General features: G+C 40.8%; 3 protein-coding genes across 5 annotated transcripts; 2 read left to right on the forward strand and 1 right to left on the reverse strand.

The window, feature by feature from the left end:
• Positions 1-8,009: 8,009 nt before the first annotated feature.
• Positions 8,010-36,775, forward strand: ZDHHC15 (zinc finger DHHC-type palmitoyltransferase 15). Of its 3 annotated transcripts, none has more exons than XM_048070699.2 (12): positions 8,010-8,496; positions 11,372-11,398; positions 13,771-13,865; positions 15,336-15,456; positions 16,326-16,395; positions 17,002-17,034; positions 18,110-18,230; positions 20,014-20,146; positions 21,310-21,436; positions 22,888-22,997; positions 28,970-29,053; positions 30,385-36,775. In XM_048070699.2, exons 1-11 carry the CDS (start codon positions 8,025-8,027, stop codon positions 29,011-29,013), a joined length of 1,353 nt encoding a protein of 450 aa, XP_047926656.2. In that variant the 5' UTR covers positions 8,010-8,024; the 3' UTR covers positions 29,014-29,053; positions 30,385-36,775. The 3 variants fall into 3 exon arrangements, with proteins under 3 accessions (XP_047926656.2, XP_047926657.2, XP_047926658.2); XM_048070700.2 differs by having other exon boundaries at positions 13,849-13,865; XM_048070701.2 differs by lacking the exons at positions 21,310-21,436; positions 22,888-22,997; positions 28,970-29,053; positions 30,385-36,775 and adding an exon at positions 20,733-21,303.
• Positions 36,776-37,745: 970 nt separating this feature from the next.
• UPRT (uracil phosphoribosyltransferase homolog) lies at positions 37,746-53,357 on the reverse strand. Its single transcript, XM_048070702.2, has 7 exons — positions 52,993-53,357; positions 47,379-47,421; positions 42,866-42,935; positions 40,797-40,859; positions 39,869-40,030; positions 39,043-39,141; positions 37,746-38,183 (listed from the first exon to the last, which is right to left on the reverse strand). The coding sequence occupies exons 1-7, from the start codon at positions 53,289-53,291 to the stop codon at positions 38,077-38,079; spliced, it is 843 nt and encodes a 280-aa protein (XP_047926659.1). The 5' UTR covers positions 53,292-53,357; the 3' UTR covers positions 37,746-38,076.
• A 12,478-nt stretch (positions 53,358-65,835) lies between these two features.
• On the forward strand, positions 65,836-108,462 carry ABCB7 (ATP binding cassette subfamily B member 7). The gene is made up of 16 exons (XM_067004929.1): positions 65,836-66,021; positions 74,649-74,726; positions 76,329-76,415; positions 82,269-82,388; positions 89,955-90,087; positions 90,532-90,800; positions 91,992-92,080; positions 92,163-92,250; positions 93,193-93,367; positions 95,352-95,509; positions 96,048-96,211; positions 96,373-96,502; positions 96,971-97,142; positions 100,664-100,767; positions 102,353-102,460; positions 105,174-108,462. The coding sequence occupies exons 1-16, from the start codon at positions 65,854-65,856 to the stop codon at positions 105,390-105,392; spliced, it is 2,262 nt and encodes a 753-aa protein (XP_066861030.1). The 5' UTR covers positions 65,836-65,853; the 3' UTR covers positions 105,393-108,462.
• Positions 108,463-108,726: the final 264 nt, after the last annotated feature.

Here is a 108,726-nt window from a genome sequence, read left to right on the forward strand (position 1 = left end):
AGCCTTCTAGAAGTAATTACAGTTGAGCTCTGGAGGGGAAGTTAGAACTCTTCAGTACTTTCTATGGGACTACAGATAGGAAATTGAGAAAAGAACTTGAGGGTGGAATCAGAAATTTGGTCCTTTCCAGTCAATCTAGTTAAGGTGGCACAAACTTCATCACTGAGTCCTTTATATTTCAATGTTGTATATTTTTTATATTGTAGAGGATGATCTGTTGCTGCCTGGCATGCAGACTAATCCTAAGGTACTTAATAGATGGGTTTTGTCATCTGTGTGTCTGCAATGCTTTCTATGCATATGCAGCTTGTAGATGAGGAAAAAGCTCATGGAACTGAACATTCATCAGCTATGTTATGTTTTGTTTTAGGAATTATCTGATAGGTATATTAGTAGATGCTTGTGGATTTTTTCATGCATTTTCTGAATCAGGAGTTAATATAGTTAATATATTATTTATATGAAAGCACCACAGAATTGCTTCTAGGACCAACTAAACTTCTGTATACCTTGGAATTGTAGTTTTAGAAAGGCAAGCTTTTTAGTAGACCTTTTTATTCTAAAAAAAAAACAACAAGCAATTCCGGTATCCTAGCAATAGCTACATAGCTGATTACAAATATCAGACTTCCCAGGGTATTATGGAATTCATTCTGCTAATCTAATTTAATTAATTCTGTCTTCAAACTGATTGCCAGACTGACACATGTTCTGAAGTTGGGAAGAAACATCAGATGCAAATGAGGCTGGAGCCTCCTCCAGGAGATGAGTATGCATTAATGGAGAAAAGAGTAAGAAAACACATCAAGTCAGTAATTATGGTACTGATTTTTAAAAAATACCTAAAAATGAAGCTCATTTTTCTTACAAAGCCTCTCTTGGCAGTTTGTGGAGGAGGTAGCAGTATGTTTGAGAGGTTTCTACAGCACTGACATTTATCATGTACTTGAATGCTGTGGAAGATGTGAGGCAGCTAGGTAGGGAAGTATGTACATTACTGTTCAAGAGAGCTCTATCTCAGGAATAGCAAAGCCTGATAAATCTTTCCAGCTCAGAGGTTCAGGTTGTGCTTTACTTTCATAGGTTGAATACCAGTATGCTGCTGGGGTCACACCAGATCAGTTCTGTGGTATACCTAGATGCTTTATCAGCATGAAACCATGAAAAGGGGAGAGGGAGGAAGGAAAAAAAAAAGTGCAGTAAGACAAAATAACATAAATAGAAAAAGACAGTTGCCTTTTTCATGTGACTGGTTCTGTAGACAAGAGAACATTGACTTGAGTGTTGAAAATGCCTCCCTTTCAATTCATTATAGACTGCTCCTTGCAGTGATTAGTCCAAATCAGTGTGTTCTGTGCTAGTGATCATTAATGTGTGCTCATCAGGTCATCAGACTTGAAATCCACATTGCTGGATTTCTGGTATCTCGACCCTGTGCAAGTGACTGGTTCTTCTTTAAGCCTTGTCTGGTAAACATGGTGCTCTTGATGATCTGCCCCTGGACTAAGCTTTCATCAGGAGAGTAGTTACCCCAGACTGAAATAAATTTGTATTCTGTATTTTGCAAAGGAAAATACTGCAAGGCCCATGAATGCTGTATTCAAGTCCATACCTTCAGTATGAACTAAAAACACAGTTGTGCTATTCTCCTTATTTACTCGAGATTTGTCCTTTTTAACTGCCCCAGGGACGAAAGTAGTAATATGAAATTTGCATCCATATTATCTGTTGCCTTTCCTATCCGTATGCACTGTCTCCGAGAGCCCAGGGCAAAGATGCCATTATGCTCAGTCACCAACAGGCCAGGTGCAGTCAAGAGATCTAACAGAATGTTAATAAAAGACCTGATGAAGAAGAAAAAACAAACAAACCTGCTATTGTGCCTGTAAGAATTGCTGCTACCAGGAAATTAAAATATTACACATGGCATATGCTTCCTGCCTACAGTCAGCGCTGCTGTGCAGGTCTGAAATCGTGTCTGCCATGTCCAAAGATCTGCAAAACAATCAATTTGCAAAACCTGGTGAGTTTACACATTGCCTGTATCTCATTCTTGAAAGATGGCATTGATTTGAGTCAAAAAAAAAAAGTTTTGCTGAAGCTTCGCTGTGTTCAGAAGACCCAAAACTTCACAATATTTTCTTTTAAAAGATAAGGAAATAATTAACTGGCTACAAGTGTGTTTATCTAGTTACAAAGCTCAGCAGTGAGAGGGAAAATAGATACCAGAGGTTGATTGAAAAAGATATAAATGAAAAAATAAAATAAAATAAACACCATAAAATACAGCTATTTTAGAAGCCAGAAACCGGTGTCCTGCTACAGTACGCACGTATGAACTGGGTCAACGTAAGAATCAAGGATCAAAAGGACTGTACTTCTGTTGGAGGTTCGATGACATTGTTCCCATTTCTGCGTGCACGTCCTGGAACAGAACTGGGCTCTGATTTGTAGGGCTGCTGGTTGGGATAATGTGGGCCAACACATTGTAAGAAGCCATGGGATGCTCTTTTGAAACTTTAGGAGTTTGCTCAGTGTGCATCATGGCTGAGGATTGGTGAAGCCATTTGGCTTGAGAAATGCTTCTGGTTTGGTTTTGAGAACCGCACTGACACTTAACTGATTTAAGCCACCAAAAAGGAAGCTTTTCTTTTATTTGTATTCCCCTTAGAAATTACCTGTGCTGCAACTATTACGTGCGTGCCCATTTTGAAGTCCAAGATTTGCATAGCAGCAAAGCAGCAGCAGCAGCACACTGTGCTCTTGGCATTGCTGTAACTGCTGTACAATAGGTCCGTACCCAGGGTTTGTCCTCAGCCTCCCTTTCCTTCTTCTGAGGGTTCCACACAGGGCAAGGATTCCATATACTGGAAAAACACAGAGATTTAATCATCGCGGTGTCAAATAGTAAATGTCTGTGATAAAAGTTTAGGGTTCACTTGATAATTTCAGGGGAGGAAGGAGGATGGGGAAGACAGGTTTGTTGCAGGTATCTGGAGTTAAATCTGTTTCGGTATTTTGCTCTTAAAAAGGTATGGAATGGTATGTATTAACTGTCCTATTAAAAGGATGCTATTTAGGGTGCAAAACGAAGAACTCAGAAAATAGGGAATGTTGCATTTGCAGCACTTCATGTGACTTTCTAGCTAAACCTGTAGCACAAGTGTGTTTATTAAGATTTCTGCTCTCTCTGGGTTACCTGAAGAGAAGAGCTGGGGGGAAAATATTTCAAACAGTATTTGGGCAAGGCTCTAAATGTGACATAACAAGCTTATGATTTTTCCTTCAAAACTTTCTTACGACTTATCTTTCTGTAGTCACCAGCACTGAGACCCATATCAGAGCGCTGTCTGTCCCTGCAGAGAACGAGCAGCTACAGAACTGGATGGCCTGCAATGCAGATCGGTATCATACGGACTCCGGCACCCTCTAATGGTGTAAGCACTCGTTCACCATATGTTCCTATATAGTTACAGACAAGATGACTGCATTTTGTAGTAACGAGACAGATTTTGCTGCAAATGGCTGCTTTTTCACTTGGTGATAATTACAAGTTTTGTAATATTCAAAACGGCTTTGCTTGCAATCTGGGCTGATAGACCCTGTTACGTGCTCCGGATACCCTGCACGTATTTCCACATCAAGTTGTGTTTAAATGTTGAAGTGGTGGCTGAGGCATCTGAGAGAGCAGGAAGCTGGTGATGACTCAGAGCAATGACACCATTCAAAGGCAGGGCAGATACTACCCTGCCAGACAAAGGAAATTGGGAAACCTATGGGGTGTGGGGGGATTCAGTCCACTTTGGTTTTAATATTAGTGGTAGGATAGTTGTCCAAATGATTGCTGTCCCAGAGCTGTAGAGAGAGATCTTAAGCTGGAATGTACAACCACAGCTCTACTCACTTCAGCAGAGCTTTTCAGATTTATGTTAGGCGAGTACTTTCTAACAGTTTCCTTAATTTACTTTATCCACTGCAAGATAGTACCATAATGCTATCTTATTATGTGGATAAACGTACGATAAGACCATTGTATGTGTGTACAAACCCACATAAAGTGCAGAAGTCACAGTACAGAGCTGCAGAGTCCTTCCAAAAGTAATGAAAAATAGGTTTTCCTGGGATTTCCAGGAAGGGAGAGGACATTGATGTGTAAATATGACATCTTAGGACATGTGGAGAGTTCTTACTGAATATGGCAAAGCACATTTTTCTGGTAGATTAGTACCAATCAATTCTCATTAAACTTTAGCCTTCTCCCACTACTTAGCTAGAAAAACGGGAAGGAGAAGGGAAAGCTTTTGTAAAATGTGACTCTTTCTGAGAAGTCACCAGTACAAGTAACAGGATCTCTTTTGAAGTCTGAAGATGATCAGTTGCGTGCAATTTTTCTTTTTAAAAGTGTTCTGTAATTCTGTCTCCTTGGCCCATTAGTCCTTTGAACTTTTTGATATGACAGCAGTCGGACAGAATTGCTGAGTCTCAGCCTATTTGCAACAAACCATGAAGGCTACCAGGAATCTCCAGCCACGGCAAAAAGCTGCTCCTGCTTTTGTGAACCATGTGAACTGTGGTTCACGCTGCAGTAACTACACACAACAGTCTGGACAACAGCCAAGATGTTAATTAGCAGTTACGGAGCTTGTATGGGCTGGCCCTGGACCAACACTTTTTTTTTCCTCTCTGTAATCAGCTGTTTCATTTCCATTTTTTTTCTGAAAAATCCTAGTCTAACTATTCTGCGGAAGCTGGGGTGCAGCATTCCTGATATAAAGCCCAGATCAGATAGGATTGGTCTTAGCGTGCATTGGAAGATTTATCTAGTTACTGTGGTCCATCAGAAAATGATAAAATGGGCCAGCTTTCAGGCCCACTGGCCCTTTCCAGATCACCAGGGCAGGTGGGAATGTGGGGCTCTCAGCTGACAGCCAGGGTTGTCGTTGGTTCCATTTTAAGGTCATGGATTATCACAAATTCTTGGATGTCTCTATTACTGATAAGCAATGGGTAATATACCTGGATAGAAATCTATCTGACAGTAACAAACATTTTGCATTTATTTTACACACACCAGGTCAAAAGTAGTTTGAAAAGTGATATATAGCTTTGGCTTATTGCTATTTATGACTGCTTTTTAGCTATCTTTCCACATACCTACAGGGCTTGCATATATTACAAATTTATGCAAGGTTTTGAAATTAAAAGCGGTGAAAGTAACTTACCCGACTTTGATTTTCTGGAGTTGGGTGCCATTTTGAAATGTCTACTGTAGTCTGTGCTCAGTTTCATGTTCAACACTGAAAATATAAACTGCAGTTTCCAGTCATGACTTTTAAAAGGGCAACACTATTAAGGATTTTCTTCCATATGTAGGTTTTCCCTGGAGCTTTTCCTCGAATGAATAACAGCCATTTTGGTGAAATTGGTACATGTAGTCCTTTAGAGTTTTCTGCAGTAGAAAAGTTAAGTTTAAAGCTTTTTTAAATTACCCTAAAGCTGCTAGTACTTGATTTTTTTGTCTTCATTAGTTTTTGCTGGATTCTTTGACAGTAGTTTTAAATAGTCTAGTCATGCAGGTGGATGAAATCACAGCTTTTTGAACTCTAAAGAAGTTTCCTTCCCTGTTTAAAGAGCTGTGTGGTGTGTATTATTGGAAAACTGCTCATGGTCAGAATGCAACTTCATAGATTAAATATAAATATGGGTTAGGATAATTCCATGTTTCCTAAACCATTCTTGTTAATCAGGCTACTTGTAGCTGTTGTAGTTGCTATGGAGCCTGATTATGCTGCACATCCAGAGACGGCTTTCTTTACTGTATAAAATTGGCTGTAACTCAACTTCAGATTCAACACTTATTTTGAATAACATCTCTAGTGTTGATTTCTGAAAAGGGCACAAGATAGCTTGTACCAGTTTTAAGCAACTCCAGCTGGCAATTTCAAGTGGAGAGCTATTATTTGAAATACTCGTGCAAAAAAAATACAGTATAAAAATTACAACATTTCAAGGTCGCATGATTATTTTTGTTTTTAAAGAGCTGTATTTGGGAATCTCAAATCTCAGACGAGCTTGTGTTTATATGACTAAGTCTCCCCTGGAACCCCATGAAACAAAAGAATTTTGAAGACGATCCATGTGGATCTTAGAACACATCGAGAAATTGGCTGTTGAACAATAAAAATAGTCTTAATTTTATTTACAGAGGTATTATCTGAAAATGTCTGCTCACTTTTACAGAGTTCCACTGCTATCTGTTGGACAGGTTGCCTTCCTGCCTCATAAACACACAGGCATGAAAAATGAACCGTAGACATGCTGTGCCTCCCATCTATATGATTGGTAGTTCTGAGATTTTGGGAGAGGAAAGATTCTACGCGTTGCTTAAGGTAGAGATTTAGCTCACAAAAGCTGTTTTTAAATCTTACTGTTGGAAAAATACATTGCTGGCAAAATTGTTGGCTCCTCAGCTCTGTGCAGTGTGTGGAAGGAGGAGACGGCAAGCAGGTGTTCAGATCAAATGATTGAGAATCCTCAGAACATCTTGTTTGCTTGTCCCAAATCTCCTCCTGAATGCCCTGGAAGGGGACATTTCTCTTTCCACTGACTTTAGCTAGGACCTAGACTGTGGATCTCAGTCGCTGGATGCCTGAGATTCAGTGTTTAGGGTTACAGGCAGCTCAGACCAATGAACATTATGATCTCTTCAAATAATTTTTGATAGTAGGGATTATCCAAAAGTCTGGTTAGGCTGGACCACAAGCAGAAATTTAAAACAAATACCCGAAAGTTCAGATTTGTACTGAACACAAAGTTTAGTAGCCTGGACAAGAAAAGAATAATGACCATATAGGCTCTGAGTGGGGTAGAGAAGGAGATTAAGGTAGCTGTCACCTCATTACTGATCAAATTCTTTAACAAAGGTTGTAGATCATCTCCATCTTAAAACATTGAGAGAAATAAATTTGAAACTACAAGTGTGGTCCAAGGATTTGTAACTGATGTTTAAGCTAGGATTTTGGCAGGAGAATGGCAAATGCAGTATCTACACTCAAAAAGAGGGAAAATTTGATAGAGACAGACTGCAAGCTTGATACCGACAATAGGCAGTCTATTCTAAGGGAGAAAAAAATAAAATAAAGAGGTGACTGGAAAGTGTGGCAAATTGCACCAGGGCTTTATCAGCAGTACATTCTATTCGATAAATCTCTCTTGATGAGAAAACTAATTTCCTTAACAGGGGCAATACAGTGGATTTAATTGACTTGAAGCATTAATTCAGAACATGTTACTGAATGTGGAAATGACAGATTCCTATGGGAGTTCAAAGGTGGTTGTGGAACAGGCTTGGGTGAGGTGTGGGGAGTTGAGATGGTGTATTTATTTTTTACAACAAATGCCATGTTATCAGCTTGTAGAGGGGATGCTAGTTCTGTTCCACAGGTTATCTTGAATCTAGTGTTACTGTGTAACCTGGTTTTGTGCTGAGAAGTCTGAGAATACAGAGTTGGTGGTGTCAGCAAAAGGTATCCCACAAGAAAAACTAGATGAACAAGATGAACAAAGTACAAGTTGTGTAATTACCAATAAGAGCTTTTAGTATAAGGACTCATCCACCACAACACAGAGGAACGATGCCTGAGCGTATGAGGCCTATGAAGTGCCACAGGGATGCCATGTGAAGAAAACGAGACGTACGAGGAGCTGCTGAGGGAACTGGAGGTGTTTAGCCTGGGGCAGAGGAGGCTGAGGGGAGACATTATTGCTCTCTACAACTGCCTGACAGGTGGCTGCAGCAGGAGGGTGCCAGTCTCTTTTCTCAGGTGACAAGCTGTAGGATGTGAGGCAACGGCCTCAGGTTGCACCAGGGGAGGTTTAGATTGAATATGAGGAAGAATTTCTTCCCAGAGAGGGTTGTTGGGCATCGGAAGGGGCCGCCCTGGGAGGCGGTGGAGTCCCCTTTCAGAGACGTGTGGATGTGGTGCTTAGGGACATGGTGTAGCGTTGGACTTGGTAGTTAGCTGATGGCTGGGCTTGATGTTAAGGGTCTTTTCCAAACTGAATGCTTCTGTGGTTCTAGAAAAGGCTGCTGTGCTTCCCGGGGCTCTCCTTGCAGCATTGCTGGCAGGAGCGAGGACATCTCAGCGCGGGTGCGCAGACATCGCAGTCTGGGCTCCTCGTCTGGCCTTAAACTAGGGCAAAAAAAGGCTGTGTGCAGCGACTCGTGTAACTACACCAAGAGCGCCCGCGTCCCTCAGCGCCCCGAGGCTCGGGCCCGGCCGTTACCGGCGCTCCCCTCACTCCTCAGCCGCGCCGCCAGGGGGCGCCTTGCGCCTCAGCGCCCGGTGCCGCCCGCCCAGGCTGCTCGGGCGGGGAACATGGCCCTGTCGCGGGGACTGCGGTGCTGCCAGCGGGCCTTCGCCTGGCTGCCCGTCCTCATCATCGCCCTCGTCGTCCTCTGGTCCTACTACGCCTACGTCTGCGAGCTGTGCCTGGGTGAGCCGCGCTGGGGGCGGGCAGGGCGGGGAGGGAGCGGCCCTCAGCGGGCCCCGGCCTTCGAGGGGGGGCCGAGCCTTGCCAAGCCGGGCTGTCAGCCCAGCCCCGGGCCCGGTGTGTGTCTGTGTGTCTGTCTGTCTGTCTGTGTGTGGAAACCCCCCGCACCTTGTCGCCTGTCCCCCGGGAGCTGCCGCCGCCGCCCGGTAGCGCTGCGGCCTCCGGGAGAAGCAGGGAGCGAGGCAGGGGGATGCTGGGCGCTGCGGTTTGTTCCCCGTGTTTCGGGAAGGGTTGCTTGAGGAACGCTCACCAAGTTGGTGCGTTAACACAGAAAACAGCACGCTTAGACATAAAATTTTAGGTCGCGGCTAGTGAATTTGTAGCTTAACGTAGCCGTGAAGCCACATAATAAGTTGTGAACTTTATCCTGTTTATTACGTCCTGGCACGGTGTGGGTGCAAAAAGCCTTCCCTAGGAGGGTCTGGCAGAGGTGGAGACAAAAGCTGGGAGCTTGGGAGGCTGTGGGGAGAAGCAGGTGGCGCCTCTTGGGCAGAGCAAAGTCAGGTAGTGGGGGCAGAGGCTCTCAGAAGGGCACCTTGGGCTGTCTCTGTGTCGCCTTCTAGCATGGCACAGCAAACTGAAAGGAGGTGACCACAGGGGTGGTGGTGCAGTAAGAGCTATTGTTTCTTCTCCATGGGGACAAAAAAGAAAAGCTTTGATCTGGTTTAATTTGCAGCTAAGAACTCCAAGTACTCCATGACATTTTACTCCGTCTCTAAAACTGGGGGCATTTTCTTTTGGGAATTCACATGGAGCAATTTCTCCAAAACACATGGCAATATCCAGTAGCTCTACAACCATTGACTAAACCACGTGACAAAAAAAAATTAGGGTATACTCCTGAAACACTGTGTAAATACAGTAATACTTAACACTGCCTAATTCCAAGTCTCAGTGCAGCCGTTAGACAAGACTGCTGAATTAAGTGGGATTTGGATTGGGATTGTGTTATTCTGAAAATACGCCTTAGACTGGCAGGAGCCCAGCTCATTGCCTAAGCTCACAGCTTAAAATCACTGCTTTACCCACAACTGTCTGCTTTTTTTGCCTCACCCTTCTCTCTCAGGTATTTTATTTGCATGCGGAAGAGGTTATCTATACAAAAGTCAAAATGAGTAAATTGAGTTATAGGATTTGAACCTTAACTATTGGCATATGCAGTTACCTGAAAATCAGTGCTCAGGACGTTCCCTCCTGCCCAAATTCCCAACATAAGGAAATTTTATAAGGGTTTCTCTGGTGGTTTTTCTTTTTTCCTTCGGATTCCCATTGTGTATTGCCATTTTAGTTGTTGCAGGCGTGCAAATTGTAGACACTCTGTTTTAATTCCTGATCTTCATCTTTAGTAGCGCATACTGCTGAGGGTTGAAAACAGTGCGAGGTGATGTCCTGAGATGCCTCATGGTGCTGGGATTTAAACGCTTGGTGACTGGTACAGCCAACAGCTGACACTCCAGAGCAGGCTGTGGCTTTGTGGCTGCTTGGTGGTTGCTGCCACAGTGGGCACAATGACCTCGTGTACTGGGATAAAACTTCTGTGTAACCTTTGCTTCGGAGTTTGCTCTTTTCTCAGGTAAAATTAGGAGAGCTCTGCAGCAAGTATGGTGTGAACTTCAGGAGGGAATAGAGCAGTATTTGTGAAAAGCTGATGTGGTCTTTGTAGGTTGATTTGCAACAAATGAAAGGAAAAACTGAAAGTTTCCTGACGGTCTTTCTCATCTGTAATTGAGTACACAGAGGCACAACAAATATTTAGTCTCTTTTCATTTACATTTTTATATCACGAAGATTGCAGATCAAAGTTGTTTATTAGCATGGTTTTGAGGACAGCTACTTCTATTAGTTCCTAATCTGATTTACCTTTTCCAAGGTTATTTGTTTTCAAGTAGGATGACAGAGTGAGTCTTGAGGGGTAGAGTCTCTGCAGGTGCTGGCCGCAGGCTAGAAGTGAAAAGCTGCGATCTCAATCATTTATTTCCCATCTGTGTAAAAAAAAAAAAAAAAAAGGGGGGGGGGGATCATCACAGGTAGGTGAAAATCTTCGAGTCATTTAACAATACAATCTTGTTTCTCTAAGATCACTGTGACCTGGGAGGTGAGCTGTGGCCACTGTCCTTATCTTTTCTGTTAAACTTGGATGATGGCTTTCATTGACTTTAAAAGTAGTCAGGATGAGTAGACGCAGAGCAGTGCACGCATTGCTGTTTGCTCTAGGTAGCGTTGTTAGTAGGGACTGTTACAGTCAGGCAAGGAGGGGTTTTAAAAACTCTGCGAGTAGGAGCTGTGAAAACCATTGTGTTGTTACCGCGTATCCTTTGTATCTGACAAAGCAAAGCCAAGACAATAGCTAATTTTTATTTATGCTGATGGAGAAATGAATTAGGGCATGGCTTACTGTGGAGGATCAAGACCACTGAGAGATCAGTGGAAAGCAGGCTTATAAGTACATCCATACAGATGCTACTTGGGCAGTTGCTAGATAATCTTGGCAGTATCAGGGCAGTAGGACTGTCACCAGTGGATTTGTTTCTTTGTTTGTGGTACTTTTAACGTACAAATATACGTGTGTTTTATAACAAGGGAAAGTACAGCATAAGTAGCAGTGACTGAACGTCTTGTGGATGTCATTTGTGAGTAAACAATTGTTATGGATACTTTGAATGCTAAACTGTAGGATTTTTTAGTCTGCTGTGTTGAATTTGAACTTTTTTTTTGAAAAAAATAAACCCAAGTATTTCTAGTTAGAAATGTCATTTGGCACAAACCTTACTGGGAATACTATTTGCTGTGTAAGCATATGTTTTTTTTTCTTTTTCAGTGACTCTCAGCAACCCTGTGGAAAAAGGTATGTACATTTAATTTATAATGTGATGTTAAGTGCTTGTGTAAAAAGATTCATGAATGTTTTAATTAAAATACCAAAAATACAGTCCGGTAACTTTTTTTTCAACTTACATATTCTTGCAGTGTTTCCCTCCTGTAATTACACATCATCAGGACGTATATACATCATGCGTTGTTAGAAATGCTGTAACTTTTGGATATATTGGGAAATACCCCGGTTTAGTTGCAGTATATGAACAACAACATGAAAAGGCCATGATCTCCTTCAAAAAAAATATAAAAAAATAAATAAAAAAACTATACACATCTGTCCCTATATGCCCACGCATCTCTTCTTCCTTTCTATTTTAGGCTTCCAGAGCTGCTTTTACAAGCTAAACAAAAAAGATCAATTCTGTTCTGTGGCTTGCCTTTTTTTATTTTTCTTGTTTTATTTAATCTTCCAGTGAAAGCTATTTCTTATGCTTTGTATAGGGAGGCTTTTGCAAAAACAAACGTTGCCGGTTTCAGTTAGCCGATAACCATACATCAGTAGGAACATAGTAACTGAGTTACTGCCACAGAGGAGTTGGAGCAAAGGTTTCTGTGCCATTATTGCTCGACCTCAGCGTTTCTCAGGTACACGTGGTCGTGCTGCAACCGGCATTGTTCTGAAAGCCCTGAGGCGGTGTCGGTGGTCACTGAACGCCTCCGGCAGAGCAGCAAGACAGCTTGTTGAGACCTTTTCCAGTGCTGCATCATTGGAGGCCACGGTATGTTCTAAGAGTAAGGAGTTAGTGGCCATTTTAGTATTCATCTGCTATCTTTGGCATTAGGCATTTGGCTCATACCTATGGCCTCTTACCTCCATTTCCTTTGGCATGGTTATGAAGCGTAGCAGAAGGTGTTGCCGTTTTTGGATGGCAAACTGTTCCGTGGAGAACAGTGCCAGCTAACACTTGAAGGATCCTCTGGATTCCTGCATTAAGTAAATTCTCCTTCCACTTGAGGGCTGTCCCAGTACTTGAAACTCTTATAGAGGAACTACAGAAAGCGTGATGTTAATGTTTGTTCAGCAAAAAAAAGTTACTAGTTGCCAAATATTTTCATGCATCTCTAGGTCAGCTTCCTGTAATATATGCTGTTTTGCTTTATCGATTAAATTAAACAGTTGTAAGATTTTTCCCCTTAAATACTGATTTAAAAATGATTGGGCTCCATCTACACGTAGCATGAGGATTACATCTCAAACTTAAGAGCACAGTAATGAATTATCATTGATTCACGTGATCAGTCCCACAGCCCATCACATTCCTGCCATCTCTTCAAAAACTCTCAAAGCATTTTCACACAGTCAATCTGCAAAGTTAGGAATTGTTTGGATTTTAGATTTCTCTTTCCACTAGTAGTAGTTACTTTAATCTTAGTTTGTTGAATTTGAAGTTTAAAAGAAACAGGGAAAATGAAGATATTACTGTAATTACATAGTGTGTTTAAATAAAACTGTTTGAGATGTCTTAGTGAGTCTTGACTGTTAAAGAAATAAATAGTTCATGTAGCTGAAGGATAATTATCCTTTCTGAATGTGACTTTCTGAACCACCATATGCCTTGCGCATGCCCAAAGACTTTGTTTATTGAAATAAGGTTACTCTGAGGCATGCCGGATTTCATGTGGCCATGTTGTGTCCAGTGGATTACAATTCTTTCTCAGTAATCATAAGACCTGTTTTCCTTATTTTGAGGGGTGTTTTCCTGTTTTATCTTATCGTACCAACTGTGGCAGGCCAAAAGATGTTGAATAAGACATTTGACTTCTCTGGTAATGTAAAGCTCTGCTGGAGCATGCTATTTCTTTCAAATATTGTAAGTGATAAAAAATGCATTGCATGGATGAGCAGTACAGGGATCACATGGTACTGTGAGTATAAGTGCATTCAGTAGCAACGGAACCCAAAGCTTGGAGATGCTGGAGTATCGCAGTATTTAGCCTTCATGCTGCTCAGCACCAGCCAGTTCTGTTTTGCCCGTGCCCAGGACGTGGAAAAGAGGCAGGAATCCTGCCATGCCCAGTGGCAGTGGTGTTGCCTGCCCTGTGGGTTGACATCTCTCATAGCTGTGTGCTTCTCTACCCATACAAGTGGGCTGAGTGGAGATGGGGAGGTTTGTGAGATAGGTATCCCCTCACTGCAGCCACAGGGCCCTCAAGTTCTACTGACCTCTTGGCCCTAAGGTTTAGCTGTGCTGTAATACTGGTTGAAATATAAACTTCCCTTTTTTCCTCTTTTTTTTGTCATTGTTGTGAAAGATTGGAATTGTGCCCATTGTAAATGAAACTTTTCCTTAAGAAATTATTCTGCTCTTGTTTTTGTTTTTTGTTTTTGTTTTTTTTTAGTGGCCTATCTTCTAATATTCCATGTTCTCTTTGTGCTCTTTGTGTGGACGTATTGGAAGTCTATTTTTACTCTCCCAGTGCAGCCAGGCAAAAAGGTGAGAATCCAAACATTTTGCATTCATTGTAGAGTGAAGCAGGGATACTAATGAAAACTCAAAAAAGATAACCTAGAGTTATCCATAAAAACTGAGTAGTTTACTGTTCTGAGAATCCTTTGACTCCCCAAAGAGCATGATTTAAATCAGACATGGTGTTAAATATAAAGCTACACTTTTTAGGTGTTCCAGGAACAGGTAGGATTTTTAATGTTGAGAATAATAGGATTTATGATTATTAACTTACATACTTATAGCGGCTTTGATCTCTAAACATTTAACAAGTTGGAAGTGAAATCCTGAGAACCTTGCTTAACCTAGCCATACTGGAGTCCTGTGAGTAAGGAACTATGGCTTTATTTTTCTGTCTTCCTTGAAGATGTCACAGCACAAGTAGAAATGGGTGCATTTCTAATGGCAGTGGGGTTTCTTGATCTCCACAGCTGGATTGTTGTGGTGGGACCATTCTGTGTGCCTCCAAGGCTCAGCACTGCCTGTAACCCTTTGCTAGTTGGAGTAGGCTTCTTTATAGCAGTTAAGCTCATCCCATTTGTCAGGCTTGTTCTTGTGACAGTGAGGAATAGAAGAATCATTTTAATTTTAAACATGATGAAATTCTGATGTTACATGGCTGCGACAGTGAGGACTGTGGCTATGTGCATAGCATATGCTAGGTGATGCTTAGCTCCAGTAACACCAGTACTTGTTACTTCCCTGGTCAACAGCATCATAAAAGATAAATACAAGAATATACTACAGTGAAGAGAAATGGGTGCACGGTGACAATAGCATGTTATTTCGGAAGTTATACTTTAGCTAAGGATATGATATTGTTTTTTGACGTAGGTAGCTTATCTTAGGGCAAGAGTATGATTTAGAGCGCAAGACAGTCAGGCAGACATTTGTTTCTGTTGTTTTTCTGCCAAATATTTACTTTTTCGTGGTGGTCAGATTGAATTATTTTGCATTTTGTGTTACTCTTTACAAAATACCAATAAAACACTGTGTTTAGAGCAATAGAAAAGGATGATGGAGTGTGGCTCTTGAAATATTCATGGCCATAATCTAATCCAAATTACAAGAATATGAGTTTATAAATAACTAATTCCAGTGTTAGAAAAATACAGCTGGGGGACAGGTTCTTGCTCACAAGGAAAGTGCTTGAAATATCATTATCACTGTTATTAATGCTATTTGTGAAAAAGTCTAAAGCAGCAACAGTAGTAGCAATTAGAGTATGTTGCTTTGTGATCTTAATTTCACTTCGGCTTTTTTTCCTGATGTAATGTGTAGTATTCTGCCTGTCCAGCACTTACTCTCTCACTTTATCTCCTTAACCAATATATTTTCCTGTTAGATTAATCCTGTTAGAAGGAGTGTGAGATAAAAATGTTTCCAAACTTGGCTAGATTTGAAAAATTCTCTCCTCTACTCATGAGTAACTGGTTCTCTCATGACTTCTGCTTCTAGTACCATATGTCCTATGCTGACAAAGAACGCTACGAAAATGAAGAAAGGCCAGAAGTGCAGAGGCAGATTCTTGCCGACATTGCCAGGAAGTTGCCAGTGTACACAAGAACGGGGAATGGAGGTCAGCTAAGCAGAGAGTTTTGTTTCTCTAAATCTAATCAGGCAGGCTAAAGTAGCGTATGCTGGCAATCCAGATTATAGTATATCCTGATGCCACTGCATACACTGCATAGCTTTTGTACTAAGAATTTTCATATATTTCCTGTCAGGTTTTATGTTTGGGAAAACCAAAAAAAAAGCCTTTAACACCTGGTTCATCTTCAGTGGAGTACCAAGTTCTGGCTCTGAGTAGCAGTATGTTAGCCTTTGTACTTAGAGTTCAACAGCATACTTACATTGTCTGAGTTTAATAGTCGCAGTAGTAATAATAATAATATACCAAAATCTGTAGTGATTTTTACTTTAAAAAGAGTGTAGCTTAGAGATGCAGGGCATGAGGTCCAAAAATCTATTCACTGAATTGTTCTGTGAGTAAATGCATACTGCATTCCTTTCCAAGCGTAAAGGAAATCCATTTTCAGACTGGAAGTTCTGGCCTGTTCGTTTCTGTCAGACAAGCCAAAGAATTCTGAAGTAAGGAGCTGCTGTATAGCCAATTATCAACATGGAATGTATTGGAAGTCTGAGTAAATGTAGGAGCCAGAAGGAAATGTACAGTTCCGTTTTAGTGGTTTTATGCTGATCGCATGCTTCACAGTGAGGAGAGTTCCCTGCATCTGCAAGTCTCTAGAATAACTGTGAGCACTCCTGATCTGATTATGACCTGGCAGCAAATCTCAGCTGCAAATGCACTCATCTTTTACAAAGATAAAGGAAAAGAATATAGGTAGTTTGAAAATGAGCAGAATATTTAAGAATATGCAAAAAACAAACAAACGAAAAAAAGACCAACACCTCTATTATTTGCTATTAACGTGTCTTTAATTGCAGGTATTCGATTCTGTGACAGATGCCAGCTAATAAAACCAGATCGTTGTCACCATTGTTCTGTTTGTGCTATGTAAGTTAATGGATTGTTTGTCACTGAAATGAACGTACCCACTAAGTTATGTGAATGTGCCGGTTCTTCACATATCTTTTTGCATACTTTGATGTAAAGGTACGCAAGTACCTCCGTTCCAGCTGCAGCCAACAGCGTATGTACGTGTGTGACAGCATGAAGGTTTGCATTCTGCTCTTTGTGGCCCTGAAGTGTTTGCAGTTCCCACACCTACCAATCTGTGAGTGTTAAGTTGATAGAAAGCTTGCTGTCTGATGAAAGATTAACCGATTGCCTGTAGCTGGTTAAATAAAGTGCAATTTCTACTTTTTAATATAGTAGGCCTTTACAAGTGGTGTTTTGCAAAAGTTTTAAGTGCTGTAGGGCAGGAACCATTATATTTTTTTTATCTTGCAGAATACCAAAGACATTGGCAGATCTTGAAAAAGTAATAGATGTTCTATCTTAAAATTATACCTACCTTAAAAAAATTCAACGAGAGTATCGTCTTGAGTTTGTGTCATGTGGAAATCTGCCCAAAAAAAGGGGGGGCTTCTGCTACTGATTGCAGTTGCCAATTATGTACCAAATATAAGTCTTCCATTTTTCCTTTTTGTCCTTTTGCAGATGTGTGCTAAAAATGGATCATCACTGTCCATGGTATGTCCTAGATACTGGTTCGTAATTTTCTGAAAAAGGAGACTGTTTAGATATATTTATTCCTTAGAATAGCGTCTGTATGCCTCTTTCAGTTTAGACCATATTGGGAGATTTATAAAATAATTACACTTTGAAATCGCCTGAAACATTTTTATTTTTGAAAGGCAGATCATTCATGTTTGTTCTATTAACTGCATGTAAAAAGCTGTTTTATAGATGGAATTTAAAATCCATCTGCTAATTCACTGTGACTATTACTCAAATTGTAAATGGACTTCAACTTACCCCTTAATTTTGGTTATGTAGTACTTTGAGCATGCAGTTGGTGGTTGCTTTCAATAATAATATTTGCATGCAATTTGTTTGTGAAATGAAGCCTGCCACCTGTGTGTGGTCAAAGATACTTTGTGTAGAATGGTGCATGGAAACATTAAGCTTTATTCTTTTTGAGAATTGCTGCCACTAAATCTCTTAGAGTTCTCCTTTTTTAAAAAGGAAGATCTCAGAAATCAAAAGCAACACAGACACTTCCCCACCTGAACACCTGTGGCATTCCTAAATTTAGGGGGTTTTTCAAACATGAGTTATGAAAGAAATGCCTATGTTTTTTTCTGCACTCCCTTGTTTCTTTTTAGAGTTGCCCTGTGCATGGAGAATTAGAATCAAATTTGTTTGATTTGTTTTATATGTAATCAAACAAGTAGTGAATCTGGTTTCTGAGCTGTGCTAATGAATAGAAGTAAAACAGAAATCCCAGATCTGATTACCTCTGCAGACCAGAAACAGACAGGAGCAATTAGGATCTGCCTCTGTGACAAATTTACCAGCAGTACCAACTTTAAAACAGCTCTCGAAAACACGAACTATGTTTTTTTTTACTTGGCAGAACAAGTCTTCAAGTGAAAAGCAAAAAGACTTCAGTTATATTTCATTTAGACCACTAAGGGGAGCTGTTTATTGATGAAATTACATTCTATAATGAAGAGGGTTAATAACCTCCCCCACAATGTAGCAGTTAACTGTGTTATAAGCGTGCTGCACATATCCCGATTCTAACTTTGCTTTTGTTCTCTAGGGTGAATAACTGCATTGGATTCTCTAACTACAAGTTCTTCCTACTCTTCTTAGCCTATTCTTTGTTGTATTGCCTGTATATTGCTGCAACAGTCTTCAAGTATTTCATTAAGTATTGTACAGTAAGTCATGGAATCTGGTTACTTTTTTGTATCTTCCGAGCTGGTGGGATTTAGGCACTCTAGGTACTTGTTTGCTTTCAGTCAATGGAGGGTTTGTGTTTGTTCCATAAGATGTGGGTTTTTTTGAGCCCGTATTTGAGTGTAACTCCCAATATGTCTGAACTGCACACAGTGAGGAGAAAATAGACTTTGGGAATTTCAAATCGTAGGGGTAGCTTCTGGAAAAGAAGTTCTTTCTTGTACAAATGTATATGAACATGTGTATCTCAGATTCTTTTGAATTTATCACAAGTTTATTAGCTTAGAAAACTCAAATGTCATTCCAAAGAAGATACACTTCACTGAAAGAGAGCCCAGGATTGCAGTTTACTAAAATGTTCTGGTGATTTTTCAATATACATTAGGGTATATCATCAGCCCTATCACCAGGGTCAGAGGTGTTGCACAGGGATAAACACAGCTTGAGTTAGGTTAGCCTCTTAGACATAAATGTGGTTAATCTTCCCACATCAAAATACAGCTGTTGTTGGCTGGTCAGACCTCCTTATTGGGGGGGGAGGAGGGGGGGTGTAAAAAGCCAACAACAACCAACTTCTGCTGATTATGGAAACAGTTGTCTTCTAGGTAGAAATTCTTAGCAGTCAACATTTGATGCCTTTAAAGTGGTTGCAAGAATGCCTCCTACGTAGTTCTGTCTTATTACAGGAAACCATTAATTGTGGGTGGGTGTTTTTCTTTTATGTTGTTTCCTGAACTGCCTGGGCATATTTCTTTTACCTTTGTCTGTATTCCTGTCTTAAGGATTAGGTCCCTTGCCCATAGGGATAGAGCAAGTAAAGGAAGGTGTAGACTGCAGAACCTGGGGTTGCCACCATACTGTTCACTCTAACTGACGGTTTCCAGCAGCTTCATGTTTTGAAGAGTATCAGCTCCCTTCTCTGTTCTGATAGCAAAGCATAACAGCCTAGCACTGATCTGTACATATTTACTGAACAATGTCAAAAAAACTTGTTCAATTTCTAATCCCCATATGACTCCTTTCTTGATTTAAAAGTTGATGGAAATAAATCATGCTTCTTATTCAGTTATCAATGATCATTTATGTGCAAGTAATGCCACCTGGCAACTCCAGTAAGCTAAGGGAGACCTTATGTGTCTGGTCTTTTTTCTTTAATGTCCCCTGTGCTGTCAACTCTAAATGACAGCGTTTAAGTAACTTAATTTTGCTGTGCATTAACTTATTAATTCCTTTTTGTTTTTTTTTTAAATGTCTAATCACCTACCTAAAATGCCTCCTGAGATATTCATGAAACACTGGCAGGAATTATTTTTTATGCTAAGAAAGGCACAGAGACTTTAACTCTCTGCTTGCATATGTATGGTGTACAAATGCTTAGAGGTATTTTTTTTTTTGCTTTGGGGTCCCCACAGCCCATCTGTAGATGTATACTTATACGGAGGAATTCAAGAGCTTGTGCCTGCCTGTTTCCCTGTGGACACAGGACAGTCTTGTGCCCAGGTGGGAAGACGGTGTGATTTTACTGGCTCTGTCACATGTAGAAAATTAGTAGCATACCACTCCTTCAGCTTTGGTTATGGGAGGGGAAGTGAATCAGATCACTTCTTTGTCTTTTCTTGCTTTTTATAGTAAGATGCAACTTTTTGTATAGTAGTTTGATAACTCAAAATAAGTATTCTAGAGGATATCTTTCTTCTCTAGGAAGAAAGAATTATCAGCTTTTATTTGTTCTTATCAGTTGTTCTGTGTTTCTTCTCTTTCTAGGGAGAACTGACTAATGGACGTTCCAAATTTCACGTCCTTTTCCTTCTCTTTGTGGCGGTTATGTTCTTTGTAAGCCTTATGTTTCTGTTTGGCTACCATTGTTGGCTTGTCAGTAGAAACAGATCTACTTTAGGTAAGGCTCTTGTGTCTTCCTTAGGTGAGACACTCCATTAAGCAGTGCTGTAACAAGAAAGAGGGGAAAAAATACTGTTCTACTGTATGTTCTTGCTGGCTTGTGAGGGGAGGAGGATTTAAGGTCTTGGCACAGTGCTGCAGAAATTTCTTGCTGCAAATGAGCTGCATTTATTAGCTGATGTGACAAAAGCTTTGTTAGGGAAACTAGAGCTTTAAAGTGTAAGAGTCCAATTATACAAATGTTATGCATATGTGTAACTACGTTTGCTGTAAAATGAGTGCAGCTTTTCAGGAATAATGGTTGTTTATGCTCATATGCTGGAGTGCATCCTAAGCCTAGTGAGGTTGGGAGAAACAGTGTCCATCTTCAGTGACAAAGGCAAAGAGATTAGGACTGTAAAATTAAGCCATTGAAATTAAAATCTGAAGCAGTATGATTTTATGGAGTGATTTCTTTTTCTTTCTTCATATAAGCTGTTCAATTTTTAAAGATTTTTGGATAAAGTTCTATAACAAAACAGTGTCAAGAGTTTGAGCAAATACTCAGATTTTGTATAATTATTAACTTTAAAACTCATTTCAAGGGGCACTGAAGCTCATCTAGCCCAAAACATCAGACCTCTGCAGCAGCTTAGAAGGTAGATAAAATTGTTTCTAGTGTACTCGAGGTTCTCCTCCCCTCTCTTTCTTTTTTAATTTTATTTCTCACCATAACAGAGGGCCTATCTGCATATGTTCGTGCGTTATATCATTAACGAATGAGGCAATTTAAGTCTCCAGTCCCACTTCTGCACTATGCATTGAAGACAGACGTACTTAATTCTGCAGATTTTTGATTTAGAAATTTCTACCCACTTTATTTCAACAAATTTCATGCAAAGATCTTCTAACTCTCTCTTGTAGATTAAACAGACTGATTTTAGTTCAGTTTGATTATTCCATGCAGTTAATTTTCCAAGACCAAATTCCTACCTTCAGTTTGAAAGTCATTACAGGCTTGCAAAATAAAAAACCTATTATTTTCACACTTTGTGTCTTTGTAATGCTAGCTAATAATTTGGCAAATAATGTTGTCCTTAGATGGCTACAACATGCACAGTCCTGTTTCATTGTATTTGGCGTTGATTTTCATTTTTTCACTGAAATTGCATCTGTATGTAGAGGCTTTCTCAGCTCCAGTGTTTCAAAATGGCCCAGATAAAAACGGATTCAATCTTGGCTTTGTAAAGAATCTTCAACAAGTGTTTGGAGAAGAAAAAAAGCTGTGGTTGCTGCCTATTGCCTCTAGGTAAGTAATAATCAAGTCAGTGCTAAAAGCTGATAGAATTAACTAAAGGGACTGACTTCTAAATCTCTCTTATGGCCTCACATGTTATGTCTATTACTGTGTGGCTTGGCTGCCTGCTATTGTACATCGCTGTAAATGCACCAGCAAGCACCATCTGTGTTAATCCTGTACACAAGAAGTCTGGAAGTGAAAGCTTTCTGTCACGTAAACGCACTGCACAGGGTGTTTGAACTTTCTTTTTAGACTCCTGGCAACGTGCGGATGGGTGTTCACTGCAAAAATGCTGATTTCTTCATCCTCAGACTCCTGTGGCTGAAACGATTTATGCTATTTAATTTAGGAGAAGGTGTCATTTTGGCACTTAGTCGACCAGCAGTAAAGTATACTCCAATTAAATTCCTTTAGTTATTGCACACAATTTAAAATAACTTCATAGCACAGCAACTTGAAACTTTTTCAAGTAGTGGTGTATAAGATCTAAGACCCAGCTGCATCCCAAGTGCCATCTGTTTTCTGCTTCTAAGAATAGTCCAAGGGAAAAGATTAGCACAGGAAGTCTTTCTGTTAATGAAAGGCAGCGCAGAATGCTAGTCAGAGGCACGTTAACAGAGCATGTAGTAATCCTAGGGAGAACACCCAGATTATTTTCCTTGGGTAAGGATAAATTATCAGAAGAGAAAGGTACTTCAGCTAATTTACAGTTCCTCTGTATAGGCTGCTGGATGTTAAGAATTGAAATATGGGGCAGACCAATCTGTAACATCCTGTTTTTAACCTTGTTAGTTTATTTTACATGAATTTCTGGATATCAAACAAATTACTGACACACAAACACATTTATATTTGGTAGAGTAAAGGAATAACAGCTTTTCCAGTTTTAGATTTTTTGCATGGGGTATTTTTTTCCCATGTTATTTACATGTTTAGGTCACAGGAAAGTTGGTCTTGTCTTTCAGTAACATTTAACTAAGATTGGGGCCATTTCCTATTGGGCATCATTCAAACACTTAAGTATAATTTCTGCTCTGAAGAGTCTATGGCATAGATAAAAACAGGTAAAATTGCTCTTTCTACATAAATATTTTCCGTAGTTCCCTCTCACTTCTAGCTGTCCGTAAGTTTTTTTTTTTTTTTCTGTTATGTCCAAATATCTTGATCAAGTTACACGTTTAAATTCTGCTAGAAATTACTTCATTCAGGACATAGGTTTTAATTTTATTCTCCAAAAAGCTTGAAGGAATTCAGGTTTGAAATTAGTAAAATTTAGTATGTCAGCTGCCACAAAAAATAAACACAGTATTTTTCAAAGTTTTAAAGCATATTAAGTAAACATTGGATATTCAGGCAAAAGAAGACTTTGTTTGCAGAGGCAGAAAGAACATGTGTAGAAATAATAATCCTTCAGAATCACTTGCTACTTCTTTACAGCATTTTTATATTTTTGTATGCAGCCAGGGTGATGGACATTTTTTCCCAATGAGAGCTTTGTGTGAAGCTCAGAATCCTCTCCTAGCAAATGAAGAGCAGTGGGAAGATGATGGAATAGATGAAGAGCCTCATGGTAAGGTAGCCCTAAAGGAAATGAGTTGTGTCTTAAGCTACAGTGACTAATTCCTGAATTATGAGAGCTAATCAAATTAAAAAAAAAAGTGCGTTGGTTAAATCACTAGGCAGCTCTGACTCGACTAATGAACACACACTAAAAATAAGCCCTACTTTGAAATCAGGTGTGTGGTTTATTTGTTTGTTTTTTTAGTAGTAGCTTTATACTTGAAAATAAATGGACTGAGAGGTTGTTAGAAGTTGCAGAAAGAAATTGAAATTTCCACAAACTGAATGTATTTATATATAAACGCTGTTGTGTGCAACACAGTTACTGGAGACATAAAGCTGTGCCTACAAAAATAAAAAGACTAAGAGGTTTTTACGTGCATTTATCCTCTGAGAGTTTGAAAATGTGCATGCAAGCACCTGAATGTAGTGTTACATTTAGGAAGCTACTTTATACTTTGTTCAGTTTTAGTACAAGAGGATAAAAGTTCATCTGTTTTTGACGCTATAACACTTACAGATTAGACAGTACCTATCTATGTGCTATCTAATCTTTATAAAATATATATGCTAAGAGCAATTCTGGGTGAACTGGCATGTTTGTACAATAGATTGATTAAATCTATTGTACTGTTTCTATTGTATTGTTGTATTGTTGTAATCTATTGTATTGTTTCTGAAATGATAAAGTATTTTTTATGCTATGGATGTCCTATTAGAAAAAGGACTTTATATGTATATCCGTTCTTTGATTTTTGTGAGATGCATCCAAAATTAGTTTAATGGTTTGTTACTACTACTATTCTCTGCTCGAACGTGAGGGTTTTTTTCTTACATATTTATCACCAGGCTTTGGTCGTTGGAGAATACAGTATGTAGCAGAATATCAGGGTTGATGTCAGGGTTCATATTTATCATGTTACCAGGATTCAGAAATCCTGCTGCTAAGTTAAGCGAGAGTTCATATTTTTTTGTTTTGTTTTTTTTCTGTAGACCAAGGATGTCATCCACATTTATAGTAACAGTAAAACTGACAGCAACATTACTACATGCTATAGGAAAGACAATTAGATTCCCTTGAAAGAAACATCATAAGCTCCCTGTTCTTTTCACTTCTACAGAATGGTGAAAGCATGTTTAATTCTAAGGTTGCTGTAATTAATGGATCAAGCAAGTATACTTGGAGAACCAAATACCACTGCTTTATTGTTCAGAGACTTGGTTTCCATAGTCGCTTTCTTTATTGCTACAGAACGGTTTTCAGAAACTTTGCCAATCATGTCCCCTCTCATGGCATACATTTTAATGATAGGTGCACAATATATGTTTGGGAACCCATGAGGAAGGCAGTTGTCTTGGTTAAAAGGGAAAACAAGAACTTTCCACGTGAATTTTTGTATAGGTGCGTGAAATACCGTGCAACGAGCTCTTTAATCTGAGCAGCACAGTGTTTGCTCTTCAGTCTCTGGTTAGGTCTTACTTGCAACCATTTGTTCCACTGCAAAATAAACAGCCTATGTTTTTTCCAAGGCATGCTGCATGTACTGCTGGGAAAGTGTACTCTCCAGGATTTTGTGAATAGGGCTAAAGAGGCTCATTTCAGCTTTACTTCAGATTAACTGCTTTAATTAGTTAGTGTTTGTGTGGGTAGAAAACTATCTGTTCCTCCTGTTTTGTTCTATATATTTTGGCAGTGATAAGGTAACACAAATTGACTGTAAAAATAACAAAATATGGCATCTCTGTGTATTGCTTATGATGCTTAAAATAACTCCTTTAGGAATCAATCTGAAGTTCTTCCAACTTTTCCAAAGTACAAAAATTCTCTGAATAAAAAATTAATTCGTAAGTATGAAAATGTTTGACAGTGACATGAATTTTGGCTAAGTTGGATCCCAGAATCTGAATCTGGAGCTTAGATGAAGTCCCACAGTTTGTAGTGCTTATGAAATAAATGGCCTTTACTAGTCTTTCTTGGTGAAAAAAACGTTTGTAATTTTAATCCAAGAACCTGTAAAGCTGTAACAACGGTAGAATAGAACATCTTTCTGTCTTACAAAAGCCAAACTGAGGCTGTGCACAGGTAAACACAAAAGTGAGAAAACAGGCTGAGCACATTCCATGAGGGGATGGCTAGCTGTTAGTCTATGGACCTCGGGCCACGACTGGAGGGTTTTTTGTTTTCTTTCTGTAGAGAGTGTGAAGTAAAGATGGGAACAAGAAATAAAACAATGCCCTAGGTAAGGACAATGTGTCTTGTGTGTCTACAAATAAGTGATTTGGAGCTGGAATTCAGCTGCTAGTGCAAACATTGAGAGGAATCCACTTCCCTTATTCTTCTTACAAACAGCCAAATCCTCCTGTCACCTCAGTCTGAACATCTGAATTTTGCAAGATAAAATCCCTCAAGGGGATTAGGGGGAGTGTGTGTGGCTGGGAGGGGAGGAAGCTAGCGCCCTTCCCTGGATGTTGCTGTGGCCGGTGCTGCAGACCAGCGTGGCTTCCAGTTATAATGCAGCTTTCATCTCTGTCAATGATCTAGTTTCACAAGTGCAGGGATGCACAAGAGCTTTCATCAAAAAGCTCTGTAGCAGACAAGGGATGCCTGAGTCTTCACTCCATGACCACCGGGTAGGGTCACAACTGATTCAATAACAACGCATGTAAAATATTTTAAAGTAGTTTTCTGATACATGATAAATCTATCTCTTGGAGCATTTTTTCTAAACTTGTCACTGTACCATTGTGCCTGTGCAGATAACAAACGTCTCTTTATCATTTCGAGTAATGTAAAAGGTGCTGGGGGAGACATCACCTGGACATTAATCACCCATAGACAAAGCTGGAGCTGAGTAAGCACAGAAAGGCAGGTATTTCGATCCTGCAGTCTTAGGAGATGGCACTGCCAGCTGCATCAAGATCAGAGTAATAACTGCCCTGTTGTATTTAAGTGGGGTCTCTCTTCTCCTGGAGTTTCACCTGCAATTGCTCATGCACCTCTGTTATGTAGCAGGGCATAGTAATGAGGGCTCTCCTCATCAGTCATTAAGGGGACTTGGAGATTCATGAGGAGAGGACAAACCCAACTGACAGCAAGGAGGTGAGGTAGCTTCATCTGGGGTCCCAAGAGCGTACAGGCCACCTTCTCAGTCATCTTATCCATAAGGTTGTCCTTTTTTTCTGTGATACAGATATTTAAATGTGTGTGCGCCCTTACTGGTTGGATTTTTGGTTTATATATATCTCCTGACTTGCTAAGGCTTTTAATGTTTCACTCAGGGGCAAAAAATTATTGTGGGGAACCTTTTGTTTCATTTCTTAGCCAGAGAGTGAAAACATTTGCTTCCAAAGTCATGGTAAAATGATATTTTTTTTTCAGATTTATTAATGCTCATCCCTTATTCACAGGCATCTGTTTAATCTGTCTAGCCAGTGAGCTAGCCCAAATCACATGCTGGCAGCTTTTATAAGGTTATCAGTTTTTTCAAAGAATTCATCTATAATGCATTTGACGCGTTGGTCGCGGATGTGTCGGTACTGTGAATGCTTGTGCTCTTTGTCTCATGGAGCCTAGGGTAGGACAGCCATTTGTGTACATTCATAGCAACATCTGATTTCTTAGATTGATTAATAATTTAATAATATGTTTCATTTTAACTTGTACAAAAGGCTCCAGTATGAATCAAATCTTTCTCCGATTGTTCTCATCTTCAAAAATTTGTCATCTGCACTAAGTAACATCTTTCCAGCAGAAACCAGCATATCCTGAGAAATAGGCGGAAGTTGGTGATCTCTGTTGATGTGATGAAGCTTCAGGTGTCTGAAGGCATGTGCTTGGAATTTCAATTCAGATTGGTAGGAGTCTAATTAAAGGAGCATCATGTCCTGCGATACCAGCTAATTTGGCGTAGCAGTCCTTTGAGTAGAGAAGTCATCTGTTGTGATTGTAGGGATTAAATTTCTATCCATCGAGAAATTAAAAAAGCTACTTAAATGCTGGAAGCGAGCAGAGATTGCTCAGACAGTACAATGGTGTATTGTGCAATCCAGTAAACTGAGACAAAAGACTAGATTTGCATCTCTGGATTTCAGGCGTGATATAAATGTTTAAATTGCATCCGGCAGAAGAAGGATTAAGTTAAAGCAGTGCTAAACCTTGCATCACTGACTGCATTCTAATCAGTTTTCAAACGACAGAGGGGTACCTGTGCAGGAATCCGCATCAGTTTAACCAAATGCATTGGCAAATATATTTAGTAAAACCAATATGGTTTTGTATGTGGATCAGACCTGCAGCTGCTAAATGAATTACTCGAAAAAAAGATATTCCGTAAGAAGTTGGTAGTGAAATTTCAGCGAGGCACATATCCCAGGGTAGCAGATCTATATATCCTTTTATCAGTTCCCTTTGGCACTTCAAACTTATTTTTTTCTAAAGGTATGCAGTATAAAAGGCTGTTGCCTGGAACTTCCCATCTGAATAAATAGATTTTGCGTGATAAAATAGATGTCTATGCTAATAAATATGGAAATAGCAGTGGTTCCTTGTATGCATAATAAAGAAACAAAAGGCCTAGGCAAATTTATTTATTGTGTACCTATTGTTGAGTGGTAAGGGGGAAGTGTTTGCTGTTTGTTTTTCTTCCTTTACCTTAAGAAAGTTCTGTGCCAAGTTGATTTTTGACACTGTTTGATGCCACTCTTGCATTTTGACCATCATGTATAACAGTGAGCTCTGGATTTTAAAACTGAACGGCGCCAGGTCAGTTAAGATGTCTACAGAACAATACAGTTTTGAAATCCTGTTTTTAACAGGCATGGGAACAACTCTATAAGTTACATTAGGGAATTGAATCTTCATCCTACAGCTGCTGCAGATTTTTTTGTTGTTGTTGTTGGGTGTCTTTCTGTTTCCTTTTTTTGATAGGACAGTTTGTTTCACCTAACCGTGTTTTGCAGGTGGCGAGAAGTGCAGTATGATAATCTTCCTCTCAGGCAGGCTGTGAAGACAGATCTATGCATATAGACTGTTTTTGAGGTTCTCATGCATAGGTGGCTGTAATAACACAGTTCTACAGTTAGAACAAAAAGTGATTGTCACCTACAATTAGAAGGATGCTATTTCCAGTAAACATGAGGTATGAGCTGCTTTCAGACTAGTTGATAAACTAGTTGTTTTAAACAGTCTACAAGTAATTGTAGACCGCTATTAGGTTGACCCTGAGCTTCCTCTTCACCACATTAAACAAGCCGAACTGCCTCAACCTTATAGGTTTAAAGTAGAAATTTCTGTTCTGCTTACCTCTGGCTTACATCTGACCTGCACTGCTTTCAGTTTTCCAAGGTTTAGACTATGTGTATTTATAGAAACGTGATGTTTTTATTTTGCAAGTGAAAATGTTAGGAATAAACTATCGTGAATGATGATACATTCCATATATTAATATATTATGTATTTCTACCTCTGCTGTACTAATGCGAATGTATTCAGCGAACGTGGTTTCCTGGTTCAGTAAGCTCTGGTGCCCTCACTCCCTTCTGACAGAAGGGTTTGGGGAGAGTTCATCATAGACACAAATGATGATGTTTTACTCTTGCTTGTGTTCTCACCACTGCTTTTCCTGTTTTGTAAGGCATCAGCAAATGAAGCTCTAAGGTTAGAGTTTTTAGATTACATCTCACACAATATAAGTAAACCAGTATAATTTTCTAATCAGAAGGGTCTGAAATGTTCCATTAAAACTGAAAGATCTTTATTTGTCATAGTGGCTTTACAGTTTGTGACACGGTTATGAAATAGATGAAACCAATAATAGAGTAATCTCAGTTAATATACTGCTGTTAAGTTAGCTCTGACAAGTGGTTGTCTATTTTTGTTTGGAATGATTCTTAAAGACACGCTCCCATACTTAGTGAAAAATACATTCTTAGTGAGAAAAACAGATTCACTTATCTCTAACTACTTTGTTTTTCCTTGTATAGATTCCACTGAAGCTTCATCCCTTGCCATAGAAAGGGAGACATAGCGGTTTGAAAATGGTGGCAGTACAAAGCTTGTTCAGAAAGGTCAGTATATCTTTCTTGGTTATCTTCAGAACAACCATTCTGCAGGGAATTTGGTAGGTAATCTTGGACAGGTTTTGACTTTAACAGTGGCGTATCTCACTTGACACTTGGGCAGTCATTTAACATGTCAAAGGCTTTAGAGTGGTGGGGCTGTGATAGAATCATAGAATGGTTTGGATTGGAAGGGGGCTTAAAGATCATCTAATTCCAACCCTTTGCCATGGGCAGGGATACCTCCCACTAGATGAGGTTGCCCAAAGCCCCATCCAGCCTGGCCTTGGGCACTGCCAGGGATGGGGCATCCGCAGCTTATGTGGGCAACCTGTTCCTCACAGAAGGGCAAAGACCCTTTCACCAGAATGTCGTGTTGATGCAACTGAGCATAGCAGTATTTCACCAATATTTCTCCATCTTGTCCAGAAATACATTGTTTAAGAGAACCTAAAAGAAAATAGTGTCTCTCTAGTAGCCCTGGGCTGGACATTTGCATGGTTTACACAAGAGCCAAAAACACTGTTTATTAGGGGAGGATACAACCCTGGCAGCTCCTCTGTTGAATGCGGCAGGAATGATTCTTGCCCCTACGTTGTTTAATTACAAGAACAAAAGTCTGTTCCGTGGCTTGTGAAAGGTGAGGGATGGTGGAGATAAGGTCTTGAAAGCAACTGAGGGTGAGAACAGCCACACTGTGCTCTATGCACTTGTGAGTAAATGGAAGTAGCTGGTAATACCCACATCACCCATTGCTCTTATTTAGTTTTCTTTCATTCTGGGGGCAACAACAGATGATACGGTTTGCTGCTACCAGAACGTTCACTGGTTGATAATTTGTCCTGACTTTCGTAACAGGGGGGAGGTATCCTGCACATATATTCTTTCAATCAGCTGCACGCGGTATCCTCTTTGGTCTCCACGAAGCCTTTTCACAGTGTAGTATTGTTGCCTAAGATTCAAGGAGTATCTTCTGCTGTCCTACGTGCAGCGGGTGGAGTAATTAGATAGAACTCGCCTCTCTACGTGGTCTGGATGTTGACTAACTCTGTGTTGAGAGTTAAAGCACTGTGAGCAACTCAAAGTTTTTATAAATGGGCTTCTTGCATATTGTATGTGTGATCCCATTTTCTGCCACTGAGAAGAAAAAACCTCAGTGTTTCTTCTGTAGATAGCCAATGAGGACTACGTACTGCCATTCCACTGGGGGGGTGAAAAAGCAGCACTTTCCCTGTTACTCTGCATGGCTTTAAAATGATGCTCAAAGTCAAGACTAGACATATATTTCTGATCAGATCAGTGCTTTTATAGTTACACATTTTTCTTTATTTGAATTTCAGCTTTCCTCTCAGGAGTCGACATCCCTTTTCTTTGCATGGACTTCAGTTGTGAGGGGCAGAAAATAAGTGGATCTTCAAGATGAGAAAACATCATGAAGTATCATCTGATTGGAATCTGCATTCTAGAGTGCTTCTCCAGAAATCCCGCTATCCAGATGTTTCAAGGCTTTATAAGTTTAAGTTATGGAGTGAACAGAAGTTTTATAGAGTGATTCTGGCCGATCTTCTTTGGCCTGCTCTCTTTATTTTATAGATAATATATATTTTTTATTCAAAATAGGTAAAAAGTATTGATGCGAGTGTATTTCCAAAGGCCTTTTCATTTTGCAAACATCAGGGACTTGAGTTCTCAAAATTCTTCCAAGCCATAATATTCTTGGGGATGGTATTTATATTGAGACTGATTCTCCAACCTTCTCTGACAAGTGGCATTTTCTAATGTGCTTAAAGTTCTGAGTCAGTTCAACTCAAGGAGAGACAGACTCATTTAAATTTGGCACTAAATTGATAGTTGGATATATGTTTGTTGAAAAACAAAGTGCTGAACATGTATATATACATGTGCAACTGTGTACGAAAACAAAATATTCACATTACCAGTATCAAGATTCAAGAATATTGTGGCCATAGATGCTTTTTTTTCTAGGAAAGTGTAATTACATTAGATTTTGAGTTACAGTGCCCTTTAAGCCCAAGCCTACTTGCAGGTACCTAAAATGCAAATGGATGTTTTAGACATTACAATGTGCATTAATTACTAGGGCTAAAATGACAGAGTTTGCATGGTAATTAGAGCATTATCAACTCATTCCTGGATCAGTGTTTGATGGAAATTTTTGTGTTCATGGAGTCAGAAAGGAAGAAAGGAAGAAGTAAATTTGAAACACATGAGCTAGAAATGTGCACTGAATGTTTAGCTCCAACAGTAGTGTTTGGAGTTTACACTCCACAGCAGTGGTTTTAATCCCATAATGCTGAAGAGACATTTGGTGAACTTGATTATTTCAAACTTCTTCCTCAGTAAATGTATTGACTGGTATTTTAAAGGTGTTTCAGCACCGAGAGGTGATTATGGTTTTTTTTCTTTATTTTACTCCATTGGCAGTCAAAGGAATGTATTGCTGTTTTTACTCTGTGGAATAGAACTGAGAATTTGCTGGCAGGATGACATGCATTTTTCTAGATCCGAGTCGTTCTTTTATCTGCATGAATCAGACCTGGCAACTCCATCTCATGTTTGAATTAGGTGCATGTTTAATGTGTTAGTATACTGTGTCTAAGATCATTTGTTAGTGTTTTCTATCCTGATTTTGTTTGTTCATCAGCCCATTTGTATTGACTTTGACTACAGAAGCAGTTGTCAGGAGAAATTACCTGGTAAGTATCTGTTTGGTGACAAAGGCCTTGGCTACATACTTGTCTTTTCTCCTCTATTTACTCTGCTGCTGTTACCAGTGGAAATGTGTTAGTGAGATAGAAGAGACTCTTGCAGAGATTTTTGTCCATAAGAGTAGAAGTTTAACTACCTGGTATAAACCGTGCCCTTTGGACAGATATTTTATACATCAAACTCTATATTTAGGTTTAGAAGAGGCAGTAGACTCTGTAGAATGTGTTGTTATTGCTGAAGATGAGGTCTTGGGAATTGGGGCGGGTTCTCCCAGTCGCAGTGTAGGTTACTCTCCTTCCTCCTCTGGCTGTTGCCGAAGGCTCTTTGAATGTTACCACTTCTGGTGGGTGGCTCTCTCATCAGACAGCTGTCAACCAACAAAACTATTTTTCCTATTAAATCTAAACCTTCATTTCTTATAGAAATCCTGTGCTGGATCTTAAGCTGTCAAAGGTGGCAGTAGAATTGGTCACTTCTTGGCTGGCAAAATGTATTCTAGAGGGGTAGGTGGCAGTTAAACAGAGCAGGAAATGTATACGAATGTAGCACCATTACTTGTGTATTTGTGCCTTTAAACTGTTAAATTCCTTGTTTATAAAAGCAGGAGGATAAATCGCTAACTCTGCTTTCCATCCTGTCAACTGAAATGTGTTTTTAAGACAGGAACATCAAAGCTGTGTTTGAAGCCAAGTGGATTTACAAGAGTTTCTGAGCAGGTTCTTGTGTCTGTTCTGGATTTGGTTCTGTTCACAGCCGTGCCATCCTTGCAGGGTTGTTTCTCTGCCAGACAGCAGCAGAAGGGCTGCCTAGAAGATCTACGGGCAGATCCCTGCCTGCTGTCTAGCTGCAGCTTTGTTCCTTAGCCAGTAAAATCTATTTTGTCTTCTAATTATTATTAAAACAGATGTTTTTATGATAATGCAGCTTTCCAGCTCAGACTTAGAAGCAGCTTTAAAAGGTTTCCAGGTGCTTAAATGATGCTTTGACACCTTTCGTTAACATACTCATATTAAGTAATTTTTCTTGTGGTTAGTAATGGCAAATTTTCCTTTTCTTAAAAGCTGCTCAGCCTCGCTTAGCTAGAACAAACTCTTGTGCAGGTGGAAATGATAAATAATTTGATAGCTGCAGAGCCATAAGTCAACATTCACACCTGTCAGATTCTGAAAGCTTCAGAATGAAACATGAAACAAATACTGAAGCGGACAAATCCTGGTGTGTCTGAGTGACTGAACAAACTCCATTTTGTTCTCTTCTGCTGAGGTGGAGGAGATGCCCTTCCTACAGCCTAGTATTTGGACTGTATATGCTGAATTCAAGCGCAGTGGAATAGTTGGGCAGGTTCCTCTGCCTCCCCAGGTTAAAGCCGAGTGCAGAAAGCTGCCGTGCAGGTGATGGTGCCCAGGAATGCAGAGTCTGGGGGGTGGCTGCTGAAGCCACAATGAGCCTGTGTTCTTCAGGGCAGCCTGTAAATGAACAGCTGGGTCTCCCTGGGGAAGCTTAGTGTTCCTCCACATACTGCTACTGAGATCTTTCTGCTCAGTGCATTAGTGCAGCTGATGCTTCAGACATCATTCCAGATGACCTACTAAGAAGAACACAGTGTTTTCAGCTGGCATTTTTGGCCTTTAAGAAGACTGTTAACTAGAGATCTGGGCAGCATAAAAGCAGTCATTTTCATTGCACCCCCTGCTACCTATGGCTGGGCTCCTGTTTACTTTTTAAATTGGCTTTTTGTTTGCTTAGCTTCTGAAAGAAAATTGTATACAAAGAATGTGGTAAATGCAGGATGCGTGAGGTTCTGTCAAATATACCAGGTAAATGCACTGGAACACAAATTCCTCAGGCTGCCTGTAATCACTGCTGCAGGTAACAAACCAGGTAAAGTATTCAGCTGAGTGCATTTTAGATTTTTTAACATGCAAATAAAATTTTACCCCTTTAAGGGGTAAAATCCACTGGTGCAGTCTGCAGGGTAGATATCCCTGTTCTCTGAAGCTAATGCTCCAAAATAATTTACCAGTAACAGCCACCTCCTCACCTCTCCCCGTCTCTCCCATTTACATTCAGGTACAGTTCCCTTAGAGCAGACATCACATTGATGTCTCCGTGGATTGCATTACATTAAGTCCTGTCCCTGGCCAGTGAGTGTTGTCCAAGGAATTAGGACTTTAATAAGCATCACTGCACTGCATTTTTTTTTTCTCTTGCTGAATTGGTACCCTGTGGTTTTGGAGTAGAATAAGATTGTATTGCTTTAAGCAAGGAGCAGTACTGTGTTTTCGTAGGCCTGTACTAGTGCATGTAGTGTGCTGTAGCTGATGGAGGCCAGGAAGCTTTTTAATAGCACTGTAGCAATGAATGTTTACTTCCTGGAACAAACCAGAGATGTGATTCAGCAAAATCTGAAACTGTGGTTTTTATATTCTGTATGCTGGGTGGACTGAAAGCACAACTTAGTAGTAGTTACAGACTTTATGCATCGGGTTTTGTAACATAGTATGAATGTAAAGCATCAGGGAAAAATAGAATTTAACCTTTTCCTCCCCGTAGTTAGATGTAGAGGAAGATGTGTGGGGATGTATTCAGGGACCAGCTGCCTCCAGCGTAGTCACTAAGCCAGCAGAACAGATTTGCTGTTTGCATAGCTGGCTCATTCCTGAACGTGTTGAATTAGCAGGCTAAGGAGGTGCTGTTGACCTTGTTTGTTAAGCCAGAATTAATTAACTTAAGAGTCACATTTTCATTTCAGTGACTCTTGTGGTACAAATTTTTGAAATCAATCCATAGTACTTGAACATACCTGGATTTTATTCATATTTTTCCAATTCTATCAGCTTCTGTTTTGTTACAGAACATGTGTAAAAATAAACCTGTTCCGAAGCCATCAATTAAAGCGTACTCATGGTAGGGTGGCTTCTGTCATTAAAAGTAATGGTCTGTCAAACGGTTTGGCAGTGACGAGCGTTTCCAGGTTGTGGCATTATTATGTACTCTTCCTGCTTAATGCGTTAGTTCCTTTTCTGGTAATTAACACTGAGACCATACCCACTGCTGCAGTTTTATTCTTAACTGTCCTTTCTCCATCTCCCTTTACGCTCTTCCTCCCGAACGCATAGCTCCAGTATATCAGCTTTCAGCTGTTTGTGCTGTTTTCTTTGGATACTAACAAGATGAGTAGGTGTCATTTTAAACAGTTGGGCCATGTATTTTGTTTGTAATTAATGTTTGTCAGGTATCGCTTTGTGATTTTCATTGTTCGGGCTCAGCTTGCTTTGCTCAGGGCAGTGGGATCCACCTTCCGGCATTGCTTTTCTCTTTCCTATAAATCTTATTTCTTCATGTTCTAGCTTCAGTTTGAAATGTAAACCTTGTGAAGTACAACGTAAGTTTACTTTTCTAATATGAGCGTATAAGCTGGTTACGCCTTCATGCTGCTTGATTTATTTTTTTCTGTGTAAGGTTAAGATTTACAGCAGCATGTGTAAAGCTTTAGTGGATAACAGCTACTGTTCAGAAAAAAAAAAAGGTTTATGTTAAGGAAAAAAAGTACAAGGGGATTATCCTTGCTTCTTATTCCAATTGTGCTTAAAAAAAAAAAAAACAGCAACAAAGACACCTGATTGCATCAAATGCTAATATCAAACAGGTTATGTAACACACAGGTGTTCTACCTGATGGAATTTCTGCTATTTCAATACCCAGTAGACTTAAACTTTTCGTTGGGGCTAAATCCCATGGGAAACCTGGAGAGAGGAAAAAAACCACTTCGTCCTCCCCATCTCTGTTCTGAATTAGGGTTGTGTGCTGCACCTCCTCAGATCACCATTTTCCTAAATTTATAAAAGACACAAAAATCCAGTGGATTCTTGAAAACGTTGGTTTGTTTTCTTTGTCGTGCCTGTTCCTGGAGGATCCAGGATGTGTACAAGCAGGAGGTTCTCGTATAGACACCTGGCATCCTGCTGATGTAACGAACCCGGGCGGGTGCAGACGTGGCCTCCACGAGGAGGAGATAAGATATTTCTGACTCAGAGATTGTGTGAAGAGGTAGGTGGAACATGTGGTGCTGTTCTGAATTAACTCCATGCGCAGGCATTCTTCTTTTGCAATAATTACGTTAATGTGTAACTTCTGTTATGCTCACTGATCATGTAGACTCAAGCTATCCCCAGTAATTCCAGATTGCATTGTTAGGAGCTGGGAGCTTCTGTTGCGGCTTCCCTCTTGCTAGTAACATAAAACAGAAAGGATCAGGTTGCTATAAAGTATTCTACCTGTCCAGCTGTTTTTCAGCTGAGAATCAGGCTGTTTTTGGATTAGGAAGCTCCGTTTGGGAGCCGATATACTACCTCTCCAACTGGGTCAGAACTTTCACTGTAAACCACTGTAGTATAAAGAACTTCTCATATCAAGGAAGACTGGCTTAGTGGGCTCTGTGCCAATAACTACTAAATTATTCAAAATAGTAAAATAAATTTCATTTATTATTATATTCAGTTGCGTTTTAGGAAACCAGGATGGCCTGGTGTTGGTATTTATACATATCTTGAGTCTGCAAACTTTGCATACAGTCAACACTATTCTGTTCGGCAGAGGACATGACACTCAGTGTTGGGTTGTTTAATACTAATTTCTTATCCCTTAATTTAATAGGAAGTAAATGTTTTCCAGGGAACATTGCAAACGGTCTGCTGACAGCATTTGGGATGTGTAGTAGGGTTCAGGAGTTAAATGCTGTTGCCAGCATTGAGACTTTTGATATCAAATGGGTTTTTACAAAAGCTTTGGATACTTGTTTTTATTGTCTGACAAACATTGTCTTTAATATGAATGCTTTGTGTATGTTTCACTAGCATTTTCCGAGTGTTTGTATGGTTTCTACAGCTGGATATACTGTACATTCTGCTTTGTCATTTTCTATTATGGTTTATACTAGGAAGCCTGCACAGTTTATACTGTACTGCAGGCAAGGCCTGCATTAAAACCATTTTTGGTTAATTTATTATACTTGTGAGTGATTATTTCCTATGACTTAGCCCATGACAAGGGAAAATACTCTCTTTCTGGAAGCCTTACAGAACCTTAATTAATTGGAATTACTGTCTAGAGTGGGGAAGGTTCTTCATTTGTATCAAAAAAATAGGTTAATTAAATCCTGCCCCCTTGTCTTACAAGGCATTGGTTGGAGCAGCCCAGGCCTTACATTCCAGCCCTTTGACGAAGAGGTAACAAGCCTGCGATGACATTGTGTAATCCCGCACTTTTTAGAATATTTAAAAAGTAATAATGGACTACGTTTTCTTTGTATGTTAATTCTCCAAAAGTTAGAGTAAGGTAAGATACGAGCTAGTTTGCATATTGTGTCCTTACCGGCACATATGATAAAGACTAAGAAAGCAAGTATTTGGCCATAGATTTATGCCTGGTCTGATTCATACAATCACTGCACTGGCTGTTTTGGAAGGGTGCAAATTAATGAGGACCAGGGCTTTAATGAGGAGCAGGGCTTTTGACTTTAAGCCCTGCTGCTCTGTGAACAGAGCTAGAATTTGAGCCCAGCTTTTTGACACTTACTTTTCTTTACAACAGTCAGTGATACTGATTCATCCATGGAAACTTTAAGAGGCAAAACTCAACCACAGTGTGAGCAGAATTTCTGTAGACAGCACTTCTCCCATTCTCAATTCCCACCCCATTAGGGCACATACACCGCAACAGGAAGATTCTTTCTTCAGTACTACGGATCAAGGTAACTGCAGATGTTCTACCATTTGAAAATAATCTATTTAGAGCAAAATTCAGAGAGTTATATCTTTAGTTCTTGGCCACCATCCCAAGACTGAAAATTGTGCCAGGAATGCAGTGTGGCTGCTACCGAGTGCACCTGTTGTACTGGAATTAGTAAGAGTGGCTGTGCTGCCTAACCTGGAGCGATGTCAACGTCAGCACTAGAAATGAAGGACACACCTTCATGATTTAGTTGTTTTATTTTGCTTTTGCAAGCAGCCACAAAACAGGCTATGGAAGAATAAATAAATTAAAGCAGAGAGTGTAGCAGTTTATACGAGTACAACATGAAGATGCTTGACTTTGCAATGATTCAGAGTGCTTTGTTACTGTGCTTGGTTCAGTGTTCAGGCAGTAACCAACCAGAAGAAATCTAGGTCAAGTATTTCCGCCTTTGGCCAAAAAGATTTTTTAAACATGCCCTCAACCAACTCTGCTACAAATAATAATAAAATGTAGAAAAAAACCTCGTTTGTACTATCATACAGTCATATTGCTTTGTTCCAAGTGCGTCAGTCCGTTCCAAAATACTTCTGTCCAAAGTGTGTTGGCGCAACAGGATGAACTTCTGTAGTTAAAATTGTGATCTCTGGGAATTCCTGGATGATCGATTTGGCACCTTTGGAGAGAGAGAAGAGAACTCAAAGAAATCAACGCCGCACCGCAGCTGTATTTCAGCACCACGTGTTACAGCAAGGTAAGCAGAACTCTGTAGGTGAGCCTGTCTCTGTTCTTCTGCCTCATTTCTGGCTTATCTGCCTGCATGTGAGGAAAAACTTCCAGAATTCAGTGGATTGGGTTTTCTTACTGGGATTTTTCTTTTCTCCACCATACATTTAACTTCCCAAACTAATCTATTCACTAATTAATTCAATCATTATTTTCGTTACTGACTGCCAGAAATAACTCTCTACAGCATGGTTGATTTTTTGATAGTGATTTCTGCCACGGCCAATTTTTAAAACCCACAAGATCCATTTTCCTACTTAGAGAAACAGATATTCCTTTTTAGGGTCATCTTTTAAATTTAAAGATCTTTAACGTGCAGACAGTCCAGTTCTGTAGCTTATTTTACATCATGCTTTCTGTAGAACTGGTGTTAGTTGGTGGCTGACCATGGGCTGCTGTGCTTTGGAGCAACAGGGAAGACTTACAGTGCTCTGCGCGCCGTTGAAGCATTTTCTTTACCTATTCCTGCTTATAGGAATGCTTCACCAGTTGCAGTTTTGCCGTTACGGGTAACAGGCCCTTTTCGTTCTGCTACCCTTTATCCCTGCCCATGCCACACATGCCAGTGTTCGCTCTCAGTTTCAAAATTCAGAGGGGAAAAAAATCCTTCCTGAGCAGAGTGCTGCTGGTGTCCTTATTCGCAAGGCAGGAGCTCTTCACAGCTGCCTGGAGCGCGGGACTGCCGGACGCCTTCCCCACTGAACGACAGGTGCAAGCACCTCTGCCCCCCGCACAGCCCCTCAACTTACCATGCGGTGTGGAGAATAGGCTTAGCAGGATAATGACACTTGGTTGCACACCGTGTTCTATAAGAACTTTGACAGCCTCAATTACAGTATTACCAGTACCTAAAAGGGGAAAAAGTGAGATTTTTGTTTTCCTGCTGGAAGAACTCTTCCTAAGCCAGCCGGGGCTACCTGCACCAATCCTGGTGTGGGGCTGAACGACGATACTGTCCTGTCCCCACTGGTCGACTGTCACCTCGGCAAATGCTAATTATTGAAAATGTTTGTCTCCTGATGAAGGAATTTAATCTTTACACCCAAATAGCCGACTCTGCCAGGTTTTAAACACTGAAGTCAGTGGATTTTATTAAAGCCCTGAGGCAAGAAAACTCATCTAAAATAATAAGTTAGCAATTAAGAGCTCCATGTGCAGAACCAGAATTACATCTTAGGCTGGAAAATTTCTTTCATCCTGACACAGTCCTTACCACAATGATATATTTTGTGGTTTTAATTGCATTTAACTTTAAAATAATTTACTTTAGGATTATTCCTCAAAAAGTCTTTTAATAGTGAAAATACTATTTGAAGTCTTTTCTCATATAAGTTCATTTTTTAAAAATTTTGCCATTGGAATTGAACGCATCTACCTTTCTCACAAGTGCAGCCAAACCCAAGAGATCTGCTCTGCGTTCACACTGATGTGGGCTGACTGATGTACATTCTGGCGCAGCCTGATCAAGTTCCTACTATGTCACCTAAATCAAGCCAAAATCTAACAAAAGCCCCTGAAATTCAGAAGCTTTAATTTAAATACAGAACAGTCACCGTAAATAATACAGACACTTACTTAGTATTGGGTACATAAGAAGAACTTTTCTCCTGTAAATGTCTGGGGGAAACTTAGCATAGTATACTTTTGCTCTTTGAGTCTCCTCATCGCTCTGTATCAGGATTTTTCCAATGCGGATCGATCGACAGCAATCCCGTAAACCTTGTTCCATTGCTTCGCCTCAAAATGAGCAAAAAAAAAAAAAAACACATGATAACAAAGAGCACAACAAGAAGCTGTTACAATTAAATAGACTGTCCCAATACTGTGTTGATGAATAGTTCTCGAAAGGAGCTTTTTTCTTCTTGCTTTCAAGTTTCAAAAAGACCTTAAGCTATTTTCGTTATCTCTGTTTAGACAGAAAAACAAGCCTACTCTGTGTCATTTGGCTCGCAGGTATTTGTGTTCCCAGGTTCTAGCGCTAAGCAGGTTTTCAAAGGAGAGAAATAGAAATATCAAAACAAATAATATCATAATTCATATGTGGTTTGAAAAAAAACTTTGAGCTCTGCATAGCCACACCGTGGTAAAAAAACATAGTACATGAAGCTGCGGAGCCGCTGGATTTTATATCATAAAAAGCTTGACATAGTTTTGGACAAAAGAGTACTGCCTCTAGCACCAGGGAGCATGGTTTATTTGGAGAGCTATCTTTGAGGAGGAAAAACTAGTGGCAAACGAGGAAGGAGAGTTGGCCTGGCCTCTCAGAGTTAACGGTTGTTAAAGAAGAGGTCAGATGAAGTCTGCTGCTGCTATTTGCTGAGATGTTGAAGAAACGTATTACTTGCCATTCTTTCTTAGGTATCCTTGATTACAGAATGTCAGCTAGCAGTCAGGGGGGAAACCTTTGCTGTAGGGAAGTTTGTTGCACGTTTTCAGAAGGAAGCTGGTTACTGGTTTCAAAAGCATTTAATTCACACCTATTCAACAACCAAAAACTGCCTACCGCTTCTCATTATGCTCACTCCACAGTTTCCCTTTTCAAATTTCACTCCTTCGTACTTGTATCCTAAAAAAGGAAAGAAACCAAGGGTCAGTGGCAGGGATCGCTCCCCTGTCCCATCCTGTTTTAAGTGATCCTGGTGTGAATGGAAACAAGATTCCCCTGCAGACCCAGGGACCGGTGCTGAGCTCGGCATGTCTCAACAGGAGGCGTGGCCCCACCTGCACGCCACATCCTGCACTCCTCAAACAAGCCATGGGAACGGGACCAGAACCATGAAAGAACTTACTCGTAACGGTTACTTCAGAAGAGCGGCACAGGTGTGATCCTGTCTGTATGTTTTATAACTCAAACATTCAGGTCATTATTTTAGATGAAGGATGTTATCCAAAATAAAGATAAATGGTACGTGCCCTAAGTAACCAAGTAAATGCACTCCAGTGCTGCAGGTGAAGAGGCATAACCAAAATATGATGCTACTCTAATTGCGTTCCTGATCACTGAAGAACAGAAGTGGGCAAGGGTATGTGTACGAAAGAGAGATCGCCAGTACTGTGAGTTCAAGGTTATGAATTCAAAGGCAGCAAAGCAAGATAAGCCCACTCGTAGTTCTTCAGATCTAACCTGAACTTGCCCAGTACCACTGCAGAGAAGAATATGTGGCAGTGTTTTTATGGGCTTTTCATATTCTCCTGCCTGGCTGAAAAAAGGCCAAAGGCTCCTTTTAAAGGAGAGCCGACAGGGCATTTCATTGCTGGCCTCGAGGGACATTCTGCTTCTGAAAGTACAAATCGTCTGTGCTGACGGCAGCTTGCAAATGCTTGGAGGGAAAGAGTTAAGTACAAATAAGCAACAATTGGTAGGTAAGTGTCTGTGTTCTCAGGGCACACTCCCTGTTGGATGAGCGCATCTGAGGCCATTTTAGCTCCCTCCTTGGGCACGGGTAAGGGTGAAAGGGCTGACGCCCTGACAGCTGGGCTAGCAGTAACAGCAGACAACAGCCTGTGCACCACAGCAACGTGTGCCCAGAGGGCCAGGCCCAAGGCGCTCGTTCCCCACAGGCAGGCGAGTGGCTCACTGAGAAACAACTGCAGAGCTTCGGGAGCGCATTACTCGCAGGGGACCTGCCAGACAAACTGGGTAACGCAGACAGCCGACAGCCATCAAACCACCCCTCACCAACTGACCTGGGACTGATGTGAAGCCAGGCCTCAAGAAGTAGCTGCTGTTTTAGTTAAAAGCGAGCAAAGGTAAGTGACTGTGGCGCCTGAGCGCCTTCCTAAACTCCAGCTAGCTTCAGCACCAAGTGTTTTCAGGCCATCTTTTCTGTAACTAAAAGTAGGGTAAAGACATACAGATGATTTACGGTGAAGGGCAGAGGGGTAGAGTGAATGAGAGGATGTACAGAGCTGCTCTCAGGCTGCAGAAAATGCCAGCAAAATCCTCAAGGGGAGGAGGACTCAGCTGGTGCCTGTCCTGCAGGGGTACTGCAGATGCCCTGGGTGTGCTTGAGGTTCCCCAGACATGGCTGATGCACTGAGCAGCAGCTACACTACCTCTGAGTAACCCATGCAACCTTACATATCTTTTACGGTTAATAGGAGCAAACCAGAAGTACTGCAGTGGGTTTCCTCTAACGTCAACACAGCCGCTTTTTATTTCCTGCTTACCATCACTCACGGTTGCAACAGAGGCAGATTTACGCTGGCATGACAAAACTCCTTGTGCTGAGCACTTTTTTCTGTAACGGGCACGTGAAATGTCATCAGTTTTAATTCGATGGTGTGATAGGGGCAAGTAAGTTGATCTTGCACATACACTGCTAAAGTTTTTATCACAGTTTTGCAAGACCAATTTAAAACCGTTGTAAGGTGACACCTCTGTGACTGTGTTCTGCTCAGTCCTGTCATCACACATCTTTTAGCTTTTTTTTTTTAATCCCTTGAGGGGACCTTAACTCTGTACTCTAGCCTGAATGTTACGTTGTTCCAGCCTCTTGTACCAGTTCCACATTGTTATATTAATTCAGCTTCCACTTCCAGTCCTACCTGGCGGAGTAGTTTCCCACGTACCTGTTGGCGTGGTCACCGTGCATTCCGTGTATGGCAGTTGGTTCAGTCCCTCTTCAACCACAAGTCTGATCTGTAGAACCAGAGAAAGCAGCTTAAAGGGGTTTGTTATCCAGCCAGATAAGATACTAAATGTTAGGAGTTTCTGCAAGTACTAGGTGAACACCTAACAGCCAAGAACATCCTCTTTTACTAGTAGTTAGGGATAGACTTTAAAGGCCTTTTATAGGGCAATGTGTATGTTTTGTCCACACACCAAATGAAGGCAATAAAAACCAGAACGGGGGCAGGGGTACATCTACAATGCCTTCATAAAGCTGGCTTAACTTCTGTCTGGCAGGTAAAGCCAGCAGAGACAAATGTTTCTCAACAAGTGAACCACCCATGGTTAACTTTATGTTGCTGACAGAAAATATCAGTGAGAAAAAAAGGAAAATTCCCCTTCTTTCAGTTCCCCATCAGCTAGGCCCTAAGGCCTGTTTTAACATCTGTATTTCCAAGAAGAAGCTGCAGCAGGGCTGCCCAGAACAGCCGCAGGAGCTGCAGCGCTGTAAACACACCACCCAGCGTCCCAAGACGTGTCAGTGGATCTACAAGTCTCTTTATCACCCCCTTCTCCTGGCACCTGGCAGCTCTGATTGCTCCACACACTCCGCTCAGCCCCTGCATGTTCACAGGGTGCAGATGGCCCAGCTGCACTGGGACATCGCTCCTGGAGATGTGGCTGGCGTGTCACACGTCTCTCCAAAGGGCAGGAAACCTGTGCTGTACCCCAGGTGAAGGTACGAAATGCATCCATCTCAGCCCAGAATGACTGCCCAGGAAAGATGCTCTGGGTATTGCAGATATACAAAATTCTCTCTGCTGGTGGGCCAAAGATTCAAAGGCCAGGACTGCTCAAGGAAAGCTACTGCCAAGCCAAAGATGAAACCTATTAAGCAAAAGTCACTGTATAATGGCAGAAATGAGGTGACTGCCCCTGGGGCTGAGCTCACTTCAGACACTCCAGAAGCAGGGCAGGCTGGAAGGTTTTTCTGTTCTTCCATCCTGCCCCAGTTCCTAGCACGCACACAGACTGCATTAGGAGTTAGTAAACTAAAGTCCCTCTTTGACAAGGTTTTGGGAGGAGGGAGGGAGCTAACACTATTAAGTTCTAGCAGGCCTAGTTAAACTGTCACGGCTCACAGACTTCTGCTGAAGTTTTAGGTTATGCATATATGCTGATATGCAAAATTATATAGTCAGTGTGCTCATTTATTACAGTTACATGTTTAAGGTTACCTCTGCAGTAAGCAAGGGAAATGCTGTTTGCTTTGAACCGTCAGTAGCATGAGGTGTGTTAGCACTGCTAGGAAAAGCCACAGCTAATACGAGTCTGAGGAGTTGTAGCTAACTACCACGTAAGTGTTTTGAGGATGTTAAGATGTTAGTGACCCTACCCTTTCTCAGCCAATTAAACACATGGATCAAGTCTCCTTACCAGTCTCAAATACCACTGAAGAAATCAGGTTGGACCAGTCCTTCAGGGTCCATGAACAGAGAAATTGGGATAGAGGCACCTAGAGAAAGCAGCTGCCAGCACTCTCATTTACAAGAGGTGCAATCGCTAAGGAAGCCAGCCGAGGTGCAGTGAGGGATGGCGTGTCTCTGAGCAGACAAACCTTGAAAAGGGAGAGCCCTTCTAGAGACACCTGAGCAGATAACTGTAATCCTGAGTGGCTGCATGTCACAACTCTTGTGCCTGCCTGCAGTTTGGAAAGAGGTGAAGCAATGAAATGCCGATAAACTAGAATGTAAATAGATTAAAAATTAATTTTTAGAAAATCACTTGGACTAGATGATCTTTGAAAGTCCCTTCCAACTTTTCTATTCTAAATTCCAGAGTGACCAACGTTATCTTCACCCTACTTGTCGGCTGAGGCTGCGGGGCAGTGCTGTGTAGATGACAAACCCCTGCCTGAGTCCAGGCTGCAAGGCAACTGTGCTTGGTCCTTGCCCGAACTCGAGGCACACGATGCCTGGTGTCTCTCTGGGAGATGTCCCCTCTTCCTGTCACTTACCTGGGCTCTGGGCCCACAACAAGCTGCTGTAGTGCCCACCCGGCTGCATGCAGCTCGACTGAACCCAATTTATCCAGTGCTGCCTACCAAGCAGGGCTCCCTAAAATAATTCTCAGGCTGTCTCAGTACAAATGCCTGGGGCTTGGTGAGCTCCTCACTAATTCTGCAGAAAAGCTGCAAGGTGCCATCAGTGAAAGTCTCCTTTCATATGCATGGCAGCACATGTACAAGGGCTCACCGTGAGCCTTTTACAGAGTTCTCTGCTGCTGGTTCTCAGCTTGCTCTCCCTAGCACTTTCTGGTCTATCTGTTCAGATATCTACTACCGCGAGTCGTAACGATCAATCCTTTCTTGTGCTAGAGGCTTACTTCCCACGCCTGCCTCTTCTCCTTCCCAGACACAAGATGGTTTGTCATCTTATTCATGATTTCAGCCCCCCATCTTGCAGCTGCAGGACCACACCACCAGCAGTCGCTTTCGGGAATGTTCTGCTAACCTTTACCACCTCTTAACTCCCTTCTTCCACAAATATCTTTGAACATTTCTTTTGTCATCCCCTTCTGTGAGAAACAAACTGCCAGATGGAAAAACTGTACCACTATCAATTCATCAAATCCCTCCTTGAACCTTCTTCCTATTGTGACCTTACAAGATACTTGCCACTATTAACTGCCAAACTAGTGGCAAGCTTAACTCCATTCTCATTTTCTCTCTGCAACGAGGTTTTGCTACTCTACAACTCCATGCATTTGTTTCTTGTTTTCAGACTGCATCGTGTCATTAATCAGCTGTCTGCTAGTCAGATGAAAAACACACAGCACATCTTAACAGTGTCTGTACATCTACTAGAGCCCACGTCCCATGTCCAACTGTGATACCATACAGAAAATGGGACAGTCACACACTGTTTCTCATAATATTCCTCTTACAAAATGAAAAGCAGACCAGCAAACCACCTCCAAACAGAGTGAGAAGGTACGTGGGGGAGGCCCGTCACACTAATTAGTGGTGCTGAAGTACAGCTGGGACCTGTAAGGGTTCTCCTGTCTGTAACAGGATAGCCATTATCTATCTCATTTTTAAAGTACAGAACAGGAATCTTTATTGCTTCGCTTTAGTTCGAAGAAGTTGATAGGAAGGAATGCTCCTGACAAGACAGGAAGCTGCTACAAGGTAAAATAAGAATATTAACCAGACAGGAGTGCTGTTCAGGAAGGGGCCTGACTCTGGACTGGAGACCCGCACCCTGTAAGTATGTGGGGTTGCTGATGTTGGCTGTCTGAATCTCATCTACACATTTAAGCATGTGAAAAGCTGAAACCACAAAAAAAAAAAAAAACAGGAAGAACGACCCACAGCTGAGCTGGTTTAGCACAGGCTGTGGATGCTTCCTGTGCTGTTCCCACTTGTCCAGCGCTGTGAAGGACGTTACATCTGCTGAGCACTGCCGGCACAGAAAGAAGGTGGGACTGTGGCTTTCTGCCTGTCCCTTATGAAGGCAAAGAGGGACACTGCAGTCGGTAACTTGACCCAACAGTAACAGTGATGAGTTTTGTTGGCTCAGGCTTTCACTGATCCTAGAGAACGGAAGAGGCAGAAACATTCTCGAGAAGGGAAAAGCAGCGGGGAAAGTGGAACAAGCTGCAGAGATAAAAAGCACTGCAGTCACACGTCAGGTCGGGGTCGTATGTAAGCCCTGAGCAAGCCTGCATCAGGCATGGATTAAGACTGGGCTCATCACAGAACACCTGGCTGGTTTAGCAAATAGCGCCGGTGACTGAATGCTCTCTGGACTGATATTTGTTAGAGGGAGAAGGAAAGGCTTTCCTCAGTAACGAATCTGGAGTCTCAAATAGGAAACACCCTCTTGAATACAGGGGCGTATCCAGTACACTTGTGGTAGCAAGTGTTGTGGGCTTCTTTAAGCATTCAATTTACGTGAGATAACTGCTGCATTCCCACCAGCCCTTGTCCTGACTTACCAGAATGTGTGAGTTTCAAATTGCTTTGTCCCTGCTAGCAACTACCACATGGTTAAAAGCCCGTTCCCAGGGTGGATGCACCCAGAGCTGCTCATCTACCACACAACAAGTGTCAGGAGGTGCTCTGCACGCAATCAGTCGTTGACATCTAGACTGTAAGAAATTGTTGACAAGATCAAAAGTACTGTTTCAAACTAACACTAAATTATCTACAGCCTCTGTGCATCTGTTTTTAAATTGCATTCTCATGTTGCTACTTCTCACTGTACTGAAGTATTTGATAATAACTTAGTTTCTGGAACCCTTTGAGATGAAAACACTGTAACAAAGAACAGAATCCCTATACAGAAAGTTGCTGTCAAACAGCAATTTCCTTTGTTTAGAAAAGTTGCCCTCACACTAACATTGTAGCTCACAAGACCATTTTATAAAAGAATTACACAGCACAACTTCAAGAAGAAATTCTTCACCTACCAGACGATCAGCAGAAAATACGAAGTCTCCTCTACTGGCTGTCCTGAAAAAGGTAACAATTTCTATTTTAAATTGGGGAACAATTAAGAACATTGCTTAAATATAATGTTACACGAAGGACAATATTTTCCAGAGGCAGTTTGGAGAAAGGTCTGCCACATTCCAACTTTATCCCCCAGAGATCCTACCGTGTGTATTTTGTACCGGGTGGAGAAGCCCGAGGTGCAGTGAGCTCACACGGGGCTTTGTCTCTTACCACTGGCCATGTCGCTGCACTGCACACGTAGCAACTGAAGCACGAAAACACCAGCAGGATATTCTGTAGGCTTTCCATTGTACCACCATGCCAGCTTGCTTCCAAAACACCTCAGCAGCTCTGACCTGTGCCAGCCTGGTAGGTTCTCTACAGCTGTAAGCAGGAGAGCTTTGCTTTGCCCGTTCTTAAGTCAATCGAACCACAGGACAATGATGAAGCAGGTCCCAAGCGCTGAGACTGACCCAATGCACCTGACAAGCAGGATATCGTATCTTATCTGAAACTCATTCACAGTGTGATAAGCCTAGTGAGCCTGAGCCTAAAATGCGCAGGGGTAAGCAAGCAGCGCTGTGAAAACCCCTCTCTCCTGGCTTAGGTGGAACTTTTTGCTACCACGCCTGCTGGCTGGTGGCCCGTCCAGAAGACAGGAAGGGTAAGCTCACCTCTTCCTGCTCCATGCTGTGCGAACGTGCCACGTTGACAGCTGCAGTCGTAATGCCAGGTTGGAACACCTGGCTTCCCGGGTCAAGACCAACTCTCACCGCACAGAAGTAGGACAAACTTCCAGCTAAGGAGACGACCTTTCCAGCATGTTAGCCTTAAAAATCCTCTGACAAGGAATCACCATCACAGGCAGATCACTTTCAGTGACACTTTCTGTTAATCACACTAGGCACAGCCCTCTCTCATCTTCAAGCTAAGATTCTCTGGATGTCTCTTGAAATACCACAGATAGTTTTGCACTTAATCCCCAAGGTTCTGCAACATCTTCTATTTACAAGAGTGGAAGTCAGGATGTGTGTCTGCCTGCTCCCTGTACTACTAGTATCACCTTGCCACATTAAGAAAATGAGGTTTTAAAAGACTAGCAGCCTAATCTGATTTCTTTCCTTGTGCTAGCACTACAGTATTTGTTATTCAAAATGCTGTTTGTTTTTTGTTCTTTCTAGCAATGACAGGATATTCTTAATGTTCTGCTACTTTGACGTTAATCAGAAAACCAGAACTGAAGAAAGCCCCATTAAATAACCAAGAAACAAGCTTGCAATCACACAAACTGATTTTGTTAAGATTTTTAAAGGGATTCATATTCCCAACTGTGGTGTGTGCAAATATAAAAAAAAAAATATGACAGTAAGTAGCACAGTGTGTAGGTGGTGTATTCTTAGGTTTTTCCAGACTAGAGCACAGCATGTCAAAAAACTTACCCATATTTCATGAAAGGGGGTAAGACAAACCTGACCATGTCACGACTCTGGTTTTGATTGCAAAGCAATAAAAGTTTAGAGTGAATACTGTGGGCTATTAATACAGATTACGAGGCTTTAAATGAACTACTCTGTCCTCACACAGGGAGGCTGATGTTTTTACACTCTGTTCACAGAACACCCTTGGTCAGTTCTGTCTGGTTTTTAAGGGGATGGAGGACAATAGTGGTGGCATGCATAAAAATTAGAGACAAATAATAATAATACTGAAAATGACAGATCTTGTGCACACCTTCAGCTGGAAAGCTGTCACCGGATTTCAAGCCCCACATCACGAGAAAATTAATTTCTAGGGGCCAGGAAAGAAAGGTTCATGTGAAAACGCTGGAACTGCTCACCTTAAAAATCAGATACAAGGATACAAAGTCATGATCTACAGCAGACTACAAACTTCTTAATAAAGTAACTGGGACTGGTTCCAACCACTGCCAAGGCTGGAGGCAGGTCGTGGTCTGACACACTTTGGTAATTCCTGTTTCTCCCATTCACCTTGCAAGAGAACTCCCCCAGAGACAGCAGGGTGCTGTGAAGGCAAGGCTGGAAAAAAGCTGCTTCCCCAAACAGAGTTCATAAAAGACCTTTATAAGAAGTGTAGGCACTGGAACCTGGTGCCATTAATGGGCACTGATGCAGCTGAGAACAGGAGCACATCCTCTCTCTGAGGGAGGACCAGAGCCGTGTGTGTACGTACTCAGTATTTCAGTGCCAGTATGGGGGGTGCTATGTGAAAGGGATCCCAACCTGCCTGCCCGCAGCAAAGCCATCTCTGCTCATCACGGCTGAGTGGCACGCTGTTGAATCATCGCACTCTGTATAGCAGTCAGGACTGCGCGTCCTGCTGCTCTGCTGTCTGCTCTGCTGTCTGCACTGCTGTGCCGTCCGCTCCGCTCCCTCGGGAATAAGAAGCCGCAGCAGAACGCAGCACAATGATCTCACATAAAAGACACAACAACCCTTAAATACCTACATTTAAATCACGTCTGTTGTTAAACTGGGAGTTCAGATGGCACTACCCATCTGAGCTAATGAATTTCCTCCCGCAGAAACCAGCGCTCTGGGCTGCACATTGCCACACTATTCATTTCAGCTTCCAGATCGCTGGTTCCAACCTGTGCAGGCCAGACACCACTGCGAGGTCACACCCTCCTCAGAAGAGGCTCTGACTGTCTGCTCCCGGGCACTCTGTACTTAAACTCATCAGTTTAAGAGAGGACTCAGAATTCACGCCCGACAGTGTCAGCAGGCACCTGCCCACCCATTTGGCACAGACAAGGCTCCAGAACTGAGCGAGCCAGGGGAAAACGTGCACCCACGCACACAAGCCGAGGCCACCTCTCTGCCTCCCTAATTCTGGCTCGCAGACCTCATTAACTGCAGTTACAGCTACATAAAATGAAACTAAGTACATAAACTGTAATTTTAGCCTATGAAATGCTCACTGCTGATTCAGTTAGCCATCTCTGAACCTGCCACAGGACGTGAGACCAGCAACATGAAGATGGTTTTTGTCTTGTTTTTTACTGGACAGTTATTCCAATTGAAAGGCTGTGTTGCATTCCTCTGAATCCTGAATTCCTTTCCACTTTTCTGTGCGGCTCATTCTGTGGGCAACACAGAGTCCCTAAGGTCTTCTGCATCCAGCCTGTCCATCCTTAGGCTGATGTAAACATGCCTGATTCGAGCTTGCACCGCACCAAGAATGACTATCCCTTCCTCACTGCACAGGAATAGCCCCAAACTGACTGTTTTCTCCTCCTTTTGGTGTTTCTCCCAGCAGCTTGCTTTGTAATTTCTGCCCTTTCCATGATTGCTGTACCTGGAACATCTGTGTTCACGAGCATTAAGTAATCCCAATGCCCCCCTTGAACTTGCCCAGCTGTGGGACTGCCTGTCCTTTTCTACTCCAGACACAGAGCTACACTAATGGTATCTAACTGCCCTGTAGCGACACAGCTTTTCCCTCTTCTCCATTGTATACAAACACAGCCTTTTGTCAGTTTAAATCAGATTTTTTGACCATTAACTCCTCTTAGCCGTAGCGCCTTATTCATAACTATGAAACTTCTTATGAAGAGCTTCTTTTAGCACTTGGTTGGAATGGCACAGTTGGACAGAGTCCTCGTAAGGCAGAACACACACCTGCTCAAGGAAAGGTCACTGCAACAGTTTCTAACCCCTGCATAAGAAATACTCGCACCTGTGCAGCTGAGCACACATTTTACCATCTTTCTGAACCACGGGCATTAAAGTAGGCCCATCTGAGGCCTTTTCTTCACTGAAATGCCACTGCCTTTCTGAGCCAGAATATAAAAACAGTGTTTCCTTGCCGTTGTTACACACAAAGCCTTTCTGAGCAGCCTGCTGTCCAGCTTTCCTCGCTGGGCAGGAAGGGAGCTTGGAAGCGATGGCTACATCCCCACTGCTAGGGCAGTGCCACGTTTAGAATAAAGCATGGTGCGCTGGCACTGCAGCTGCTAGGAGCGATTCATTATTTCCAAGGCTTACTCTACACCTCGCCTTACTAGAGTCTTGTGCAATGGCCTGATGCAACTCTAAAAAAAAAAAATCTCCTCAGAGTTAAAATATCAGCCGCTGTTTTCTGGTTAAATTCAATACACCCAGAAACTTGTTCAATATATTTGCAAGACTTAAAAATTTACTTGCAACAATAATAAAAATACCTAGGTGGGTACAGTAACTACATTGCTAGTATTTACCTAGATATCAAAGCCACATGTTATTTCCTTTTCACTAACCTTAAACCCTTCTGTAGGCCATGCAACAAGCAGAGTTTGGATTGCCTCACTGTCTCTCTGCTTGGCCCACGTAAAACTTCCCTTTCTGCTCTGCAGGAAGGCTGCCAGAAGACATTCTTACCTGCAGAGATCTTTTGTGTGGTCTTGCCACAACTGCCCTCCTTGCAGCAAGCCAGCACTAGCTCCGTGTGCTCCTGCCTGCAATGAGATCAGCTTTTTCCACAACGCTTTGAAGAGTCAAAAATCCCTAATTTAAGGTAACAAGGCACATCTAAGCCAGCACAATTAACATAGGTATTGTCTTTGATGATTAGTTCTACATAAAAATACGTTAGTGGTATTGCAGTTGCAAAGTTAAGTACTCAAGAGCTGGGAAATACCAAAACACAGCCTATGCAGATAGAACAGAGAAGAAATAAGGGGAAGAATCAAACTGGTTACTGCAGACGTTGGAAGCCCGTGTGTTGCAGGACAGGAAGGGTTTATTGGGAACCTGGAACACTCCACTGACAAACTGTTCCCCACCTCTGTATCTGCTGGGGCTTCTCGCATCACAGGAGGCAAATTGTGCTTTCAATGGATGCCCTCTACATACGTTTGTGTTACATTGCACGCTAAATTTAACACGCTGTAGTATCACCTTCCACGTGCAGAACAATCAGACACCAACAGGACGGGTGGGAGGAGAGCTCCTGACATGAGGTGCGATGCGAGACCTGCTGCTTCCCTGTGCCTTAAGCACCTCGTGTCGGAGGTGCTCAGCAGCAGGGCCCAATCTCATGGAGATTTTTGCCCTGAAGAGCTGCAGAAGCAGGATGACAGCTGCGTGTCCCACCAGGTGTGGTGGCAGCACTGACTTGGTGACAGAAAGCGACAAGCATGGAAAACATTGCCTTCAGAAAGGGCAGCGTCCTAAGGAGGTAGGGGCCCCTCAGCAAAACCCTCCTCTGCGCTGTATCACTCCCGGATCCAATCTGGGCGCTCTCCATGGCTAGAACTAGATGGTTTTTGAGGTCCCTTCCAACCCGAGCCACTCTCTGACTTTACGGTGTCTCTGTCACGGGCTGCCGGTGAGGGGGGCTCCCCTCAGGTCCCTCTCCCCTCCCCACCTGGGGCCGCGTCCCCCAGCCCCCCCCACCCCTCTCAGTCCCCTCCAGCCCCCCTCTGCCCCCAACACCCCCCTCAGCCCCTCGGTGCCCCCCTCAGCCCTGTCCGTTCCTCTCAGCGCCCCCCAGCGCCCCAGCGCGGCCGGAGCCGCCCGTCCCTCCCTCGCTCGCTCCCCGCCGCCCGCCGGTTTCTCGCCAGGCCCCGCCGCGCGGCCTCCCGGCGCTCACTTGTCCCTGATGATGGTCTGCAGCTCCCGGATCTGGTCGTTCATCGGCAGCAGCTTCAGCTGCGCCCCGATCTCCGCCGCGGGGCTGCGCACTTCCACCAGCACCCCCCCGTTGTTATTGCTGCTGCTGCTGCTATCCGGGCTGGGGCTGCTCTCGCCGCCCTCATCGGGTTCCGCGAAGCGGATCAACCGCGAGCAGCCGCCGCCCGCCGCCGCCGCCAACACCACCGGCGGCTGCTGCTCGTCCTGCGGGCCGGGCGCGGGGCCGAGGCGCTGGTTGCGGCAGGGCATCGCCTCCATGCGCCGGGCCCCGGCCCCACCGGCAGCCACGCGTGCTCAGCGCCGGCCCCCGGCTTGCGCCGCCGAGGGGCGGGCCGTGGGGGAGCGCCGCCGCCCTAATGGACGCCCGCGCTGCCGCTCAAGCGGCGGGGAGCGGCGCGGGGGGGCGCTGGTGGCGGCGTGGCCTCGGCTGAGGCGAATGGGGAGTCCCTCAGGGGAGGCTAACCCTCCGCCGCCCGCCGTCCTCCCGTCATGGCCTCCTCACGGTTCTTTCCCTTCACGATCTCGTCCCTCAAGCCCCGTGTGGGGCCCGAGCAGGCCCCACGCCGCTGCCCGGCCCTCGGGTTGGGTAGCTGTGGGGTGATGGCTGCCCCTGGAGTGGGGCTGGGGCTCCTCTGCCCCTCGGCAGCCCTGCCTTTACCTCCGCGGTGTCCCCGCTGGCCTGTTCGGAGCGTGTTAAAGGGCTATTTGGTGATTTTAACCCCAAATATACTGGAGTAAACTGGTTTAGCCTCTGCTGCTTCACATCGTTACACAGGTGCTGCTCCATACTGAAGATCATGAAATGTCATACAATGTAGTGTGCTTTCATAGAACTGTAGAATCACAGAATCATTAGGGTTGGGAAAGCTCTCCAAGATCATGTGGTCCAACCATCCCCCTACCACCAATGTCACTCACTAAACCATGTCCCTAAGCACCACATCCAGCCTTTCCTTGAACACCCCCAGGGACAGTGACGCCACCACCTCCCTGGGCAACCCGTCCCGATGCCTGACTGCTCTTTCTGAGAAGAAATTTCTCCTCATTTCCAACCTGAACCTCCCCAGCGCAACTCGGGGCCATTCCCTCTAGTCCTATCACTAGTTACCTGTGAGAAGAGGTCGACCCCCAGCTCCCCACACCTTCCTTTCAGGTACTTGTAGAGAGCAATAAGGTCTCCCCTGAGCCTCCTCTTCTCCAGACCAAACACCCCCAGTGCCCTCAGCCGCTCCTCACAGGACTTGTGTCCCAGGCCCTTCACCAGCTTCGTAGCCCTTCTCTGGCCATGTTCCAGGGCCTCGATGTCCTTCTTGTACTGAGGGGCCCAAAGCCAAATACAGCACTCGAGGTGCAGCCTCACTAGAGCAGAGTACAGGGGTATGATCACCTCCATGGTCCTGCTGGCTGCACTTTTCCTGATATAAGCAAATAGTTTCCTCACCTGCCCTATCTGCTGCCTATGACCTATAAGTGAGGAAAATTATGAGGGATTCTGAACTAAGCTGACACAGAAATGACGGTTTTCATCATTTCGTCTATAAACACTCAACCTAGGCTTTGTAAACTACTTTTCAGTAGGGCAAAAAACTGCTGTGCTCATGTTTCACGTGCAAAGTTTCAGGCAGGATGTTTTCTAAACAATGAATTTGTGAACTCCTGACAGTGGTGCTGGTAATGGAAGTGCTGGCAGAGCCTTAAACAAAGAGGCACAAACACACATCCCTCATTTGACTTGCACATTTTGATTCTGCAATAATTAAGGGATGTATATCAGTAATTTTGTAGGCAGATGTCTGTTAGGAGAAGAGGATTTAAAAAAAAAAATCAAAGCCTTGGCACATCTTAATTAACTTGTCAATCTATTTAACTGAGAACCAAACCTGCAGGAACTCTGCAGAGTTAAAACAACACTTAACAAGAACTTACTGTGGGATTGTGGCTTACTTAAAAATGTAGCACAGAGAGAACAGAAGACAAAACTGATGAGAAGGTGGAATGACTGCAGCAGTCTGTGTAGCCATCTGCTGCAATAAACATTTATGTATATTCACTTTTGCCTAATGTACCTACAAATGCATTTCTCTGAATATCAGCGAAATTCAGTATGAAAACGGAACCTAATCTTAAATTACAGACAAAACTTTCAATTGTGGGAATTGGAGTATTAGTCTGTTCAGTTCACTAGGAGGTGACTGCAAGACTCTTGACTTTATTAAAGATGAGCAACACCCCAGAGAGATAACAAGCTGAAAGACAAACTGAGGGATGGGAAACTGGAAGCTATTGTAGAAATGGATAGTAGCAGGTTCACAGAAGAGGTATGATTTAGCCAAGTCTGAATCTGTAGCTGTGAATTTCTCCTGAATACAAAGGCCCAATTGTTAGATTTATGTGAATCTTTCTTTCTTTTTTTATTACCAGAAGTGAGGCTTCAGAAACAATTCGTCCTCTTTTGTCATTTGATATATATATATATTTGGGAAATTTATGTAATTTTTTTATTCTGTTTGACAGGGGAAGAGGAGGGAAGAATTTACCTGTAGCAGCTGTTCTAGAGACAAAACCGAAAAAAATGGCAATATTTCCTGCGCTCTGGTTTGACTATTTCCCATCAAACTGAGAGGAATTGCTGCTGAAGTGTCAAGCAGCAGACCATCTAGGCTAGCAAAACACAGAGACACTAAACAAAAGGTGAGCCAGAGTAAGAAGCATTTTGCAATATGCTTGGAGGCAAATTTTAACACTTTTGTGCTTTATTACTTAACTAAAGAGCGTATCTGTTGGGAAACTACAGACTATGAAGATGATAACTTGTGGAATGAGGATATGGGCAAGAGCTAGTTGGGAGGACAGACCACTAGTCTGAAAAAATGGGCATTATAACTGCAGAAACTCCCAATACCAGCACAGGTGTCCACACAGAGTGCTGGAACCCGTTTTAGTGCCATAAAGCTCAGAGGATGGCAGGTTCTGTGCTGGTGTCGTATCAGAGCATCATGGCAGCTTTCCAGCAGACGTATGCTAACTAAATTTCTAATACCTTAAACATTTGTCCTTTTAACTATGCCCGTTTTGTCTCTAAATTAATATGCATAAACTTGTTAAGACAGGGACTAATAATAGTTTATTAAAACACCTGACCCACTTGGCATTCCCTCCTTCCTAGGAGGGACCTTGACTTGGTACCAGAATGCAAGTGAACTACAATACCTGTAACAATTGAAGAGCAATCACACTTACACTGAATTCAGTGAAAAGTTCATTACTGACTTCAACAAGTGTGTCACATAAGGGAGAAAATACACAACTGAGTTCATGTCTAAGGTTTTTCCTTCAAGAACATACTGTTGGCCGAGTTTTTGATGCTAATCCCATTGCTGCCTCCTCTAGGCCAGAATCTCACGTGCCTGTACCACTGCTGTCTGAGGAAGCATCTTCTAAGATCCCGGTGCTGTGCCAGCCCTGCCTAATGAAGTTCAGAGGAAAAACAGTTGACTTCTCTTAGGTGGAGAGGGACATGTTATAACATGGTGCTATCCAGGCCACATGTTAGTAGAAGTCAGAGATTATTTAATCGGAAGCCTAACTTAATCACCATGTGTCTAGACATTGAAGCAGAACCAAGCTCTATCCATTTTCCGGGAAAATCAGGAGTTGTATACCAGGCATAGTATTATTTATAAAAGGACTGTTTTATGGGATTAATAAGCTGACGTATTACATTCCATCTTCTTGACATTCATACAGTCAGGTCAAGTTTGGTGTATTTTTTTTCTTTGACTTTAGGTTTGTTAACTGTCAAGACTTAAATTTCAAACACATGTAAATTGTACTGTATCCTAGTTACAGTTCTCTGAATGCTTATTTTTAACCAAGCACTGAAACTTCTAAAATTCAAACTGTTAATTAGGTGACACTGCATGGCCAGTAATTAATGTCAATATATCAGACTTTAACTATCTGCTTTGTATTTAAAGTTAATACTTCCAGTCCCCTGGGAACAAGAAAATATATTAAATGCAGGGGAAGGAAGATAACACAGAGATGGGGAGAGCTGAGAAGACAAATTCGTTTATGGTATAGGCAAAACCAGCAACAATACTTCTAAATATTTTCTCCAATACTGCCCTTAGTCTCTGAAAGTCATTTCTTAGTACAGAAAGACAAAGTGTGTAGTGTAGACTGAAAGTATATGTTTTCTTCTCAGTGATTATCATACTTGCATAGGAAGTGTACTTCTGTTGTTCCTATCTTGAATCTATGTGGTCAGTTTAATGACAACTGGTTTGTGTGTGCAACTCTGCATGTGCTGATGTTGGACTTGGTATCAAAGCGATAGGAAAGGATTTGATGGGGCATGAAATATAAAAGTATTTTGTATTTCTGTGTTCCATGCTAAAGATAAAAAAATGGAAGGGAAATAGCAATTTCTTGAGAAAGAGGAAACTCTCTACTTGAAGACAGCAATTGCATCATCCCTCAGCCTTCTCTCCCTATGGCTTGGACAAGCCCCGTCCTCACCTCCTAGGTCATGCTGGTGATCCTGCCCTCCGCAGCCCTCCGCACAAACAGGGCCGCTGATCGTGAACACAAGCGTAACTGATGTATGTAAAACCTGCAGGCATTCCCACTGTGACTTCGTGTAAATACAGGATACTGCTTCTGCCCTAAGCTGTTCAGGAGCTCTTTCCTTGAGCTATAAGGAACTGTTCTGTTGACAGAACAGATAGGTTTGTGGCTCCACAAAACTTGTTATGTTAACTGCCATCTACTGGATAGTTCTGTGATGGGGTTCATCCTGATGAGTTTAGGTCTGATTTTATCCTGACTACACAAACAGCAAAGATAACATCTTCCTTTTTTAAGCCATTAGGTATGTTCAAGAGGAAATAAACCATCAGCGTTTGTAGTCAGTTACCTCAGGTGTCAGTAGGTCCCAGTGGACCTTTCTGATAGGCAGCTTTTGCTTGCATCAGTTGGATGCCTTCTCTCTGAAATGCTGGAATTCCCCACAGCCTTTGCCAGACATACCTTTAGCACCTGGAAATCCCCTAACATGGGATACGCTGAGGGGTGTGATGGTGCCCCTGCTATTTCCCAGAAGCTGCAAGGATTAGAGCATCTTAGTACTCATCAAACCAGCACTGCTGGCTGTTGGCTAAATGCATGAATTAATTCGCTCCTCGATCTTTATTAGCAGCTTTCATACAGCATTCCATAGACACCACAGCCCTATTAAATTCCCTGCGACAATTACAAGAATTTGCCTTCTGGTGAGACTAATTCATGCAAGAGCTTTAATGAGTGTTTTTCCCCTCCCTGTAGATCTGTGCTTAAAAAATCCTCTCTCATGCTGATACAAAAACACAGTTGCAGATTATATCTTTAAAGATACAGTTATGTTAGCATGTGTTGCAGGACTGAGTCTCTTATCAAGCTGGTAATGAATTCAGTGTTTGCTGTTAAATGAATGCTCTGATTACTTTTCAATGCATTGCATTACATACATTTGCAATTCCTTTCTCAGTGAGGCTCTATTGGAAAATGTGCTGATATGAAAAAAATTATTTTCATGTTCTATCATTTAAGAGTAAATGGAGTGTTATTTTCCATTTTTTCATTTAACACTGTAGACTAGCCATCTGCTCTAGTCACTGCTTTCAGTACTAACAAACAGGAGAATTTATTTTTAGGTTCATACAGTATATAATGTTCATATATTGATGCTGATCCTCAGTGTATGTTTAAATAATTAGCTGTTCTATATTACTTATTTAAAAAAAAAAAACTATTGAAGAACAACAGAAGGAAAGCATAAACAAACTATCCTTATTTGAGGAAAATTCATGGTACTACTTTGTAAGCCTCTTTATTAACAGCATAGTGAAGCTGTTAATGCTTGAGGCATTTAAAGCTCAAGGAATCCTCAGAAACATGAGTGAGTCATCAAATTATTCTTCATTGCCTCTTAGCAAGCTGAAACCATCATCAGCCCCATAATATTAAAGAAATGCCATGCTGCTGATTATATATGATACTGTATATGCTATCGGTGTGACTTCATAATATTTCATTGAGATGTGGATTTTTTTAATTACTAATTTTGGTTGGGTTATTTTTTTCTCGCCGGTCTTCGAGACATTGTAATGGGGCGCAATTTTTCAAGAGATATATGCTTAGCATAGTGTTAACGCTATCCAGCTCTGTTCAAGTGTTTGAATCAACAAAAATGGAAATACTTCAAATCATTAGTCACTGGTAATTAGGGTGTTTGTGGATATAAAATGAGAAGTTAAACAATCTTTTTCAGTGGTTGGCATTCTAGTTAGGATGTTGGATAGTTCTGTAGCCCTGTGATATTTGTAATACAAATAATATGATACGTTTTAAATAACTTGTAAAATAGCCAACAATATAGTAATATAACATGTAAGCTGTTTACCATTAAAAAACACAGGAGAAGTCATAGTGGAAAATCTGTTTTTGTGCTTCAGTCTATGTAGTGAGGTTAACAGAAACATATTTTTAAGAAGAAAGCCTAAAAGACACTTTTGTAACGCAATCATACATTTCAGTATATAGTTCATTTACACTCGTTATTTGTCTGCAAAATGTAATTCACACTGCACCTCAAATGTGTGTAGCTGCTCTGCCCTTAAAGGTAAGGTCTTAGGAATAATAGGAGTTAATATTTTTCAAGAAATAAGTGTAACAGTAACTATCTCCAAATCAGGACTGCGCCTTTCAACACATTATATTTGTCAAAACTAATTTTATATCAGTCTGAGGGAAGGTTTCTCTTTTCTTCCCCTCACAAACTTGTCCTATTTTCCCATTTTTTTCTCAAATTTCTTCCCATTAATTTTCTCTTAATATACTTCAGTGAAGCACTCCCTTCCTTGTGTTCTTTACCTTCTCATATTGTTGATTACAAATTACGACTGAGTAGGATATTGTCACTTTTCTATAACCTCTAGCCTGACTTCTGGTTTCAGTTTGATTTCCACAACTCTGGGGACACTTTCATTTAGTCTGATGCATGCTGTAAGTGGAATCATCAATGTTCCCATTTGAAATACAGTTGTCCGTCTCCCCTTGGCATGTGGATTATTTAGCATTCAGAGTTGATTCCATCCTTTTTATAGGACCATTTAATAATTACACATCTTAGCTCAAGAAATAGTCTTTATGAAATTGTGCCCCGCTTTATTACAGCTGGAAGAAATAAGTACTTGTCAATATAAGTGAAGTTCATTCCAATGTTGTAATCATATTAAACACCTTTAAAGAGGAAAAAGTATCTGAAACCTGTTTTATTATTTAGACTTTATTAAAGGTTTTAAATTCTAACTGCCATTTGTTAACAGTTCCCTGTACATAACTGACAGAGTGTAGCTGACTCCAGTGTTTTGGTTGTAAGCCGTAAGCTTAACCACTGGACTTGTGCATATTCACGATTCTGATATTTTATATGTAAATCTCAGGATATCACCACCATGCGTATTCCACTTCAAGTACTTCTCTGCCGTAGTGCAAATCTCCTGCGAGCGTAGCCTTGACGGATTTTTACAGATAGTTTTATTCCACTTACATGGCTAAGACATTTCATGTATGTGTGCCAAGCTGTCAAAGCTGCAAGGATCTAAATGAGGCCAGAGCTGCAGCCCTTAGGAAACAGAAAACTCAGAGATTTGAGGGCATAATGCTAGAGAGCTTTAATATCCTGCTGCAGTGTAGTTTAGGTTTCTTTTTACTGAGGGACTAGAATGCTTAAAGAACGGCCACACATCAGAAGTAACTGGAAGTTTTGAGGTTTCTCCAGGGCGAACCTGAACAAAGAGCAAAAGTGTGTCAGTTTAAGACTGTAAAACTGAAAGATGGTCAGGCATATGACAAAAGGTGCATCTTTCATCTGAAAGAATAAGTCCACTCATTATTAGTGCAATAGTTCATTATACAAAATTGCTAGAGCAGTCCAATTGTAAATAATGAGTTATACCCTCTGCAGTTTCACTAATTCTCAGTTGGTTCAAATTTGCTGTGATTCCTCAGTGTGCAGGCACCATCTCAATTGCCTTGCTGAATGCTAATGAGCTTCCACTGAATTTGATCACAGAGAGACATCTCTTCCACATCAACACCTATTACCAGCTCCAAAACCACTTTGTGAAGCTTCATAGAGATGTGCCCATAGTGTTGTAGCTGCCTGTAAGAGCTGGAAGTTGCACCAGGCACTGTGCAATAGAGCACTAAGACGGACTCGAGGACCATCATATTGTGCCCATACCTGGGAACCACCTTACTGTTTACCAAATACACTGAAACCATCCCTAAGGCAATATGAAGAGAAGGTAAAAATGAAGGAAGAAACTGCATATGGAAGTCCATATATTAACAACACAGTTCCTATATTTAGAGGCAGGCAGGAAGCAATATATTAAGAACATGTTTTTATCTAGCTATGCTTTAGATCAGCTCTGAGCTTTTCTCTGCTTCCTCCAGCTATCCAGCTGACAGATGGTGTCATAGCTTTGTGGCTGAGATCCATAAGTGAAATGCTTGTCCTGGGTTTAGCTTTCACCAAAAGGGGATCTTCAGTTGGGACATACGTATCCAAGCTGTCCCCAGCTTTTCTTTCAGACCTTTCCTTCCCAAGAGTTTCCCGTGATTCGTAACTTTGGATTCTTAACTCATTTTAACGCTCCCCTTAGGGTTTAGTGCACCTTAATACTATCTTTAGAAATGCTTTTCTCCTTGGATGCAGTAAGCTGGAGCTATCTTCTGCCTGTATAATAAATGGGATTTCTTAATTGTTCTTCTGGTATGTCAGCAGAAAGAAGTCGCAACCCTATAGTCTACCTATTAGCGATATTTCCTCCATTTGGATTAATTCTTCACACAGTGAAACTCTTCATATAAGCACGCATATTGCCAACTCTGCTTTTTCCGAGACTATAAATAAGCATGTGGCTTGTTACTATTTCTTGATCAGGATTAAACACAGTCATAATCAAACACGTCCAGGATGAGAATGAGCTTATAAGGAATGATATCAACTTTGGCTTTGAGGATTCTGGGATAACAACAGGTGCTTCAAAAGGTCTGAATCAATATACCTGTGAGAATCATCTGAACCAATTTTATAGCTTCTTATAAAACCTTGTTTTATTGCAGTTCATTCCCTCACTGTATTTCACAGTTCGCATCCATCTGCAAATGTCATTTTTCGTCCATTCTGACTATATTTCCCCTCCTGTTCATCTATTTTGAAATAAATAAATTAATTCTGGTTTATTGCTTCTGAAATGCCTAGATTTTTATGAGGTATATAATACTTCCACAGCAGAGTTTTTGTGGGTCCGCACTATGCCCTGATGTATGATTCTTGCAGGAAAAACCTAAGTACTCACTTATGTGAGTACTTATTTATTAGCCAGATGATGCTTTCAAAGTGTTGAGAAAACATTAACAAATTAGTCTTCATGCCAACACCCAGTATGTCAGCGGTGTCTTCATTTGTTTTATCTTCAGTGTGCTGTTAGGGATACTGAGACATCCCTGATATAGCTGTACAGCATGTTAGGGTATAGTGAAAGTGTTCTCAAGACCTGGTTTGCTGTCTACACCATTCATGGAAAGACTGGTGGCCATACTACAGAGTATACACAAGTACACCTCTCAGATTAACGTGATATTAATTTGCAGCAGTATTTTAGCATTTATTATTTTAGAATTTTAATATTAGCAACATAATATTTTATGGTGCTTTGGGAAGTAGTGTAGAAAAACTTCAACCATTCTATTCACAAATCTCTGCGGTGAGTTATTACCATTCTTGTAGCTTCTCTTTTTTCTACTGAGCTTTTTCTGTCATTTATTCTGACTGCAAACTCTGGACCAGGCATCGATTTTTGTCTGCGTTATACAAGGAAATCTTCTGCTTCTATAGCTAAATCTATGAAAAACACATGCATATTTTTTTCATAGCAAGCTACTTTGAACAATTTAAGTTTATAAAAACTCTTCAGTTAGCTTTCTGCGTCTACGTCATGAGCTTTGTTATCCTGGTTAGATTACTTTGAGATGTTTCCCATCAAAGTACATGGCCTCTTCTTTCTGTCTCTCTCAGGGTTTGTGCAGTGAGTGCCTTGTGCAGATAGAAGTAATCATTACTGGTTTCAGAGAATCAGAGTTGGAAGACCAGAACTGGTAAAAACAGTAAAACAGTAGGGGGAGGAAATCAAAACTAACAGCCTTGGAGAGTCGTAAAATGAGGAAGAGGAGGTAAAGGCAAAAAAACATGCAGGGAAAATACTTTCAAATATGTTAAGTACCTTACTAGCCTTAAAAGTAGAGAAAAAAAAATGCATTACTACATAAAATGGAAGTTATAAATCTGCATGTTTAGTTCATAAAAATAGAATATTAAAAATACTAATTATACAATTTTCTATCAAGTAAAATACTCATTTTATATGTATAGTTAGGTACATATATTTATATATATGCCAGATTTTTCAGTTCAGATTGCCTTCTCATATCTTAGCCATTTTAATTCTAAATATCATAAATGAGGGGCTATTGACTATCACATTATGTGTTTGGTTTTTTTTGCCTGTCACATTTCCATTATGACAATTATTTGACAGATAGTTATCTTTAACTTTCCTATATTTAATTTGATCCTTTTACTTCCAGTACTCCTTCCTTGTATCGTCAATAATTTCTCATCCTCTTAAACGTTTACGGCATGGGATATTAGTCAACCCTCAGTTATCTGTAAGCCAAGCTGAAAGTATTTAGCACTTTTAATCTCTTTTTGAAAATGAATATCCTCCTCTTCACCAGTCTTCTGGTGTTTTCCGTTTTTTTTTGTGTGTGTGTTTTATTTATTTATTTATTGTTGGTTTTTTTTTTAGTGTTAAGTGAATAACAGAACTTCATTTTCAGTATTCAGTCACAAGACTGAACTTTCCCAATCGTGTTATATGAGAGGAGTAGGGTAGACCCGGGGAACTATAGGCCTGTTAGTTTGACCTCAATGCCAGGGAAGCTCATGGAGCAGATTATCTTGAGTGTCATCACGCGGCACTTACAGGGCAACCAGGCGATCAGGCCCAGTCAGCATGGGTTTATGAAGGGCAGGTCCTGCTTGACGAACCTGATCTCCTTCTATGACAAAGTGACACGCTTAGTGGATGAGGGAAGGCTGTGGATGTGGTTTACCTTGACTTCAGTAAGGCTTTTGACACCGTTTGCCACAACATTCTCCTCAAGAAACTGGCTGCTCGTGGCTTGGACTGGCGTACGCTTCGTTGGGTTAAAAACTGGCTGGATAGCCGGGCCCAAAGAGTTGTGGTGAATGGAGCCAAATCCAGTTGGAGGCCGGTCACTGGTGGAGTCCCCCAGGGCTCAGTACTGGGGCCAGTCCTCTTCAATATCTTTATCGATGACCTGGATGAGGGGATCGAGTGCACCCTCAGTAAGTTTGCAGATGACACCACATTAGGTGCGTGTGTCGATCTGCTCGAGGGTAGGAAGGCTCTGCAGGAGGATCTGCTTAGGCTGGACCGATGGGCTGAGGTCAACTGCATGAAGTTCAACAAGGCCAAGTGCCGGGTCCTGCACCTGGGGCGCAACAACCCCAAGCAGTGCTACAGGCTGGGAGATGAGTGGTTGGAAAGCTGCCTGGCAGAGAAGGACCTGGGAGTACTGGTTGACAGCCGGCTGAATATGAGCCAGCAGTGTGCTCAGGTGGCCAAGAAGGCCAACAGCATCCTGGCTTGCATAAGAAGCAGTGTGGCCAGCAGGTCTAGGGAAGTGATTGTCCCCCTGTACTCGGCTCTGAGGCCGCACCTCGAGTACTGTGTTCAGTTTTGGGCCCCTCGCTACAGGAAGGACATGGAGGTGCTCGAGCGAGTCCAGAGAAGGGCAATGAAGCTGGTGAGGGGTCTGGAGAACAAGTCTGACGAGAAGCAGCTGAGGGAGCTGGGATTGTTCAGCCTGGAGAAGAGGAGGCTCAGGGGACCTTATCGCTCTCTATAGGTACCTTAAAGGAGGCTGTAGCGAGGTGGGGGTTGGTCTGTTCTCCCACGTGCCTGGTGACAGGACGAGGGGGAATGGGCTAAAGTTGCACCAGGGGAGGTTTAGGTTGGATATTAGGAAGAACTTCTTTACTGAAAGGGTTGTTAGGCATTGGAATGGGCTGCCCAGGGAAGTGGTTGAGTCACCGTCCCTGGAGGTCTTTAAGAGACGTTTAGATGTTGAACTTAGTGAGTTCAGTGAGTTTAGTGTAGGACTTGTTAGTGTTAGGTCAGAGGTTGGACTAGATGATCAAGGAGATCTCTTCCAACCCAGACGATTCTGTGATTCTGTGATTCTGTGAGTGTGTATGTTTCTTATGTAATTAGTGCCTGCTTGAGAACTTTAAAACTATATCAGACATAACCTACTGCTGGGCTGTGCTGAACGAAGTACGAATTGACTGATCAAATGCAGGTTTTCCATCTATTTTAGTGTCTCGTGGAACGTATGTAACACGTCTTATAAATGACTCTGTGTATAGCCATACGTATCCTGCTGTTCTCTCCTCGTTTCCATTTAACTAAGTACAATAATAAGTTATCTCGTTGTGAGGTTTAACAACGATTTCTGAGGCCATTCCCCATAGGAGCCACGTTTGATCCCAGCCCGGCCCGGCGCCCTTCGCAGCCCCAGGCCGGACCAGGCCGCGCGTTGCCATGGCGACCCGCCCCTCCCTCCTCCCCCTCCCCTCGGTCCTCCACCGCCCCACAAGCCCTTGCGCTCCCTCCCGCCCAAGATGGCGCTGCTGGGCGCCGCGCCGAGCCTGGTGGCGGCCGCCTGCCGCCGCCGGCGCCTGCTCCTCGCCCTCGCCCTGCTGCGGCCTCCGTCCGCTGCCGCCTGCTCGCACGGCTGGGCGGCGGGGAGAGGGCGGCAGCGGGCCCGGGGCGCCCCGGGGAGCTGCGAGGTGCGTGGGGAAGGCGGGCGGTGGGGGGCCGGGGCGGGCGCTGAGGGATTATAGGGGGCTGAGGGGGGCGGTGAGGGGCTGAGGAGGACACCGAGGGGCTGTGGGGGGCTCTGAAGGAGGTGGCGAGGTGGTCCTTTGGTGGGTGGGTTTTGGCATCAGGCTGGGAGTCTGCTGCTGTGCTCCTGTCTGACCGGGGGTTCTGCGTCCCTGGGGGCTTGGGTTTTTGTGGTCAGGCACTCAGGAAGTTCGTGGGTGGGTGGGCTGTGCTGGAGAGGGCTGTGCTGACAGCTGATTTTGCCTGTACATAGAGGAAGGAAGGACCCCGAGGGTGCTGTTAAACTTCTTCTGGCCCTTTGGGATGCGTCTGCATAACGCGTCCCAGTGCTGTTCTTCGGCACCTGAACTGCCCCAAACCGTGTGGAATTGCTCTGTGTTTGAGAAGCTGTAGGTTCCCCTGCCTGGCTTTTGACTTAGCTGCACATTGTGCGTTTGGGCCCTAAAGTAAGGGTTGTGTTAGCCACTTCTCAGCGTTGATTCTTCTGGGCCATCCTGATCCGTCTGGGCTAAGGGTTAGTGACTGACCATTTTTCAGAGCAAAGCCTTTAGAGGGACTGCATCTTTTGGCTTTGCTGTTACACCTGCCCGTTAACCCATTCTTCTTGTGGTAGTAGAAAACTAGACTTCCATTGTAGAAAAGATTGTTCGAGTATTGTGGCTGGTAGAGTCTTATAATCAGAGCTGAGTTATTGTGCTTTCTTTTGTCTTTCTTACCTAATTGGGTTTCACAGAGCGGTCTGGATATTGGGCAGCAGGTTTTTTGGGACTGCCAGCAGCTGATCATGCTGGGACATACCTGGTCCCCAGCCCACACTTCTCCTTGCTGTTAGATCCCGAGAGCCTCCAGCTGTGGAAGGGCTTCCTTCCTCCAGCTGACTTCCTACAGCTGTGTGTTTTACTGCCTCTCCTTGACAGATGTTGTGCAACTTGCCTGTTCGAGATCAGCTGTTCCTGTGCTAAGCCTCTTTGCGTAGGGAAGTTGCTGGTAACGTTGAATTGGAAACGTAAAGTGTTGCTTTTGAGTTTTACATCGGCGTTGTGGTCAGCTACCTTTTAAAGTAGTTTCAGCATTTAAACCTGGGACTACAAGATCCACGCTGAGGAAGTCGTTTCATAGTTAACTGCTCATTTGCAGATGATGGAATGCACGCAGTTTGAGTTCATGTGCTTTTTTTTCCCCTTTTCTATATTTTTGAGCAGTCGACTCTGTGTTATCCCCCTTTTTCCTTTCTTATCTCCATCTGTTTGTCAATGTGTGGGCAGTAATGCTGTTCCCACGCTTCTAATAGTATAAATTTAAAAACGTAAAGCAGTCTGTAGCTTGCTACCAGCACAGGAAATAGGTTAAATCTGAGCATCAGATCATCCTCTGAATCTAAACAATTTCCATCCTCTTTGTTTGGACCTTAATAGTAACTTCCTGAGTGAAAGCGTGGCTCTGTTGTGCTAGTACCAGCAAAAACACGCCGTCTTTTGTGCTGCAGTGCCAGAGTGTTTGACTACACGTGTTTGACTGTATTGTTGCATTAAAAATTGCCACAGTCGTCTTTGGATGTTATAAATCCATGCTCTAGATGACCAGTTGTAACTGCTGTACAAACCAGAATTCTTGCTGTCAGCAGCAGAAGGCTGTAACGTGTTCCAGTGAATGATTTTTTTTGGTTACAAGTAGAGAATTGAGTGCATATCTCAAACTGCATGGGTCCAGCTTTCACTAATTTATTTGCATTTTTCAAATGGAGAGAAGGAAGTGTATCTCAAAGATCGTACGAATGAACTTTCCATAAACTCTCAGCTATTATTTCTGTTTGATAATAACATCAAGCCTTTTTTTCTTCTTCCAAGCGTACTGCTCTTTATGACTGGCTTTTCATCGTCACTTGTCTTAATTGCCCCTGACAGGCAGAATTCTGTCACAGGCGACAATCAAGTTCCTATTACTTGGAAGAAGAGATGAGCAGGACTGAAGCAGTAAATTGTTAGGGCTTTTAGTATTGAAACTCGTGGAAGACAAGAAGCTGAGAGTTGAAGGTGATGTAGACCAAGTATTTTATTTCAAATGTCTAGTGAGTAACCAACAATTTAAGCGTGGTGATACATATATTTATTTTAATCCTATTTTCCTTTTGAATATTTTCATGTGAAAATGTCAGTTCCTGCTAAGAAATGTTGATTTGCACTGGATTTTCTGAATGAGGAAGCTCAGGCTATATCTGCAGTGTATTGATGCATTCAGCTATTTGACCTTTTAGTTTCTGTGCGTTTCTGTGTTAAAACGTGGTAAATTAGGCATTTATTTATTTTCTTCTTTTTAATACACAGTCTGGTGATTAATTTTTACTTTGCTTCTGCATCAAGCTCTATTGGGGTGCCCACTGAAGCTCTATTGGGGTGCTCGTTGTGCCCCATTATGACAAAAAAGCAGCACGTTTTGTGTGGTGTGCAATCCAGATCGATTTATTAGATCGTTGTCTAGCAGGAGGCTCCAGCTGCGTGCTCTAGAGTTCCAGGTTATGATGCCCTCCAACACGTGGCAACTAGCTGACAGCACCTCTTAACCTTTTATTAATCTGCTGACAAAGGAAGATGCGCTGTCCTGTGATCCCAGTTTTTTTTTCTTTTTCAGTGAGTTCTGTTGGTGCAGGCATGGAATTTCTTGAGGTGACTGCCAAAAGTTGGCTGTGAGCTTGAACAGGTTGTAGGTCAGAGCAAAAAGCCGTTGGCTTTTATCAGTGAGGGAATTCAGCACGTAAAAACTTCTGGGAGCAAGTCAATGCATCCTCTGAGAGTACCAGCAATTTAATTGTTTTGCTGTGTTTAGACCCTAATGATAACTATAAGTCTTCTTAATGGGCTTGTTCTGAAAGCTTTCCTATTATTAAAAACTGAAAGAACCAGAGCTTTAATTTTTTGCATTTGAAACAACTTAAGTTTGTTTGCTGTGATCTTAAGCTGCACGTTTCACAGTCACTTGGGTTTAAGGCTTAATGAAAGCAATGGATACAGCATGTGTTCTTGTGAGCAGCTCCAGGCTGCTGGGTGACGACAGCCTCGGTTAGCGTAGGGACGTTTTTATGGCCACTTACAATTTACTCTCTTTAGTTACTGCGGCGTTACTTAAAGATTTTACTGTAGTTTGGGGCTTTTGTAATTATAATCACGCATACTGGAGTAACAGCAAAGAAAGCAAGAGATGCTCAACACATTCTTCTGGTTTTTATTCAGTTGTTTCCATTACACGCCTTGCTTTATGTTCTTCAGTGTGTGCAAGAGCTCTTGTGTGACATTTATTGCTCTGTTCCAGGGATCAGGCATGGATTAGATCTTGCACTGGCTGATTGAATAGAACAGAGGGCAGTAAGTGTGGGGAAAAAATGCTCATGATCCAGCCTCTTAAGATCCCATGAGAGGGAAGACTGGCAGGACCCAGCCACCTGTGAGATCCTGATGTCTGGCTTTAATGGCACATCGTCCCCCAAAAGTTCCTAAATACCACGTGTTTTACTAGGAAGGAGCACCTGGTGTGGGGCAGTTACACCAGCAGCGCAGTGCTTTTCAGTGCCGCAGTGAAATCACTTCTTGTGAGTGAAACAAACCGTACGGCTGCAGTTCTGCCTTTAGTGGTATAACTGCACAAATAGCAGAGGGCTGTGACAGCACAGCCGTGTCCGTCAAGGTTTGTGCCTTTCACAGCTCAGACTGGTAAACACTGTAGACGTGGTGTTCACTTGTGAGAAAAATAAATAAAGGCAGGAAAAAGTTCTGGAGAAATAGGATCATAACGAAAAGTTAACCGTTCTTTTTAAGAGTGGTAGAATTAAAACACTTCAGCATCATCTGATCATGTGTCTACTCTACTTTGCATCCATCTGATGTGTGTTTTTTGTTTTCCTTTTAAGAGCCAGACAGCATTAAGTATTTTCTGTGGCACTTACTGCAATGAGATTCAAGCATAGTGGAGCTGTTTGGATGCTGTTGTGTTACAGATGATAATCCATGTTTTTCTTCCCTCACTCGTGCATTTTTCAGTGGTTTGATCAGCTTTGCTTTTCTGAGGAGTAAGACGTGTAACATTTGTATCCTGGAGAGGAAACTAGCTGCATTTATGGAAGGGTACAACAGGTATTGTAAAAACTGTGGAACTGTGATCAGACCCCATTTCTTGATGTTGAGATCAGTTTGTATTTCCATAAACATAGCTCCTTCACTTCACCCTGCCCCAGTGGGCAGGGGTTCATTGTGTCAAAGCTCATTGTGAATTTAGGATCTCTGCTGGATAGTGATGGAGAAGATGGCTGTATCGGGTGCAGTCTGCCCTTCAAGCTTTGGGGAGTAACCAGACGTGACTCTCGTGTCTTTTAGGAAGCTTTATGGTCTCTCTGCTTTTTTTGTGTTGGTGTTTTTTATAGTGTGGTTTGCCTGCATCCAAAATAAAAGCAATGGGAAATTATATTTAAATAAAGCTTAAATGGGGGAAAAGCGCATTTGACTGGAAAGGCCCAACAGTATTCAAATAAGGATAATTATTTTACTATGAATCTGCATAAGTCAAGAAATACACCGAGAGCTTGCTTTCAGCGATGACTTCAGCAGTTATAAAAAGCAGGACTTTGTAAGTTATTGTGAAGTGTAACGGCAAAAGGTAGAACAGACCTCTTTTTTTTTTTCCTTGCATTATCTTGGCCTTCCAGCTGCCACATGGTGTGTGATAAAGCACGTTCTTGTGCATAAGTTAATAATATCCCTTGCTCTGGAAGTAGTTGTAAGAGAAGCTTCAGGTACTTCGGTTAAATTTACTAATTTATGTGTAGCCTGCTCTGTCGTGTAAAATTATACTGCTGCTCATTGTCTGGATGTCATTTCACACGTCCGTGTGCGTTGCTAAATTCACTTCTCTAGATGTTCTGGTAGTGTAGCTGACCAGTTTGATGTACAGCAAGTATTACTCAACTTTCTCCATCCTCTGTTGAGTGGGGTGCATATCATAGTTAAAATATATATATGGCAAGACCAGAAATTAATTTTCAGTAGCCTCGGCTTTGTTATAAGACCTTTTTACTAGTCTCTTTACTCACAGATATATGCCTAGTAACACTGAGTAGTTGAAATTCATTGTATTTTCAAATTCCCTTTATAGGGGAAATATTGCTGCTGAGCAGATCAACAGTCCCGTATTTCTACCCATAAAAGCATCAGACATCTAATTATACTGAGAATTGTTGCAAGGAAGGCTGTATAATGAAGCAGAGCAGATGGAAATATGGGAACTGGATCCGAAACTCGTCTAGGGAGTGCTGGGGGGCACGGGGTGAGCAGCACTCGCTGTAGTGGAAGTTGCTGTGGTGTTCGTTGGGCTGCACAGGGTGGTGCTGGGTGGGTTTTCCTTTCTGCCACTGGGGTGGGCTTTACCAGAAGAACCTGAATGTGAGTGTATATTAGTCAGATGATATTACGGGGAAACTTCAGGTATTTTTTGTGTTACTCTTTGTTTCATTTGTTCTGGATTTGCCTACAGAGCACCTGCACATGGTTAAACGTAACTCCAGTGAAGTTTATATTGCTTGGTTTGGTACGGTTGGTTCATACTTGTAAGGGCAGTGTATTCTGCCTACCAGGATATTTTCACCTATTTTCACCTTTCACCAGTGGTACATTGTGTGCTACACAGAGAAGCTTCTAAGTGTGGACTTGACCTTGTGCAAATGTGTTTAATCCCCGTTGTTTGTGTCGATAGTATTTCAACTACTACCAACAGTCATGACACTTCAGCAATGTGACTTTCATGTGCAATCAGCACTAGACATCTGTTTCATCCTTGAGAGTACGTAGGTTCATCCAAAAATACATTAGAAGAACGTAACAGTGCAGAGTGAGCCCTTCAGAAGTTAGGAAATGCCAGAATTAATGTTCCCCGTGGAGTTCCTTCAATTCTGAAATAAACAGGACTCAGGCTGCAGCAAAGGAGCCTGCTAGCGCTTTGTTCTGCTGCAGTAAGGTCCGAGTAGGGCTCTCCTAGAGCCCAGCTCTGTTGGGAAGGAGCCATAGTGAGGGACGGTGGAGTCCCAGGTCTGCTTATGGGATGTGTGGGGTGCAGCGGTCCTGCTCCTGTGGGTGTTTCTCTGGTTGTGCTGTGATGGCTGGAAGCCTTACCAGTGCAGTGAGCTGCGTGCCTCGTCAGGGTTTAATTCCTAGTTTCTTTGCTGGGACTTGGTTTTTAACAGGAGCTTGGGAGAAGAGGGAGACCTCCAGTCTTCCAGGCGCAAGACCAACAATAAAATCTTCAGTTTCCCTGCGTAGCTTGTGCAAATCATGTGTCCTTTTCGCTATGTCCATCTCTTAACCCTGTGAGGGTTTGTAGGTTCAGTCAACGAAATAGGCTGTCTAATGCAGTAATTGAGCCTGGGTCTGTGGGTGTTTCAATTGAACTTGTTTCTGGGATGTTTCTCTTGTACTTCAGTCAGGAGGGAGATGTGTGGGCTTTGCCAAAGGATTTAAGTTATTAGTAAAACATTTTCGTTGTGTCCTATGAGTACGTTCTTGAAGAACAGTACATAGTTTCTTTCCGATAACTGTTGGAGCATTGGTTGTCTACTCTCATGTGCTAGGAATATACAACAAAAACAAATACATGCTGAGTTAGATATCTGCACTTCAACCTTTATAATACTTAAGATCAATATATCCTTGTTCTTGCAAAGCTGAGCAGGAGGGAATGATACTGCCCAGGAGAGGTTCCAGCTGTGTTGTCTTGGGAGGAGCCAAAGCATTGAGCAGTTGGTTCATCAGACCCGAAACCTCTCTGGCATGGTGTCTCAGCAGTCTTTTATCAGTGTCACGTGCTTGAAGTGTAAACGTTGGCGTAAAGGCACCGAGGATTTCAGCGTGCTGCACGCTCCTCTGTAGGAGGCAGGAGCTGAGTAACTGTGCTGAGCCTCTCGCCCCGGACCGCAGTTCCATGATAAATTGTAGGTTGTTGTAGTTTGGTCTCTGCCTGTGGAGCTGTAGTGACACAATTGCCTCTGCTGAATTAGGGAGTGCTGCTGCTTTTGTGCTGGTTGTACAGCTTAATTTAGTGTTAGACTCTGGGTTGTTCCCAGATGCCACTGTAGTGGTTGCTGCAAGGAGTGCCTAATCCTCTTCTTGCGTGTTGGTGGGAGCTTTTATCCAAAGTAACTGTGCCTTCATAACGGATTAATTTGCAGTAACTTGGGATGTAACGAGGCCTCTCGGAAGTCCTTGTCCCTTTCCATTATATTTTCTGTTTATGAAGCTGTCACCATTCATACAGAGAGTGCATTAGTTTAGATGGAATCCACCCTGTTGACATGAAACTGAAGCTGTGAGGTTATCTACGAGGAGCTGCACCTCCTTAATTCAGCTCAGGTCTTGGCGGGATCAGGACAGCTGACCCAGGCCAGTGCACTCTATTAAGCGTGCAGTATGTAGTGCTAACGTTTACTCTTCCTCGGCCTGTGTTGTCACATAACTGGAGTGTTTGAAATGAGCATGTCCTAAGTGGTGACTTCTGGAGGAACTGTCTTCGTTTTCTGAAAAATGAATTATGGTGTGCGGCTTAGGACAAGAGCAAAGGAATATCTTAAGGCAAGGTATAAAATACGTGGTGGTGCTGCTGTTTCTCAAGGTTGAAAATATCCTTCTTTGTGATCAAGGTGTTTTTGTTATTTTTAACACCTTTTGGACGTTTGTCCTGTGCCTTGGGGTGATGAGCAGTTCTTTCGCTATTTTGCTCCATGTTTGTGCTCACGCTGCACAATATTGGAACAGAGCAGTAAAAGATTAAATATTGAATGTGTCAAGGATGTGGAGCCATCACTGTAACTGAAAGAGAGGCCCCGGTTTGCCATTGGGGAAGCACTGCCAGCTAGTCCACCTAGGGAAGATAAACGCTTCTTAGACACTGTTAGAGAAAACAAATTGCTTTTGATGTGCCATGTAAAGCGTGCAATAGTTGGTGCCTCGCAGAACGCCCATCAAAGATGCATTGATGGGTATGTGGATGTTGGTGTCTTGTATCCTGCCCGCCTGACGCTCACAGACAGCCGTGGTGCAGTCTCTGATGGTCCTGATGCCTGCCGGCGAGGAGCTGCAGCTTTGATTAGCCTCATGGTCCGCCAGGCAGGCGTGGTACCAGCTGAGCTGAGAGGGATGGGAAGTGGCAGAACCTATGAGCATAAGCATAACAATTCATTATGAAAAATAGAACAAAAGAATATTTGAAAGAAATCAGAAGACAACCTGGGAGAAGATAAAGATGAGCAGGAAAACTTTGGGGCTTTCGTGATACAAAAGAATTGATGTCTGGTGGCACTGGGGCTTTAGGGAAGGGAAAGCTTCATTGTCATTTAGCATTTTTAATGGTTGAATGTGATATAGTTTACACCTGCACCCCACCAGTTTTCCTTTTTGGTGGTCAGTTGTCGAAAAACAAAGCCGTCTGCCTTGTTCCCATGTTATGCTTGTTTACGTAAATTGGATGAATATTCTCTGCATGTGAAGTGCATGTTCTGCATTGTTCCATTTTCCACCTTTTTCCCCTTTTTATTCTGTAGATTTTACCAATCTACAAGCAAAGATCATGGCAGAGTCTGGTGGGAGGTTATTCAAGACCGTTATTGGAGGCATCAGAGGTAGGTAGAAATTTTTCTTCCTGGTTTTTGTGGGGGGAGGGAAAATCAAACTCTTGGAGCATCTTTCGTTTTTTTTTCCCCTTTTTATTTCACTGTTTACGACATTGAAGTACAGCAAGTTAAATGACAAGTTATGTTTCTCACTCTAGAAAAGGAGTGAATTTTGCTTAGAAGACTCAGACTTTTATATACCCCTCAAGAAGGCCTTTTGAATTTCTAAAAACTAGTGATGATACAGTCAGTTATAAAGAAGAGTTCTTATCAATGCAGAAAATTTACATTTTTATGTAAGTTCATGGTGCCAGACATAGAAAGTACCAATTTGTAGAAAGCTGTGAGTTTTCCTTGAGTACATAGGGTTTTATTGCTTCAAAATGCTGTTTAGGTTGGGAAATACCAAGAAACTTTGCAAATTTATTCTCATCATTCTGAGTGACAGGTTGTCAGGCTCTTATTCCTATGAAGTCTGCTTGCCTTAATACTAATGTAAACATAGGGAGAATTTATTTTTTACTGTTCATGGAATCATCATGACTTATTTCTAACTAGTACCCTTGGCTTGAATGAAACTATAATGTATGTCTTTTTTATTACTATTATTAAAAAAAAAAAATTATGAGTGGACTTAAGCTAACCACTTATGAATGAACTTAAGCTAAAATCTTTTGAGAGTCATTGAGTCTGTGTGAAATTAACACTGATGATATTCTTTCATATATGGAAAGTGAAATTTTGCTTTGGGAAACTCTGAGCTCTTTAGGTTTTATGTCTGATGGTTTGATAAAGAGCTTTTACATAACTTTTACTGAAATGGAAGTGGAAAATGTAGCAAAACCTTTAAACAAAATGCAGGCACTTTTGAAGAGTTTTGACGCACCCATTGTTTGTGGCAGGCGAATTGAAATTGCACTTGAATGAGTAATAGTGAATTGTTATTTTTGGTCCATCTACCTGAATCGATAAATTCCAAATTTTTGTCCATATTTATTTAGCAGAAGATCTTGCTCACATGGTAAGGAAAGTGAGTACTTGTTTTTAAAAATCAGGTTCTTCTCCTGACTGCTTCAGTACATGCTGTTCTGGATTGCAGCGGGGGCTCTGGGGTGGGTAAACGTGTGTCTGTCATACAGTGCCAGTAAGCCTTTCGCATCCCAACGGGAAAGGGAAGTGTGAAGCAGGTTTGTTTATTTTGACCTCCCCCAGTGAAGTTATATTTTCTATGTGGAAAGAGGATTATTGCTTAAGTGTGTCCCATTTTATTTATTAACACATCCGAGTACAGTTATCTTCCAAAACTTTAATTTCTTTTTATTGGTTCCTTATTCTGCTTTTCAGTTGTAGGTGTCCTTTTAACTTAAATATTTAAAGCTCTGTTGTCTTTACCTTCTGGATGCTTGGAAGATTCTCTTCGCTATAATGCTAGATTTACAGTCCTTCTCATTATTGTTTCCATAAGCAAGGCAAGGTTTTTGAGATAATATCTTTTGTTAATGTAAGCTGATACAGTTGGAGGGTAAGAAGAACCAGTAGTTCATCTTTCTGTTGGCTTTTAAATGCATGTTTCCTGAGGTTCTTGCAAATTACCTTTTCTTTTTCACACAGATCTTCCCAAGGTTGCAACTGATAGAGAAGAGAATGTGTTGGCATGGTCATGCAGGTGGAGGGCTTCACACAGATCCAAAGGAAGGGGTAAGAAATCTCTTAAATAGTATTGCTTTTATAAAATAAATAAATAAATAAATAAAAGACCCCACATAGCAATTTTTGAAAACCTATTGGTAGATAAGTGAATGCTGTAGCACAGCAGATTCTCTTTACCTGCTAATGTAAGCTTACTAGCTCTTAGATTACCAAACATTTATAATAACTGTTCGAATTCCTCAGTTTTATTAAAATACAATGTTAGTGTCACACACTGCTTTGTAACTTGCGTGCGTTATGTTAATGGTTTTTTCATGGAAAGTATGTTCCGTTGTCACTTAATGTGCTCTGATACTTGCCTGCGACTTGGCATTCAGAATAGCAGAAATTAGCTTGTGGGTACAAGTTGGTGCGTTAGTTGGTGAAATTGCACTTGAAGAGGGGGGAAAAAACTAATTCAAGTGTGCCTGTGTTTTTACTTTGATTTAACGCTGATGCAGCCGATACACGCGACTGAATTTACATTCAGGAAGTGCATGCCCTAAAATAGTGATGATAGGTATGTAAGGAGAGAAGCCCATCTTTTATTAAACCAAACTATTAAAGGTAGAAAAGAAACGGGCTTTTGGTTAAAACAACATGGTGTAAACTTTGCGCTATTAAAATTACAAAATCAAAGAGCTGGGGTTATATAACTCCCCATTCTTTCACTTGCTGTGCTTTTCTCACTCGCACCTCCTTCAGGTGCTTTGTGTATTGCGGAACAGTGCCATGTGGGGAGTAGAACTTGGTCAAGCTTCGGTGGGATCTTCCTTGGACTAGCACAGACTGCGTTGATGACAAACTGAGGTCTCAGCACAAATCCCAGGTGTTTCAGGCTGGTTCATTCCTGCTCACCTGCTCTGACACTCTGCTCCCCACAGCCTAACAGAGCTGACCATCCTTTTTCCTGTAACTGTAAAGGAGAGGGGGCACTGCACCTAGGATTTCCTCTTAAATCTTGGTCTGAGAGTTATCCCTTCATTTAATCCAAACCCGTTTATGCTACAGGCAGAAGTCAGGAGAGACATTGCTCAGATGTAATGCTTTTGTAGTAAGGGGGAAATGCATAATCTAAAATGCAGCCAGATTGTTTTAGCAGGCATCTGTGATCTTTTCTGCATAAGGCACAGGGAAGCAGGAGAGTCAGACGTCTTCAGCTGGTGCTGTTACTGGTCCTGCATGTAGCAGTAACTTCAGGGTAATTTTAGGACCCTCATTGCAAGACGTATAGGCTCTGTCAAATACTTCCTAGGCAAAACGGACTTAAAAGCTAGCAAGCTATTCATCTCCCTACTTACCCTAATTGTATATGTTATCAAATACAATTACTATGGATTATATTTTTCCTCTAAATGGAAGGGGGGCATTATCCCCTGTGTTGCCACTCATCTGTGGGGCTTAATTATTGTTGTGGTTTTTCCTGTTACAATTTCTGTTCCCCTGGGTATGTTGATCAGCTGAATGTTGTCTGTTTGCTGTCAAAACCTCATCTTTTCATCTGTCTGTGGGAAAGATCCTTTTTATATACAAAGAATGAACTCGCACTCATATGCTGCAGCTGCAAATCACAGACTGACCTGTCTTCAAAAAAAGCTACAGGGTCTTTACTCTTCCTTTAAAACCCTGCTCGCTGAAATGCCACTTGCCACTGAGACACTTGCGTGAGGAGAGGAAAACAGAGTGACAGTAGATGCAGAAGCTGAGGTTCTTGGCAAAAGTGAAGGAAATCTGATGGTACAAGTGCAGTTCTTCCATGTCTGCACTGGCACTCAGTGCTCAGAAGTACTGGCACTCACGTTACCACAAGAACTTTTTCCCCTGCAATTATGCTTTTAGGAAAGCTGTAGGTGATACACGTCAGCAATATTACACCTGTATCTCTCTTCCATTTTTTTGACAAACCATTCTGTTTGTTTTGGAAAGTGATTTGGCCTGATGTTTTAAATTCCTCTTCCTCTAGCAGCTCCAGGGGAGACAGAACTGAATGTGAAGGATGAACAAAGAGTGTGAAGGGCAGTAGGTGTTACCTTCATCTCGCAAGGAGCTGGAAGAGAAGATTACACATCTGTTTTGTTACGGAATAATTTTTACGTGCAACAGTGGCTTATGTGCTGGAGACTGAAACTGAAAACAGTAATGTTCTTCTACCATCTTCAATTTCTTTTTTGTGTGTTAGACTTCTGTAAACAGAATAGACAGGAATAGAAGCGGTGGTGTCTGTCTGGTTGCTAAGCAGTCGTACATTACTTTCTTATGGAAACACTGATAGTCATGATAGAGTGCTGATAATTAGCCTGCCCCTACCACCATTTCACCTGGTTGCTATTTGGTTTGCTAGTCACTGCTTGCCTTCCTAGGAGGGATGGCTAGTACTAAGTAGTGGGTTTTTTTCCTCAGATTTTGGAAGAAAAATTCAGGCCCTAGTCTGACACGTACTTAAGCTGATCTGGCAGCCCCAAAAAGAATCCTACTTCACCCTGGAGTTTTGCTGTGACTGTATGGTCTGGTAGTGAACTAGTGAGAACTGATTCAGCTGAAAAGTAACTTCTCCAAAGGGGAGAGAACAGTGTGTGCGCGCCCCCCCCCACAGTAACAACAGCAACTTCTGCTGCTTCACTCAAAGCATGTTGCATACCCTGGACTGAAACAATCTTTAAGAAAATAAATCATGTTCTGTGTTCTCAGCCATACTTTGTCTCGTGCTACTGAATTTGCAGAATTATCTGACTCTTCCATGAGCGGAAACCCTGCAGCAAACACTGAAGAGTTTCCTTCCAGTTTCATAAACTGAATCAGCTCATCAAGGTGTTTCATGAGCTCCAGAGGTGGTGTGAGAAATGGGCTGGGGCTGTGCAGGTCAGTGCTGCAGAGAGGTGGAGAAGCAGAGGAGAAAGCAAGCTGTTAGCGGTTCGCAGAATTACCTCGTGCAGATATGAGACAGCTTGTGCTGCCGCAATACAGAGGATGATACAGCTTCTTGAGTGAGTACCCAGGGAGCCAGGACAGGGCCTTTTTTCTTCATCAGCAATGACAGCTGAAATGCAAGTCAAACTACCACTTTTCGTCCATCATGCTGCTGATAGATCATCCTCCTAGCGCAAACTTTATCCATAAAGTCACAGGGCCAGCCCAGTAAATGCTTTGCAATACTCAGTAATCTTGGAGATTGTGGACAGGAATGATTACTTCTCTTCTTTCTTTTTTTTTTTTCCTTTTTAAAAGTATTTTAGAAGGTTCAGAATCTGGAATGGGTAGGGACAGGAAGAGAGTCTGCGCTTGTTCTTTTGCTAGTAGGTCTTCAGTATTCCATAGTGTTTTAAAAACATGCTGTGTTAAAAAGGAGGGGGGAAAAAAGGCTTTTCTTTGCTACCTGCTGTAGTATAAATCTAATACTTTTCCTTCCATTTCTTTGGAAATAAGCCTTTGGAAGAAAATATAAAACATATCACTGCTACTTAAAAGGTTAAAATAAACACCTTACTCTTGACCTTTTTATATACCACAGAAATCAAAAAATGACCTGAGTCCATTCAATAGATTGCTTATTTTAATTCTTAATCTTATTACTTGCATAGTTAAACAATTTTCAGTTTTCAACTTGTGTTTCTGTACAACAGGAACATTTATTACATTTATTTCATGGTAAACTTTGATGTAATGTGTGTGCATTTTACATCTCCTTTGATATTTCTTCTTGTCCCTTTGCAAGGCCTTTGGCAAATGACTGGCTGCCTTCAGACTTTTTTTTTCTGAACGGATTTACTTCTGTCGCTGTTCAGAGCCATGCAGAAACTGAAATGGATTCCTTGTTTGCCGTCAGTGTACTTCTTTATTTTTAATAGCTTTTCTATACAAAGTCCAGCTCTCCAGTAGCAACATATAATTAGAACTATGGTTGTGCGAGTATCTTTTGTGTTCATGTGATACCATTTCTTTTACCTTCCTTTTTAGTCTGTAAGAGGTGATCAAAGATATTTCCCAAATATTTGAAATGCTATTCATGCATATCCTTAGCTCAAGTGGAAAGGGTTGTGTGTGTGCTGCAGCAGATAGCTCCATCTCCTCAGACAGAGGAGACAACAGAAATAATTTTGTAGCCTCTGTTCGCTTACAAATCTTCAATATCTCCATTTTTAAAGTCATTTGAAATGTGTTTATACTTTGCAATGCTCAAATACGTTTTCGGTTGTTGACAATATTCAATGTCTTCTGTTGGTTTTCTTTGAAGTGATGACTAGGAACTATGTGATGAATTTTCCAGTGCTTTTAAACGCTTACATTTGTAGGATTGGCTTCACAGGTTGCCTTAGCAATCATACCTCTTCACAGAGCTCTCCTTTCTCATTCACACTGGACTTTAAGAGAGAATTTTTATTCTAATTGGTTTTATTCTCAAAATTGAGGCATGAGAATGTAAAATATACAAACTGGTGAGGCAAGCATTTAAAATACATTGTAAAATGCTCCCTTTCCACCTTCTGTAATGAGAAGTCATCTTAAAGTGTGGACTGAATTTTCTTTCCTCTTCCTCCCCAGTTAGAAAATAATGCCTGAAATAGAGAGATTAGCTGCTACTTGCTGCCCTCCCTCCAGCTTTAGATAACCTTCATGTCTTTGAAGTTAACCCCAGGTTATCCAACAAAAAAAAAAAAACAAGTTTTTGGTGCTCTATGTGCTTTTATTCTTGATTGGCTAGCTTTGTTTAGGCTTCAGCTGCTGTAATCAGCTTTGGAGTTTAGTGGAATATATATAAAGTGTAAGTGATACATCAAACTATCTATAAAATAACCTCCTATGGAGGAAGAAAAAAGGCATTTCTGAAGACTTTTTTCATCTGAATGGTGGTGGTCTTTAGAAGAATATTCGAGGTTTGGAGAATAGAAGTCATGAAGATTTTATATTAAAAAAAGAAAAAGATATATCCAGTTGCATTAATGTGTGGCCATGTACATCTTAAAAGCCTGGTAAAGGCTGATTACCCAAATTCAAGGGCCGTTCTGTTAAACAAAGTGGTGACATTTGAAGCTGAGTGAAAGCAACTGGAGTAGTTCTGCTGGTAGTCCTGCCTTCGTTGGGCACCCAATGAAGGACTACCCTTTGTGCTCCTGAAAACGAGCTCTAGAAGATGTGGGAAAAATTAGAGAATGTTTCTCATTTCACTGCCAAGGTGAAAGGATGACCAAAACCTGTACAAATGGTTGCTGGAAATGCTTAAATGTATAGTAATGCAAGCAATTAATCTGATCTCAAATTTACATACAGTTCAATTTGTGTATCAGCATAAGTGTTTATTTTGAGATTCATACAAGTTCCTGTGCTGCTAGTGATTTTTCTTTTTTAAGTACTGCATTTTATTGTGACTCACTGAATTATCTCCAGACTACTTTGTTGACCTTTCAGACTTCTTTCTTGCCTTATGCTTTTTGTTATTTTTTTTGGTTGTTTTCCCTCTGGTTGTTTCCGTGCTGTGTTAAATCAGCTTCTGAAGAAGGAATACCAAGCCCTTGCATTCTGTATAGGAATCTTGGGAAGATAAAAAGAAGGATCAGTTCATTTGTTTCGTGAACAATTTCAACTGGTTTATTGTCTTTCTCTGTTTTCCATTTATGTTATACTTGTGCTCTTGAGGACACGTGAGTTAAGAACAATTCATCTATTTCAACAGTATCCTGGTTATAAACCTAAAAAAAAAAATTACAGTTCAAAATGTTAATATGTTCTCCTAGGCTCAAACACGGAGAACTGTCTGCCTATCAAAATACAAAAGTTACACAAATGTATAACGTTCATTCTTAATTATACTGTTATTTTGCTTCTGGGGTCTCTTTATAATGCGATGCCTTTGTTCTTTTTCAATAGCTGAAGGAGATAGATGCCAAAAAGATTGTCAGAGCAATGTTGTCTTACGTGTGGCCCAAAGACAGACCAGACCTGCGAGCCAGAGTAGCCATATCTCTGGGGTTCTTGGCAAGTGCAAAGGTAAGAACAGATACTTCCTTGCATTGTAATACTCATGCTCTTGCTTGCAACAAAATTAGTGTTTGTTAGCTCTCAGAAGGACATAAGCATACAGAAGCTTTCTGCAGATCAACGGAGGATATAATTCAAATTTTGTGCAATCCTTGTAGAAATAATTTAGAAGAGCAAATGTTAACTTTGTGCAAAAAATGTTTTGCTTTTGGAAAAGAAACAAATATTTGATTAGAAAATATTGGGAGTAAATTTTGTAAGTGTCATTGAAACATATGGCTCAACTGGCTTTCCTCTGAATGGCAATTTTTACCATGGCTAATATTAGTATCTTGCTGGGATAAGCTAAAGTAGGTGCTACTCAGCAATGAGTTTTAGCACTTAAGGAAGTACAACGAAACTAGCTTATCAGCTTTCAGCAATATTGCCGTGTTATGAAAAGAAAGCGAAGAAACACTCTGTTATCACCTACATGGCTGAAGTTTACTTGGAAGAGAAATGTGCTCATTTATTTGAGCTGACGAGGAAGAGCCAATCTTTTGGTGTACAGCTCTTTCTCGCAGAGGCAATCTCTCAGGTGGTAGCTGGTACTGTCTCTAGTAGATATTTGTGTTTGTGCTGCTGCTGCTGTTCAGGAAGTTGCTGATAATGCAGATGGCAACATGTACAAACATGCAATATTCTGCAAGTAAAATTCCACCTTTTTTTGTATGCCTGTACAAAATATTACAGTGATGCTTCTGATTGCAACTGAAACCTATCTGGGAAGCTATCTGCTCAAAATGCAGATGCTCAGAGTGTTTTGCTTTACATGCCATGTGGTTACCCTCATGGTACTATTTAACTTGATTATATGGTTGGTTCGTTGGTGTTTTGTGGTCTACTTTCAAGTACACCCCACTTACCAGATGTACATGAAAATTCGCTTAACTGAGTTTTTTTTAAAGTCTCTTACTAGTATTACAGATAGTAATCTGAAGGCAACTTTGAAAGAAGCTTGCAGTATTCTTTTTCTCTCCTCTTAGCCCCACTCTCCTAATTAGTAGGGTTATTTGAATGTGACAGTGAATGTGAATCCAGAATCTGATCCAGCATGTGGCACCACTGTACCTTGCTTTTAGGAAATCTAGTAATGTTCCAGGCAGCTTTTTGGGTGCTAATGAAAATCGATGGCCAGGATGCATGACTCTTGCAAATAGCTTTCTATTAGGGACTCCTGTTAAGCATCCGTCTGTACCAGGGTGTGCTAATACACAGTGTCACCTGAGACATCTAGAGAAACCTGGTTTGCTTGAGGGGTGGCATGGGATTCCCCCTCTTGATTGTTTTAATGAATCCTGCTTTCTCACATAGTCTGAGACATTAATAGTGTTGCTAAAGCTTATTTCACTGCAGTAAGTAACTTCCTTTGTGGCAGCGGTTTTTTATTCTCAGTCACAGAAGTCTCTTTGTAGGTACTTAGCACCTGGTAGTCAGCCAGTTAAGGTTTTCTGTTTCTTCAGATTCGGAAATAATTGTTCTGTGGAGTTTCTTGTAGTAATGCTTCCTCACTGGAGAGGTTAGGCATTTTAGCCTTTTTGGTTCGTAGCTTGGTATGTCATGTTGGATTTGGACTACAGGTGGTCAGAACACAAGCTAGGGCATTTGGTATACAACTGAAATTCTCTGTTGGGAGAGCTGCATGTTTTCCCCAGTCCCATGTCAGAAAATCAGACATTTAATTGCTCTTTGGGGAAGAAACTGGATGTTTGGATCTCTCTTAAGCGTTCAATTTCCTACTTCAAATAGAGCCTGGAAGCCCTGGTGTCCAAAGCATCTTCCCAGAAGGAGGCAGCAGAAAACCTGTTGAGCTTTGTGTTCAGGTTTTAGGAGATGCCAGTTAAAACAAAAGTGTTTTGTGAGAATGTTTTTTTGGGGGGCAAACAAGAATTTCATTGGGAAAACATACAATGAACTCTCTACAGATGTGTATTGTAACAGGCTGGTGTGAAAATTTTCATGGATGTCTTCTAGCGATCCTTTACTAACATTCTTTGTTTTGTGGTTTTCTATCATAACAAAGCTTTATTAGATCTCAAAGACAAAATAACTGCAATCTAACATGTTATTCCTCATCACCTAAGCAATATCCACTCTTCCTTTTGGGGTAAATTTTCTTAAACTGCTTCGTATTTTACACACGCTAAGTATGCATGTAGTTATTGTGGCTTGACTGACACGCAGTAGATTGGTACAGAGCTGGTAAGTCTGTCACATCTCTGAGCCCTGAACGTGCTCTTCGTCCAGAGTGAGCTTCAGAGGTCACTTTGTCCTATAGGGAATGAAATAGGAATCAGTTTACCTGTAACTTGCATGGACCGTGAATAAACCTGTATGGATTCCTTGTTGTCCGATTTGGGGAGCCTTTGTTCTGGCTGCTTGTGAGGTTAATTACGACGTGCTTGATAGACCACACAAGCAGTTAGTTAGAGTTTTGCTGCTATTCAGTTGTCAACACAGGAATGCCAGCATATCTCTCTCCTCGCTGCAGTCCTGGCCTGCTTTCTTTGTTCACTATGAACTTGTCTGCATCTGAAGGGTTTCCGTCCTTAGAATGCAGTTGGTATAAAGGCTGCTTGTTCTTAGGGCTTTTGCACAGAGAACTGTGTAGTCATGATGCCTGCTACTGGTCACTTTTCACCGTAAGAAATGCTTTTGTAAGCCTTTTGGTCAATTACTTTTGAGTTACTCAAAGGAGTTGGGGGTTCTATACCTATATATGAAGTTAAGCTTCCTGTTAAAAGATCCAAACAGCAGCTCTCTGAGACAGAGGCTGTAGCGCGGCTTCAATTTTCTTGTAAGAAAATGCCAGAGAAACCACAGAGGGGAGGTGGTTTATGAAATCCTCAGCCACAGGAAAAATTCTGAGAGTTCACACTGCGTTTGATTTGGTCTTGCTTAACCACAAAACACAAAGAAGCTGGAGAACACACCTCCTTTTCCTGCTGCTTGTGAAATAATTTGTCTTATTTCTTATCTCTTTCAGTCTTCCAGTTCAGTAGAACTCAATTTCAAAACAAAAGCTGAGTGTGTGTGCAGCTACTGAAGAGCCTGCAGTTATAATCCGTCTTGACTCCTTTAGTGGGGCCCAGTTGCCTGTCATTAAACAAGTTACTGTGATTTTTGGTTCCTTTTTGTCTACACATAACTGCTAGTAGTATTGTTAGCCTTCAAAGTGAGCTGTTTGTATAGCTTTTTATGACTGGGAGCTGACAGAATGAAGTCTGCTCCAGGGCTGGTAAGGTCTTTTTTTTCCTTTGGAAGACTTGTTATATTATGACATGCTTTAAATTTTTATCTTAAATATTTATTGCCTATCTAGACTTGTGTCATCTGAAAGTTGCAACAGGAAGACAGGTGAGAGGTGTACACAAGGCATTATCTATGTTTTCAGACACATAGATTAGCCTGCACAGGTTTTGTATGTTTTTAATTTGTCCATATTCCCTCTCTTTTTTGTCTTCTCTTCTGGGATATGTGTAATAAACCCTTTTCTTCTTCCCTTTTTCTTTCGTGGCACAAGAAGAAAAAGTGCTCTGGCTCCTGAGGAGCTGGATTAAACGTGTGACTATGACAAAATCTTGTCGTTTCTGTGAGTCTCCAATGTTTTTTGGCCTCTTGGTCACAGAACAAGTATGTGTTATTCATAAGCCAGAGAAACCTTTCAGACTATCTGCATTTCTACTGACTGCTAGTTCTGTAAGTTTCAGGAGAGTAAGTTGTTTGGCTAAATAGACAAGTATTGTACTGCATACAGACAACAGTTAATGATACCTATCCGATCACTTACAGTAAGTACATACGGTCTTTGAGCCCTTTTGGTGATTACGTGGAATTAGATAATCACAGTAAACCTTAGAGACTGTTAGGTTTTTTAGCAAGTTTTAGGTGAAAAGTGTTTCTAGATCTTAATTGGTTTTTCTTCTACTGAAGAATTTGTTTAAGATAGTCAGTGAATTCAAAGAAGGCACAAAACTAGATGGGCATTCCCTCTCTTTTGGACCACATTTTCTAGCTTTTGTTAGCAATCTTACCTCTGTAAGGGATGGAGTTCTCTGTTCGTACTTCCACAAATAGAGTTGTTGGATTTATACTTTTATATTGGCCCAGAGATAATGGTCAACTGTTTTCATTGAATTATTGTCAAAAGAAGAGTTCACTGTAGACCATTTTTATTATGTTGGGGCTCAGCCTGTCACTAATTCATCATCTTTATTAAACAAGAAATACTGGGAAAAACAAAAGGAAAGATAAGACTGTTTGCCCTAAAAATTGTGCAGTCCCATAAGTGAATAGAGATGTTGATGCTTTATCAGCTTAAAACAGTGCAGTCATTTAAAAAATAAAAATGTTTAAACTCATGTAAGCATGATGTATTGCACTATATCGTGCTGTTAATTGGGGACTATTGAGTTGGGATGACTTCATGGGTGCCATATTTGATATCCTGTAAATTCAGGCAGGGATTAGCTATTAATTCAAAATTATAAATAGAAAATGTACAAATTTATTTTTAAATGGTCTTTTTAATGGGAATTGTTATCAGCCTTTCAGGCATTAGGAAGAGGAGGGAAACCCATATATAGATATACTGCCTAAGATGATTGCTTTGCATGCTAGCTTTGCACAGTATCTAGGTGTGCTTAAAGCTTTGTGCTCTGTGTCAGCGAGCTACAAAAGAGGTAGCTGGAGTTTGTGCAGAAGGCTGAAATTTTGTTTCCATTAATGGGAACATGATCTCATGGATGTTACAAATTGAGTAGGAATGACCTGTTTCTAATAATGGTCTCTCATTTCTCTTGCTATAAACTTTGTAAGATGAACTTTTTTCTTCCTGTGACTAGAAAGCAGCAGGCTGCGTTGATTGCTAATGAAATGCAATACTGGGCTGCCTATTATTCAGACTTTACCCTCCAAGAATCAGAACAACTATAACCTGAGACCAGGCTTTAAATTTCATTTAATACTCTGCTGGGTGGAATTATATTGATGTGAAAGAAGACGTTTCTGCAAAGTTGTAGGCTGTTACCAATTAAATTAATCGGGAGTGGAAAACCACAGTTTAAAGAATACGTCTCTTTTTTTTTTTAATGGACTTTAAGATATATCTGTAGTTCTATTTCTAAACTACCTGTAGTGTAACACAGTTTACTGAAGAGTAAAATCCCTGCAGAGGGATTTGTAAGAATCTGCAGCCAATCAAGACAATCTGCATTATAATACTCTTATTTTTCACTGAGTAGTCTCTCCCAGGAAAACCCACACTCTGTCATGTTGGTCCTCACTATCATGGAAATGGTAGTATATTCTTCTTCATTAAGAACAAAATGCCACCAAAAATTGAGTTTCAGTAACTCTGAAAGGAATAATAGGCTTCTGTTTTTTTGTTTTTTTCATTTTACTGTGGGGGGGGGGGGTGCTGGTGGTGGTATTTGGATTCCGGTGTTGTAAAGATGGAAAATCTCTGTTAATAGCATCCTCAGTTCTTTGTAGGGCTTCATGCTTAACATTTAAGCACGTTATAACAGTAACCTGTTATTCTGTTATATAATTGAAGTTATCAGTTGTCATTGTATACTGCTGCTTTGATAGTATTTGTTAGATCTGACTTTTTTAATGGAGATTTTCAATACCCTAGTCTCTTAGGGAGCTGTTGGTGAGTGACACTCAGGCTTGCACTAGATAAATTTCAGAGCAGTGTATTTGAAATAGGACCTGATCTTTCAGCTGTTTTCTTTTTTCAACCACAAACCAACCAGTAATAATCTCACCTAGATGCTATTATATCTCATTTGTCTCCTCTCAGGAGCTGTATAGAGTATGCTGTACTTTAGTTGTTTTTTTTAATTTTCTGTACTTTTTTCTGCTTAGTGTATTTCAGAGAGGAGGGAGAGAAGGGAAGAAGAGAAAGGATTCCTTCCTCATTTGCATTTGAAACTCTTGTCTAAAACAGAGTTTAAAAAATAAACAACAGATTCAAGAAATTAGCTATTTTTTTTAAACCTTTAATACAAAGAAGTATTTCCAAAAACTCTTTTAGTTAAGTACTTGCATTCCACTACTTACAGTAGTTCTTAACATTGAGAATATTTGGTTCTGAGATAGTAATTATAAGAACTAGACATTTTATCTTCCAGCTTGATTTTGGACTGAATTTATAAAAGACTTTGCCATTCTTTTCACTTGAAGCCTAGTTTTTTCCTAGTTAATTTACACAGATTTTGACTGGACTTTCAGCTCTGACTGATGTCCCTAAAAACAGTTGAGATCTAAGTGCGTATGCAAAACATTTGGTGGAGAGAACTGAAATATCTTTGTCAATCTGCTTTGGGTTTTGTTTTCTTACCATGTGAAATAATTTGTCATCCGCCTGTGTTCTTTTCTAAATAATTACCAAAAAAAAAACCACACTAAAAAACCACAACCTTACGCAAGGTCAATTGATTGTAAAGTATTTTAACATCTGCCATGAATGTAAGATTTGAAGTCTTAAGATGCTTGTTCAACTGCTAAGAAACTTCTATGTTATTTTTGAAATCTGAGAAGCAGTTTGAATGAATGAATTCTGTTAATTAAGTGTAACAGCATTTTTTTATTGTTGGTATAAATGAATGGTGCAATAATGAAATGTTAACAGGACTTAAGATTTTATACTTTCCTTATGACTTTCAGTATTTTCTTATGCTACAGTTGTATGAGGGCAAATAAAAGGAGCCCTAAAGTTGATCTGTTTATGTATTTAGCTGTCTTGTTTCTCACATATAGGGCAGACACCGCTGCTGGAGGAGATGCAATTGGGTTGTGGTGATCTTACAAAAACATGTAGTGACGTAGCACATGTTAGGGGTGGATATAATTGTTTGAAAGCTCATGTTAAAGCAATTCATAACATCTCATAGACTATGGAGTCTTTTGTGCCACTGTTGGGGTTAGTGGAGATGTTAGGATGAATGTAGATACCAAGTGAATATTTATAGTGATGTTGCAAATGGAAAGCATTGTTTAAATATTGAGGCAATATTAACTGTCAGAAGAGACCAAGGGGGGATTAACTTCTTTCCTTGGATTTCACTGGAGCTTTGGTCTAACGTATCTTGATTGGCCTGGAGTTAGCAGCACGTGGGCGGCTTGGTTTTCGAGTACTAGTAATTGTTCTTACCAAGTGTTGCCGCACAGAGCAAGCACCCTGTAATGGCAGCATAATTTAGTGGCACTGAGGATGCATCATGCAGCGTCTGCGCCTTGATTCATTTCCCAATCTCGCCACTGCTGTAATGAGCACTCTGCCTCAGTAAAGAGTGCTGTTGCAGTTTGTTTAGGGCAGAAGTCGATCCTTTGTGTGTGGGACACACAAATGACCCCGCAGTCCCAGGATTAAAGACTTTATAGTACGGAGAATATTCTACTTGAAATTGAGAGCCATCCCACCAGCACTAAGTGGTTAAGAACCAAGTATAACGGTGCAGCTATTTCAGAAAAAATGCTCATGTAGCATAGATATGTTTCAGTGCGTAATTGGTGTTCTTTTGCTTTTAGGCCATGAATATACTGGTTCCCTTCATGTTCAAATACGCAGTAGACAACCTCAACCAGATATCGGGAAACATGCTGAACCTGAGTGATGCACCAAATACTGTTGCAACCGTGGCAACTGCTGTTCTCATTGGCTGTAAGTGGGATTCCCAAATCTGTTGACAGGCGTCAACTTCCTTCAGCAAGGTAGTGGGATAGCACAGCTTCCCACCTTTGCACCGCCTAGCATCTGGAACAGTTATTCTGGAGTGGCTTCTGTGTTGACCTCTTATTTCCAATGTTCTGTAACCTTGCTTCTGATGTTCCAGGTTTAAAAAAAAAAAAAAAGGTTATAGAAACAATTGTTGATTATAAATCCTACCCTTTATATCCAGCTGAAAATAAAACTGATTTAATATACACATGCAGTGGTTTATAAATGAAAAATAGCATAAAGTTTTGAATCAATTAAATATAAATTAGCTTTGAAGTAAGGATGTTGAAAATATGCAAAGAATGAGTCTAACATTATCTCTTCATGCGTGAAGGGAATTTGTAAAAATAATTATTTTCATTTTGTAAATTTTTCATCTTTTTTTAGATGGCATCTCAAGAGCTGGGGCGGCATTGTTTAACGAAGCTAGAAATGCAGTATTTGGGAAAGTAGCGCAAAATTCAATCAGAAGGATAGCAAAGAATGTGTTTTTGCATCTTCATAACCTGGATTTAGCATTCCATCTAAGTAGGCAAACCGGAGCTCTGTCAAAAACCATTGACAGAGGAACGAGAGGTATCAGCTTTGTTCTTAGTGCACTAGTATTTAATCTGGGACCTACCATGTTTGAAGTGGCACTTGTCAGCGGAATTCTGGTAAGTATTCATTCTGTTTGTGGCTTGGAATTGTCTTTAGGATTAAAAGACTGATTTACTTTTACCAAAGTCTGCAAAGTATTAAGAAAAATGAGTTGAATTGAATTTATGTGTTGGTTGTAAAAGCGACTGTAAAGGAGAGTAATTTATACTTTTCAAATATTAGTTGTTCAAATCTCCTTATCTGAAATTATTTCCGTGCTCAATGCCTGCCTCTAGCCAATGATGTTTATGTGGAGAGTTTTTTATGTTCTTCTAAAGAATTGTTGAAAAAATGAAATCAGGAAAGTAAACTGAGCACAAAAGTGTCTAATGGATCTGGGCACATACTGAGAAGGCAGGATATAAATGTCCAGAAATGTTACATACTGGTGTGTTGAGAGTAGGGGAGGGAGTGATTATTGGCTCCCTTCTGAATACTGATCTTTTCTTCTCTGTAATTTAAAATTGAAAGTTATCTTCTGGAAAACATACTTCTCTTTGCAGGTTTTAAGCTTGATGAAGTCAATTTTAAACTTCATGTTATAAATCACACCTACTGTCTTTTTAAATCGGGGTGTTTGGATATTTGCATGCTAAAACCTAGGTGTTGGTTATACGGTTTAAATTAGAAGTAAGAATCTTGTTTTGTTTATTCTCTTCTTTTTGAATCACTGCAATGTGACAATAAGTTAAAAACACTGATGATATTTGGTTAAATTTATATAACCTTTAGAAGTTGCAAATTAAGCTGGCTAACAGCCAACTTGCCTGATTTTTTTTTTCCCTGTGGCTTTTCTCTCCTGATATACTCCGAAGTAGAGAAAACACTTCACAAATTGTTTTCAAGGCCACTTATTTCTTCTGCTGTCTTCAGCTTTCTATCAGTCTACTGAAAGAGCTCGTAAACAGATATTTCCATGCGCAAACACTGACAACATTTATATTTTATAATGGCAAAAATAACTTTCTAGTATCATGTTATACATTAGCTCTTGCTTATCTCCTTTTTTTTTTTTAACCTATACTCTTATCCTCGCTACTTGTGAGTTTATACCTGTGGTTCAGAGCAGGGACTGTGGGAGGGATCTTCAGAGTTCTTGTGTCTGGGACTGAGATATCAAAATTTGAGACACAGTGGAAAAAGTATTTCTAAATTAATTAAAAGTATTTAACTTTAAAAAATGAGTCATTGTAATTTTTATCTTCTAGTACTACAAATGTGGTGCGGAGTTTGCATTAGTAACCCTGGGGACACTGGGAGCATATGCAGCATTCACAATAGGAATTACGCAGTGGAGGTAAGCCATCCCCTCAGATTCGTCAGAGTGCTTAGTGCTGCTCAGCCTGAACTTTTGACTGTATTAAGCCTTCATTTTACAGGACTAAGTTTCGAATAGAAATGAACAAAGCAGATAATGATGCAGGTAATGCTGCAATTGATTCGCTACTAAATTATGAGACTGTGAAGGTAAGAGAGATCTTTCCTTTGTTTTATTTCTGTCAGCCTAAGTAAAATGAGTCATAAGAGTATTTTTATAGGGCTACATATTTGGAGCATTAACGCGTTTTTTAAAAAACATTATTCATTTGAAGAGTGCTGTGTGATACTGGTAGAGTAGCATAGAAGTTGTTAACAGGGCTCAAAAAAAACCTATTTGCTGCCAAAGACTAAGATTTTCATGACTGAATTTTCTTGACCATCAGTTTCTGCAAAGTATAAACTTAGTCTTGTGCATGTGTTTCCAAAAATTTTCTTCTGAATGTCAGCCTGCAGCATACAGTCTTCTCAAATGACCACACGTACTGTTTTCTTCACCTGTTACTTTTTGTAGCACTCTATTGCAATTTTTGCATGAAAGATCAGGTCTCTATTGAGTTTTCTGCTGCTGCTCTGAACAGTTCCTGTGCGGTTTTGAAATTGAGCATGCTCATGTTGATATTATGCTTCTATTAATTGGATAGCTAGACCTGGAAAGAAGAAGAAAGAGACTGTACGAGAACTACTGTTCTCGACTTTGCCATCATTGCAGTAACAAGGATGCTCTAGTACCTGGAGAACAGAAACTTTTCTTCTTTTTAGTAGCAGCTGATGTTTGGCTTGGATATCAACTGTGTAGAAGCTCTCTGAGAGACAGTGTTAGTAGAATATGAGGATGGCAGGGATCTCTGTATTGTCTCCTTTCCCAGTGCAGGGCGTGCTGGATTTTCTCATTTGTAGAGTGACCTTAGCTCATAAAGGTTTTGTATGCTAATCTTTTTATCTTCCTTTCATTGTAGTTGTTAGAATTGTTGCAGGGTGGCAGGGGGTGTCTGTGCATGTGGTATGCTTATGCTGAATTTTGTAACTGGTGAGATACGTAGTCTGGTATGATCGAGAATGTCTCATTTATTATTTTTGTGTCTACTGTAGTATTTCAATAATGAAAAATATGAGGCCCAACGGTATGATGGATTCTTGAAGACATATGAAAATGCTTCTCTGAAGACTACCTCTACTTTAGCTCTCCTCAACTTTGGACAAAGTGCTATATTTAGCATTGGCTTAACAGCCATCATGGTGCTTGCTAGCCAGGGCATTGTTGCAGGTAACTGATCTGTCCATAAGCTAAAATTGATTCTCCTTTACCTTAATCCATACTAGAGGTGTTAATTAACTTGTGGTTGATGTGATAGTTCATTTTAAAACTGTGTTTTCCTGAGAGTATTGGAGTTTCCTGGAGCATTATTAGTTCCATGATAAATATAGCAGTAACTAGGGCAATTTTGCTAAAGACATTTTAAAAGTTTAGCAGTTAGAGAAAGTTCCTAAGAAAATGCATCTTAGGCAAGTTTCTGTTGATGGATTTTGGAAGGAACTTCTATGAGTATGAATGCTTCTTTGGGGAAAGTTTTTAATTTCTACAAGGGTCCTTTCATTTTACCCTTCTTCCTTCCCATGTTGGCAAGAACCAGAACTTTTTCCCCAGTGTATACACAAATGTAGTTTTGTTAGCAGTGTCCTTCACATTCCTTAGATTAATAAAGGTGCTTTATTAAAAGATTCTGGTTCCGTGTGCTAGAGTTTTTCTACCTATATTGGTCTAATTCACTGCATAGAGGAAAACTTGCTTGTTTAGGAGGATGCAGTACAACCTTCAAATGTTGTAGATGACTGCATTATCAGAATGAGGCTCAGCTAAAGGACTGTGATTTTAGACTGAAAACAATGATGCGTTGAACACTCTTAGCATCCAGATGTGTTTGTAGGGTAGACCTTTACATCATGTTGTCTATCTTGCATCTGCTCTGTTTTTTAAGAGATGCCAGGAAAGGGAAAAGCTCCACTGTGAATGGATAAGTCAGTAAGTGCAGCGTATGGCTGTCTCTCAGGAAATTTAGAACAGCCTTTAAGCAGGAGGGTAGAAGCGTGGCTTTAAATCATCTCTGGGTCTGTTCAGTTGAACTGGCGTGACTGTTAAGCTTTAGTTAGTGCTTATCCTTAATATCCTAAATTACTCTGCCCATGTGAAGCCTCGCCTGGAGTACTGCATCCAGGTGTGAGCCCCGCAGCACCTTGTGTGGGTCTGTTAGAGCAGGTCCAGAGGAGGGCCATGAAGTTGATCAGAGGGCTGGAGCACTTCCATGAAGAAATGCTGAGAGAGGTGGGGATGTTCAGCCTGGAGAAGAGAAAGATCTGGGGAGACCTCATTGCGTCTTTTCAGTATTTAAAGGGGCTTATAAAAGGGATGGAGAGCAACTTTTTACTTGGGCAGATAAAGGCAGAACAAGGGGTAATTCTTTAAACTAGAAGAGGGGAGATTTAGATTAGAGGTTAGGAAGAAATTCTTTACTCTGAGGGCAGTGAGGCACTGGCACAGGTTGCCCAGAGAAGTTGTGGATGCCCCATCCCTGGAGGTGTTCAAGGTCAGGCTGGATGAGGCCCTGGGCAACCTGATCTAGTGGGAGGTGTCCCTGCCCATGGCAGGGGCTGGAATTAGATGATCTTTTAAGGTCCCTTCTAACCTAAACGATTCTATGATTCTTCCTTGATCAATGTATTTGATATTAAGTTGCCCAGAGGTTTTCACGCTGTACTTTGGCAGCTCTGTTGTATACAGTAATAGTAATTTGATTTCTTGATCATTTGATTTCTTGATCAAATTCCATAGTTTGGTTTTGTCTGCAGTTTTACTTTAGCTTCAAAATGACCATATTTCCTGACTGCTTGCTTTCATGTATTAGTTCCTCTCCTCCTTGTGCTTTTAACTTACATAAGACTCTGTTTCTCACTGTGGAACTTACAACTTCATAATCTGATATTTTTTGTGAATTTCCTGAAATGCTGCTGGTCTTACTTTCCAGGTGCTATTTTTAGCTTTTCTGGTGAAATTCACACCAACATTGCCACTTGTTTCAGACACCTTCCTATATAAAATCTGATCCAGTAGGAATGTATATGTTGACCATTTAGACATCTGGTTTTAGAAACGTGATATGAGAAACTAGATTATTTTTAAAATCTATTTTGTTGCTTCCTAACAAGACAGCCCTTCAAGCCTCCTTATTCTCTTTCATCTCTCTTGTCTTAAGGCAGCCTGTCTGTTGGAGATCTAGTAATGGTGAATGGATTGCTGTTCCAACTGTCTCTTCCCCTGAACTTCCTGGGAACAGTATACAGAGAGACAAGACAAGCACTCATAGATATGAATACACTGTTTACGCTTCTCAGTGTAGATACCAAAATCAAAGTAAGTAGTAGCTTATTTTCCTTTAAAGCATGGGGTTACTTAATAGGGGTGTTCCCTAGCAGTGCTATCATTTTACCGCGTTTGTTACCTTCCAGGTGTAGTTTCTGTTCAAGAAAGATGTTGCAGAAGGATGTTGTCCTGTATCTTCTTTAGTGCAGTTAGTGCAATAGCAGCTGCTTTTTTCTTGCAGAACCTTTTAGTGACAGCAAAAGTTGCTTCATGGAAGCTGTGTTTGTATTGAGATTTTAAGTATCTATGCATTGTGCTTTTATTTTTATTTGTAATTAATGATGCAGAATTTATTACTGCAGAAGAAGTTGTGAAGCGGAGTGTTTACAACAGAAATTTTTACCTTCTTTGAGGAAAAGGAGGAACAACCCAATTTTACTTGTGTGGCTGATTATAATTATTTTCAACATATCCAAGCTAGAGTGTCTATTTGCCTTTTTCTGAGCTCTAGGAAGTGGACTGTTTAGCTTGTTGAACTGCTTGAGTTACTTTCTGGGCAGCATGTAAAGTGGCACTCTTCTTTTAATAGGACAAAGAACTGGCTCCACCCCTGCAGATCACACCACAGACTGCTGCCATCGCCTTTGATAATGTGCATTTTGAATACCTTGAGGGGCAGAAAGTCCTTGCTGGCGTGTCTTTTGAAGTCCCTGCAGGAAAGAAAGTGGCCATTGTAGGAGGTAGTGGGTCAGGGTGGGTAAATGGACTAAATCCAAAATTCTGCATCATTGATTGGCGTTTTTTAGATGTTTGTTCTTGTTTTGATTATTATTCTTGTTTGTGACATCAGTGTTTGGAGATTGTAAATGATGAACCAGGAATGTAACATTAGCTTCAATCCTTTTCAATTTCAGGAAAAGCACAATTGTGAGATTATTGTTTCGTTTCTATGAACCTCAGAAAGGAAACATTTATGTTGCTGGCCAGAACATACAAGATGTCAGTTTGGAAAGTCTGAGAAAGGCAATAGGAGTTGTACCTCAGGTATAACATGTTTCATTCTCCCCGCATAATCTGTAATAATGGTAATTCTCAGAATGTCATAATTCAGTGGTGGTGTCTATTTCCTTTGAAAGTCACTGTGCTTTTTTCTTCTGGAAATATTACAAATTTTTTGTGTGTGTCGTTACATGGACCCAATTTCTCAAATGTGTTTAAGCCTCTTAAAGCTAGAGGCAGATTCTCATTAACTGATGTACTTCTATACTTGATTACAACCTATGATGAGTTAGCAAAGTGGTGAAAGTATGCATGATATACTTATGAATGTATATACTCATGAAATGTGCCCGTTTTGGGGAAATGAAATTTCCCGTAATACTTTTACCTTTGGGCTTTGTGGAAAAATGCAAACTACTCTGTATTTATTTCTTTTGTGGACTGGAGACAGGTTTTTTGTTCAGTTTCTTGAACAAAAGTTTCTTGTTTCAAATGCTCTTTCCGTGAATGCAGGACGCTGTTCTGTTCCATAACACCATCTATTACAATCTGCTCTATGGCAATATTAGCGCAACACCAGAAGAGGTGTACGCCGTAGCGAAGTTGGCAGGAATCCATGATGCTATTCTTCGAATGCCTAATGGTTACAACACTCAAGTTGGTGAACGAGGCCTCAAGCTCTCAGGTAGGCCCTTACGTACACATGCTCTTGTACCCTGTCTGCTACCTCCAAGTTCAATGCATAATTTATTCCTCAGGCTTGCTTTTAGCTCATGTACATTATAATATAAATGCAGGGCTAAATATTGATACAAAAATCCAAAGTTTGGACAACTGTAGTCTTAAAGATACTTGAAGGAATGCATTTTCAGGGGATAGTTTTAAATGAATTAATATGTAAGCATGTAGATGCGTCTAAATAAAAATGATCTTTCCTGTAATGTATTTGGGTAGTGGAATGCATGTGAATAGAATTGGGAGCTTTGTGTGCTTTGCATGTAGGAGACCTTCCAAATTTGAGTTTTTAAATCTAAACTCATAGCAGCTGACAGTGAGATACTATCAACTGCAAAAATAAGTAAGTAATGCTGTGGGATATATTGTTGTTGCAGTATAGTTGTTTTAGAGCTTATTCATAACAAAAGGGCAGTTGTGTCCTACCATTTTTAAGAAACAATGCAAAAATGGTGTCTATGTATTTGCAAGCCAGGGATTTATGTAACACAGCCTCGGTGCTGAAGTGTAGGTTGTCAGCATTCCTCCATAGCTGGGTACGTACCATGTAAAGTGGCATAACTGTCCTACCCAAGAAAGCAGCATCACAGCATTAGCCAGGCTTTGCTAGGCATGCTAGCCGTGGTTTGGCCGCCCTTACACAATTTCAGTTTACTTCTCCTTCTCTCCAGGCGTCTGTAATATTACAATTACATACCCGTTTTTTTAGGGAAGATGATGCAGGAAAGCAAACATTCTTCCTGTGGCAGAGTTAAGGGAATGATAATCTAAGATGAGGGATCACATGGAAGCTGGGGAATGTGTAAATCACGTCCCCTGTTCTTCTGTTTTTTTATTGTAGGACATAGGATTATAAACGTATGGAGTTTAAGTATAACTCCTCTAGGTAGTAGCAAGATTCCAATAAAATGCTTTCAGTTTCAAACTTCTTAAGTTGCAGTTGCTTTGAGAGAAAGCTAATAACGATGTCCATCACATAAATGTAACAGGAAATGCACATTGAATAAAACAAAATCAAAATTACTGTTTATGTTGAAGGGTATGTGATTATTATTATGCCATTATTACCTGACATTGTTATTAATTATCATCATCATCAATAAGTCTTCATCCTCATATGGCCCTTAAAGTTTTAATAGATATGTGATGCAAGACAAAATGGGATGATCGTTTTTGTGAGGCTTCCCCATTGAATTCACTGATGGGTTTGTTTCCCCTCCTTGGTGGGTATTATGAGAAGTATAAGAAGCAGTTGCAAACTTCATTAAAACCGTCTCCTTTGCCTCGTTTTGAGAAAGCAAAGCACTGTGTGTTTTTGCTTATAATTGCTAGCCAATGTGAGTAGTGCTGGGCCAGTTTTTCACTTGTTTATTTTTTTTTTAGTACAACAAACTTAAAGTTGTTAAGATAAATGGGAGCTCAATTAAAATGTTTGGAAGGATTTTGATAAGTGCTGAACTGTGTGCAGAGAGTTGCAATGAAGAGACTTCAGCACGTACTGCCAGGGCAGACCCTGTATCACTGGTGGCATGTAGGACATGTCTTTCTAAACAACTCCTCCTCAATACAAGGTCTTATTTATAGTGAGCTTGTAAGCCTGCGTGGCAGAGCTGGTTGATTTTCTTCCACCCTGACGCCATGTATAAGACACTGTTGGTCGGTAGACTGAAGAATGGGTCAACTGTTTTCATTTGCATGTAGGATGGAGCAGTGGAGAGCAGAGTCTGCTCTGTTGGGAGCCCTGTCTCTGCCCTACAGGGGTGACAGGTCTGTCCCAGTGAGTTGGGAAATGTCTAAGTACTGAGGTTGTTTGGGGACAACATTGGATCTTCAGAGGACATGGGACTGGTGGGAGTCCAGGAATGCAGCACATTCAGGCAGATGCTGCCTGTTGCAAAGACAGCAAGCTCTGTGTGGTTTTTCTTACTATGCAGCTGCTGAAATCTTGGACTCTTTCAAACAGGATCAGAGGTTACGTTCTGTACCCAGAATGTACCTGCAGGAGGAAGCGCGGGCATTTGTGAAAGGGAGAAATGAAGAGAGGAATGTTAGAAGGAGAATAAAACGTGAAGCACAAATCTGGGTGAGCGAGTGGAAGATAAAATAGGGACTGGCTGCACTGCGGAGGGCAATGATAATGATGAAAGATTTCTGTCGTGCTGCCTGTTTCCCAAAAGTAGTAATTTCTAGAAAGAGGATTTGACCAACAATAGGTTTGGAATGTCTTGTTGTTTACCTTGAAATAGAAGTTTAGGCTTTTTCAAGTAGAATGTGTTGCAGTGTTTTTTTATAATAGATGCGTAATAGACAGAGTCACAACAACCCCCAACCCTGACTTTGTGAACAAAACAATTAAAATGCTGCAGTCCTGAGTGTGAATGGGGAAGAACACGAAACAAGTCTGTACGCTACAGATGTAAGGAAAGACCTTGGATTTTGTTATCATTGTATGTCTTTCAAACATGGATATTGACAAGCTGTGAGTTTTGAACATGCTTTGAAGGAGAGAGAGAGTATTAAAATCGACTGAGTAAATTGTGCAGTTCTAATTGCTGCTGAGTTCTGCCAGAGACAGTTTAAAATTTGAGCTGTGTGATTATTATCAGCCTTTTAAATGGTTTATTAAAGCATGTTCTCTCCCGATAGGTGTGGACCATTAACAGGAATGTAATGATGTTAAATGGAATGTTTCACAGTCTTGAATGAAACAAGAGGGGACAAGTGCATGAATGTGTAATGTTTGTATTGCATACCAAATGTTTATCAGATTTTAAGTTCTGAAATGCACCTGTTTTCCTGTCTGTTAACGTTGTCCTGAGTTATTCTTGGGTAAGCGTCTGTAAGAATTGTGAAGGAAGGAAACTAGTCTGAAACTTGCTTACATCAAAAACCAACAGGCAGTACATTGCATAAGGAAGGTGGTTTTCAGTACTGTATTAATTGTATTCTTAAATGAAATTTGTTTGTTAAAACTGTTAGGTATGGACACTTTTACTCTGGGCCAGAGAGGAATGAAAAGTTAGATGAACTTCAAGGAGAGACGTGAACGAAAAAAAAACACGTTCAAGGTGCATGAAGTAGAATGCAGCAGGCACGGACAGAGTATGGTTTATTTGTAAGGGGAAAGAGGATTTATGTGTGTTCAGTTACTGCACAGGGCATAGCTTGGAGCAGGCAAATGAGCTCATACTTGGAGCTGTGTGGGGTAAGTTACTGTATATTGTCATCCTCAGCTATGTGTATGAGGCTCTTGCCTTGTGGCATGCATGAAAGAGTTTTCTGTCCCTGTCTAAAATGCTAATCAATCTTGAATCTCGTTGGATTTACCAAGGAGCAGGAACTTGATCTGTATTGAAAAAATTAAAAACAGAACAAAGAAGTCTTGTCCGCTGCTAAATTTAGAATATTCTGGAGGTCATGATTGTAACTTCATCTTTTTTCCTCTTCCTTCCCTCACCCCTCTCTATTTAGGAGGAGAAAAGCAAAGAGTTGCAATTGCTAGAGCAATGTTAAAGGAGCCACTTATTTTTCTCTATGATGAAGCCACATCTTCTTTAGATTCGATTACGGAAGAGGTAAATTGGGATAAAGAAATATAAAACTTAAGTGGTGTAATGATGTCTGATTATGATGCTTTTTCCTTGTTCTTTCCCTCCTGGAAACAATTCTGTTCTTTTTGGCAGATGGTTATCATATCTTTTGCTGGGATTGTTAAGAGATCCTATGGTTAATCTCTTTTTCTAAAGGCTAGACCAGAGATGTGTCTCTGTCCACCTTGAGACAAGGTGAAGAATATCAGCTCTGTCTCTGGGTGTATCTTCTGTTTTATACTCTGGAGGTCCTGTTCACCATTAACCATAAACATGCTTCTCTGATACCATTGTAAATTCCGGGTGTGGCCATGGGGCGTGAAGCTTTCCAGTCCACTTCAAAATATGTTTAGATGACATCTAGCATTCGTTTAAAATGTCTTAAATAATTGTGAGATAACGCAAAGCAGAAAAACTCCTGTTTATCGTGCAGCATCTTTCTGAGATGCAAATCAGGTGGGCGTAACCTGCAGTGCTGGTATTAATTTGTATTCATTTCACAGGAAGGGCTCCGAAACATCAGAGTGTTGTGACATAGATGTCATGACACTACCACAGTAACTGCATCAGGCTTCATAACTACGTCTTTGCTTAAACACAAAACTCTCAGCACCAGCAGTAATTTCACAAACTAATGTCATCAAAAACGAGAGCTGGAGCTGTGTTTATGTTCACTTATGCAGATTATTGAGTGAATTTATTGACCTGTAATCACTAAATTGCTTTCATTTTCCAGGTATAAAGAAATCAGAGTACAAACAGTACACCTATATAGTACCTCATTCAAATATAGTACAGCTTCCTCATTGGACCAGAAACGTTCATAATACACGCACTACTCTACAGAGCCCTTCTTGATTCTTTCTCTCTTTCATTTTGCTGTGTTTATGGCAAGAATCATAAACAAAGCTGAAAGCTTCACAGCAGAGCTGCACTCTAAAGACAGCAAATGAAAATGAAACATTTCCACAAAAATCTGTCAGGTAATTGGAATGTTTTCTGACAAAGACAAACATTTTGCAGGAAAATGAAGTGGGCACTTCACTTACTGTAGTGAGGGCACCAACTCCCAATTGGTGCTGCTTGCAACTGAGTACAGTTTGGGAAGGTGGCAAAGTGCTCACAAAGGAAGCAGCAGATGGATCAATCCCAGGATTGCTTAACTTTGTGTTCCATGTTGGCATGGTATTGAGAGTTTTTTCTGAGCTTTCATTGATTGGAAAATCATTTTTTTTCTTCTTTGTCTTTACTGTTGTTTATGTTGCTTCTGTAACATGGCTACACAGGGGGAGATTTTTCCTGAAATCCAAGTAACACATCTTCCTTGGGATATCTGCATTTTTCTGTGAATGAAAGGTTTTTTTTCCTTCTTCTCCCCGGTTTGAAGACTTTATCAGAGGCCTCATATTTCATGCTTGGACTGATTCTGTTTCTTGTTGTGATAGTATAGCAGTATTAGAGAGATTTCTCAACACTCATTTCCAGTAATTTGCATATTTCCAGACAGCCTTTTATTTCTTTCATACGACCTATAAGTGTTTAAGAGCATGTCTGTGTTTTAATCTTACAGAATATTCTCAGTGCTATGAGGGACATGGTGAAACACCGAACGTCAGTTTTCATTGCCCACAGGTTGTCGACAGTAGTTGATGCAGATGAAATCATTGTGCTGGATCAGGTGAGGCTATCGCCCTGTGATGCGTAGTTTCTACATAATCTGTGCTCATTGTAGAGAGAGTCTGTGCCCATTCTGAAATATTAACACCCCCACCAAGCTACTAAAAGCTGTTTCTGTAGAGATGAACTACCTTAGAAAAACCCAGTGCAAGCTTTGTTTTCTGTAGGTCTTTGCAACTAACAGTTTATCAGTTGTAGAAACTTGCATGTCCAACTCTTGTATGTTGTGTGTATTTTTACTTCATTTGAATAGTACATTTAATTACAGGTGTTTATAAGGATTATGACAAATTTTGCTTGATGCTCTGGTACTGGCAGAACATTGCATGATTCTAATCTGATTTATTACATGTTCCCATCAGATTGGCTTCATAATGTGTTCCTCCAGTTTATGCTTCATTCTCATTACTCATTGAGTGTCTGTTTTTCAGAAACATCCTTTGTTTTTTTATTTCAGTGACAAGAGAGAGTCCAGCATATTCTGTTTCCATGCAGATAAAACTGTTGTAGGATTGTCCAATCTCATTGTTATAAATCTCAACATTGTTTTCTTTGTAGCTGTAGAAAATGTGCAATTACTCCCTTCCTGTATACTTCCCTTCTAAGAAAAAGAAAAGTTATAATATTTGATTTACTAATATCACAACTCAGCCCTCATATTTAGTCTGTCCTAAGTCTATTTTCTTCTGTTACCCATGACTGGGTATAGATTTAAAACAAATATCCTTATTGTAACTTCATAGTTACTCTTTTTGTTTGCTTATGCTGAAAATGAAGTGCTCTACTCTACTGATAAGAGATGTTAAATTTAACTCTGCATCCATTTATTTCAGTTACTCTGTATATATACTTGTGACCGTAGGCGTATCTAGTGACCAAAAATGTGCATATCTAAAATAAATTATTCTTGCAGTATGGAAAATGATTTTACAGAGAATTATTACAATATCTTATGAAATAATGACATTCGTGATTGCCTTTGCTGTACAAATTTCAGCTTCATATCAATCTCAAATTGAAGTAGTGGAGAACACTCACTTTGCAGCTCTTTTTCATTTGCTTTTGTTCTACTTGTTTTTTTGACTTTTGCTGAAAAATCATTTTCTAAGGTGTATGCTTTATGTAACTGCATGTTACAACATCTTGCAAGTGTTTTTTAGCGTGTTATGAAGCAATCTGTGACTTTTTGTTTCGATGCAAGTTTTTCACAGCTTACTAAAAGTGTGTTTTGTGTTACAGTGTAACTTGAATTAAAAATAAAAGCACAACCCAAAACTGTAAAACAGCTAGGGTGCTCGCTTTCATGAATGATTTTAGTGTAAGAAAGTGGATCAGTAAGGCAGCACGGTGCAGCACTTTTTAGCGGATGACTGTCTTGCGAGGCATCCTTGATGTTTGCTTAGCAGAAAGTTGCCTCTTGTCCCAGCTTGATTGATGAGTGCTGTGTTAGCAACCAGCTAAATGAGGTGACAAGACGATTGTGGCTCTTTTTGCTTAGCAGTAGAAATACGGCACAACAATTTCAGCATCTTTGCCTAGATAAAATCTGAATAATTCTTATGTAAACAAACACTGCAGCATTAAGATCAATATCATTAATAAAGCTGAACAGAGAAGTTAAATTTCTGGTGATTGTTCAAGAGCTATTAAAAAAAAAAGTCATCAGTCAAAAGCTTAGTCTCCACTACAGTGAACTCTCCAAATTAACCACTTAGTTTTTAAATAAATTCTGCAGTTAATGTTGGTCAAGTGTATATTTGTTCATATTCTACCAGCACGACTAGTAATAAAAGTGACAAGACCCAATTTTGTTTCCCAGCATGTTCATCAGCAGCTGTCACAAGGAGGTAGATTTAATTGTAAATCAGAATTTGGAACTAATACAAAATCCATGTAGCTGTCTTTTCCCAAAAGAAAGAATAGCAGGAGAATGAATACATTATTTTAATTTGAAGTCAGCAAATGCAAATGTATCTCTCAAATTAAAAAGATGAGTGAGTCAGGTTTTTTGAAGAGTAGTGCTGTTTCACTGTCTGTAGGATTTGAGTTCTCCTCCCCAACTCTTCCTTCCTATTTCCATCGTGATAGTCAATAAATCAGCTTTGCCCTTCGAAACACAGAACACAGGTGAACTAACTGCTCGCTCAGTTTTCATGATGGCACTTATAATGGCAGAAGTAACCGAGCACCGATCTAGAAGCACAATTTACACTAGCTGTTTTTAGGATTTTATTTTAAATGTATTTTCTTTATCTAGTACAAATCCCTCTTTGCATGCTCTTCTAGTTTCTCAATGTAGCTTAAGTATATTTCTTACCAAGCAGAGGCAAATATGTGTTTGTTTTGGTACATTCATGTGACTTTTGTGGTAGCAATTTAGCACATTGCTCCTCCGTTTATTTTAAATAGCGCTTCCAGTTTAGATAGTAAACTTTTCCATGCTGATGGGCTTTAAATTTTATCCAGGTGGACACAAGGCATCTATGCTCTTGTTTACTTATGCTTTAGAAGAATACAGCTCCTCGTTTTCAGCATGCAACATAACATGCAATTCAGTGCACCACATATTCAGCTTTCCATTGCTGTCCCAAGCTTCTCCTAACTAAGAATTGCTGTAATACATACTGTGAAACTTTGGCCCATATGTTGGCAGCATTTGTATTTCTAAAGCTCTGGTGATATTGCTTACTGACTTAACTTCCCTTCTTTTACAGGGTAAAGTTGTGGAACGTGGTAGACATGCAGAACTTCTTGCAAGTCCTAGCAATCTCTATTATGAAATGTGGCACACACAGAGCAGCAAAGTACTAAATAGTCATAATGATCCAAATTGGGGAGAGAAAAGTAATCAGATGTCCAAAGAGGAGGAAAGGAAGAAGCTACAAGAAGAAATTATCAATAGTGTGAAAGGCTGTGGAAACTGTTCGTGCTAAGTATGATCCTGGATTAATCTCTTATAGCAGGTTCCAATACACACAAGGTTACAGTGAAGCACAGCTCTTGTATTCGCTTTTTTTTAAAAGTCAACATTCAAAAACTTCCTGGGTCTTGCAGTTTTGCGGTTTTACAGTTTCTCAGAGGGACATAATTTCAACCAAAGGAGTTTTAATTCTACATCTTTGCAAATCTCCAATATTCAGTGGCAATCTGCAAGAGCTGAGTTTTTTCAAAAACTTTAAACTTACTTCTCAAGTAAGAGTGTACTTTATGGCAATTTTTAGGCATTGGTAAATTCTCTTGGTAGTTGCTTTGAGATGGATTATTAAATTGTAAACAGACTTGTCCTTGATTTAGATTTTCTCATCATTATTGATTGATAAATGTCATGTTTTAATTGTAATTAGGCTAATTTGAGCTCAGTTGCTAGTGAGGAAGATGCAATTTAAATTCTGGAGTGGTGTTCTGGTTTAAAATTTTCTTCCATGTGAAGAAGAAGAAAAGCTTCAACAAAATATTGCAGGTTTCTAGTAGCAAGCTAAGTATTGGAATAATCCACCTCACTCTTACAAAACACCTTTCATAACAGACTATCTGGAAATGTATTGGTATTCTTTTAAAAAAGAACATACAATATTTTTAAGAGCTGGCAAAAATCTGGAATTGAAAAATTTGGTACAACTTTACAGAAAATTTACAGAAAACATACAAAACATTGCATGCAAATATTAAGAATCTGAAGCTTTTCCTTAAATTAAAAAAAAGTCCAAGTTCAGTATTCCGTATCTTCAACATCTGCTATAGTAGTCAAAGCAGAATGCAGTCACTTCTTTCTGTTTCAGTGATGGTCTTAGGGAGCAATTAAGATTCAATAAAAACTTCCATGAATTTCTATTATGTCATTAATGTGTGAGAAAATGACCTGGATAATATTGAAAGTGTAGCTGTAAGAATCTCCGGATATCAATAGTCAAAATGTCTTCAGTGCCCAGAAACCTCAATCTTTGCGATTTGGAAGACACAATGGGATTGTATTTTTTTTAGGCCTTATCTTTTCAGGGAGATTTACCCTATCTATTTATCACTAGTTACTCTAGTATAATTCCTCATTTTGGAATTAAAAAATAAAAATAAAAAATCTTACTCTTGGATGTTGAAAAGCAACTGTTTGTTTTTTTTCTGGGAAATTATACCAGTATAATTCCACCCCTGTAATTACGCTAGTAAATCAAGTGCAAAATTTCTTAGTGTGGGCACTAGCAATTGTCTGAAGTTGATGCAGAAGCTAGCATTATCTTCTAAACAGCCTGAACCCAAAAGCCATTGTAATGCCATGCTTGATTGTGAACGTAAGTTTTCAGGTTAACAAATGATTATACAAAGCTGATGTCTGTAATCACTGGGGATGGATTCTGCAAATGCCCCAAGAGTCTTGAGTGTTACAGGTTTGGGTCAAATACTATTTTCAGATGTTAAATACCAGAAGTGGTCAAAGTTTAAACCTGTAAAAGGTTTGGTGTAGCTGTAAGGCCATTACCTACTTGTCTCTGCCATCGTTTTTGGTGCCGACCCACATGCTGAAGCTTTGAGCAAACTGGGTGACTGCTATTAATCCTTAACAAAGACATTTCCTAAAAAAAGGAGGGTAGTCACACAGAGTATTTGTTTTAAAGAGTTACAGTGAGGTTTTGGAGATGTCTAATAACTTGCTGTGTTGTGGAGTTGCTAGATAAACACTCTGGCTTCTTTGTCGCTTTATTTGAGTGAATGTTTTTTGTGCTTGTCCATCTGCTTCTTAGGCATAGGTTACAAAAATATGTTTTCCCATTATAAATTTAGCAGCAGCACACAAGACATGGAAAAACAAAAAGGTTAATGATAGCATAAGTTCCCCCTGGTTACCTTTGCAATTTAAATGGTGAAACACTTCCTGTAAAAGCAGAAAAAGTCAACGCGTAGCTGAAGAGCTGTAAATAAGCAAATGAGGCTCCTCTGCTGTCAGCAGCCTCACACAATTCTGTCGAATGGCTGCAGTGATAAAATACTGAGTGATGTGTTCAGCTTGTGAGCAGGCATCTTGGAGAAGTAGTAGCAATGCTTGGTGATTCTTTTGTCTGCTAGAAGGTAAAACTTTGTCTCAGACTTCTTTGTTGTTTGTTTGGAGTTTTTATGTACTGTGAGTCCAAAATGTCACCATTTTCAGCAGACATTTAAAACACAATGATGGGAGAGTCATGTCTTTGAGGGCTTGGTCACTGTAGTACACCGAGTCTTAAGATGCTATGTATGGCATCTCTTTATAAAGTCTTACAATTTTAGAGGAAAATGATATATTTTGGAACTCACTCTAATAACCTCTGTGAATTTTAGTATTTCTGCTTCTCTGTAGTCTGGAACACCACTTATTCTAAACAACAGCTTTTCATATTCTGGAAATTTTCCTGGACTTTTAGCTGGTCATTTTTCAAAAGTCAAGTCATCTAGTACCATTATAAAATCTGTTTGCGTTTTTAGAGTGGAAAAAGCCATTCACTTTTTTTTATGCTATGTTAATAAAGGAAATATATTTGTGAAAAACAGACATAAAAAAGTGGCCGCTTCTTGCAGTATATAGTCAACTGTAAACTTACAGAATTTAGTTTTAATTCCTATGAAAGATCTTTTAAGCATAGGAAACAACACGTTTTGCCTATTGTAACCTCTAGGTCAGCAAACTACTTAGTTGGTGGAGAGGTTGTTGGTGTTCTGGTTGTTACAAATGGAAGTTTATAACTTGCTACTTGCAGATGACCCATCAGTTTATTCTCAGCAGTGCTGTTATATAGATTAGTAGTTACCTAAATCTCTTAAAATTAAGGTTTTAAATTATGTGCAGATTTCTTTTCAGAATGGAAATGTAAAATATACATTGTACAGTAAGCTGATAATGTTCAAGAACAACAAGAAGAGCTAGCTTAAGATCATATTGTGTAAACAGCTTGATGGAAGACTTCTTACCCTGACTCCTCTTGTTCATCTGTGTACAGATAATTATTACTAAATAAAGGATTTATCTTTGTGAATAGATGCGGGTGTCCTGTTAAAATGATTTTAATAACAGCTAAGGGAGTATGGCTTCTCCACCTAGCAAAGGGAGCTCTGAATTGACTTTTCTAGTAAAAGCAATTGTTTGCAGTGTTTGGGAATGACAGTGAAATCCCTAACAAATTACAGGGCTGTGGGTTAGCATAAGGCACCCAAAATCCAGATGATCAATTAGAAAGGTAAGTTTGTGTAGTGCACACAGATTCTATTCCCATCAACTTCCATGTCTTTTTAAACTTCAGTGTA

This window comes from Anser cygnoides, chromosome 13 (genome assembly GCF_040182565.1).
Source record: "Anser cygnoides isolate HZ-2024a breed goose chromosome 13, Taihu_goose_T2T_genome, whole genome shotgun sequence".
Lineage (NCBI taxonomy): Eukaryota > Metazoa > Chordata > Aves > Anseriformes > Anatidae > Anser > Anser cygnoides.

What these genes read in the sequence shown, in the direction of transcription:
- ZDHHC15 (XM_048070699.2), top strand. Translation starts at nt 8,025, where the DNA reads ATGGCTGGGCTTGATGTTAAGGGTCTTTTCCAAACTGAATGCTTCTGT. An exon ending in CAGCAACCCTGTGGAAAAAG is followed by an intron (nt 11,399 to 13,770) that starts GTATGTACATTT and finishes GTTTTTTTTTAG; the next exon opens with TGGCCTATCTTCTAATATTC. An exon ending in TAGAAACAGATCTACTTTAG is followed by an intron (nt 20,147 to 21,309) that starts GTAAGGCTCTTG and finishes ATCTGTATGTAG; the next exon opens with AGGCTTTCTCAGCTCCAGTG.
- UPRT (XM_048070702.2), bottom strand. Translation starts at nt 53,291, where the DNA reads ATGGAGGCGATGCCCTGCCGCAACCAGCGCCTCGGCCCCGCGCCCGGC. An exon ending in AGTGAGCATAATGAGAAGCG is followed by an intron (nt 40,031 to 40,796) that starts GTAGGCAGTTTT and finishes GCTCATTTTGAG; the next exon opens with GCGAAGCAATGGAACAAGGT. An exon ending in CCTATTCTCCACACCGCATG is followed by an intron (nt 38,184 to 39,042) that starts GTAAGTTGAGGG and finishes CTCTCTCCAAAG; the next exon opens with GTGCCAAATCGATCATCCAG.
- ABCB7 (XM_067004929.1), top strand. Translation starts at nt 65,854, where the DNA reads ATGGCGCTGCTGGGCGCCGCGCCGAGCCTGGTGGCGGCCGCCTGCCGC. An exon ending in GCGCCCCGGGGAGCTGCGAG is followed by an intron (nt 66,022 to 74,648) that starts GTGCGTGGGGAA and finishes TTTATTCTGTAG; the next exon opens with ATTTTACCAATCTACAAGCA. An exon ending in AAATCATTGTGCTGGATCAG is followed by an intron (nt 102,461 to 105,173) that starts GTGAGGCTATCG and finishes CTTCTTTTACAG; the next exon opens with GGTAAAGTTGTGGAACGTGG.